The following is a 144,179-nucleotide window of genomic DNA, read 5'->3' as shown; positions in this document are numbered from 1 at the left end:
GACTTGCGGGGACCGGGACCGCCCTAATCATCCTTCGTGGAGCAAGGCACGGAGCTGCCCTTGAGCCGTTCGTCTGTGTTGTCCCGACGTATCTCGCTCCTCTCCTCTCTTCTGCGAATTATTTCTTAATGGTTCTCTTCTGCCTATTAAAACTTCAGGCCCCAAGGATTGTTCTTTCAGGAGTCTAGCCCCGTGGTAGTGCGTACTTCCATTTTCCACAGTACGATAAGCAGCAGTTGTGCAATACTGCTGACAGTGTTTGGAGCATTTCCACATACATCCATTCATGTGGTTTTCTCAGTCACCCTATAAAACGGGTATTACCAGTGGGTCCAAGGAAGAACAGCTGAAAGTGGTAGAGCTAGGTTGCCTCTCTCGCCCTTGCTGTCTCACTCCAGAGTCCGACATCTAAGTCTTTCACTGGAGGCAGATGAATTGAGTCATGATCACTACCCATCATTGGTGCTGGACATCTGCTGGCTGGGTCCTGAGATATTAGCCTATACGCTTATCTGGATTATACCTCCCTCTCCTTAACTGAAGTCAGTGCTTAACTGGATTCCTAACTCCTCTTTGGAGCATAGGCCTTTGGTTCCAAGCACTATTGTATGAATGAGTAATAGTCTGACAAAATTTTCACTGGTTTATAGCAATATAAGAGCAACATAGTTTTTTATGAAGTTTAATTTACTTAAAAACTGCAGTCATTCAAAAGAATGTGATACCTTTATATGTACTGACATGGAAAGATGTCATTTGTTGAGGGGGAAGAAAAAAGATCCCATTTGTGTGGTTAGGGCACACATCTGCCTGAGTATGCATGAGGGAGTCACAAGAAAGTGGCAGAATTGGGTGCCCTTGAAGAGTGGGATTTCAGGAGAGAAGCCTCAAAGTGATTTGCATATAGTTTAAGAAAAAAATTTTAAATGCGACTTACTCTGAGATTGCCATTTCTGCTTTTTTTGATATTGAAAGATTGTTCTATGAAATGATGATGGTGGTGGTGGAGGTAGTTAGTCGGGTTTTCTTTTGTTTTAAATCGTTGTTCGAAGCAATAAGAAGTTGCCAGTGTGGCTGTGGTCACCTGGACCCCTCCGGTCTCTGAATTACTGTTGCATTTACAGTGCTAAGTACAGAGTCTTAGCACGCAGCTGCTTTCCAGTTGTTTCCCATGCTTTAGCAATGCAGGGGTAGAGCCTAGGACTCCAGTTCTTTTTTTCTTTTGTTTTACTACACTGATCACACTAGACGATGCTCTGTAAAACTTGGTTATTTGATTAGACATCGGTTTTCAGCATAGGATTTCTTAATTCAAATTGTTTTGGAAGTGAAAGCAAGGATTTTTTTTTTCTGTCTTCTTTAGGAAGGTGCAATGGCGAGGAATTTATCAGTGATCTTGATCCTGACCTTCGTTCTGTCAGTCACACATCCCCTTCATGAAGTAGGACCAGCCACTGCTTTCCCTCAGACCACTGAGAAAATTATTCCGAATTGGGAATCTGGCATTAATGTTGACTTGGCAGTTACCACACGGCAGCATCATCTGCAGCAGCTTTTCCATCGCTATGGAGAAAATAATTCCTTGTCAATTGAAGGGTTCAGAAAATTGCTTCAGAATATAGGCATAGATAAGATTAAGAGAATCCATATACACCATGACCATGAGCATCACTCTGACCATGAGCATCACTCTCACCATAATCATGCTGCTTCCAGTAAAAATCGAAAAGCTCTTTGCCCAGACCATGACTCTGATAGTTCAAGTAAAGAGCCTAGAAACAGCCAGGGGAAAGGACCTCATCGATCAGAACATGCCAGTGGTAAAAAGAATGTTTTAATCAAGGATGGTGCTGGTGCTAGTGAAGTGACCTCAACTGTGTATAATGCTGTCTCTGAAGGAACTCACTTTCTAGAGACCATAGAAACTCCAAAACATGGAAAACTTCTCCCCAAAGGTGTGAGCAGTTCCACTCTACCCAGTGTCACAGAAAAGAGCTGGGCGACCTGGCTGGCTAGTAGGAAAACAAATGAATCTGTGAGTGAGCCCAGAAATGGCTTTATGTATTCCAGAAGCACAAATGAAAATACTCAGGAGGTAAGATGAGTGCTGTTCATTATTTTAATCAATATGCCTGCTTGTCTGTCCTGTCATTGCCATTCTATCTCAGTTGTAAGGAGTTTAAAATAAAAATAAAATGGTGAGTTCATTGAAAGGGGAATTTCTACTCTCTCAGCAAGGCACTTAGCTCAAAGTGTCCCTACTATGTTGTAAACATCCCTGATACAAAACTTGGGGCGGGGGGTAGTTCTTTGGTAAGAATAGTGCTGCCTGCTGAAACCACTTTCTAATATAGAGTTTAAAGTAAGTGTAGAAAAAAGATATCAAAATTATTTTTGGAGAAAATCTTTAAAGGAGAATCCCATTAATTAAAACACAGAAACCGGAAGGTCAAAAGAGCAGGAGTTAGAATCCCTGTTTTAGGAAAAGGTGTGGTTGGAAGGGCTGAAGAGTTCGGGAAGAGCAGCTTCGCCTCCTTGGCAGAGGGATCACAGTGAGCTGTGGAGTGACTGGCAAAGCAGCGATATGCTGGACACGTGAGAAGTCTGGGCAGTGACCTTCTGAGTTCATGTGTTTTTTCCTAGACTAGACTTCCAGACTGTACACAATTTGCTTTGGCTGAGAGATGTCAACAACAAGGAGTTAGTTGGTATACATTAATAGGCAAAACTTAAGTACTTCATTCAAACCGTCACATGATTCACTAATTCTGGGATAATCCTACTAATGGTCATTCCCATAGCGACACTAGTGATAAAGTTTGTTCTGAGTAGTATTGGCCAAGATTTGTGGGGATTTAAAGTAACTTTATAGAAGATGAGAAACAGGTGCTACCACCAGTTTTTTTGGTGAGACGGGAGAGCTTACATACCCCAGAGATTCTCTTCAAACTAAGCTTGTCATCTAATTAAACGTTTGAAACAACAGCCTGCTGGTACAGGTTTATTTTATTAACCAGCCTTGTCGTCCGCAAGAGTAATCGACATAATTTAATATTCTCTCGTTGTGGAGCATTACTTTGCCAAGTATGCAGACAGAACTGAGCTAAGTTTTGCAATTACAGTTGTTGCTAGAAGAGTGACATGTCTTGGGCTTGTTTAGACCAGGTAGGGTAGCGTTAGTACTAAAACAACATATTTCTCAATCTCTAGTGAACCTGTCTTGAAATTAAAGCTCATTTCCTTAATAGATTTATACAATGAGTTAACAGGCTTGTGAATGTCCATTTATCCTCAAGTTTTCCACTTGAGGCTTTCTCCCAAGGTGACTAGTGATGTGACTGCTTCTCCCAAGAAGAAATAGGTAGAAGAGATGGGAAATCACCACTGTGACGTAATATCTCCAGGTAGCTTGAGGCAAGTTCCAAAGTACTTAAAACTAAAGTTGATTTTGATTTACCTTAACTTAAATAAAAAAGTAGGTACCTTCAGTAGGAAAAGCGTGTTGTGTCATCAAACAGCCTTTATGGATTCTCTAATGGGAGTACCTTTTGGTGATTTCACTGTTTCCTTTTCTTCAGTGTTTCAATGCATCAAAGCTGCTTACATCTCATGGCATGGGCATCCAGGTTCCACTGAATGCCACCGAGTTCAACTATCTCTGCCCAGCCATCATCAATCAGATTGATACTAGATCATGTCTGATTCATACAACGAGTGAAAAGAAAGCTGAAATCCCTCCAAAGACGTATTCTTTACAAATAGGTAAAATTGCCTTTTTTGTGTAAAAATCGTTTCCAATAGATACATTTATGTTGTACTTTTCCTTATATTTACATCAACCTATTCATTTTTCAGCGTAATTCCAAATATATCATCTTAGTTGTTCTCTGCCTTGAATGTGAAGAAAGCAAGTGTGTTAGCCTTACCCTTAAAACAAACAAAAACGAGAAAATAAAATTTAGATCATAACTTGTCTGAGGTCCTCCCACAGGATATGTCAGGGTCATTCAAAATTTGGGATCTTTATATGTTGTCATACTGTTTGGAGGATGGTCAGAGTTAATCTCTGCTGTTAAGGAGCCTAATTCTTGTACATTCTTATTAATAGATGAAATCAGGATACGCTCTGCTATAGTGTAAGTTGCATTGCTCAGAAACTATAATGAAGAATTAATTGCTTTGTTCACTGAAGAAATTATTGAATTCCCAGTTTCCTTTTCTTACTCCTTTCTTCTCTGCTTCTTTCCTTCCTTCCTTCCCTAACTTTTTCCTCTTCTCTCTCATAATTTAGCTGTTATGGGAGTCTGAAAGCTCAGTTCCCAAGTGAGCTAGAGTTCATCCTTGGTAACCGTGTTTTCCCCTCCCTTCACCCCTAGCTGAAGAATTTTCCACTAGGTTTATGCCCTTTACCTGGAGGGTTCAGTCACATTGTTCATTTGATCAAATTTCTTGGTTATTACTCTGTTACCACAGTCCTATTCCACTGAGTTTGTATTTCTTTAGCTCCCCTGCTTTTAATTTGTCTTAAGCCGCTCCACAGTCTCTCTTTTAAAGGTTATCAACTGTATTCTTTTTCCTTTCTCTGTTTTGTTTGACAGCCTGGGTTGGTGGCTTTATAGCCATTTCTGTCATCAGTTTCCTGTCTTTGCTGGGTGTTATCTTAGTGCCTCTCATGAATCGGGTGTTTTTCAAGTTTCTTCTGAGTTTCCTTGTGGCATTGGCTGTTGGGACACTGAGTGGTGATGCTTTTTTACACCTTCTTCCACATGTAAGTATGGTAATTTATCCCATTAGTGTATTTTACTATTCAACATTAAATATATGTGTGTGTTTGTCTATATATGTGTGTGTGTGTGTGTGTGTGTGTGTGTGTGTACTTTTGGTTTGTGCTTTGTATTGATATGTATAAAAGGCTGGAAATTTGGTTTCTAGGAGCACGTGGGTGGGGTGTACCCTGTGACCCCCCGTCTCACCTCTGTTAGTGTGTGCCACACCTGGTTCCCTCACACGCAGTGGCAGAATTTCCTGTTGCACTCAGCTGCAGGCCACTGGGGCAGTGCACCTGGATCTCGGGTACCTGCCAGGGCCCATTACCCAGACTGGGCTTCTTGTAAGCACACTGACGACTATGGTAGGGGCTTTGCAGCTGGGAGTATAAGCAGTAGACACTATATGCCTATTAAGTTTTGCAGTTCCCTCTTATTTGTGGCCATGGGAAAACATTGGAAATACCCACTACCTTATATTATGAGGGTCATTGGGGAATGTGTCTGTCTTTACATTGAACAGATCCACTCTATTAAGTGCCATCGTACATTATATACCTTAAGCTGTAGATCGCTGCTGCTTGTTGGTCATTTTATTTTTAATATCCTAAACTTCCCCTCATTCCGAAGTATCACATTAATTGCCTAATTCTGAATAATTTCAAATTTGATGTTAATTATCTTAGCCAATTTTTCTGACGTGTGAAACTACTCAATTTATAAAATCCATATTATTTTGCCTTTAGTCTCATGCAAGTCATCACCATAGTCACAGCCATGAAGAACCAGCAATGGAAGTAAAGAGAGGACCGCTTTTCAGCCATCTCTCTTCTCAAAACATAGAAGAAAGTACCTATTTTGATTCCACGTGGAAAGGTCTGACAGCTCTGGGAGGCTTGTATTTCATGTTTCTTGTTGAACATGTCCTCACATTGATCAAGCAATTTAAAGATAAGAAGAAAAAGGTAAAAGTATTCTGAATACTTACTAGGCATTGGACATTTATTTAGAGCAGTACTTGAACTAAACTGGGCTTGTCCAGGGTGTATGATCTTCATTTGTGAGGGGGTTCAGTACCTTTTTGTTCCCAGAAGCATTCATGGAGAGCAGTTCTGTATCTTTATAACCCTGGAGATCTCTATCTTCAGTACTCCTTCAAAGTCACAAGACCGTAAGAAAGGCAAGGGTAAATATCTATACAAATCACCAAACAAGGCACACACAGGGCCTTGAAGATGAGAAGCATTGTGATTATGGCATTGATGGTGCCAGTGGTTTCACGGGTACATACTTATCTCGAAACTCGAGTTGTATACGTTAAATATGTACAGCTTTTTATATGTCAATTATACCTCAATAAAGTGGCTTAAGAAAAAAGTATCATGGATTAACTTTTAAATTACTCATGGAGTAGCTGAATATTATGTTTTGTTTGAAAGACTATGTGACTTTCACATACTTGCCCTTTGCAAATTGCCACCAGAAGATAGTGTGAAGCTGAACAGTAGGCTATTTCTGGTAAAAATGTCTTTGGAGTTGCCTATGATTATCTGCCTCTTCCTATCTGATATGACTGGGCAAATGAGTCAAAAGACTGTCCTCATGGGGACTCTTAAAAATGACATGTACACATCTTGGATGTTTGTGTACTCATATGCTGGTCATTTGATGATGACCAAACTTTTCTTTGAGTTGGAGTTCTGTATGATCATTTTTTTCTCTATAGCCATGCTGCTTCATCTAAATTTCCAATTTTGGTTTCTCTAAAATTGAGCAAGAGGTTACATACTTGTAAAGTTATTTTAAGTGTAGAATCTAGATTTTTGGAAATATAAAAAATTTTATACAGTGATTGCCTTATGTAATTTTTTTTTGAAATTTATTTTTCTTGTGCAGCACGTTCTCATTAGTTATCTGTTTTATACGTATTAGTGTATATATGTCAATCCCAATCTCCCAATTCATCCCACCCCCCGCACCCCCTCTTTCCCCCCTTGCTGTCCATATGTTTGTTCTCTACATCTGTGTCTCTATTTCTGCCTTGTTAACCGGTTCATCTGTACCATTTTTCTAGATTCCACATATATGCATTAATATATGAAATTTGTTTTTCTCTTTCTGACTTTCTTCACTCTGTATGACAGTCTCTAGGTCCATCCACACCTATACAAGTGACCCAGTTTCGTTCCTTTTTATGGCTGAGTAATATTCCATTGTATATATGTACCACATCTTCTTTATCCATTCGTCTGTCAATGGGCATTTAGGTTGCTTCCATGACCTGGCTATTGTGAAATGCTGCAGTGAACATTGGGGTGCATGTGTCTTTTTGAATTATGGTTTTCTCTGGATATATGCCCAGGAGTAGGATTGCTGGGTCATATGGTAATTCTATCTTTAGTGCCTTATATAATTTAATAGCCTTTTTCTTTTTAACAACTTGCCTTTCAATCTTTCAGAAGCCTTCAACTTAAGTTTTCATGGAAGTAACTATTCTCACCATCATTTCATAGTTTGAGTAATATGTAATTAAGTTGTGCAATTGCAATAACAGGTATAGCTGGCATGAAGAGGCTTGAAAACCAACATAGTTGATTCTTGCTGAGCATAGAGCTCACGTTGGGAATCAAGTGCATGTGTGAAGAGAAGAGTGGCCTCCTCCGTCCTGTGAATATTTGCCCATATGGATTCTACATTCACTAAATCTCAAATTGCAAATTTTGAACATTTACTGAACCTCAATTTACAGGAAAGAAGTGAAATAACAATAGCTTAATCGTTCTTAATCCAGGAAGTCATCTTCTATGTTCCTGTTGTCCCTGTTGCTTCACGTGGATGGGTTTGAGACTATATCCATACTTCTTTGCATTCTCTGGGATTATTCTCACCTTAAAAAAAAAAAAAAAAAAAGATCATTTTTTAGGGTGTTTTTGGGGGAGGGGTTGTTTGTGTTTATTTGTGTTACTGTGTTTCTATTTCAAATGCCATAATTTAGCATTCTAATTTCAATTTACTTTTCAAGTTTTACCTAAAGATTGCTTTATATTCATCTGGCACTCTAACATGGGACTCTAAGAGGTAGGCTCTCTGTTGTCTAATACAGAACAGTATTTTTTAGACTCTTAAATTAATAATCATTTGTGAATTGTGAAATAAATCTTGTGTCACGACCAATGTTTTTAAATGCAACCGTGATATTACAGTATATTCCATATATTACTGTGTTTATTATATACATTACTGTGAACTGTAGTCAAAGAAGTTTGATAATCTCTGTTCTAAAATAGTTTCTACTAGAATGTAAGATCTTAAGAGCCAGGACCTCTCTGTCTTCTTTACTGCTGTATCTCCAGTGCCTAGAATAGTGTCTGGCACATAATAGAGATTGGTAAATATTTGTTACATGTATAAAAAACATTAAATGGCAAGTAAGCATAATTTCTAGACAAAGACTTCACACAGGAGTTTTGCAAACATTACATGTTCTCTTCCTTTTTATTTTTTTAGAATTTTTATTTATTATTATTTTTTTATATTTTTATTTTATTTATTTTTTTTATACAGCAGGTTCTTATTAGTCATCAATTTTATATACATCAGTGTATACATGTCAATCCCAATAGTCCAATTCAGCACACCACCATCCCCACGCCCCCGCGGCTTTTCCCCCTTGGTGTCCATAAGTTTGTTCTCTACATCTGTGTCTCAAATTCTGTCCTGCAAACTGGTTCATCTGTACCATTTTTCTAGGTTCCACATACATGCATTAATATACGATATTTGTTTTTCTCTTTCTGACTTACTTCACTCTGTATGACAGTCTCTAGATCCATCCACGTCTCTACAAATGACTCAATTTCATTCCTTTTTATGGCTGAGTAATATTCCATTGTATATATGTACCACAACTTCTTTATCCATTCGTCTGTCGATGGGCATTGATGTTGCTTCCATGACCTGGCTATTGTAAATACTGCTGCAATGAACATTGGGGTGCATGTGTCTTTTTGAATTATGGTTTTCTCTGGGTATATGCCCAGTAGTGGGATTACTAGATCATATGGTAATTCTGTTTTTAGTTTTTAAGGAACCTGCATACTGTTCTCCATAGTGGCTGTATCAATTTACATTCCCACCAACAGTGCAAGAGGGTTCCCTTTTCTCCAGCATTTGTTGCTTGTAGATTTTATGATGATGCCCATTCTAACTGGTGTGAGGTGATACCTCATTGTAGTTTTGATTTGCATTTCTCTAATAATTAGTGATGTTGATCAGCTTTTCATGTGCTTCTTGGCCATGTGTATGTCTTCTTTGGAGAAAGAAGACATACTGCATGAGCTGTCTATATATTTTGGAGATTAATCCTTTGTCCATTGATTCATTTGCAAATATTTTCTCCCATTCTGAGGGTTGTCTTTTTGTCTTGTTTATGGTTTCCTTTGCTGTGCAAAAGCTTTGAAGTTTCATTAGGTCCCATTCATTTATTTTTGTTTTTATTTCCATTACTCTAGGAGGTGGATAAAAAAAGATCTTGCTGTGATTAATGTCAAAGGCTGTTCCTCCTATGTTTTCCTCTAAGAGTTTTATAGTGTCCAGTCTTACATTTAGGTCTCAAATCCATTTTGGGTTTATTTTTGTGTATGGTGTTAGGGAGTGTTCTAATTTCATTCTTTTACATGTAGCTGTCCAGTTTTCCCAGCACCATTTATTGAAGAGACTGTCTTTTCTCCATTGTATATCCTTGCCTCCTTTGTCATAGATTAGTTGAGCATAGGTGCGTGGGTTTATCTCTGGGCTTTCTGTCTTGTTCCATTGATCGGTGTTTCTGTTTTTATGCCAGTACCATATTGTCTTGCTTACTGTAGTTCTGTAGTATAGTCTGAAGTCAGGGAGTCTGATTCCTCCAGCTCCGTTTTTTTCCCTCAAGACTACTTTGGCTATTTGGGGTCTTTTGTGTATCCATACAAATTTTAAGATTATTTGTTCTAGTTCCGTAAAAAATGCCACTGGTAATTTGATAGGGATTGCTTTGAATCCATAGATAGCTTTGGGTAGTATAGTCATTTTCACAATATTGATTCTTCCAATCTAAGAACATGGTACATCTCTCCATCTGTTGGTATCATCTTTAATTTCCTTCATCAGTGTCTTATAATTTTCTGCATGCAGGTCTTTTGTCTCCCTAGGTAGGTGTATTCCTAGGTATTTTATTCTTTTTGTTGCAATGGTAAATGGGAGTGTTTCCTTAATTTCACTTTCAGATTTTTCATCATTAGTATATAGGAATGCAAGAGATTTCTGCGCATTAATTTTGTATCCTGCAACTTTTCCAAATTCATTGATTAGCTCTAGTAGTTTCCTGGTGGCATCTTTAGGATTCTCTATGTATAGTATCATGTCATCTGCAAACAGTGACAGTTTTACTTCTTCTTTTCCAATTTGGATTCCTTTTATTTCTTTTTCTTTTCTGATTGCCATGGCTAGGACTTCCAAAACTATGTTGAATAATAGTGGTGAGAGTGGACATCCTTGTCTTTTTCCTGATCTTAGAGGAAATGCTTTCAGTTTTTCACCACTGAGAATGATGTTTGCTGTGTGTTTGTCATATATGGCCTTTATTCTGTTGAGGTAGGTTCCCTCTATGCCCACTATCTGAAGAGTTTTTAACATAAATGGGTGTTGAATTTTGTCAAAAGCTTTTTCTGCATCTATTGAAATGATCATATGGTTTTTATTCTTCATTTTGTTAATATGGTATATCACATTGATTGATTTGAGTATACTGAAGAATCCTTGCATCCCTGGGATAAATCCCACTTGATCATGGTGTATGATCCTTTTAATGTGTTGTTGGATTCTGTTTGCTTGTATTTTGTTGGGATATTTGCATCTATATTCATCAGTGATATTGGTCTTTAATTTTCTGTTTTTGTAGTATGTTTGTCTGGTTTTGGTGTCAGCGTGATGGTGGCCTCATAGAATGAGTTTAGGAGTGTTCCTTCCTCCACAGATTTTTGGAGTAGTTTGAGAAGAATGGGTGTTAGCTCTTCTCTAAATGTTTGATAGAATTCACCTGTGAAGCCATCTGGTCCTGGACTTTCGTTTGTTGGAAGATTTTTAATCGCAGTTTCAATTTCATTACTTGTGATTGGTCTGTTCATATTTTCTATTTCTTCCTGGTTCAGTCTTGGAAGGTTATACCTTTGTAGGAATTTGTCCATTTCTTCCAGGTTGTTCATTTTATTGGCATAGAGTTGCTTATAGTAGTCTCTTAGGATGCTTTGTATTTCTGCGGTGTCTGTTTTAACTTCTCCTTTTTCATTTCTAATTTTGTTGATTTGAGTCCTCTCCCTCTGTTTCTTCATGAGTCTGGCTAATGGTTTATCAATTTTGTTTATCTTCTCAAAGAACCAGCTTTTAGTTTTATTGATCTTTGCTATTGTTTTCTTTGTTTCTATTTCATTTATTTCTGCTCTGATCTTTATGAATTCTTTCCTTCTGCTAACTTTGGGTTTTGTTTGTTCTTCTTTCTCTAGTTCCTTTAGGTGTAAGGTTAGATTGTTTATTTGAGATTTTTCTTGTTTCTTGAGGTAGGGTTGTATAGCTATAAACTTGCCTCTTAGAACCGCTTTTACTGCATCCCATAGGTTTTGGATCATCGTGATTTCATTGTCATTTGTCTCTAGGTATTTTTTGATTTCCTCTTTGATTTTTCAGTAATCTCTTGGTTATTTAGTAACGTATTGTTTAGCCTCCATGTGTTTGTGTTTTTTATGTTTTTTTTCCCTGTAGTTCATTTCTAATCTCATAGTGTTGTGGTCAGAAAAGATGCGTGATATGATTTCAGTTTTCTTAAGTTTACTGAGGCTTGATTTGTGACCCAAGATGTGATCTATCCTGGAGAATGTTCCGTGCGCACTTGAGAAGAAAGTGTAATCTGCTGTTTTTGGATGGAATGTCCTATAAATATCAATTAAATCTATCTGGTCTCTTGTGTCATTTAAAGCTTCTGTTTCCTTATTTATTTTCATTTTGGATGCTCTGTCCATTGGTGTAAGTGAGGTGTTAAAGTCCCCCACTATTATTGTGTTACTGTCGATTTCCTCTTTTATAGCTGTTAGTATTTGCCTTATGTATTGAGGTGCGCCTATGTTGGGTGCATATGTATTTATAATTGTTATATCTTCTCCTTGGATTGATCCCTTGATCATTATGTAGTGTCCTTCCTTGTCTCTTGTAACATTATTTTAAAGTCTATTTTATCTGATATGACTATTGCTACTCCAGCTTTCTTTTGATTTCCATTTGCATGGAATATCTTTTTCCATCCCCTCACTTTCAGTCTGTATGTGTCCCTAGGTCTGAAGTGGGTCTCTTGTAGACAGCATATATATATGGGTCTTGTTTTTGTATCCATTCAGCAAGCCTGTGTCTTTTGGTTGGAGCATTTAATCCATTCACATTTAAGGTAATTATCGATATGTATGTTCCTATGACCATTTCCTTAATTGTTTTGGGTTTGTTTTTGTAGGTCCTTTTCTTCTCTTGTGTTTCCCACTTAGAGAAGTTCCTTTAGCGTTTGTTGTAGAGCTGGTTTGGTGGTGTTGAATTCTTTTAGCTTTTGCTTGTCTGTAAAGCTTTTGATTTCTCCATCGAATCTGAATGAGATCCTTGCTGGGTAGAATAATCTTGGTTGTAGGTTCTTCCCTTTCATCACTTTAAGTATATCATGCCACTCCCTTCTGGCTTGTAGACTTTCTGCTGAGAAATCAGCTGTTAACCTTATGGGAGTTCCCTTATATGTTATTTGTCATTTTTCCCTTGCTGCTTTCAATAATTTTTCTTTGTCTTTAATTTTTGCCAGTTTGATTACTATGTGTCTCGGTGTGTTTCTCCTTGGGTTTATCCTGTATGGGACTCGTTTCGCTTCCTGGACTTGGGTGGCTATTTCCTTTCTCCTGTTAGGGAAATTTTCAACTATAATCTCTGTAAATATTTTCTCTGGTCCTTTCTCTCTCTCTTCTCCTTCTGGGACCCCTATAATGCGAATGTTGTTGCGTTTAATGTTGTCCCAGAGGTCTCTTAGGCTGTCTTTATTTCTTTTCATTCTTTTTTCTTTATTCTGTTCTGCAGCAGTGAATTCCACCATTCTGTCTTCCAGGTCACTTATCCTTTCTTCTGCCTCAGTTATTCTGCTATTGATTCCTTCTAGTATAGTTTTCATTTCAGTTATTGTATTGTTCATCTCTGTTTGTTTGTTCTTTAATTCTTCTAGGTCTTTGTTAAACATTTCTTGTGTCTTCTCGATCTTTTCCTCCATTCCTTTTCCGAGGTCCTGGATCATCTTCAGTATCATTATTCTGAATTCTTTTTCTGGAAGGTTGCCTATCTCCACTTCATTTAGTTGGTTTTCTGTGGTTTTATCTTGTTCCTTCATCTGGTACATAGCCCTTTGCCTTTTCATCTTGTCTATCTTTCTCTGAATGTGGTTTTCGTTCCACAGGCTGCAGGATTGTAGTTCTTCTTGCTTCTGCTGTCTGCCCTCTGGTGGATGAGGCTATCTAAGAGGCTTGTGGAAGTTCCCTGATGGGAGGGACTGGTGGTGGGTAGAGCTGAGTGTTGCTTGGGTGGGCAGAGCTCAGTAAAACTTTAATCTGCTTGTCTGCTGATGGGTGGGGCTTGGTTCCCTCCCTGTTGGTTGTTTGGCCTGAGGCAACCCAACACTGGAGCCTACCTGGGCTCTTTGGTGGGACTAATGACAGACTCTGGGAGGGTTCATGCCAAGGAGTACTTCCCAGAACTTCTGCTGCCAGTATCCTTGTCGCCACAGTGAGCCACAGCCACTGCCCGCCTCTGCAGGAGATCCTCCAACACTAGCAGGTAGGTGTGGTTCAGTCTTCCCTGGGGTCACTGCTCCTTCCCCTGGGTCCGGATGCACACACTACTTTGTGTGTGCCCTCCAAGAGTGGAGTCTTTGTTTCCCCCAGTCCTTTCGAAGTCCTGCAATCAAATCCCACTAGCCTTCAAAGTCTGATTCTCTAGGAATTCCTCCTCCCGTTGCCGGACCCCCAGGTTGGGAAGCCTGACGGGCTCAGAACCTTCACTCCAGTTGGTGGACCTCTGTGGTATAAGTATTCTCAGTCTGTGAGTCACCCACCCAGCAGTTATGGGATTTGATTTTACTGTGATTGGGCCCCTCCTACCATCTCACTGTGGCTTCTCCTTTGTCTTTGGTTGTGGGGTATCTTTTTTGGCGAGTTCCAGTGTCTTCCTGTCAGTGATTGTCCAGCAGCTAGTTGTTATTCTGGTGTTCTCACAAGAGGGAGTGAGAGCACGTCCTTCTACTCCTCTATCTTGGTTCCTCCCCTATTCCTTTTTAGAAAATATTTAGTTTCTCTTTTTTCAAGGGCATCCAGATCTTAGTGTTATTTACATAACAGCTTTTAATCTCATTTGGTTCTCTCAGAAAGAAGAAAACTATTCGTTATATGGCAAGTATTCAGAGCTCTTCAGACCCATAACAGAAAATGTTACCTACGATTTCCCTTAAGACATCCATCCTGCACCCCTGGAAAATTCTATATGTCATAGTTTTAGGTTACCTTCCATATATGTCGATTTGAAATCTCTACATTCAGATTAGGGTGTAGTTAGATGGTTTTAATAGTTCCATGTCAAACTTTCTTTCTACTGGATTCTCAGGTTTCTTGCTCATGCTGGAAACCAGAGAATCATCTCTGTCTCCCTCATCCTTATATCCAACCTAGTTTTATTAGATGTATCCAGAAATGTAATTTTTCATTTCTCTCCATCTTCCTTACTATCATCCTGGTCCATGCCAGACTTACATGGGTGATAGCAGTTGCCTCCTAACTGGCCTGTCTACATTATTCTGTTGTCCTAATGCAGAGGAGAGCAGGCAGAGGGATTTGTTTAAATGTTTGTTATATGCTCTCATATATATATGTTCTCATAGCACTGTGTATTTTTCCTTGTAAAACTTATCAAAAATTTCAATCAAAGAATTGTATAATCATTACCTGTGTAAAGCCTCCCTCCCTGTGGGTGATAAGCTTCCTTGAGAACAAGGACTATGTGTATCTTGTTTTACGACATACTGATATATTGCCACCATTCAGCGCAGGGAACATTACAGGCTCTTAATACTTAGGGAATGAAAGAATTGCTTAAAAAGTCTATGTACTACAGATAATCATTGGCAAACAAATAAAGTATCAACTAAAGTAATTTAAAATATCATGAATTCACTTATTTTCACAAATATTTAAGTACTTTCTCTGTGTTTGAGGCATTTTGCTAGAGGTAGGTATAAAGATTTGTCTGTGCTTGCCTTTAAAAACTCTTATAACCTAAGAAGGTACAGATATTTTATATACTGTTACAGCTAGAATGAAATCTCAGGTATGGTGATGATTAAGTCATATTCAAATGATACTGCAGATAAGAAATCTATTATTTTTGTGACAGTTTTCGTTATCTTGAATATTCTATGTAAGTAGTAATAAACAGGCACCGTTGTTCAAACAGTGACCTTTATTCTTGGGTTCTGAGATATGGACAGTATCTCAAGTATGGTATTCAGTTGGTTAAAAAACCTAGTGATAAATTCAAGGCTAACTAATAGAGATTTGTTTAAAAAGACAAAAGCTTGTTAATGGTGTTTTACTACATGAAGAGTATTTTAGTTTTATAACAAGTACATATCGATATCACGGTATAGTTTTAATTTATAAAAAGTATGGAAAGTATGGGGTTTCAGTGCCCAAAAGAGGCACTGGAGGAAACTAAGCAATTGGTTAGCAGATCACTAAATTCCTGGAGAACATGCCTCTAGCTGGTTCTAAATCAATGGCCTGAGGCAGAGCTCAGCTTTAATGTGTATATGAGTCGCCTGGAGATCTAGTTAAACTCCCCGTTCTAATCCAGTAGGTCTGGGGTGTAGCCTGAGACTGTGCATTTATAACAAGCTCCCAGGGGATGCAGTGCTGTTTGCATAAGACCAAATTTAGACTGTGTGACCTAGGGGGACATTCAGAAAGATGAGTATGTAATTTTTCTTTCATACTACTGAAGCATTAATTCTTTACCTTTCTGAAGAGTTTATGCCTAAAATAAACTACTAGGTGCTATGCAAGTTAAGTACAGGCCCTGCCCTTAGATGGGGTTTATTCCATTAGAAGTCTGTTACTCTGCTGTCTTTCCCGATGAAATCTTTTGCTTAACTGTTTACCTAAAGATGTATGCATAAGCAAACTGCCTATTTTAAAGTATTGCTTTTCCTTGCTATTGTAGAATCAGAAAAAACCTGAAAATGATGATGATGTGGAGATTAAGAAGCAGTTGTCCCAGTATGAATCTCAACTGTCAACAAATGAGGAGAAAGTAGACGCAGATGATCGTAAGTCCTTATAAAGCTGAGAGCTGGAGGGAATTCAGTGCTCTGTGATTTGCAGGCAACCTGGACTGTCTGGAAGAGGGGGAACCATATTCCAGCCCCACCCGCACCCCCTTTTTTTTTGGCTGCGCCACGTGGCTCATGGGATCTTAGTTCCCCGGCTAGGGATCGAACCTAGGCCCTAGCAGTGAAAGCACGGAGCCCTAACCACTGGACCGCCAGGGAATTCCTCCACCCCTCCCCCTGCTCTTTTTTTTTAAACTCATACTTTCTTTTAATTGCCAGTGAGTTGGTTATTTCTATATATACTTACATCTCTTTTTTCTCTAATTTTTTATTTTGAGGTAAATTCAGACTTAGAGAAAAGTTCCAAGAATAGTACAAAGAATTCCTGTACCCCTTTCTCATATTCCCCATTTCTCATATACCTACATTTATCATTTTTTGTCTCTTTCTCTCTGTAGACATACATACACATTTTTTTCCTAAACCATTTGAGAATAAGTTACAAACATGATGCTTCTTTACCTCAAAATACTTAAGTTTATGTTTCCTAAGAAAAAGGACATTCATTCCCTTGTAATCACAGGTCAGTGATCAAAATCAGGAAATTAAAGCTGATACAATGCCATTTTCTAGTCTATAGACCTTTTTCGTGTTTTTCCAATTGTCTTAATAATTTCTTTATACTCCCCTAACCCCTAAAAGGAAAAGAAATGATCCAGAGTACAATTCAGGATCAAATGTTGCATCTAATTTCCCCTCATTTGGGGTTTGTCTAATGTTTTCACATTAGGTTGATCAGTTTGGGCAGGAATACCACAAAGTGGTATTGCATCCTTTTCAGTGACATGGTGTGCCACCCGACATGATGCTCTCTGTCACACACAGGTGGTGTTAATTTTGATCACTTGGCTAACGTTGTGTCTACCATGTTTCTCCACTGTAACTTGTTAGCTTGGCATTTCTTGTTGGACAGACTCAGTTAAAATTAAAATTTTAAACAAAACACCTTACAACGACCTTCGAGGTCCTGCCCTGCCCTCCACTCTCCCCGATGGTTTGCCCTGTCCAGCCTCACTGGCCTCCTTTTCATCCTTTGAGCACACCAGGTCTGTCTCAGGGCCTGGCACTCACTGTTTCTTCAGTTCGGAATACTCTTCTCCCGGGTCTTCATATAAATTCCCCCTATCATTCCAATCTCAACTCAGACATCTCGTCCTCAGAGGTCTTCCCTGATCACCTGAATACAAAGGTCTCAGTCATTCTCCTTCATGTTACCCTGTTCTATTTTCTTCCCATGCCTTAGATTACCTTATTTATACATGTATTTCTTTGTTAAGTGGCTATCTACCCACAAGACAATAAGCTTCTCGAAGGCAGAGACTTTGTGCTGACGCACTTTGTCCCAGTATCTGGGCAGGTGCCTGGCCCAGAGCAGATACTCAATATATAGTTGCTGACTAAGGAGGAAGAAGAACTTTATTGTTGCTACCAAGTTATTTGTAAGATTTCCTGTCCACCCTTTATTTTCCAGCATGTTGCTTTTCTCTAAAGAGCAAGTGAATACTCTCATTCGTCTTCCTGTATCTATTCTGTCTTCAACCTCTGTAATGGGCTCCAGTGAAATTTATAATGATGAGAGGAAACAGCTATTCTAGAATTGGGCCACAGTATTGGGAATGCTCCCAAGAAAGTTGATACCAGTGTATAAAAAAGAAAAAACAAAAACTTACTGTTGTAATTTATTTTACACAGATAGATAACAAATGTTTCTTGGTGATGATGGTATTTCAGATTCTTGTTTTTCCTTTTTTTTTTTTGACCATGCCACGCGGCTTGCAGGGATCTTAGTTCGCCAACCAGGTATTGAACCCAGGCCCTCGGCAGTGAAAGCACCAAGTTCTAACCACTGGACTGCCAGGGAATTCCCCTCTTCTGTTTTTCCTTGAATTTTGAAAGAGAGGAACTCAGATGACAGAATTATGCATGTTTTTTATTTCCAATTTTCAGTATTTTTCTGGAATATTTTTCTTAAGTATTTTAAATACCAAAAATGAAATATTTTTATAAAGTAAGTATGTGCTTCTTTTATAATATATGGAAAAAAATCATCTTCAAAAACATAAGGAGGCAGAAGAAATTAAGGGAGGATCTGGGGGTAGTTACTGAAGGTTAACATTTAAAATTCATTCTTAGTACATGAGATCATTTAACTACTGATGTTTTTCATCAACAATACTCTAATGTCTAGTTCTGCCAGGTCTGTGTGAGAGAGTTGCCATGCTTTAAGATCTTTGGTTGACTTTGTCAGTGGAGATGTTTGAAATGTGTCCATGCACATTAACAAAGCCATTTGACTTTGTCCCAATGTCCTTTATGTTTATACCTAGGACCTGAAGGCTATTTGCGAGCTGACTCACAAGAGCCCTCCCACTTTGATTCTCAACAGCCAGCAATCTTGGAAGAAGAGGAGGTCATGATAGCTCATGCTCATCCACAGGAAGTTTACAATGAATACGTACCCAGAGGGTGCAAGAATAAATGCCATTCGCATTTCCATGATACACTTGGCCAGTCAGATGACCTTGTTCACCACCATCATGACTACCATCATATTCTCCATCACCACCACCACCAAAACCACCACCCACACAGTCACAGTCAGCGCTACTCTCGGGAGGAGCTGAAGGATGCCGGCATTGCCACACTGGCATGGATGGTGATCATGGGGGACGGCCTGCACAATTTCAGCGATGGCCTAGCAATTGGTATATATCTACATATCTGTCCCTTGTTGGTTGACTCTGAAAATGTCACATGAAAGTACCAGTCTTATTTTAACAAGGAATAGGTTGGTTTGATAAGGCTGTTGACTTCTAAGATTATCAAACTGTTATTTCATTTTTGGCTGCTTTGACAATGAAGTACTTGATAAATGTTAGTTTAAGTGCTGGAAACTGTGCTTGGCCCTTTATCTAAATTGTGACTACCAAAAGTTGTTTTAATTTGCAGGCTCAGGCTCTAAGGTGTTTGGAGCACATGTGAGGATTTTTTTTTTTTTCCCCAATACATTTGAGTTCCCTTATCTGCAATATAAACAGTATTTATTAAAGTGAAATACTTCCATCATCTTTTCTTTTATGCTAAAGGAATCTTCATATATCTGATAAGTTTAATTACTAATCTCTACCCAAAGAAGAATTATAGTTTTTTTGCTATTAAATTGTTGTGCTACAATTGAGCGGTAATAGAAATACTTAAAAATTGTAGTAACTTAGTGCTGGGAGGAACCATGGAAATAAGTACAGATTAGGTAGCCAAGGCCTGGCAAGGTGAACCACTTGCCAAGGAGGCAGTGCTGTTTTGTAGCCCAGCCTGGCTCCCTGGGAGCTTGGTGCTCTTCCTTCTCTGCACTGTGCACAGCATAAGCGACAATGGAGGATGTGCGAACACTCAGACATGGTAGTCTAATTATATAGTGAATTCCTCTGAGGCCAGGAAATGTATTTGTACTCTTGACTGCTGAGGGTTTTTTCCTAAACCTTTTAAATCAGTTTGTTTCATATTTTTAAGTAAGTGTTCTATGTGGTAGCAATTTACTTCTCAGGTTTGTATAAGATCATTTAATCACTCTAAGGCATAGTGGAACCTTCCCTTCTCAATTGTATCTGCTTGTGCTCCTTTGGGAAATTTAAATCTAATTGAATGTAATCTAACATTACTTATGGAGAAGGTAGAGAGTGCAGTTGAGAAAGTTCTGTTTATTCACAACCAGAATATATTTTATTTCTTTTGTATTTCATTGTGTATGCTGTTAAGATTTTAAAAATACACACCCACAAAATAATGCAGTGATTTTTACACAGGTGCTGCTTTTACTGAAGGTTTATCGAGTGGTTTAAGTACTTCTGTTGCTGTGTTTTGTCATGAGTTGCCTCATGAATTAGGTAAGAGAACCCTACAAATGGTATTTTCCAGGTGGGTAAAGTGTCTTAGTGTCCCTGGCTTTTGCTAATGATAGCTTCCGGCAAGCTTCCTCATTTATGCCTTCTCCTAAGTCTACTAACCTAGCCAGCTTTCTTTCTTACTGAGGACAAGTTTGTCTCCAGCCAGAATTCTAACCCTGCGATTACAATTACACAATTGCCTGTGTGGGGTTGCCAGAGAGATACCTGAGTCCCCTCTCTTTTCCTCTTCCCCTACCAGATATCTTCCTATACCAGCATACTGGTGACATCAGTGATCGTTTTCTTCATATGCACAATATGAATAAGACCACAGGAATCTAAAGAATCATCTTCCATTAACAGACAGAAGTTGACAAAGAGTATTTCAGTCACTAGAGCTAAAGAAATGAGAAGTTGATGAATAGTGTTTTGAATTCTTTTTCTCTGTCACTAGGACTTAAAACCTTCCCAGAGTTGTCCTGGTTCCCAGTTCGTGTCCTTGTTTTTCTTCATATAGATGCATATTCGCACACACCTGTAACGCCATTTTCACTTTTGTTCCTTGGCATGTGTTCTGCCATTTAGAAGGCCTCCCGTCTTCATGCTCCATGCTTGTAGTCCTCAACATCTGGTCTGTGTTGTGCATTCTATTTTTATTTTTGTTTATTTATTTATTTTTGGCCACACCACGTGGCTTGTGGGATCTTAGTTCCCCGACCAGGGTTCGAACCTGGGCCCCCTGCAGTGGAAACGCAGAGTCCTAACCACTGGACTGCCAGGGAATTCCCTATGTTCCACATTCTAGATCCTTCATGCGCCATGAAGCCTCTCTCAGCTATTCTCATCTTAATTTCTTTTTTTCTCCTTTTATAACCAGAACATTAGACTCTTTAGCTCTTAATTATATATTTCCTTAATCATTTGCTGATCATTTCATTTGTGTTCTCTACTCCCTCTTCCTCCTTGTAGCCAGTTAAAAGCTCCTTGAAGACAGTGCAAGAGCACAATAGTTGATACTTATTGACATTTGTAGTATTGACATTCATTGACAAAGTGGAAACCTTAAGAAATACTTTGGATAAAAGATATCTTAGTTTATAAAGCTGTTAGGGTGTTTACACTGATTAACACTGTTAACCCTGAGTAATTCTTTTTTTTTTTTTTAAGTTAATTAATTGATTTTTCTGTCTGCCTTGGGTCTTTGTTGCTGTGCTCAGGCTTTCTCTAGTTGCAGCGAGCAGGGGCTACTCTTCGTTGTGGTGCGCAGTCTTCTCATTGTGGTGGCTTCTCCTGTTGTGGAGCACGGGCTCTAGGCACGCAGGCTCAGTAGTTGTGGTATGTGGGCTCAGTAGTTGCGGCTTCCAGGCTCTGGAGCACAGGCTCAGTAGGTGTGGCACATGGGCTTAGCTGCTCTGCATCATGTGGGATCTTCCCGGACCAGGGGTCGAACCCGTGTCCCTGCGTTGGCAGGCGGATTCTCAACCACTGCACCACCAGGGGAGCCCTGGAGAATTTCTTAAATCTGGAAAGTTTTTTGTGTATGTGTCTTAAAAATGATTTTTTAATTACCTTATCTCCTTTTTTTGTTTTCTGTTAAAGGTGACTTTGCTGTTTTACTAAAGGCTGGCATGACTGTTAAGCAGGCTGTTCTTTATAATGCTCTGTCAGCCATGCTGGCGTATCTTGGAATGGCAACAGGAATTTTCATTGGTCATTATGCTGAAAATGTTTCTATGTGGATATTTGCACTTACTGCGGGCTTGTTCATGTATGTTGCTCTGGTTGATATGGTAAGTTTTTAAGAAGTCAGTAGAGAAAATGTTCAATGAAACCATTTTTAAAAGGGTTTAGATTAAATATCGTTGCAGTGAGAAGTGATTCTATGCTCGACAAAGTAGCATATAAACTATAAGTCCTTGATGGTTTTATCTTTTTGGATTGTTGCTCACAAGCACATCTTTGTCCTGCCTTATGTGTATAAGGATACACAAAAGTATCTACCCCCTTCTGATGTGTCTTTTTGAGAGGAGAGTTTCAGTAATTAGGCATTGAACTGTCTATAGACATGTAGGAAACCTAGCACAAGCCACATACTGTTGGCGAACTGTGTATACTTCAGAATGCTTAAAGGTTTCTTATTAATGGACGAAGGAGTCATCTTTTTGTCACCAAAGTCCACCTAACAATCTCAGCCAATCTTATTGCTAAAATTATATTTTATATGATGTAAGGATTCCATATCTCTGAATTTCAAGCGAGCCACATGTTATATACAGATACAGACAGTAAGCAGGGTAATCAGTGTAGCTCTCCATTTTACAGTGGAGCAAACTGGACCAATATAAATTTTGACTTGCTGAGCAGACCATGAATAATCATTGTTAATTAAGCTGTTAGAAAATGCTGTGTGACATTATTAGCTAGAGTCAGTATATATATGTGGTCATGTTTTAGAGAATTGACTCATAGTATATCCAGCTACATATAAAGCCGTCTTGCAGATTCTTCTAAAAACTAATCTGTGGTTCTGGAAACTTAAAGGTTGCTCTTTTTTTTTTAAGGTGCCTGAGATGCTGCACAATGATGCTAGTGACCATGGATGTAGCCGCTGGGGATACTTCTTTTTACAGAATGCTGGGATACTTTTGGGATTTGGAATTATGTTGCTTATTTCCATATTTGAACATAAAATTGTGTTTCGTATAAATTTCTAATTAGGGTATAAATGCTAGAGTAGCTTAAAGCTATAGTTTGCTGTCTATAGTTTGAGTAGGTCATAGGGAGATGAGTTAGTTTGCTGTGATGTGTAGCATTTACGGTTAGTGGATTTTGTGATTTTTGTATTGAATATTGCCATTTGTTATGCTTATAAGGTCAGTTATGGTGGTAACATAAAGGTACGTTTAATATTTAAGTTATTCTATTTGGGGAATGTAAGCTATATGTGCAATTTACCAATATTACCGGTTTATGGTATAAACAAGAGGTTTGGCATGACATGTTCTGTATATTTCAGAAAAAAAATGTCTTTAATGCTTTTTCTAGGACTAATTTAATATAGTAATTCCCATGCTGGATTTTAGGCCTCTGAAGAACTGCTGGTGTTTAGGAGTAAGAATACACGTGAAGCCTAAGATACCAATAAAGCTTAAACTGAATTTAAGCTAAGAAATAAGGGAAAAAAGAGAAGAAACTGTATAAATTGAGAAGGCATAGGTTTCATATTAAAAAATCACAAAACTGGTTTAAAAATAGAAGGGAAAAATTTAGATTTAAATGAAAAAAGCAATATTGAGTATAGAGTACATTGATAAACATTTTTGTCAGAATATTAATGTTCCCATAAAATCTCAGCACTTTTTACTAATTTAGTTGTACATTTAACTTTGTATAATAAAGACATCTAAATGTATTTAATAAACTCAAGCAAAATATATCACTTGACCAAGAAATTGGAATTTTAAAATATTTGTGTGGATGTACACCAGATGAGTATGAGCAAGTTTATGTATTGTCAAAAGACTTGGATATCCCAGGTTAACTTACATGTCACCCAAGTTACATTACTGGATGTTCTGGTTATCTGGTTTACCACATGTCAGCATATTAGAATTTCGATATATATTAGGACATTAAAACCGTACTGGTTATAATTTGACTTCTTGGATTCAGAAAGTACTTTGGTATCTTTCAGTGCTTCAATGTTGTTGTTATGAGCAATTGTCATTTTTATATATAGTACTTTAGATGTACTAGGGTTGTATGGCATTCTCTAGATGTTGCTTTTCTACAAAATAAATTCCCTGTGTCAGCTTAATATCAGATAACAGATTTTCTTTTCTTTTTTTTTACCATCTTAACCATTTTTAAGCATACAGCTCAATAATTTTATGTATATTCACATTGTTATGCAGTTGATTTCCAAAACGTTTTCACCTTGCAAAACTGAAACTATACCCACTAAACAACTCTTCGTTTCCTTCTCCCCACAACCCCTGGTGACCACCATTCTACTTTCTATTTCTATGAATTTGAGATATCTGATTTTCTTAAGTATAATCCAGATTATATATACTTATCAACACATTTATATTATTGTATTGGGTGGGCTTATTCAATTTTTAAATTGTTTATCACAAAGGGCACTTCAGGGGCTTCCCTGGTGGCGCAGTGGTTGAGAGTCCGCCTGCCGATGCAGGGGACACAGGTTTGTGCCCCGGTCCGGGAAGATCCCACATGCCGCGGAGCGGCTGGGCCCGTGAGCCATGGCCGCTGAGCCTGCGCGTCCGGAGCCTGTGCTCCACAACGGGAGAAACCACAACAGTGAGAGGACTGTGTACCGCAAAAAAAAAAAAAAACAAAGGGCACTTCAGAAAATATTGGTCCACAGTTTATTCCAAGCTGTCCCTAACTTAAAAAAACAAAAAACAAACCCCAGAGCCTAAGCTTGAAAAGATGCACTAATGCCCTACATTCTAAAGAGAATCAAGAACAACTGGACAAGACCATATAGCCCACCTACTGAAAGACAATTGGACCAGCATTTCTATTCCCCAAACCAAGTGAAAGAGGAATGAGTAATGAGAATTACTTGGATTGGGGGGGGTGCCTGAAAAGATGAGATGAGGCATCTCCTTCTCGGGCTGAATGATTACTCTGCTTCAGAAACCCACAGATCTACCCTAATGCCACTGCTGGATCAGTGCAAGATGAAGTTCTAGAATCATTGGAAATGTTCCTCCAGGAGTTTTGGAAACACTGTACCTACTTCTTTCACACAGATTCTCAAGGTGGAAGGTGTGCTGGACCAGCCCACAAAACAGGATGATAGCAGCCTTAGTTCCCACTCCAGTTTGAACTCACTAGTGAGTATGTAGAAGATTTAAGTAGTTGGTTCCCATGGCTCCCTGTGGGAGAGAATGGAGATTAGAGGAAAATGCAGGAACTGTAGAAGGCTGATCCTTTGCGGGGGAGAAACTTATCAGACTGATAGAAAATGAAAAGGCACAAATAAACAATATCTTGAATGAAAAAGGAGACATAAATAGAGATATACGGTAGATTCAAGCAATCATTAAAACAAATTATTTGAAATTTTTACGGATTTTTCTGGAAAAATAAATGTCCACTCAAGGAAAAATTGAGAATCAGTAACTGTTAAAAGAAAATGCTCACGACATCACAGTCGTCCTCACCCTCCCTCAAAATAACACCCTTTTGCTGTGAGTTTTACCAAAACTTCAAGTAACATGTTTATCCAAGTAGATTCTGGGGTAAGAAAAAAAGAATGTTCATCATGTTAATTGAGGTTAGTGTAATCTTGATACAAAACCATGCTGGGAAGGCAATCTGCCTTGTACCCTAAGTCTCCCTACACATTCATGCCAGCGACATCAAGAATATAAGGCCCTGAACACTCTTTGCCTCGATTAATTATCAGTGAACAACCCTGAAAGATGAGGGCTGAGACAAAGAGCAGGCCTTGTATAAGAGAGGTGGATTCCCCAAGCTCAGTTTTCCTCAATGCTACACAAACAGCGTGTGTGGCATCTGCCTGAGAACTTTCACTTTGCTTCTGTGAAACTTGGGGTCAAGAGGGACTGATACAAGTGCTGCTCACTCTGCTTGCTATGCTGTGAGCAGTAAAGTCCTTTGTGTCCAGGAGTCCCATGTCTTATGCCCCTATCCACAAAACAGACAGGCTAACTTCTAGCTTCTAAACTGGATAAAGTGTCAAAACCTCACAGGGTTTTATAACGTATAGGGAAAGTATAGTATAGGCAGAGCAAAAATGAATATAGATATAAGAATCTTAAATGAAACAGCAAATCAAACTCAGCAGTGTATGTTATGATCAGGTAAGTGGTCCTAGGAATACAAAGATGGTTCATCAGAAAACCCATTACTGTAATATACCATGTTAACAGATTGAAGTGGAAAAATACAATCAAATTTATTTACTATAATTCTCGTTCAGGATTAAAGAAAAACATTTCTTTAGAAACAAGAAAATTATTAGAATTTGAGAAGTCTAAAAACTTGTCTCCTTGAATATTCCCATCCTGTGAAGTCAAGGATTTAAGAAAGAGTAGCAGTGGAGTGGGGAGGGGAAATGTGAAGAGAGGGAGGAACTGATGGAGACCAAAAAGAAAGAAACTCCAACTCCAAAGATGGAGTGGAGCTTGAAACTCCTAACTTGCATGCTTACATATAAAGTATAATGAATGCTGAAGGAAGTAGCAGGCTGCCACAGTTCTATAGCTATGTCATTGATAGCTAGAATGGATGTTTTCCTTTTTAAAAATTGTGGTAAAATATACATAACATAAAATTTACTATTTAAACCATTTTTAAGTATAGTTCAGTGGCTTTACATACATACAATTCACATTGTACTCGGCACCATCCATGTCCAGAACTCTTTCATCATCCCATACTGAAACTGTACCCTTTAAACAATAATTCCCCATTCTTCCCTCCTCCCTCCATTCTTACCTTCCTTCCCTGGTAACCATGGTCCTACTTTTTGTCTCTACATACTATTTGACTATTCTAGGTACAACATATAAGTGGAATCATACAATATTGGTCCACGTGAGTCTGGTTTATTTCACTTAGTATAATGTCTTCAAGGTTCATCCATGTTGGAGCATATGTCAGAAATTCTTTCCTTTTTAAGGCTGAATAATATTTCATTGTATGTATATACCACATTTTGTTGATGCATTCATCCGTCAATGAACATTTGAGTTGTTCCATCTTTTGGCTGTTGCAGATTCGCTACTATGAACATAAGTACAAATATCTGTTTCCCTACTTTCAATTCATGGGAGGTATATACACAGAAGTGGAATTGCTGGATCATATGGTAATTCTATGTTTAATTTTTTGAAGAGCCGCCATACCATTTCCCACAGTGACTGCACAATTTCACATTCCCACTAGCACAAGGGTTCCAATTTTTCCACATCCTCACCAACATTTGTTTTCTGTTTTGTTTGTTGCTTTTTGATAATAGCCACCCTTATGGGGGGGTTAAGTCATGTCTTATTGTGGTTTTGATTTGCATTTCCATAATGACTAATGATGTTGAGAATATTTTCATATGCTTGTTGGCCATTTGTATATGTTCTTTGGAGAATTTATTCAAATTCTTTGCCCATTCTTAAACTGAGTTGTTTTTTGTTGAGTTGTAGGAGTTCTTTACATATTTGGAATATTAATCCCTTATGAGATATGTAATTTACAAATATTTTCTCCCATTTTGTGAGTTGCTTTGTTACTCTGTTCTTACTGTCCTTCAGTGCACAAAAAAATTTAATTAAGTCCAATTTGTCTGTTTCTTTAGTTACCTGTACCTTTGGTGTCATGTCTAAGAAATCATTGCCACATCCAATATCATGAAGATTTTTCCCTATGTTTTCTTCTAAGAGCCTTGTGGTTTTAGCTCTTTGATCCATTTTGAGTTAATTTTTCCATATGGTATTACATAAGGGTCCAACTTCATTATTTTGCATGTGGATCCAGTTTTCCCAGCACCATTTGTTGTTATCCTTTCCTCCACTGAATAGTCTTGGTACCCTTGTTGGAAGTCATTTAACCGTATTTGCAAGGGTTTATTTCTGGGCTCTCTATTCTATTCCATTGGTCTATGTATCTGTTCTAAGGCCAGTGTCACACTATTGATTACTATAGCTTTCTGACCATATTTATTTGAGTATTCTACTGAAGTTTCTATTCTGTCTTGATTACTGTAGCTTTATAATAATCCTTGAAATCAGTAAATCTTGAAATTATGACTTCTTCAAGTTTGCTTACTTTTCTTCAAAAATGTTTAAGCTATACTATTTCCTTCCTTTCCTATGTAAATTTTAGAGTCAGTATTTCAATCTCCAAAAGTATTGTGCTTGGATTTTTACTGGAATTAGGTTAAAAATATAGATAAATTTGGGAAGAATTGAAAGCTTAGCAATATTTATTCTTTGGATCAATGAACAACAATATATCTGCCCATTAATTTAGTTCTTTACAATTTTCTTTCATTGGTGTATAGTGTTCAGCATGCAAATTCTGCACACATTTTGTTGGAATTATACTTAAGTATTTCATGGTTTTGGTGCCATTATAAGTCATTCTTGTTTCAATTTCAATTTCTAATTTCTTTTTTAGTATGTAGAAATGCAATTGATTTCTGTGTGTTAACCTTATATCCTACAACCTTGCTAAATTCATTTATTCTAGGAGATTTTTGTAGATAGTTTGGGATTTTCTATGTAGTATTGTCTTCTATGCCTTTTATTTCTTTTCCTTTTATTATTACACTGGCTAAGACTTTATGATGTTGAATAGGAATGGTGAAAGTGGACATCTTTGCTTTGTTCTGATCTTAGTAGGAGAGGCAGTCAAGTTTTTCACCATTAGGTAGTGTTAGCTGTAAGTTTTTTGTAGATCCCTTTTATCAGCTTGAGGAAATTCTCTTCCACTCATAGTTTGCTAAGAATTTTTATCATGAATGAATGTTGAATTTTGTCAAATGCTTTCTTGGTATCAATTAATATGATCTGTATGGTTCTAATATGATAGACTACATAAATTAATTTTCAAATGATGAACTAACCTTGCCTTCCGAGGATAACTCTCATTGTACATGATATGTTATCCTTTTTGTATATTGCTGGATCCAGTGTACAAATATTTTGTTGAGTATTTTTGTTTCTGTTATGTTCATGATGGATATTGGTCTGAAGCTTTTTGCACTGCCATTATCTGATGTTAGTGTCAGAATAATGCTGACTGCATAAAATGAATAGGGAAGTGTTTCCTCCTTTTTTATTTTCTGGAAATGATTGTGTATAAAATTGGTATTATTTCTTCCTTATATTTTTGTTAGAACTCACCACTGAAACAATCTGGACCTAGAGTTTTCTTTCAAGGTTTTTAGTCTATCTATTCAATTCCTTTAATAGATATAGGAATATTCAGGTCATCTATTTAATCTTGAATGAATTTTGGTAATTTATTTATGTCTTTCAAGAAATTGGTCCATTTTATCTAAGTTGCCATATTTATAGGTATAAAGTTGTTTATAGTATTCATTTATCCTCTTAACAACAACAGTAGGTCTGTAATGATATCATTCCTACTACTGGTAATGTGTGTCTTCTTTTTTCTTGATCAGTCAGACTACAGGTTTGTCAATCTTAGTGATTTTCTCAAAAAATAAACTTTTAGTTTCATTGATTTTCTCTATTGTTTATCTGTTTTCAATTGCATTAATTTCTATACTTTATTACTTCCTTCATTCTCCTTGTTTCCGGTTTATTTTGTTTTTTGTTTCCTAACTTATTAAAGTGGAAGCTTAGATCATTGATTTGAAATCTTTCTTCTTTTCTAATATAAACATTTAATGCTATAAATTTCCCTCTAGATATTGCTTTAACTGCATCCTACAAATTTTGATACATTGCATTTTTCATTTTTCTTCAGTTAAAAATAAAAGGATAAAAGAATACCATACTGACATAAAGTTGGCAACGTAGATCAAATGGATCAATTCCTCAAAAACCACAAATTACCAAAACTCACCCAAGATAAATAAGCAACCTAAATAGTATTGTAACGATTAAAGAAATTGAATTTGTAGTTAAAACCTTCTGAAAAAGAGATTTACAGGCTGAGATGGTTTCATTGGTGAATTCTACCAAATATATAAAGAAGAAAAATACCAAAAGTAAATGATGTCTCTTAGGAAATAGGAGGGAACACTTCCCAACTTATTTTATGAGACCAACATTACTGATTTCAAACAGACATGTCAGGGAATTCCCTAGTGGTCCAGTGGTTAGGATGCAGCGCTTTCAGTGCTGTGGGCCCAGGTTCAATCCCTGGTTGGGGAACTACCATCCCACAAACTATGCGGTGCAGCCAAAGTAAAAAAAAATTTTTAAAAATCAGGTCAGTACAAGAAAACTATAAGAAAAATCACATGATCATATCAATTGATGCAGAAAAAATATTTGACACGTATTAGCCATTTATGATTAAGAAAAAACAATTCAGCAGACTATGCCTTACATCATACTTACTGGTGAAAGACCAAATGCTTTCCCCTAAAATCAGATATAAAGCAAGGATTTCCACTCTTACTACTCATTTTCAACAGCTTACTGGAAATCCTAGCCAGTACAATAAGGGGAGAAAACTTAATTAAAATGCATAAAGATTGGAAAAGAAAATATAAAATTGTTCCTAATCACATATGACATGATTGTCTACATATAAAATCCCAAGAAATCTACAAAAAAAAAAACCTCCTAGCACTAATAAGTTATTTTAGCAAGGTTACAGTGTGTGTCAACAACGCAAGTCAATCGTGATTCTATTTTTTGGCAGTGGACAATTGGAAACTGAAATTTTCAAATAAAATTCTGTTTATAATAACTCCTGCCAAAATGCAACTTTTAGGTATAAATCTAACAAAACATGTACAGCATTTTTATGGTGAAAGCTACAAAATGCTGATAGAAATGAAGGAAGGAAGGAAGAGAGGAAGGGAGGGAGGGAGAGAGGGAGGAAGGAAAGCTAAATGAGAGCCATACCATGTTCATGGATTGGAAAGCTCAATATAGTAAATATGTCCATTTCAATCAAAATCCCAGGAGGATCATTTTATTTTATTTTATTTTAGTTATTTTAAACAGATGCCCACCTCACTTTCTCTTCCTTGCCAGACTTTATCTTTTTTATTTTTTTACATCTTTATTGGAGTATAATTTCTTTACAATGGTGTGTTAATTTCTGCTTCATAACAAAGTGAATCAGTTATACATATACATATGTTCCCATATCTCTTCCTCTTGCGTCTCGCTCCCTCCCATCCTCCCTATCCCACCCCTCTAGGTGGTCACAAAGCGCCGAGCTATCTCCCTGTGCTATGCAGCTGCTTCCCACTAGCTATCTATTTTACAATTGGTAGTGTATATATGTCCTTACCACTCTCTCACTTTGTCACAGCTTACCCTTCTCCCTCCGCATATCCTCAACTCCATTCTCTAGTAGGTCTGTGTCTTTATTCCCATCTTACCCCTAGGTTCTTCATGATATTTTTTGGTTTTTTCCTTAGATTCCATATATATGTGTTAGCCTACAGTATTTGTCTTTCTCTTTCTGACTTACTTCACTCTGTATGACAGACTCTAGGTCCATCCACCTCACTACAAATAACTCAATTTCGTTTCTTTTTACGGCTGAGTAATATTCCATTGTATATATGTGCCACATCTTCTTTATCCATTCATCCAATGATGGACATTTAGGAGGTTGCTTCCATTTCCTGGCTATTGTAAATAGAGCTGCAATGAACATTTTGGTACGTGACTCTTTGAATTATGGTTTTCTCAGGGTATAAGCCCAGCAGTGGGATTGCTGGGTCATATGGTAGTTCTATTTGTAGTTTTTTAAGGAACCTCCATACTGTTCTCCATAGTGGCTGTACTAATTCACATTCCCACCAGCAGTGCAAGAGTGTTCCCTTTTCTCCACACCCTCTCCAGCATTTATTGTTTCTAGATTTTTTGATGATGGCCATTCTGACTGGTGTGAGATGATATCTCATTGTAGTTTTGTTTTGCATTTCTCTTATGATTAATGATGTTAAGCATTCTTTCATGTGTTTGCTGGCAATCTGTATATCTTCTTTGGAGAAATGTCTATTTAGGTCTTCTGCCCATTTTTGGATTGGGTTGTTTGTTTTTTTGTTATTGAGCTGCAGGAGCTGCTTGTAAATTTTGGAGATTAATCCTTTGTCAGTTGCTTCATTTGCAAATATTTTCTCCCATTCTGAGGATTGTCTTTTGGTCTTGTTTATGGTTTCCTTTGCTGTGCAAAAGCTTTGAAGTTTCATTAGGTCCCATTTGTTTATTTTTGTTTTTGTTTCCATTTCTGTAGGAGGTGTGTCAAAAAGGATCTTGCTGTGATTTATGTTATAGAGTGTTCTGCCTATGTTTTCCTCTAAGAGTTTGATAGTTTCTGGCCTTACATTTAGGTCTTTAATCCATTTTGAGCTTATTTTTGTGTATGGTGTCAGGGAGTGTTCTAATCTCATACTTTTACATGTACCTGTCCAGTTTTCCCAGCACCACTTATTGAAGAGGCTGTCCTTTCTCCACTATACATTCCTGCCTCCTTTATCAAAGATAAGGTGACCATATATGCGTGGGTTTATCTCTGGACTTTCTATCTTGTTCCATTGATCTATATTTCTGTTTTTGTGCCAGTACCATACTGTATTGATTACTGTAGCTTTGTAGTACAGTCTGAAGTCAGGGAGCCTGATTCCTCCAGTTCTATTTTTTGTTCTCAAGATTGATTTGGCTATCCGGGGTCTTTTGTGTTTCCATACAAGTTGTGCAATTTTTTGTTCTAGTTCTGTGAAAAATCCCAGTTGTAGTTTGATAGGGATTGCATTGAATCTGTAGATTGCTTTGGGTAGTAGAGTTATTTTCACAATGTTGATTCTTCCAATCCAAGAACATGGTATATCTCTCCATCTATTTGTATCATCTTTAATTTTTTTCATCAGTGTCTTATAATTTTCTGCATACAGGTCTTTTGTCTCCTTAGGTAGGTTTATTCCTAGATATTTTATTCTTTTTGTTGCAGTGGTAAATGGGAGTGTTTTCTTAATTTCACTTTCAGGTTTTTCATCATTAGTGTATAGGAATGCCAGAGATTTCTGTGCATTAATTTTGTATCCTGCTACTTTACCAAATTCATTGATTAGCTCTAATAGTTTTCTGGCAGCATCTTTAGGATTCTCTGTGTATAGTATCATGTCATCTGCAAACAGCTTTACTTCTTCTTTTCCGATTTGGATTCCTTTTATTTCCTTTTCTTCTCTGATTGCTGTGGCTAAAACTTCCAAAACTATGTTGAATAAGAGTGGTGAGAGTGGGCAACCTTGTCTTGTTCCTGATCTTAGTGGAAATGCTTTCAGTTTTTCACCATTGAGGATGATGTTGGCTGTGGGTTTGTCATATATGGCCTTTATTATGTTGAGGAAAGTTCCCTCTATGCCTACTTTCTGCAGGGTTTTTATCATAAATGGGTGTTGAATTTTGTCAAAAGCTTTCTCTGCATCTATTGAGATGATCATATGGTTTTTCTCCTTCAATTTGTTAATATGGTGTATCACGTTGATTGATTTGTGTATATTGAAGATTCCTTGCATTCCTAGAATAAACTCCACTTGATAATGGTGTATGATCCTTTTAATGTGCTGTTGGATTCTGTTTGCTAGTATTTTGTTGAGGATTTTTGCATCTATGTTCATCAGTAATATTGGCCTGTAGTTTTCTTTCTTTGTGACATCCTTGTCTGGTTTTGGTATCAGGGTGATGGTGGCCCCGTAGAATGAGTTTGGGAGTGTTCCTCCCTCTGCTATATTTTGGAAGAGTTTGAGAAGGATAGGTGTTAGCTCTTCTCTAAATGTTTGATAGAATTCGCCTGTGAATCCATCTGGTCCTGGGCTTTTGTTTGTTGGAAGATTTTTAATCACAATTTCAATTTCAGTGCTTGTGATTGGTCTGTTCATATTTTCTATTTCTTCCTGATTCAGTCTTGGCAGGTTGTGCATTTCTAAGAATTTCTTCCAGGTTGTCCATTTTATTGGCATAGAGTAGCTTGTAGTAATCTCTCATGATCTTTTGTATTTCTGCAGTGTCAGTTGTTACTTCTTTTTCGTTTCTAATTATATTGATTTGAGTCTTCTCCCTTTTTTTCTTGATGAGTCTGGCTAATGGTTTATTAATTACGTTGATCTTCTCAAAGAACCAGCTTTTAGTTTTATTAATCTTTGCTGTCGTTTCCTTCATTTCTTTTTCATTTATTTCTGATCTGATCTTTATGATTTCTTTCCTTCTCCTAAAGTTGGGGTGTTTTTGTTCTTCTTTCTCTAATTGCTTTAGGTGCAAGGTTAGGTTGTTTATTCAAGATGTTTCCTGTTTCTTAAGGTAGGATTGTATTGCTAGAAACTTCCCTCTTAGAACTGCTTTTGCTGCATCCCATAGGTTTTGGGTCGTTGTGTCTCCATTGTCATTTGTTTCTAAGTATTGTTTGATTTCCTCTTTGATTTCTTCAGTGATCACTTCGTTATTAAGTAGTGTATTATTTAGCCTCCATGTGTTTGTATTTTTTACAGATCTTTTCCTGTAATTGATATCTAGTCTCAAAGCGTTGTGGTTGGAAAAGATACTTGATACGATTTCAATTTTCTTAAATTCACCAAGGATTGATTTGTGACCCAAGATATGATCTATCCTGGAGAATTGTTCCATGAGCACTTGAGAAAAATGTGTATTCTGTTGTTTTTGGATGGAACGTCCTATAAATATCAATTAAGTCCATCTTGTTTAATGTATCATTTAAAGCTTGTGTTTCCTTATTTTTTTTCATTTTGGATGATCTGTCCATTGGTGAAAGTGGGGTTTTAAAGTGGGGTGTTAATTAGGGTGTTACCCTAATTAAAACTTACATTTACACAAAAACTTGTATAAAAGTTCTATACGTAATTGCCAGAAACTGGAAACTACCCAAATATCCTCAACAGTTGGATACATCATACTCTGGTGTATTTGCTCCATACAATACTATTCAGTATTAAAAGGAATGGACAACTGATATATATAGCAACTTCTATCAATATCAAAGGCATTGTGCTTAGTGGAAAAAGAGATACAAAATGTTACATATTAGATGTTTCCATTTATACCACATTCTGGAGGAGATAATATGAGAGGGAGGGACTTCCCTGGTGGCACAATGGTTAAGAATCGGCCTGCCAATGTAGGGGACATGGGTTCGAGCCCTGGTCTGGGAAGACCCCACATGCCATGGAGCAACTAAGCCTGTGCACCACAGCTACTGAGCCTGTGCTCTAGAGCCCACACACCACAGGTACTGAGCCTGTGTGCCACAACTACTGAAGCCCATGTGCCTAGAGCCCGTGCTCCACAACAAGAGAAGCCACCTCAATGAGAAGCCCACACACCGCAACAAGGAGTAGCCCCCGCTCGCTGCAACTAGAGAAACCCCGCACGCAGCAACGAAGACCAAACACAGCCAAAAAAAAAAAAAAAATAGAGGGAGAACAGGCCAGTAGTTTCCCAGGGTTCGTGTTGTGGGGAGAGTGTGACCATGAAGTGTTAACACACGGAGTTTTATTTGAGGAGATGGAACCAGTCTGTATCCTGATTCTGATGATGATTACACAAGTCTATACATGTAATAAAAGTTATAGAACTCTACTGAAAATTTAAAAAGTAATTTTCCTGTAAAACTTTTGTTGATTTAGTTATACAGTGAATAATATCAAGTTATTTATTTATACAAGAGTGTGGATGTGTGCTTATAGATTTTGGAAGTATATATAGTAAAGTGGGAGAGTTTAGTATTCCTTTTTTTTTTTTTTTTTGGCCACGCAGAGAACTCCCATTTCGTATTCTTTATAAATTTTCTCTACTTTAATTTTATTTTCTTTACCATGCCTTATTTTTGGGGTAAAATATACATCTCATAAATGGTACTGTTCAACCATTTTTAAGTGGACAGTTCACTGACATTAAATACATTTATATTGTCGTGAAAGCATCATCACCACCCATCTCCAAAACCTTTTCAGCATCCTATTCTGGGGAAATCTGTATCCATTAAAGAATAATTCCCTATTCTCCCTACCCCCAGCCCTTGGAAACCATGGTCCTACTTTCTGTTTCCATGTATTTAACTATTCTAGGTACACCATATAAATGGAATCATACAATATCTGTCCTTTTGAGTCTGGCTTATTTTACTTATTTTAATGTTTTAAGGTTCATCCATGTTGTAGCATGTGTCAGAATGTCCTTCCTTTTTAAGGCTGAATAATGTCCACTATATCTATGTACCATACTTTATTTATCCATTCATCCAGTGATGTAGGATTGCTTCCACATTTTGGCTATTGTGAACAATGTTGCTATGAACATAGGTGCACAAACATTGATATCTGTTTGAGTCTCTGCTTCCATTCTTTGGGGTATATGCCCAGAAGTGGAATTGCTGAATCATAATTATATGTTTAATATTTTGAGGACCTGCCATACCATTTTCCACAGCAAACCATACAATGTTAAACTTCCAATGCCATGTTTCTTTGTGTGGTTTTTTTTTTTAATTTTTATTTTTTAGAGGAAAGGTAAATCTAAGGGTCCTTTTTTTAAAACTTTTATATTGGAGTATAGTTGATTTACAATATTGCGTTAGTTTCAGGTGTACAGCAAAGGGATTCAGTTACATAAACATATATCTATTCTTTTTTCAGATTCTTTTCCCGTTTAGGTTATTACAGAATATTGAGTAGAGTTCCCTGTGCTATACAATAGAACTGCCATGTTTTTATTTTAAGCCAAGACTAAGTATATTTGCATTGGGGCAAGAATTATATAATTAAATTATTTTTAAGTTTAAGTGTAAAATTCTATGATTCTTTTACAACTAATTTAATGGTAAGATTTGTGAACTGATTTACAAAATTAACCATCATTTGTAAAGTTGTTTCTGGGAGAAAATGCCTTCATAGATTCCTTGTGTTGGCTTAGAAAGTTTTTTTATACTTGGGGATGCCAAGTATAAATATCTAGACGGTATTTAAATCAGTGCAGTAAACCTGATTTAATGGAACCAGTCTGCCGCCTTGTGGAATTTTAATGCAACTTCCAATTTTACAAATTGAGAGGATGGCTGTAATTTAGAAGCGATGCCACTTGTGTTCAACCATTAGGTTTTTTCCAGCGTCAATTTAAAGAACCAGTTTTATTTAACATATCTATGCAAGATCTATATGAGGATAACTTAAAAGTGTTGCTAATGGACACAAGTATTTGAATAAATGTAAAGGTATTTTACGTTCTTGTCTAGGAGGAATACACAAAACACATGCATTGAGTGGTCATGGAAAAAGATTCAAATCGCTTTTCACCATATAAAAGATTGCATATTGCAAAACTTCTCACTTTTAAGAAAAAATGCAATTTAAAAATAAAATTGTTTACAACGTGTATGAACCTTGAAAACATTATGCTAAAGTGAAATAAGCCAGATACAAAAGGACAAATATTGTATTTGTCCTTTTTTATTGTATGGAGTTACCATTACAAAATAAGCTCTTAGGCTTCCCTGGGGGCGCAATGGTTAAGAATCCGTCTGCCAATGCAGGGGACACGGGTTCAAGCCCTGGTCTGGGAAGATCCCACGTGCCACGGAGCAACTAAGCCCGTGCGCCACAACTACTGAGCCTGAGCTCTATAGCCCAGGAGCCACAACTACTGAAGCCCGTGCGCCTAGAGCCCGTGCTCCGCAACAAGAGAAGCTACCGCAATGAAAAGCCTGCGCACCGTAATGAAGAGTAGCCCCTGCTCGCCGCAACTAGAGAAAGCCCGCACACAGCAACGAAGACAGAACGCAGCCAAAAATAAATAAATAAATAAAAATTTAAAAAATAAATAAATAAGCTCTTTACTTCCACTTTATCTTAGCTGAAAGCATTTAGCAAATGGGAAGGAGTTATGAAGTAAGAATAATAGCATTTATTAAAGTCTGTTGTAGGCCTGAACATAATTCTCTCAATCCTCATAACAACCCTGCAATATAGACCTGATTAGTTACATATTGCAGATGAGGAAAATGAAGCTCAGTAAAATTCATTGGTGTGTCAAAAGTCTCAGCACCACTTCATGCCACAGAAAGGGCTTAAAGTCCTGTCAGTTTCCAAAGCTGAAACACTGGGGAGTTCCCATTGGGCACCCCACCTTAAAAAGGATTTCCCAATCTGTTGTCTGATGTCCTTTTTCTCCATATCCTTTGAAACACATGGTTCCACATTAGAGATGTGGCTCATATCCCGAGCTCTGCAGGGCTGGCTCTTTGTGGATTATTTTCCCCAGTTCACAAGAAAGTATATGGTGCTGAACAGGGAGGCGTGATGTAGCAGGGCGGCTGCCTGCTAAACAGGCTGAGCTTGCTGGGCTGCACCATAAAATGCCAGGCTTTGAACAAAGGGGAACCATCCTAGTATTCCAGGACTTGGCTAGAACATACTCTAATAGTTTTAGGGAAACATTGCCAAATGGGCATGTTCATAGATGTCAGGCCAACATAGTTATGGACCGGAAAACCATACAGTCAACAAATACTTACTGAGTTCCTACTATGACTGTTCTATGTAATATTTTGTTAAGTATCAGAACAGACAAAAATCCCTGCCCTAATAGAGCTTTCATTCTAGTAAGAATAGGCTGACAATAAGATAAATAGGTAAATTATGGCATGCATTGGAAAGTGATATTTTTAAAAAAGGATTACAGAATCAGATGTTTCTCCTGAAAAGAAAAGGCCAAAGGAAAATGTTGCTAAATCTTGCTAGTCAATATAACAAAATTGCTAGTCAATTCTCATCCTCATGTTGGTCAATTAGCAGCATTTGACATAGTTGATCATTCCCTTCTTCAAATGCATTCTGGGTTCCAGGATTCCACACTGCTGCTTTCCTCCTATCTCAGTGGCTAATATCCTTTGGCTGTTTTTAGGTTATTTCTTCTCATTTCCCCAACCTCTAAACATAGTAGTGCCCTGAGACCTTCTCTGTCAGTCTGCACTCCCTTGCTTGGTGATCTCATCCAGTCCCATGATTTAAATACTGTATATTGCCAAACTCCAAAATTATAACTACAGCCCAGACCCCTCCTCTGAATTGAAAGCTATTCAATTGCTTACCCAATGTCCCCACTTGTAATTACAAATTTAATATGAATTTCTGTTCTTTCCTCCTAAGAAACCTGCCCTCCCCACTGTCTTCCCACAGTTAATGGCAACTGTCAGCCTTCCAGTTTCAGCTTGGGCTGCAAACCCTAATGTCTTCCTTGACTTTCCTCTTTCACCCCTGTCTTCTTACCAGTAAATTTGGCCTGTTGTACTTGCCAAATATATCCAGAATGTGCCAGCTTCTCACCTTCGATATTTCCAGCCTAGTTCAAATTATCATCATCTCTTACTGCATTATCACAAGTACGGTTTTCCTCTGCTTTTCAAAAAGTTCGAGTTTTGCCACTTCACTTCTTGGAAAAACCTACATTAGTGCCTATTTTCTCTAACTGATAAAAGTCCAAAGAGGATTTTCGCTTTCATAAAGAAAAAAAAAAAAAAAAAAACGAAAATAGTGTTCAAGTTTGTTTTGCAGCTAGCTGGTTATAGAGGCTGCACCCGAAGCTCGGAGAATGACACCGCCAAGCTCCTTCCCCTGGAAATACACTCAGCATCTCAGCATCAAGCCGCCAGAGCTTTGCACTGTGTCTGTGAGCATCTGCACTTTATCTCGATTTATTTTGTTCATCTGTTAGCAAGATGTGTCCTAAGGCAATTGCTTTTTCGCCTTCCGCCATTTTGGCTTAGAAAAAGTTTCATAGGATCGCTCTGCTTTCGGAGAGCAGGGCAAACCTGTACCTGGTCTCCCTCCTAACACCTTCGTCCCCGCTCCCTCATCTTTTCTTAGAATGGCAGCTAGAGTGTTGGCTTTTTTAATTAAAATGTAAATAAGATCATGTCCTTTTTCTGTTCAACGCTTCTCAACAACTTTCCATCTCAGAGTAAAAGCCAAGCCCAAGTCCTCGCAGTGGTCCGTAAGGCTCTATACGATCATTCTTCCCTCCCTGGCCCTATCTTACTCTCTGTCTCCTATTTCTCTCCTCTCTGATCACCTCACTCCAGCCACATGAGTCCTCCTTGCTGTTTCTTGAGCCACAACAGACACACTCCTGTCTTAGGACCTTTGCATTTGCTCTTCCCTCTGCTTGGTTCACCCTGAAATAACCGCTTGACTCAGGCTTCCCCTCCTTCAGATTCTAAAGTGTCATCTCGGTGAGGCTTTCCCTGGCTAACCAATTTAAAACTTCCAAGTCACATCACCTCCCCCCCTCCCGCCCTTTACTTTTCCAGATGGCGCTTAATCTAACACCATATAACATTTACATACATGATTCATTCTTCACCTCTCTGGAAGTTCTATGAGGGGCAGGGATTTTTGTCCACTTTATTCATTGCTGTATCCCTAGGGCCTGGCTCATATTAGGTGTTCAGTATGTCAACGTCCACCAGCCAGACCACCAGTCACACACCCACTGGTGAACAGTTGGGTTGTTGGCTTGTTGCAATGAGGGAGAACGCACACCAGAGGGAACCATGGAGTGACTCAGCAGATGTTAGCACTGACTTAGAGCAGTAAGGCTTGTGTATATTAGGTGATTTGCGGGGAGGTTTCAAGGAAGTGGGACTTTGCTCTGGATTGGATGCTGTCAGGAAACAGTAATAATTCCCTGGTTGGGTATCTTAATGAATTTTCTGGATAGAGGGAAGAGTGCAAGGCTGAAAACTGTCGGTAAAGCAGCAGCAGTTATATTAGTGGGGAGAGGGTGATGTTCAGTATTTTTGTGGTTTACACAGTGACCTCGTTTTTTATCTCTACTTAGATAAGATTTATGAAGTGGTCTTGTTTTTGCTTTGTTTTATCCTACTTTATCAAGGTCATAGAGTGGTCTTGATTGATGTAGGTGTTCTGTGAAATTGTTTATGTCCACTAGGGAAAATACATGTCTATCTGTGAATGCCAGGCTAGAGGCTAATGCCACTTAGACCTGCCTAATAGGACCAGGCTAGTTCCCAAGGTCAGTGGTTGCTTTTCTCTTGTTCAAGTATATATTTTTTAATGATTTAATGAATGAATATAATGGTGGTCTTCATATACCTGAAGGGCTGTCCCATGAAATAGGCTCATTTTATAAGAATTCAGAGGGTAGAGTTGGGACAATGGGGAAAGTCACAGAGTGAGCAAGCTTCCACTCACTGTAAAAGCTTTAACAAAATGAGCCCCTCAACAGGAAGATGAATTCCAATGATTTGACTTCTCAGTGGTGACTGGAGAGTTAATGGATTGGGATATTATAGACGTGACTAAGGCACTGAATGGAAGGCTGGACTAATAGCCTCAGATTTTTGTGCAGTTCTGTGAAGATCTCCCCAAACCTGCTTGGCCTTCCAGCATTCTTCTTATGGAGTTCCCAGTAAGAATCAGTCACTGGCTCCACTAAGGTGAAGAAAAACTGTCTAGGGCCTTTTAGGATTTCACAGTCTAGAAGTGGAGACAGACATGGAAGCAAACAGCTGCAGTGTAGTTCTTAAGGGCAGTTCTGAAAAATAGTTCTCACTGGAGGCAATTTCACCCCCCATGGGACATCTGGGAATGTCTGGAGACATTTCTGATTGTCACCAAGGTGGGGGATGGAGCGGTACTACTTACATCTAGTTGGTAGAGGCCATGGATGTTGCCAAGCATCCTACAGAGCACAGGTCAGCCCCACATCAAAGGATCTGTCATTCATCTCAGAATGTCAACAGTGCCAGTGTTGAGAAACCCTGTTCTAGAGGGAGGGGGGAAAAGTGAAAGATACATAGAGGGAGGAATGGGTCATGCTAGCTCTAGGGAACATCAGGAAAGGTTTTACAGAGGAGGTCATAACTGAGCTGGGTTTTGAAGGTGGGATAGGAATTCCCTGGTTTAAAAAAAAGTGCCTAATTATTTTAGAGAAACAATCTGAAATATTTATTGATAAATGATATGACGTCTGGGAATTCCCTGGCAGTCCAATGGTTAGGACTCCACGCTTTCACTGCTGAGGGCCTGGGTTCAATCCCTGGTTGGGGAACTAAGATCCTGCAAGCAGCTTGGCAAAAAAAAAAAAAAAAAAAAAAAGCATAATTCACTGCAAATAATTTAGTATGGGTGTAGGGGTGGTGTGAGAAAGAGTCGAAGTTTGGCCAGGAGTTGAAAATTGTTGAAACTGTGGATGGATACGTGGAGGTTCATAATATTCTTCATTTTTTTATGTTCTTGAAATTTTCCGTAACAAAAATTCCAATCAAGTTTTTTCTTTTTATATTATGGTAAAATATACATAGCATAAGATTTACCATTTGAACCATTTTTTTAAGTGTACAATTCAGTGGCATTAAATACATTCACAATGTTGAACAACCATCACCACTATCTATTTCCAGAACTTTCTCACCATCCCAAACAGAAATTCTGTACGCATTAAACAGTAACTCCCCATTACCTACTCCCCACAACTCCGGTAACCTCTGTTCTACTTTGTGTCTCTATGGATTTGCCTATTCTAGGTACTTCATATAGTTGAAATCATATATTTGTCCTTTTGTGTCAGGCTTATTTCACTAAGCGTGTTTTCAAAGTTTACCCATGTTGTAACATGTATCAGAATTTCATTCCCTTTTATGGCTGAACAATATCACATTGTTTGCATATAGTACATTTTGTTTGTCCATTCATCTGTTGATTCAAACCAATTTTAAAAGGAAATTCTTTATTTGGGGGAGGTGGGGGCAGGTGGTTGCAGGAAGGATAGTGTTTGCATGTTTAAATGGATAGAAAGCAGTGGAGGGACTTACCTGGTGGTCCAGTAGTAAAGAATCCACCTCCAAATGCAGGGGACGCAGGTTCGATCCCTGGTCAGGGAACTACGATCCCACATGCCGCAGGGCAACTAAGCCCGCGCGCCACAACTACTGAGCTCATGCGCTGCAAACTACAGAGCCCACGTGCCCTGGAGCCCACTCACTACAACTAGAGAAAGAAAACCTACATGCCACAGCTAGAGAGAAGACTGAGTGCTGCAGTGAAAGATCCCACATGCCTCAACGACGATCCCTCATGCTGCACCTAAGACCTGACACAGCCAAAAATAAATAAATAAATAAGTAAAGAAAATAAATAAATATTTTTTTAAAAAGCAGTGGAAAATGGAATTGTATAGGATTGGGGAAATAGAGAAGTTTGTCACTGCTGGGGGCTCACGAGCACAGAGAGGGGAACTGTGGCTGATGGGGCTGCTGAGAATGCTAGAACTGAGTTAATATGAGTCTTGTATGCCATACTAAGGCTATGATATTTTTCTTATAGGCAAGGGAGAATCAGTGGAGGTCCCTCCCCTGCCCCAATCAAAATATATTTATTATTTTTTCTCATTATACAACTAATACATGCTTGTAGTCAAAAATTCAAACCATACTGAAATATAAACATTGGAAAGAAGAAATCACTATTTTCTTATCCATACAGCTAACCACTATTAAAAGTTTGATATATATTCCATATCAGAATTCACCAGCTGGGCTTCCCTGGTGGTGCAGTGGTTGAGAGTCCGCCTGCCGATGTAGGGGACACGGGTTCGTGCCCCGGTCCGGGAGGATCCCACATGCCGCGGAGCGGCTGGGCTCCGTGCGCCATGGCCGCTGAGCCTGCGCATCCGGAGCCTATGCTCCGCAGCGGGAGAGGCCACAACAGTGAGAGGCCCGCGTACCGCAAAAAAAAAAAAAAAAAAACAACTCACCAGCTGAAGACCACAAGAACCACCTAAAGTTAAAGTTAGATTTATTTAGCTTGCTGCAGCAAGGAAGAGCACACGCCAGAGAAACTGTGGGGATGGATCATTAAGAAGGAATTGGGGGGAATTCCCTGGCAGTTTTACTGCCATGGGGCCCGGGTTCAATCCCTGGTGTGGGAACTAAGATCCTGCAAGCCTCGTGGCACGGCCAAAAAAAAATTTAAAAACGAATTAGGAAGGGTTTATTACAAGATTTGATCTTGTGCTGATTTTAAGGAGGTTTTAGGGAAAGCAGGATCCTGTTCTGGATTGGGCACTGCAGGAAGCAGGGGCAGTTTGGCGACTGAGTAGATCTTTGGAAATTTTTAACTGAAATGCCAAAGGATTAAGATTGAGCTAGAGATACCACTGGTAAAGGAGTTGTAATTATTTATGTATTTACAATATAAGAAAAAGGTAGTAGCCATTTTCATGGTTTCAGGGTGGCCTTGACTCTGTGTTGTTCCACAACAGTCTCAGAATAGCCTTTTCTGATTATTGTTTATATCTTGTGAGGCCTAGCTGATGTTTTGTTAGGAACATTATAGCTTAGTGTGAAAATTAATAAAGGAAAAAGTCACCAAAATGGAGTCGGGAGGTCAAAAGGGGGAGCTCTCACACACTTCCACTAGACCTCAATACAGATCCCAAAAGGAAGAGACAAACCCTATCGCTCCAGCAGAAGTGACACTACTACCACCAGCAGGAGGAAAAAAAATAATTTCTCCTTGCCTGGCAACAGCCCAGCCAATGAAAAATCCACTATACTTCAAACCCAGTTTCCTCCAATAGACTTCTTGTTTCTAACAGCCCCTCCCAACTCCTCCTCCTCTATAAAAGAGTTTTCTCTCTTGTTTTACTGGGCTTGCCTGTGGTTTGCCATAGTCGCATGTCCTGAATTGTATTTCTTTGCTGTTCCCACATAAACTCATTTTGCCACTAAAAATAACTGGATGTTTTATAGTTTTAGGTTAACACTAGCTATCAGCTTCCAGGATTATCTTTTTACTTTCTCAGTTCCCTGTTTTAATCAAGGGTGGATGAAGTCAGCCTGCAGGATATTTTATTCTGTGAAATTCAGATCCACTGTCAAGATTCCATTCATCAAAAGGTTGTTTAGAGGACACTATCTGTTGTTGAATTAAAGTCAGTACTTCATATTTTGTTAGAAGATGAGCTGTTGAATCATCTGAGGTGACAATGGCTGCATGGCAGTATCTACATATAGGGGAAAATCAGCCAAAGTACCTGACCTAATTTCTTGTTTCCTGAAACATTTTGGTAGTACTAAAGATTCCAGAGGGCTTCCCTGGTGGCACAGTGGTTGGAAGTCCGCCTGCCGATGCAGGGGACGCGGGTTCGTGCCCTGGTCTGGGAGGATCCCACATGCTGCGGAGCGGCTGGGCCCATGAACCATGGACGCTGAGCCTGCGTGTCCGGAGCCTGTGCTCTGCAACGGGAGAGGCCACAACAGTGAGAGGCCCGCGTACTGCAAAAAAAAAAAAAAAAAGATTCCAGAGAAGTCTGTAGGAATCTAAGTACATTTTTCTTTTAAGATAACATATATTCCACCTTGAGGGGTCAATATTATATCTAGAGCAACTCTATTTTGATCACTGCCTATCCAAGCTTATGAAATTTTGAAAGAGGGGTTCTATGACTGGTGGTATTCATTTACCTTTCCTGTTACTTCCCTTCCCTAACACATAGCATCCCCCCTCTTACTTTTTGGTGGAGACAAAAACATCCCTTCCTAGGTGTGAAATGATAGGGATTTTAGACTTTTGAATGTCTTGACTGTTGTGGTGTAAGCCATATAAAAAGTTGTTAATGGGGCATTGCCTGGTGGTCCAGTGGTTAGGACTCCACCCTTCCACTGCAGGGGGCATGGGTTCAGTCCCTTGTTGGGGAATTTACATCCTGCAAGCCACAAGGCGCAGCCAAAAAAAGTTGTTAGTAATTGAATCTAATTAACCAGGGAATCAACTGATTTTTTACAAGGGAAATATACTAGAGGGAACTGGGTAGCACTCAAAGGAAAATGGATACAAACCCAACAGTTAGTTTTATTATATGTTTTAGCTAAATCACAAGAAAATCACATTAGGTATTAGACTCATACCAAGGACTAACTGAAGATAAAAAGAGCAATATTAAGAATGGGGCCTTACAAGTATTGTGGTCAAGAGGTACCCAGAGTCTTAAACCAAAAGAGAAGAAGAAAAATAACTAGAAAAATAAAGAACAAGAGCATACATATTAAAGCATGATAATCTGTGATTCTTGGTATTTGGGTCTAGTTCTGTGGGTCTTGAGTAGGAGTTGTTTACTTTATGCAGTTTTTAACTTGATCTGAAGGGCTTGGGTGGATGTTTCTCCTATCTGGAGTTTTCTACTTCTGCGGATTCCTAAGACTCCTCAGATGAAGGTCTTTTCCTGTAACAGTCTTCCAGTGTGGTGGTTCCAAAACATGTCTGTGAGTTGTTGACGCTCCTTCCATCAAGAGGTGGAGTCTATGTCCCTACACCCATGAACTGGGGTGGGCTTTGACTACCTTGTCTAATAAAATAAGATAGAAGCAACGTTGTATGACTTCCAGTTGCCCCTGGGGCACTCACTCTAGGAGGCTTCTGCAGTTCTCTAAGGGATCTGCTTATCCTGGGGCTGCCATGCAAAGAGATCATGTGAAGATGAGAGGGAGGAAGGAGGGGAGGAGAGAGACAGATGAGGAAAAGAAGAAGAAGGAGGAGGAGGAGGAGGAGGAGGAGAAAAAGAAGAAGGAGAAGAAGAATGGGAGGGGGAGGAGGGGGAGAGATGAGAGGGGAAGGAAAGAAAGGGGAGGGGGGGGGAGGGCGGGGAAGGGAAGGGGGGAAGAAAAGAAGGGGGGGGGGGGGGGAGGACAGGGAAGGGAAGGGGAGAAGAGATGGGTCTGAAGGTCCTAGCTCTTTCAACTCCCAGTTGTTTGAGTCTTCCCAGCCCAGGGACCAAACATGAGTGAAGAAGCCTTTGAGATGACACTAGCCACAATCTGGCTGTAACTGCATATGAGACTTTAAATGCTAACTGCCTAGATGAGCTCAGTTAATTCCCCAGATTTTAAAAAGATTTTATTTATTTATTTTTGGCTGCATTGGGTCTTCACTGTTGTGCGCAGGCTTCCTCTAGTTGCAGCGAGCAGTGGCTACTCTTCATTGTGGTGCGCGGGCTTCTCATTGCAGTGGCTTCTCTTGTTGCAGAGCGCAGGCTCTAGGTGCGCAGGCTTCAGTAGTTGTGGTGTGCAGGCTCAGTAGTTATGTCACATGGGCTTCATTGCTCCGTGGCATGTGGGATCTTCCCGGACCAGGGCTCGAACCCATGTCCCATGCACTGGCAGGCGGATTCTTAACCACTGTTTCGCCAGGGAAGCCCAATTCCCCAGAGTTTTGAGCAAAATAAAATGGTTGTTATTGTTTGAAGTTGCTCTTTTTGGGTGGTTTGTTATGCTCCAAGAGACAACCAGAACACAATGAATTGATGATGGCTTGTGTCCCTCTAATTGAGAGACTTGAATCCAGGGATCAGTACCTTGGAATTTTATTGTCATGTAAATTGATAACAGCACTTGCTAAGGTCCTTTCTATTGAAATTGTTCTCTGATCTTCATAATCTAAAAGCTCCTGGTCTAAGATTATGTAGAAGCTGATTAGGTGACTGGTGAGGACAATGGTCATGCATACCTTTTGGTAGCAAGACTAAACAGCTTTCCCTAATTTATTATATTTAGTACCATTGTCAGAGTAGAGGAGAGTAGTATACTCTATTGAGGATTAATTCATAATTATCCTGAGAGCATCGAAAAAACTCCATAGTCTTTAATTTAGTTCATAAAATGTATTACACACACTATCAGTGGACAAGAACATTTAAACCTGAAATCTGTAAGTAAAATCTTTTGTAGACTGTTATAGTACAGTCTTTGTATATGAACATTAGTATGCTTTTTTTAAACCTGAGAAATACATTATTGAAACATATGTAGGGACTTCCCTGGTGGCCCAGTAGGTAAGGCTCCATTCTCCCAATGCAGGGGGCCCAGGTTCAATCCCTGGTCAGGGAACTAGATCCTGTATGCATGCCGTAACCAAGCATTCTCATGCCACAACTAAGAAGCCCGCATGTCGCAACAAAGATCCTGTGAGTGGCAACAAAGACCCAGTGCAGCCAAAATAAATAAATATTTTAAAAAAGAAACATATGTATATTAATAACTTACTTATACATAGCACAGGGAATTATAGTTATCATCTTCTAATAACTTATAAAGGAGTATAATCTGCAAAACTGCTGAGTCACTATGCTGTACATCTGAAACTAATATAATACTGTAAATCACTTATACTTAAAATTAAAAAAATTTTAAAGTAAAAAAATAACTTACACAAAGTTTAACTTAGAAAGACTGAAATTTTTTAGCTTGTAAATTTTCTTTTATCCTAAGTTTGGTAAACATAAGAGCTCTCATAGCAGTTTTGGGTCCATTACAAAGTGGAGAATGTGAAATAAACTTAATTATTTCTATTAGGTTTCCTTTTTTTTTTTTGTACTGAAATAAGATGCATAGAATTAACATCTTAATTACATAGAATTAACCATTTGAAAATGTACAATTTAATGGTATTTAGTACATCTGCAATGTGTTGCAGCCACCACTTCTGTCTTGTTCTAAAACATTTTTATCACCCCAAAAGAAAATCCACATTAAACACTCACTCCCATCCCCCACCTCCCATGCACCCTAGCAACCACTTTCTGTCTCTGGATTTACCTATTCTGGATATTTACATATAAATGGAATCATAAATATGTGATCTTTTGTGTCTGGCTTCTTTCACTTAGCATAATGTTTTTGAGGTTCATCTATCTTCTACCATGCATTACTATTTCATTCATTTTTATGGCTGAATAACATGCTACACTGTTTTTATTATTGTAGCTTTGTAGGAAGTTTTGAAATCAGAAACTGTGAGCTCTCCAACTTTGCTTTCCTTTTTCAAGATTGTTTTGGTCATTCAGTGTCCCTTGCAATTCCATATGAATTTTAGGATCAGCTTTTCTATTTCTGCGCAAAAGACCATTGGGATTTTAATGAATTGCACTGAACCTGAAAATTGCTTTGGGTAGTATTTCCATATTAACAATATGTCTTCCTATCTATAAATAAGATTTGTCTTTCTACTTATTTAGGTCTTTAATTTATTTCAACAGTATTTTATAGTTTTCAGTGTATACCTGAAAATCCTCTTGGTTAAATGCATTCCTAGGTATTTTATTATTTTTGATGTTACTATAAATGGGACTGTTTTCCTAAATTAATTGTCAAATTTTTCATTGCTGGTGTATAGAAATACAACTGATTTTTTTGTGTTCATCTGGTATCCTGTAATTTTGCTGAATTAATTTATTAGTTCTAATTATTTTTTATGGATTCCTTATATATACAATTTTCTATATATAAGATCATATCTTCTGCAATAGGATATACATTTACCTCCTCCTTTCCAATTCCGATACCTTGTATTTCTTTTTCCTTGCCTAATTTCTATGGCTAGAACTTCCAGTATAATGTTGAAAAGAAGGGGCAAAAATAGGTATCCTTGTCTTTCCTGATCCTAGGGGGAAAGCTTTCAGTCTTTCACCATTAAATATAGTGTTAGCTGTGGGTTTTTCCATACATATTCTTTATTATGTTGAGAATAAAAATATTCCTACTTTGATGAGCATTTTTTTTTCTTATCATATAGGGATGCTGGATTTTGTCATATGCTTTTTTTCCCCCACTAATTGAAATGATCATGTGTTTCTTCTTCATTCTATTTATATGGTGTATCATATTGATTGATTTTTGTATTTGAACCACCCTTGCATTCTTGGGATAAATCCCACTTGGTCTTCATGTATAATCTTTCAATATGATGCTGGATTTGGTTTGCTAGTATTTTGTTAAGGATTTTGTATTCCTTGTATACCACATATTCATAAGTGATATTTGTCTACAGTGTCTTCTTGTGATAGTCTTCCTTTTTTAAGTTGAAGGGGCATATCTTCTTGTTACTTGGTGGCCATTCCAAGAAAGCCAAAGATAGTTTATGGAAAAAAATGCATTGTTCTAAATTTGAGGCCTGTATTTGGGAAGACAAATTGAGAAATATGGTCAGAGGACCCAAGATATGAAAATAAGTCATAATTATCTAAGGGCATAAACAGTTACAATCACTATTTTGAAAACACAGCAATAATTAACAATGTCAATAAATACAGATCTAACTGCATGTTGTGGAAAGCCATGGTACACTTGTTAGGGGAACCACTGACTAAAACCGCCCACCTTAGCCAGGCCTGATAGTAAACACTTGCATGAGTTATCTTACAGCAGGAGGTCCTACTAAGGAACGCAGAACTAACAAGCTACCACCAGCTGGAAGAATTTGGGAAAGGTCAAAAGGAAAGAGGAGACGTCAGTCCATATGTCCTAACAGCCTCCCAGAATCCTTCTTGCTGGAATCCATCTTGGCAGAGTGATGCACAAACCATTAGGAAGGACCCTGAGTCAGAATGATTGGCCAGAGACAACCTGGAAACTAACTCCATTACCATAAAGCCTGAGACTGTGAGCCACGTGGCAGAGCAGTTCTCCTGGGTTCCCTTACCCTGCTGCTCTCCACCCGGGTACCCGTTCCCAATAAAGTGGACATATGAATTATATATATTCTCTCCGCAGCTAGATTTTGCTCTCAGTGACATATATGTAGATATGTATAATTATAAATAACATAGACTAGTGGTGTAAGTACTAAATAAGTCATTCAAGTCAGTTAATGACATAGAAAGGAAATTCTCACATGTATTGGACTGGTTGGGAAAGAAAAGAAGGTAGAATTCAAGGTGGTCTTTAAAGTTAAGGTAGACTTGGGGCTTCCCTGGTGGCGCAGTGGTTAAGAATCTGCTTGCCAATGCAGGGGACACGGGTTCGAACCCTGGTCCAGGAGGATTCCACATGCCGCAGAGTGGCTGGGCCCGTGTGCCACAACTACGGAGCCTGCACACCACAACTGCTGAAGCCTGTGTGCCACAACTACTGAAGCCCGTGTGCCACAGCCGCTGGGGCCCACGCACCTGGAGCCCATGCTCCGAAACAGAGAGAGGCCACCACAGTGAGAAGCCCATGCACCACAACAGAGAGTAGCCTCCACTTGCTGCAACTAGAGAAAGCCCACACACAGCAACAGAGACCCAATGCAGCCAAAAATAAAATAAATTAATTTAAAAAATAAAGTTAATGTAGATGAGATAGAGAAGGAGGGAGTGGGAAGAGTTGGAATCTCAGGTGAAGACAATTTGGGAGAAGATATGAAGCCATTTTGGTGGCTTCAAGGCTCAGGGAATAGTGTTGAAGATACTGTTAGGTCTTGGGAGACAGGTTAAAGTTGGATTAAGTTAAGGCTTAGAACTAGACTAAGCAGATAGGATAAAGAAAAGGATGTAAAATGAGGGAAAGAGAAGAATGTAGAGATAGGAATTAATATTGGAGTGAGAGGAAGAGGAAGGAGAGTTACCTCACCTCTTGAGGTATCTCTGAACCTCAAGCTGTAGTGACATTAAAAATGGGAAAGAGAAGCTATACTTATAATCAAACAAACAAATAAATAGGCAAAGTTCTTGAACAGTGTTTCCCAAAAGATGGCTTAGGAATTCCTGTGGTTTCTTATATACCTTTCTTGAAATTTCTTGTATTAATATTTAGAATATGACAGCATCTGTCTTCTGTTTCTTTTGTGAATTATCATAGTTAAGACAAGTGCTATGTCCAAATGTGCTGAATTAATTATGAGATTTCTGAAATTAATTTTTAACTATGTAATATATGAATATGTTCTTGTAAAAAATGAAAACAATTCAGACACAGCTTAAGGGCACCAATTCTTATCCTCTCTTATTTGCATACTTATGAATTCTTATAAAATATATACTTTTATAAAACAAACATTATACTGTACTTATTTTTTGTAACTTAAAAACAATCCACCATTGGATTTATGAATCTTTTAAGCTGCTGCATGTATTCTGTAAGATGAAGTATCACAATTGATTTAGCCATTTACATGAAGAAAGTCCCAACTCTTCACTGTTACTGAGCTGGACCACACAACTAGCATTTGGCGCCTTGTGCAAACACGCTGGTGTTTAAGAGATTTTTAATTACCCCTTGGTAAATACAGTTTCTCCCAGGAGGAGGGTTCTAAGCCTGGCAAACACCGCCCCGCCTCCGGCCCAGACCCAGGCGGCACGCCCCCCGACCGCCTCTCCAGGGCGCGTCTCTTCCCCGCCCCTTCCGCTCGGCCTCGGCAGAGCCTGTTCGGTGGGCGGGGCGTGGGTAGGCCATGACGTCACTGCCGGCTGGTCGCCATCTTGCTGGTTTGCGGCCGATCTTGGAAGTGGCGGCAGCGGTGGTGAGGGCGTGGGGAAGGGTGGGGTGAGGGGGCGAGGCCGCGGCGGGGGCGGCGAAACTCTCCTCCCCCTCAGCCTCACCGCGTGGGACGGCGTGAGCACGGTATCGGAGTGATGTCCGCTTTCTCTGAGGCGGCGCTGGAGAAGAAGCTGTCGGAGTTGAGCAACTCGCAGCAGAGCGTGCAGACCCTGTCCCTGTGGCTAATCCACCACCGCAAGCACTCGCGGCCCATCGTCACAGTGTGGGAGCGGGAGCTGCGGAAAGGTGAGTCGGCCGCGCCTCTCGGCCTCTCCCTGCCGCTCCCTGCCGCTCCCCGCCACCTGGCCAGTTCCCTGGCATCCCCGGGACCACCCCCCTCCTTAGGAGCCCCATTCCCCTAGCGACCCCAACTCCCGACTGCCCCGCACGCCGCCTCCCCAGGGCCCCGGGCTTCCTGGCGTCGGTGGTCTGCGGGCCAGGAGGAGCGGCGTGTACTGCGTTTCCTGCAAAGTCTACGTTTAGTAGGTGTTGTTGAAGAAGGTATTGTGTAAAGGATTAACATTTCTGTTGGTTTAACGCGGAAACAGTAGCCAGGGGCTCAGCACTCCGCACCTAATTACAGTCAGAAATTTAGGCAGTCAGGTTTTTTCATTGGGTACATTATAATGGAGGATAGAGGAGGGGAAAGATTGGTATGGGGAGATACTTCCATTATTTCTATAACACATCAACTCAAACTTGTGAAATTAAGGGGAAACATAGTTTTAGAGCTGGGGAGTGTAAAATAAGATGCGTGATGCAATGGAAAGAACTCTGAATTTGTAGATTTCAGAGGAGATGGATTAGGGAGATTTCTTAATTTCTGGATTGCAAGTGCCTCACCTGAAAATGAGGGAATTAGATTAAGTTGATCTAAGGTCCTTTCTTGCTCTATGATTACATGCCTCTGGGGCAGCGTCTTTATTTTGCAAAGCATTCTATAGTGCTTCTGTAAATGAAGTTAACTTTTTTTCAGCTGTAGTCTGCTGTCACTAAAATATCTAGAAGAATCATTTCACTACTGCAGAGCAGATTTATCCGTAAGAACTGATTGTATGATGGTACGACTGAAAATTAAAATATTTCATTTGCTTAGTCTGAATTTGTACCTTAATTCTTATTTCATTCGGTAAAGAGAATGGGCACTCTTAATTGTTGTTTCAGACATCCTAATGTACCTGATACGATGGTTATTATTAATTGTTTTAACAAGCCATTATTAATCAAGTAGATGCTTGTGTACTGATCCATATGAAAGCCACATGATGATTAATATCAGAGCCAAAATGTGACATTGGCTATATAGAGTGGAGACATTCTGTATGTTTTCTTGTGTATTTGCTTGTGGTTAATCCCTTAGAACAGTGGTCTCCAACCTTTTTGATACCAGAGACTGGTTTCATGGAAGACAATTTTTCCACGGACCTAGGGGGGAGCAGGATGGTTTGGGGATGATTCAAGAGCATTACATTTATTGTGCACTTTATTTCTATTATTATTACGTTGTAATACATAATGAAATAATTGTACAACTCACTATAATGCAGAATCAGTGGGAGCCCTGAGCTTGTTTTCCTGCAACTAGATGGTCCCATGTGGGGGTGATGGGAGACAGTGATACCCTAAGTGTGTTGCTTATGTCCAGTCTACTCCGTAAGATGCAGCTTAATTGTCACTTGCCACTCACTGATAGGGTTTTGATATGAGTCTGCAAGCAGTTGATTTATTATGGTCTCTGTGCAGTCAAACCTCTCTGCTAATGATAATCTGCATTTGCAGCCGCTCCCCAGCGCTAGCATCACCGCCTCAGCTCCACCTCAGATCACCAGGCATTAGATTCTCATAAGGAGCATGCAACCTAGATCCCTGGCATGCGCAGTTCACAGTAGGGTTCGTGCTCCTATGAGAATTTAATGCTGCTGCTGATCTGACATGAGGTGGAGCTCAGGTGGTAATGCGAGTGATGGGGAGCAGCTGTAAATACAGATGAAGCTTCGCTCACTTGCCCACTGCTCACCTTCTGCTGTGCAGCCCAGTTCCTAACATGCCATGGACCAGTACCGGTCTGTGGCCCAGCAGTTGGGGACCCCTGCCTTAAAATAAGTTGATGTAGAGCCCTGTTTTTCACTTCATATGTAAGTGTATGTGTATTGGCTGTCATGAAGGAATTCACCTGTGAGTGGCCGAAAAGGTTTGAGAAACACAGATATAAATGTCTGGCAAATAGCTGTGAACTTTGAGAAGGCAGGAATTGTCTTTGCTTTTCTACCTTACTAGATATGAAAATCAACAACAGGTTTATATTTGGGGGTGGGGTGGGGAGGGAAGAAAGAGCATAAGGATTGGTACCCAAATTGTTCTTAAGAACTACCACAAATCAGTAGAAAAATGGCCATACTGTTAAAAGGCATTTTACGTAAGCGGAAACCTGAAAGGCCTATAAATGATACTCAATCTTACTAATCAAGAAAAAATAAATCAATGAAGTACCACTTTAGACCCTTTGGTTTGCAAAATTAAAATTATGATAGGAAATGCCCTGCCAGTCCAGTGGTTAGGACCCGGCGTTTTCACTGCCTGGGACCCCAATTCGATTTCTGGTTGGAGAAGTAAGCTCCCGTGGGGTACAGCCAAAAAAAAAAAAAGAAAAACAGGTGTGACAGTACCTAGGATTGGTGAGGATGACAGGAAACAAGAACTCTCTCACACTGCTGACTGTAGTGTAAAAAAGGAGATGTGTTTCCATTTGTTTCCATTTGTTTCCAACTCTAAAGAAGTTGGAAACAAAGATGTGTTTCCATTTGTTTCCAACTCTAAAGAAGTTGAAGGTATATGTCCTTTGGCCTTCCAGTTCCATGAATATATCCTGGAAACTCAAGAAATTATGTTTATTGTAGCCTCTTAATAACAAAATTAGATAAACACTTTAAACATCTCATTAGTTAGAGTATGGACAAATATATTTTGTCTTTCATACAGTATAATATAATACTGTCCAACAGTTTTTGTGAATGAACTAGAGCTGCATGAAACAACATGACATGAATATTGGGCTAAGAAAGCAAGGTGCAGACCAATATGCTATATAGTGAAAGTTTGAAAACATGCAGAACAATACTCTATATTGTTTACAGGTATCTGTAGCTAGAACATGCATAGAAATGATTAACACCATAGTCCAAGATAGTGGCTACCATAAGGAAGAGAGGGAATGAAAATGGATCTGTGTTAGCTTATAGTACATATATATGAAACATTTTTTGAAACAAATGGAAAATGATAAGATGTTCTATTAGCTGAGTTTGGGGATGTTTTCATATGTTAAAATGTTTCATAAATAGAGTTAAAGGCATATAAATAGATGCTTTAGGAGGAGAATAGTGTTGGGTGATGATGGTGATGTTAGAAATGGTAGTAATAGTGGAGGTGATGATCATGCTGCTGCTGCTGCTGCTGCAGCTGTACCTGCAGCTGCAGCTGCAGTTCTCAGTGTGCTCTGGGCTTTTCTGCCAAGGGTTTCCTTTCCTAGACACACGATTGTGCCTTTGTAGGGTGTAGCCATTATGTCCTCCCCATTCTCTGCAGTTTTGCTCCTCAACTTTAGGATCCTCTCTTTCCTTTAGCATAATGATAGTGACAGTAATTTACTTAGTACAAGGCATTGTTTTAGACATCTTACTGTGATATCTTGACTCCTCACATTATCTCTGCAAAGTAAGTATTTTTGAAAGGAATTGATCAAATTTGAAATGTCAAGAAATTAAGGAAAATTAGTTGAACATTTTGTATTAAGCTAGGCATTCTTTAGTTTCTTGAAGTGTTTAAAGAAGACAAAAATGTGACATCGGTAGGAAAAATTACTGCTCAAAATATGAGAATGAGTAGGTAAAATGATACGTCAGATATGGTAATCATGCAGTTGTGAAGATTTCCCCTTTGTCCACTTTTCTTATTTTTGTTTCCTTTAAAGAAAGATAATTTATTTTTGGAGGAATATACCCCGTGGCCCTTATGAAGACCAAAGTAGCTATAATTTCCCTGATAAATGCAATAGAGTGTAACCAAAAACATAAGTGACCATTTTGTTGTTTTGTAACAGCTCTATTGAGTTATAATTAAGATACCATACAATTTACCCATTTGGTTTTTAGTATATCATATATTGTAAAACCATCACCACAATAAATTTTAGAACATTTTCATAACCCATGCCTTTTAGCTGTCATTCCCGCTTCCCCACCTCTAGGCAACCACTAATTTACTTTGTTTCTATAGATTTACCTTAAATGGAATCATATGATATATAGTCTTTTGTGACTAGGCTTCCTTTGCTTAGGATAATATCCTCTAGGCTCATTCTTGTTGTAGCATGTATTTAGTACTTCATCCCTTTTTATGGCCAAATAATAATCCATTGTATGCATTTATCCATTCATCAGTTGATAGACATTTGGGTTGATTCCACTTTTTGGCTATTATGAACAATACTGCTATGAATATTTGTGTACAAGTTTTTGTGTGGATGTGTTTTAATTTTTCTTGGATATATACCTAGGAATAGAATTGCTAGGTCATATATGAACTCTACATTTAATGTTTTGGGGAGTTGCCAGACTGTTTTCCACAGTGACTGCATCATTATACATTCCTGCCTGCAGTGTATGAGGGTCCAATTTCTCCACATCTTTAACAACACTTATTATTATCTGTCTTTTTGATTATAGACACCCTGTTGGGTGTAAAGTGTCTTGTGGTTTTGATTTGTGTTTCCCTGATGACTAATGCTGTTGAGCATATTTTCATTTGCTTATTGGCCATTTGTATGTCATCTTTGGAGAACTGTCTATTCAGATCCTTGCCCATTTTAAAATTGCATTGTCTTTTTTTTTAATTTTAGAATTTCATTTTTTTTTATACAGCAGGTTCTTATTAGTTGTCTTTTATTATTAAGTGTTCTTTATTTTATTTTTTAAATTTATTTTTTAAAATTTATTTTTACATCTTTATTGAAGTATAATTGCTTTACAATGGTGTTAGTTTCTGCTTTATAACAAAGTGAATCAGCTATACATATACATATATCTTTATGTATTTTACATACAAGTCTGTTATCAGATCCATGACTTGCAAATATTTTCTCCCATTCATTGGGTTGTCTTTTCACTTTCTTAATACTGTCTTTTGAAGGTGATTGTTTTAAACTCTGAACTTCTCAGTAGTGGGCTAAATTATAAATTAGCCCACTAATTAAATTATATGTTGCATTAATTGCTGTAGAAATATCATCCATGAATGTACCAGAATTTACGAAACAACACTGACAGGCTCTTTCCTACATGGAAACACTAGGCTCTTTCCTACATGCAAGTACAAGAACAACAAGTCTCTGCAAGAGTTGTAGAAAGAGAATAAATAGGAGGAAGTTCTTTGTAGTTGATTAGAGTTGCTGCTTTCAGTAGTCTAGTTGATTGAGTCGTTTACACTTGCCTCTTGTATGTTATTCATATTTGAGTCTTAACAAAATCATAATTGTCTCAGCCCTTTAGAGTATGTTAATTCACCCTGTATTTATTATCTTATATATGTCTAGCATTGGATATATTCCAGTCATAAAACAACGTGTTTTTTTGGTTTTGTTTTGGCCATGCCGCGTGGCTTGCGGGATCTTAGTTCCCTGACCAGGGATTGAACCCGGGCCACAGCAGTGAAAGTGCCAGGTCCTAACCACTGGACCGGCAGGGATATATTTATATGTCAAATATATTTCAATTAAAAAAATAAATAAAAAGAAAGAACGTTGGTCCCTGCCCTCATAGAATTTGTAGTCTCATGGGGAGGGCAAACAACGAACAAGAAAATTGTAAATATAAGTTTTGTATTAAGTGCATTTAAGGGAGGAGAACCTTAAGTAGTTAGATGGTGAGGGAAATGATCTCTGTAAGGTGACCTTCAATTAAAGACCTCTCTGAACCAGCTATGCCATAAATGGGGAGGAGGTATTCAGCTACTGGGATATGTGAAGATGCTGAGGCAAGAAATAGCTTGGAATGCAAAGAGCCAAACCTGGGAATGTTCAGCCCTTGAGTGCTCTTTACTGTTTTTCCCCCACTGGCAACAATTAAAATATTAAAATGCCTAAAGTTTAGATTTTCCTTCTATTTGTAATCACTTGTTAAAATCAGTACTTTGTTATCAATAAACAGTATTAGACATCTTTCAGGGAACTAATTATCACTTTATATTGTATTATAGACTGGGGGATTATGTGTTGGTTATGAAGTAGATAGTGGGTTCCTATAGGTGGTTGTTTTCCAAGTTTTAGCCTGCATAATCTCAACATATTGCCTGTGATAAAGGTTCTTAAATATGTCGAATTAACATTTATATTCATGAATATGGCTTTAGGTTTGTAAGTGGTGCTAAAATAAGTATATTCTTAGATACTCTATTTGGTTTTAGAAAAATACAAAAGGTTAAAGAACATTTTTCATCCTCTTTAAAAACATGTAGCCATATAAATCCTTCAAACGAAGAGATTCTGATTTTGAATTGACAATTCAATGGCTTTTATATTGTCTAATACTGTCATTTTGGAAATACTATACTTTTTTGTAGTTAGCATTAAACAAGTAAGTTAGACAGTGTTTATATTTTGTTAATTACACTAAGAATTTGTTTTTCTCAAATCTGTATGACTTTTATGCACCTCAGTGTAGTCATCATCCAGCTGTAACAGTTATATTCTTTGTTAACAACTTTAAAAAAGTTAATTTCTTAAAATATCATCAAATATCCAGCTAGTATTTGTTTCCTTGATTGTCTCACATTTTTTAAATTTTAGCCAGTTATTTGAATCAGGATGCAAGTAAAGTTTCTTCATTGCATTTGATTATTATATTTAAGTTCCTTTACATCTATGGATTCCCTCTTTTATTTTAAATTTATTGTTTGAAAAAATCACATTGGTTGTTACATAGATATTCTCAGGGTCTAGACCAGGGATTATCGACTGTATGATTAAAGGATCCCTTTATTTTTGTAAAAATTATTAAAGGCCCCTGATCTTTCATTTATGTGGTTTATATTTACTGGGAGTTATATTAGAAAGTGAAACCTTGAAAAATATTTATTTAATAATTATTATTTTAAAACTGTGGTACTAAATTGATTTTATGTTAACATAAAATGACATTTTTAATGAAAAATAACTTAAAAATATTAGAGAAAGGAGTGATTGTTTTACATTTTTGCAAATCTTTGTCTGTCTTAATTAAAGACAGCTGAATTCTCATGTCAGCTTTTCCATTCAGTCTTCTTGTGATGTATATCACATAACCGCAGGAATATAACACTGTACACAGGTGAGAGGATGAGAGCGAAAAAGACAAATAATGTCTTAGTATTATTGTGAAAATAGTTTTGAGTTCATGGACTCCATGAAAGGGTTTTGAGGACCCGCCAACAATTCACAAACCAGATACTAAGAGCTAGGCCATTTCCTATTATTGGTAGTTAGATCAAGAGGCTAGCACCCATTGCTTTGCCTTAAGCAGACATATTCCCTCCAAAATGTTAATTCCTACTCAGTGTGAACTTAAACCAAATTTATGAAATTTCCCTTTGGGTTATAATATAATTTTCTTTAGGTTCTCTTTCCTATAACATACAGCTTTTTTAAAAATCGATGATTTGATGTTGTTTTTACGGCTCCAAAATTTAAGGAAATTATCCTTAAATTTCTAATAAAAATAAAGGTGTGCGCCTGCATTAAACAAACATAATTATAGTTCATAATTTTACAAGTTTATTTTTGAATAAAATGAAATTTTCATTTGATATGTAAAAGTTTCTCCTGTTGGTTTCCTTTACTCATCAAATACCTATTGAGCTCCTGCTCTGTTGCTAGACCAAGGATGATTCAGTGGATAAGGGAGACATAGCTTACGTATCAGTCAGGGCAACAGACTCTGCTAAATTAGTAACTTCATAGTGATACAAAGAGAAATATCAATATAATTGGGAAACTAGCTTAGTTTAGGCAATTGATTTGAGATTTGAATTTACTAGGAGCTGTACAAAGTATGTAGACATAGTTTTTACTGTTGCTTTAATCGTTTGAATGTCGTTTTATGTCAAACAAAGGTTATTTGACATTTTAAATGTAACATTTCAGTTCACAACTCCTTTTTGGAACTAGACAGGATAATAAAGTAAATATTTTAGGTAGACTTTTAATGTTTTATGTCTGCAAAGAACTTTAAGTGATTTAAGATTTTTAAAATCCTTTTGTTTGTAAAAATGTATGAAGAGGATTATAATAATGAATTATTTATGTAGTCACCTTGCAATCATCTAGGTTATTTGGTCATTTTTGGTTCTCTTGGCTTTTATCAGGTACCTGTTAGTCTTGTTGTTCTTCTTTTTTTTTTTTTTTGCGGTACGCAGGCCTCTCCCTGTTGTGGCCTCTCCCGTTGCGGAGCACAGGCTCTGGACGCGCAGGCTCAGCGGCCATGGCTCACCGGGGCACGAACCCGTGTCCCCTGCATCGGCAGGCAGACTCTCAACCACTGCGCCACCAGGGAAGCCCTCTTGTTCTTCTTTTTATAGCTTTTCCTTAGTCCCTTTTATATCTATAATAACTGAGAAACTAAGAAAAAAATTACCATTCTATATACTTTCCAGGTGTATTTTTTAAAATACAGTATATTTTAGTAGGTAGTAACATGCATGTAATACGAAATTTAAAAGTCACAAAGCCTCCTTTCCACTCTTCTCCCCCTGCCACCCATTTTCCTTACCCAGAATCAATCTGTTAAGTTTATTCTTCCAGAATTTTCTATGCATATATAGTCATCTACATATGTTACAGTTTCTTTCTCTCTTTCATGTTTAGACAAATGGTTGGATATTATATAGATTTCTCTATGCTTTTGCTTTTCTTTTTAATATATCTTTCAGATTATGATGTATTTATATATATGATGTTGCCTCAATTAAAAAAATGACTGCACTGTATTCCATTTTATGGATGCACCAAAATTTATATAACTGTTACTCTATTGATGAACATTTAGGATGTGTCAGTTTATCTTATAGTTTATAAGTATTAATTTATGTTACTAAATATTCTTATTTTCTTAACGGTTTCAGCTGATAGAAGTGGTAGGCATTGGTTTATCACACCATTTTTTTTTAAGTTCTTTTTACCTCCACCCATTTGAAATGCCTCCTTTAACATACACTCAGTTTTCATATATATATTTGGCATATTTGTAGACTGTCATTCTGCTCCATTCATCGGACTACTCATGTATCACTGTCACACTCTTTATTATGTTTTCACATCTAGTAGGACATCCCACTCCAACCCCCCGCCAGCCTGCAAATTGCTCTTCTTTTTTTTTTTTCCCCAGAGTTTTCTTGTGTCTTCTTGTTTTGTTTTTCCATATAAATGCTAGAATCAACTTGTCATTTGCAAGAAAAAAATTATTTTGGTATTTTACTAGCTCAAAGAGAATTCATATCTTTTTTTTTCTTTCTTCATGGCATGTGGGATCTTAGTTCCCTGACCAGGGATTGAACCCGTGCCCCCTGCAGTGGAAGCTCAGAGTCTTAACCACTGGACTGCCAGGAAATTCCCGAGAATTTACATCTTTATGATGGCTAATCTTCTTAGGCTGAGAACCGTGCAGTCTTATTCTAAATGTATTTGTTGTAATTGTTTAAGTAAGTGGTTCTCAAACTTGTTCAGGTATTCGTTCATGATGCCTTGTAAAGCCCTGTGAAGACCATCACAAAATGCACATTTAAGTTTACAGTAACTGTATAACTTTGCACTAAATGTATCTCATTTAATTCTAGTACAGGCTAATAGAAGAAAGTGTCAGAGGATTGTCATGTTATGCGAAAGCACTTAAAACTGAAAACATTTACATTCATTAAGGTTTTGTTTTTTGTTTTTTTCTTTGTAAATTGGGAAAATGGTTTGCATTGGTTGATTTTTGTGATGACATTTTGGTCCAGTTCAAGGAATATTCTTCTTCAAGAGCATGGTTTAAAAACCTTATCTATTTATGAATGGATGAACAAGATGTACGTATATGCAATGGAATACTACTCAGCCATAAAAAAGAATGAAATAATGCCATTTGCAGCAACATGGATGGACTTAGAGATTGTCATACTAAGTGAAGTAAGTCAGAGAGAGAATGAAAAATGCCATATGATATCACTTGTATGTGGAATCTAAAACATAACACAAATGAACCAATCTATGAAACAGACTCACAGACCTAGAGAATAGACTTGTGGTTGCTAAGGGGGGCAGGGGAGGGATGGACTGGGAGTTGAGGGTTAGTAGATGCAAACTATTATATATGGAATGGATAAACAACAAGGTCCTACTGTATGGCACAGGGAACTATATGTGATAAACCATAATGGCAAAGAATATAAAAAAGAATGTATATATATGTATAACTGAATCACCTTGCTGTATAGCAAAAATTAACACAACATTGCAAATCAACTACACAACAATTAAAAAAAACCTTTGTCTATTTAATTCAACATGCTGTTTTCATCTCTTTAGTATTGGAATAAATCATAATGTGTATGGTATTCTATTTTATAGATTATTCTTTTAAACAAGGAGGTTTGGGTAGTTAAGGACCATGTTTTTCCTGAACTATCAAAAAATTCAGTTTTCTTAGTAGAAAATCATGAGTTATCTTGAAGAGCACTTGTGATGGTTAATTTTATGTGTCAAATTGACTGGGCCACAGGTGGCTTTAGATATTTGGTCAAACAGTATTTTGGGTATGTCTGTGAAGATGTTTCTGGCTGAGATAAAACATTTTAATCTGTAGAGTGAGTAAAGCAGGTTGTCCTTAATGTTGATGGGCCTCTTTCAGTCAGTTGAGGGCTGGAATAGAACAAAAAGGCTGATGCTTCTGTGAGTAAGAGGGAAACTTGTCCTGCCTGACTGCCTTCTTTCCTTCCTTTGGACTTAAAGTGAAACATGGGCTCTTCCCAGATCTTGAGTCTGCTTTCTGACAAGTGCTATGCCATCAGCTCTCCTGGGTCTCCAGTTTGCTGACTGCAGATCTTGGGACTTGACAGCCTCTATAATCACATGAACCAGTTCCTTATAATTTCTTTCTGTGTATGCACACACACCTTATTAGTTCTGTTTCTCTGGAAAACCCTGAGTAATGTATACATAATCCAGATTTACAACAATTTAATTAGTAAATTAACTAATACTTAATGTGGATTTAATCAAGTTTATTGTTTTAGAATTTTAAAAATGCAGTTGATGTGCTATAACTAGCACATAAAAACGCTTAATGATTAAGAATAATTTCACTTTATTTATTTTTAAAATTTTTTTAAATTTATTTTTATTTATTTTTTTGGCTGCATTGGGTTTTCATTGCTGTGCACGGGCTTTCTCTAGTTGCAGCGAGTGGGGGCTACTCTTCGTTGCAGTGCACAGGCTTCTCATTGCAGTGGCTTCTCTTGTTGAGGAGCACGGGCTCTAGGCGCATGGGCTTCAGTAGTTGTGGCACGCGGGCTTCAGTAGTTGTGGCTCACAGGCTCTAGAGTACAGGCTCAGTAGTTGTGGCACATGGGCTTGGTTGCTCTGCAGCATGTGGGATCTTCCCGGATCAGGGATTGAACCCATGTCCCCAGCATTGGCAGGTGGATTCTTTTTTTTTTTCTTAAAGAATATTTTTTTTAATTAATTAATTAATTTATTTATTTTTGGCTGTGTTGGGTCTTAGTTTCTGTGCGAGGGCTTTCTCTAGTTGCTGCAAGCGGGGGCCACTCTTCATCGCAGTGCTCGGGCCTCTCACTGTTGCGGCCTCTCTTGTTGCGGAGCACAGGCTCCAGAGGCGCAGGCTCGGTAGTTGTGGCTCACGGACCTAGTTGCTCCGCGGCATGTGGGATCTTCCCAGACCAGGGCTCGAACCCGTGTCCCCTGCATTGGCAGGCCGATTCTCAACCACTGCGCCACCAGGGAAGTCCCACTTTATATATTTATAATTGACACTTTAGGTGTAATTTTTGCTTTCTTCCATCAATATGCTGATGATTCAATATTCTTTTTTTTTTTTTTTAGCAGTCTCAATGTCACTGTATTTCTTGAGCACCTCAAACTCAGCATGTACAATGCAACACTTTGTCATCTTTCCCCACTCTTGTCCCACTTCCCTGTTACTCTTCCTGTATTTCCTATTTGAGTGAAAGGGATTACCGTCTACCAGTTGCCTAATTTCAGAACTTCAAGATTATCTTGACAACTCTCTTTATACATACCTCACCTGCAGCTTTTTATTGCTATTTTAGCAGTATTCTGTTTGTCTCTGCTATCCCATCCCACTGCCCAGCTCCTCATCTTTTACTAGCACTCTTGCAGTAATCCTACTCCTAGGTATATATTCAGAAGAATTGAAAGTAGGTATTCAAGCAAATACTATACAAGAATGCTCATAGCAGTGTTATTCACAGTACTCAAAAGGTGGAAACAACCTGAACGTCCATTAGTGGATGAATAGATTTATGTGGTATATCCATGCAATGAAATATTATTTAGCCATAGAAAGGAATGAAATACTGATTCATGGTACAATGTGGATGAATCTCAAAAACATATGAAGTGAGGGCTTACCTGGTGGTCCAGTGGTTAAGAATCCTCCTGCCAGTGCAGGAGACATGGGTTCGATCCCTGCTCCAGGAAGATCCCATGTGCTGCGGGACAACTAATCCAGTGTGCCACAACTACTGAGCCCATGCTCTAGAGCCCATGAGCTGTAACTACTGAGCCCACGTGCCACAACTACTGAAGCCTGCACGCCTAGAGCCTGTGCTCTGCAACAAGAGAAGCCAATGCAATGAGGAGCCTGAGCACCACAACGAAGAGTAGCCCCTGCTTGCTGTAACTAGAGGAAGCCTGTGTGCAGCAACGAAGGCCCAACAGCAGCCAAAAAACAAAAAACAGAAAAGAAAGGAAAAATGAAGAGAAAGAAGCCAGACACAAAAGGTCGCATATCGTAGGATTTCATTTTATATGAAATATCTGTTGAATACCAATAGAATATATGATTCCACAAAGGGAGAAAGTCGTTGCCAGAGACTGGGGGGGAGAAGAGTAATGGGAAATGAATGACTGTTTAATGGGTATGAGGTTGTCTTTGGGGATGACAAACGTGTTTTGGAAATAGATGTAGGTGATAGTTGCACAACTATATGGTAAATGCTCCTGGATTATACACTTTAACATGGTTAATTTAATGTAATGTGAACTTTCTCTCAATTAAAAAGAAGATGATATAGGGAATTACCCAGCGGTCCAGTGGTTGAGAATCCGGGCTTTCATTGCCAAGGGCACAGGTTCGATCCCTCGTTGGGGAACTAAAATCCCACAAGCATTACAGTGTGGCCAAAAAAATAAATAAATAAAAATATAAAAATAAAAAAAGGTGGGGCTTCCCTGGTGGCGCAGTGGTTGAGAATCCACCTGCCGATGCAGGGGACACGGGTTCGTGCCCCGGTCCGGGAAGATCCTACATGCCGCGGAGCGGCTGGGCCCGTGAGCCATGGCTGCTGAGCCTACGCGTCGGGAGCCTGTGTGCCGCAACGGGAGAGGCCACAGCAGTGGGAGGCCCGCGTGCTGCCAAAAAAAAAAAAAAAAAGTGATATAAACACATTGCACTTTTATGTGTCTTTTTTGTTGTCACAAACTACATTTTTTTTTTTTTTTTGGCTGCGCAGTACACCATGTGCGGTATGCAGCATGCGGGGTCTTAGTCCCCTGACCAGAGATTGAACCTGGGCCTCCTGCATTGGGATCGTGGAGTCTTAACCACTGGACCACCAGGGAAGTCCCACAAACTGCATCTTATATATGTTGTGTGCCCATCATCAGACTTATTATTATTTTATACATTTCTATTTTAATTCACATAGGAAACAAAAAGAGAAGTTACCAACCAAAAAATAAAGTAATACTGGCTTTTATATTTACTTATGTAGATACTTTACTGATGTTCGTTATTTCTTTATATGGCTTCTAGTTATGATCTAGTGTCCTTTCATGTCAGTCTGAAGGACTCTCTTTAGCACTTCTTGTAGGAGACATCTACTACCAATAAAGTCCTTCAGGTTTTGTTTACCTTGAAATGTCTTAATTTCTTCTTCAGTATTGAAGGGTAGTTTTGCCAGATTTAAAATTCTTGGTCGACATTCCCCACCTCACCCCCACCCCCAGGGGTTTAAATATGACATCTCATAGCCTTCTGGCCTCCACAGTTTGATGAGAAATTGTTAATTTTATTGAGGCTCCCTTGTGTTTACATGACAGTGAGTCGCTAATTGCTGCTTTCAAAAATTCTTTGTCTTTGTCTTTGGACAGTTTGATTATAATGTTTCTCAGTGTGGGTCTCTGAGTTATTCCTACCTGGAGTTCATTGAGCTTCTTAGATTCGTAGATTCATGGCTTTTTTAAAATTTGTGGAGTTGGGGGCCATTATTTCTCCATATATTCTTTATGCACCCTCTTCTCTTTCTCAGACTCCTATAATGTGTGTTTGTTAGCTTGGTGGTGTCCCACAGGTACATTTCACTCTGTTCTCTTGCCTTTATTCTTTTTCTTTCTGCTCCCCAGACTCCATTTCAATGGTCTTATCTTCATATTTGTCAGTTCTCTTTATTCTTGACATTTTCTCTGGTGTCACCTCCATGTACTTTTTATTGCTATTATTATAGCATTTAACATATAGTATTTTAGTGGTTCTGTGTTGAGTTTCTTATTACTGGAGGACTGAGCCTATTCCTTTGTTTCCTCAACGTAGCATACAGTAGATACACAGTAAGTATGTGTTGAGTGAGCTACTGAATGAATGTTGCAAAGTATATAGAATGAGACTTTTAGAGCTAGAAGGAGTATTACAGAATGTTTTGCTGTTTTTTTTTAAGAGTAGTGCCTGAATTTGGAACTTCTGACATCTTAAGGCAAATATTGAACTCCATTTATAAACATTTACCTGATTGAGAGAAAGACTTGAAAAATTTCCAGCTTTTTCAGTCTATCATATTGTTCTCCTCTTGCCATATTTATCCATCTTTAGAGAAGTGGTTCTTAAAGTGTGGTAACTGGATCCCCCTTGGTGGATCACCAAGCCCCTTTTAAGAGGCATATGGGACAAGGTAAAAAATGTTTTCATAGTACTACTGAGATGTTCTCTCTCCCCTGGCCCTTTTCACTGTGTTGGCATGTTCTGTGGTGGTGTAAAAGCAAAGGTGGGTGAAAACTGGTAGTGTCTAATCAGTAGTCAAGGCAGAGACACCAGACTGTACCAGTAATCATTGTATTTTTCACACCACACGTTCACAGCTTAAAAAATATATCACTTACCTGACAGTGCTCATCAGCGTAGCTCAGATTACTAATTTGGTTAAATCTTGACCCTTGAGTGCATGTGTCTCTGTGCGTGTGTGTGCGTGTGCACTTTTTTCGTTGTGTAAAATATACATAACATAAAATTTAACGTTTTAACCTTTTTTTCTTTCTCTTTATTGTGGTAAAATATACATAATATAAATTTACTATTTTAACCATTTTTTAAGTGTACAGTTCAGTGCAGTTAAGTCCATTCACATTGTTTTGCAGCTGTCATCACCATCCACCTCCAGAACTTTTTTCATTTTCCCAAACTGAAACTCCATTCCCATTAAACAATAATTCCCTTTTCTCTCCCAGCACCTGGCAACCACCCGTCTACTTCCTGTCAGTTTGAATTCAACTACTCTAGTTGCCTCATTTAAGTGAAATCATACAGTTTATTCTTTTGTGACTGGCTTATTTAACTTAGCATAATATCTTCAAGGTTCATCCATGCTGTAGCATGTGTCAGAACTTCTTTCCTTTTAAAAGGCTGAATAATACTCTTGTATGTATATACCACATTTTATTTATTTGTTGATGACATTAGGGTTGCTTCCACTTTTTGGCTATTGTGAATAATGCTGGTATGAACATGGTTGTACAAATATCTGTTTGAGTCCCTTCTTATTTTGAGTATGTACCGAGAAGTGGAGTTGGTAAATCATATGGTAATTCGATGCTAATTTTTTTAAAAATAAATTTATTTTACTTATTTATTTTTGGCTGCATTGGGTCTTTCGTTGCTGCACGCAGGCTTTCTCTAGTTGCAGCGAACGGGGGCTACTCTTCGTTGTGGTGCTCGTGCTCCTCATTGTAGTGGCTTCTCGTTGCAGAGCACGGGCTCTAGGTGCGTGGGCTTCAGTAGTTGCTACACATGGGCTCAGTAGTTGTGGCTCACAGGCTCTAGAACACAGGCAGGCTTAGTAGTTGTGGCGCATGGGCTTAGTTGCTCTGCGGCATGTGGGATCTTCCTGGACCAGGGCTCGAACCCATGTCCCCTGCATAGGCGGGAAGATTCTTAACCACTTTGCCACCAGGAAAGCTCTCTGTGTTTAATTTTTTGAGGAACAACTGTACTGTTTTCCATACTAGCTGTGCCATTTTACATTCCTACTTGCAGTGCACCAGGATTCCAATTTCTGCACGTTTTCATCAGTGCCTGTTATTTTCTGTTTTTTTCTTTTTTGTTTTGAAAAAAGACATTCTAATCGGAATGGAGTGGTATCTGTGGTTTTAATTTGCGGTTCCATAATGACTAGTGATGACTATATATGCAAGAGTTTTTTGCTATGCTCGCTCTTCCATTTTATTGGTCTATATGTCTGTCCTTATGCCTATACTACACTATTCTGATTACGATAGTTTTCTAGTAAGTATTGAAATCAGTTAGTATGCGTCTTTCAATTTTAATTTTCTTTTAAAATATTGTTTTGACTATTTGGGATCATTTGGGAATCTATATGAATTTTAAGATGAGTTTTTTGATTTCTACCAAAATGCCATTGGGAGTTTGATAAGGATTGCATTTAATTTGTAGGTTGCTTTGAGCAGTGTTATCTTAGCAATATTAAGTCTTCCAATCTGTGAAAATGGGATGTATTTCAATTTATTTGTATCTTCTTTTATTTCTTATTATAGTTTTCAGTGTACAAATCTTACACCTCTTTGGTTAAACTTATTCCTAAGTATTTTATTCTTTTTGATATAATGGTAAGTAGAATTCTTAATTTCTTTTTTGGATCATTCATTGTTAATCTATAGAAATGCAATTCATTTTTGAACGTTTTGTATTCTGCAACTTTGCTGAATTCATTTATTAGCTCTAACAGTTTTTTTGGACTCATTAGGGTTTTATACAAGTAACATCTGTGAACAGAGATAATTTTACCTCTTCCTTTCTAATTTGGATGTCTTATTTCTTTTTCTTACCTAATTGCTATGGCTAGAAGTTCCAATATGGTGTTGAATTAAAGTGGTAAAAGTGAACATCCTTCTCTTTTTCCTGATCTTAGGGGAAAAGCTGTCAGTCTTTGACTATTGAGTATTGCATTAGAGGTGATTAAATATCTTTTTAATAATCTGTGTGACAAAATGGGAAGTCTACATAAAGTACCGTATACTGAACATTCTGGAGGAAATATGCCTGTGTGATTGAGTTGTGAGCTAAACCAGATGCTTTTTTCATGGAGCACCATTTTATTTGAAAAAATGACAAGAGAAACTGTGATTATTCAGACACGGATATTTGGCACATGTTTTCTCAAAAAAATGAATACAATGAACCTGTTCATCAAGGAAGACAACTGACAGTATTTGTTGCCCATTATAAAATTCAAGTTTTCAAGCAAAAATTAGAATTTTGAAAAACTCAAATGTGCCATCATGAGCCTGACAACTTCCCAATGCTTTTAAACACTTTTCCAGTGAAATCAATAGTGATACTTACAAATGTGATTTTTTTATATTGCCTAATAAAATGTTTTAGCAGTTGGAATGTTTGTGTAACCCAGCAAACCAGTATTTTTCAAAAGACTTATGCATGATGTTACAAAATTATACAGGAGTCAAAGATCCATTCAAAGAGCATGGTAGCTTAAAGTATTTTAATGTAAGAGGGTTTTAGCCGTTCATTGATATGTTTTCAGATTCCATATTACAATTTAGAATCTTCTTAAAAACTACAACTTGTTGGATTTTGGTGTAGTTTCAAAGAATATCCACAATTATCTGTAAAGACTGTTAAAACATTTTTCTCTTACCAAGTTTATATTTGGATGTGGTCTGCTTTTTTTTTAACTTTACTTTTACTAAAACAATATATTGTGGTATGTTTAATAGGAAGCACATATGAGAATCCAGGTGTATTCTGTTGAACTGGAGATTTGCAAAAACGTAAAACAATATGATTCCTCTCACTTAAAATTTTTTTGGTGGAAATATATTTTTTAAACAAATGTTATTTATGTTAACATATAATTTTAAAAATTGTTTTTAAATGAACTAGCACATGTCTTAAGAATTCCTCTGTTTTAATTTTTAATAAGGTAAGTATTGGTGGATAAACAAAAGTTTTTTGGGGTTCTCAAGAATTTGTAAGAGTATAAAGGGGTCCTGAAACCAGAAAGTTTGAGAGTTGTTCTCAGATTAACAGAGACCATGGGTGCTCTGCATTAATTTTCTTTTAGTTCATCTCTATCTTGCCTAGTTTAATGTAGTAATTGTTTTCGTTTTTAAAGCTTTAGCTTTCAGATTCTTTTGGAGTTAAGTCACTGAAATTGATATTAATGTTTATAAATAAATATGTAGAGTGAACACTGGATTTTGTTTCAACCACCCTCTTCTGGGAGTGCTTTTGTAGTGATTTTTTAGCTTCAAAACTAGAGGACTTAAAATGAAATTTTTGAAAATACTGTTTATTTTTCTGTAACTACAGATTCACATTCATTTGTAAGAAATAATACAGAGGGGTCCTGTTTACCCATTTCCAGCTTCCCCCAATGATAGCATCATGGAAAACTAGTTTAAAATAAAATCTCTATAGATATTGAAAAACATCATAACTGTAATATTGACATTGATATAGTCAAAATATGGAACATTTCCATCACCACGAGGAACCCTCATGTTACCTTTTAATAGCCACATCCACCTCAATCCCGGCACACCCTTATTTAACCCTAGTTTATTGAATTTTCCTTTTATGCGTTATGCTTTTAGTGTCAAGTTTAAGAACTCTGCTTAGCCCTGGATTCCAAAGATTTTTTTCCCTGTGTTTTGTTCTAAAATACTTATAGTTTTGCATTTAAGTCCATGATCCATTTTGAGTTAATTTTTATATAATGCGTGAAATTTAGGTCAAGGTTCAAATGCTCCAGCACCGTTTGTTGAAAAGGCAGGCTGTCTTTCCTTTATTGAATTGCTTTGCTCCTTTGTCAAAATTGACTTGAGTGTATTTGTGTGAGTCTGTTTCTGGGTTCTCTGTCCTATTCCATTGATCCATGTGTGTCTCCCTCCACCAATGCCACAGGTAATCTTGATAGCTATATGATAAGTCTTGAAATTGGGTAGATTGATGCCTTCCACTGTATTCCTTTGCAGAACTGTTTTAGCTACTCTGGTTCTTTTGCCTTTGTCTATAGACTTTAGAATATAATCTGGTCTATATCAATAAAAATTATTTTGCTGGGATTTTGATAAGAGTTGCATTAATCCTGCATATCAGTTTAGGGGAAATTGACCTCTTTATTATGTAACATCTTCTAATCCATGAACATGGTATATTTCTCTCTTTATTTTGATCTTCTTTGACTTTTTTTATCAGTATTATGTAGCTTTCAGCATACAAGTCCTGTACTTGTTTTGTTTTATTTACACTTAAGTATTTCAATTATTTTGAGCAATTTAAAGGGATATTTTATTTTTAATTTTATTTTTCTCATATTTATTCCTAATATATTGAAATACAACTGATATAATAGCCAAGACATGGAAACAACCTGAGTGTCTATCAAGAGATGAATGGATAAAGAAGTTGTGAGATATGTGCACACACACACACACACCACACACAGCAGAATATCATTCAGCCTTAAAGAAGTGAGGAAATGCTGCCATTTTTAACAATGTGGATGGACCTTGAGGATGTAATGCTATGTGAAATAAATCAGAGAAGGAAATACTGTACAATCTCACTTATATGTTGAATCTTTAAAAAAAAAAAAAAAGCCACAAACCCAAACTCAGAAAAAGAAATCAGATTTGTGGTTGCCAGAGGTTGAGGTGTAGGAGGGGGAATTGGAAGAAGGTGGTCAAAAGGTACAAACTAACAGTTCTAAGATAAATAAGTAGTAGGGATGTAACGTACAACAGGATGACTATAATTAACACTGTTGTATGATATGTATGACAGTGTTAAGAAAATAAAGCCTAAGAGGTGTCATCGCAAGGAGAAGAAAATTTTTTTATCTTTTTGTTTTTGCGTCTATACGAGATGATAGTTAACTTACTGTGGTAATCAGTTCACAGTATATGTAAACCAAACCGTTATGCTGTACACCTTAAACTGATATAGTGCTGTATGTCAATTATATCTCAAAAAACTGGGGTGGGGGAAGCAGCTTTTTCTTTATTTTTATGTGTCAGTTTCATTTTTTCTTTTTTTTTACTTTTATTATTTCCTCATGCTTCCTTGTGTTTATTTTGTTCTTCTTATTCTAGGTTTTTGAGGTGGGAGCTTAGATTATTGATTTTAGACTTGTTCATCTTTTCTAGTGTGTGCATTTAGTGCTGCAAGTTTCTCTCAGCACTGCTTCAGCTTTATCCCACAAATTTTGTATTTTCAACATATTTGCATATGCTAGTTGAAGCATTTTTATGATGGCTGCCTTAAAATCTTTGTCAATAATTCTCAAATCTCTGTCATCTTAGTGTTGGCATCTACTGACTGACTTTTTTCGTTCAGCTTGAGAGCCTCCTGGTACTTGGTATGATGGAAATTTTGCTGATCCATATATTTTTTGGATTATATTATGTTATGATACTCTGGACCTTACTTAATCCTGTTTAAGCTGGGTTTCTCTGACACTACCCCATCAGGGGAAGGAGGTGTTCTTTGTTACTGTTGGGTGTGAGTGGGAGTTCTGGCTCCCCACGAGACTTCCGCTGATACCACAGAGTTGCTGGGCCACGGTGGAGGTGCTGACTTTCCACTAGGCCTTCTGTGACCCCACCCCAGTGAGTGCCTCCTTACTGCTGAGTGGGGTGGAAGTCCAGGCTCCCTCCTTTGCCTTCTCTGACACTACTCTGGAGAGGTGTTGGGCTTCCACATTACAGCCTTTGCTGGTGTGGATGTGAGTGGGGTCACAGATTTTTCTTTTTTCTCTTTTCTTTTCCTTTCTGCGGTGTGTTTGGTTGGAGTAGATAGGGTATTTTCTAAAAGTTTTTCTGTCTTGCTAGGCTGCCCTTTTCCTGCTCCTTTGACGAGAGTGAGAAGGCTTTTGTTGGAACTTTTTATATCTGCACCTGTTAGGATTTCTGGGGTGCTGGCCTCTTCAACTTTGAATCTGAGATATATGAGGCAAAGTGAAAACTCTGGGAACTCACCTTGTGTTGAACTCCCAAGTTCCCTAGCCAGTCTGCTGCCTTTTCTTTTCCTATGTTTGGTTTATTTATAATGTCTAGGATTTGTAGTTGTGCTTTGCAGGAGGAATAGGGAAAAGTATGTCTGCTCTATCTTCTCAGAAGCAGAAGTCCTCTACAAATTGGGCTTTCTATTGGAATTGGTACACATCATTTGGAACTCTGAGACTAGTGTGTTCTACCAGTATTTTCTTGTCTTTGATATTATAGGATATTTTCGGGCTTGCCTGTTGTGTTAGTATTTTAACAAGCTTATTTTAATGTAACTGTATGCTAAACACTAAATTTTACTTTTTATCGGTTTAAAACATACATTTGTTGTATGTGTTTTAAAGTACAGTAGTATGTAAAATTGCTAAGTAAAAATTGATTGCAGAGAGGTCAGATATTCCCAGATTAATCTGTAAATTCAGGGCAGTCTGTAAGAAATGTAAAACTAATTCTATAGATCATTGGGAAATGTGAATGTGGAGGAAGAGCCAAGGCAATCTTTGTCTTGTGAATTTTGACAGTTTTGAAGGGAAAACAATAATGAAAGTAGTGTGCCCTTTTAGGTATCCACGTAGACTGTAAAGACATTGAAATTAGGAGAGTATGATGTCGGTAGAGGAAGAGAAATATATATATATGAAAGGAACAGAGTAGAGATTTGTGAGAAGACCTATTTTATGTGGGCATTTGGTAAATTAGACACTTGAAACTCATGTGATAAGAGATGGAATATTAATAAATGATTCTTAGATTCCTAACTAATATCATATGAAATTAATCCAGTTGAATTAAAGATATAACATTGAAAAGAATCAACTATGGAGTCATGTAAGAAAAATACATATTTATAATCATTTCTAGTTTTGGATCATGAAAGGACTTTCTAAATACAATATAGGCCATGAGTCATATAGGAAATAGATTTGGCTACATAAAGTTATAAAATCCCTGAATGCAGAAAATATCAAATTTTAATTTAAGCAACAGATTTGGAGAAAATATTTGCACTACCTAAAACAGGAAAAAGCTAATATGCATAACATATAAAATGCTCCTGTGAGTTGATAAAAAAACAAACAGCTCAGTAGGAAAATAGGGAAAATGATGTGAGTGGGGAACTTGAATTGAATTCCTTCAATTTACAAAAGAAGGAATATAAATGACTGAGAAATCAGCTTTAGTAATATATAGGGAATTGCAAATAAAAACAGGATCACTTTACTCCTGAGAGATTGGCAAAGATCTTAAATATTAATAGTATTATGTTGATGTTGGGAAATGAGCATTTTCACGTGGGAGGAGTTCAAACAGTTGGCCTTTTTGATGGGCAACTTGACAATATCTGTCAAAATTTAAACTGCATACCTTTTAACCTATCACCTCTGCCTGTCAAAATCTATCCTATAGAAATACTTGCTCAGGTTTACAAACATAAAAGATATTAAAGATTTGAAACAACATATATATATATATATATATATATATATATATATATATCATGTGACTAAGTAGTTATTAAAAGGAATGAGGCTCTTAAAGAGAGTTTGTAACAGATCTGTTTATGAACACAAAAATGCTTTGGATATATGAAGTGTGAAGAAAACTGTAAAGCATTATGTGTAACATGATCTTACTGAAGAAAAAATTCTGTGTATGTGTGTATCTGTGAATAAGTATATAGTATTTGCAAAGGCACATTAAATGGTATGAAAAGGATACACATACTAAATAATTAACTCATTCATGGTGAGGGTGTGGAGATGAAAGGAGATTTCACTTTTTATGCTCAATTTTTATTTAATTTTTAAATTAACTGTTTATCATAGACTTAAAATTATATACAAAAGTAAGTAAAGACAATAAGATTTTGAACTTCCATGAACCCATCACCCAGCTGCATTGTTACTAACGTTATACCTTTCTGGTTTCATCTACCTAAATCTTTCCTACCCTGATACCTACTTATTTTCCTGTTTTTTTGTTTTTTTAAAGCAAAACCCAGACTTCAAACCATTTAAAACACATATGTCAGGATATATTTATAATAGATAAATTAAGCCTTATATTAAAATTTTAATGTAATTGTAAGAGCTCTGTCACACCTAACGAAGTTAACTTTGATTTTTGTTGAACCTAGTCCATGTTCAGTATCCTAGATTCCTTGAAAAATGTCTCTTTATAGTTAATGTTCAAAGTAGAATCCAAAAAGTTCCACTCATAACATTTGGTTAACAGTTCTCTTTAATTTGTGTCCCCTTTCCCCCTACATTTTTTTCATGTAGTTTACTTGTTGAGGAGACTGTGTCACATGGACTATAGAATTTCCCTCCTTAGGCATTTGGGTAATTCCGTCCTTATGGTGTCATTCCCAAAGAATACTGCATTACCTGTGTTATGCACTTCCTGCTGCATCACATTAAGAGATACCTAATGTCAAGTTGTTCTATATTTAGGGATGAGATTGATCAGTGGATTCAGTTGTTATCATTATGAATCCATTATGAAGTTCCTCATCACCTTTCACCCAGTGGTTTTAGCAGCTTCTGATGGTGGTTGGTTAGACTCCTTATTTTATCAGGAGTTGCGAAATTATGAATTTCTAGTTCTTTTATTCTTTCTGTGTTTATTATGCAGAATTCTTTTCTAACAGTGCCTCTCAAAAAGTGTAGGCCTCTGCAGCATCAGTATCACCTGGGAATTTGTTGGAAATGCAAATTCTTGGGTCCTATCCCAGACCTACATCAGAAACTATTGGTAGGAACCAGTTATCTGTGTATTAACAAGCCCTCTAAGTGGTTCTGAGGCATGCTGCATTTTGAGCATTTGTTGCATAAGAACTTTCTTCATCAGCCATTGTTGACTCTGAAATTCAGTTCATCCAGGAAAAGGAGGATAAATGGCTTATTTTTTCCCCCTTGTCAGCTAAATTAGTTCTTTAGCAACCTTTTTTTTTTAAGTATTTTTTATGAACTTATGGATTTTTAGCTATTTGTGTTTCAGACCATTGTAGTCGTTCTTTTTGATACTCTTTTGCCAGTGGCAGCATCTTGGGGCATTGCTTGTGTCCTTTGGATACAACCTTGGTAGTTTTTAAAATAATTTTCTTACTTTCTATCACGACGAGATGTTACAGGCTCATCTTATGTAGTTCCTGCTTTTATTAACAAAATGTTATTTAGGGACCATAGTATGTGTTGATTGATTTCAGTGCATTTCTTTTAGTGCGTTTAATTACTTTAATACTTCTTTCATTGGTAAATGGGGATAATAACTTATTCTGTAGGGTTGTTTTGAAGACTAAATGAGATACGTAATAAACTTTTAGAACAGTGCCTAGGTCATAAGAAACTAGTCAGTATTATTTTAAAGATATTCTTAATAGGCCAAAAAAGTTTTAGTTTCAGTTCCACTCTATAAGCATAATGTGAATATACAATGTGATGTGTATTCTTTAGAACTCTTCCAGTTCACAGTGTCTTTTATAGTGGTGTAATGGTCCAGGATGAAGTTTGTGCTTTTCAAGATTTTAAGAATTCATTTGTTGTGTATACCAAAATGAAGGTTTTTAAAATTTGAGGAAGCAGAATTGCCTTGGGCCTTTTAGAATGGGAAAGATGTCCATTTGTCTGGGCCTAGGTGGAGTTTTTTTTTAAACCAGACATTGAGACAGGAGAGATCATGGGTAAATGCCCTTGCAGGACAAAGTCAGTTGGTGGAACACCAAGTCAGTACTACCCAGAAGCCCTTTTCAGCATGGAGGCTCAAGTTAATCATTTAATATATAGCTCATGTTTCCATGTTATGACTTCTTTGTTGGTAACTCTTGATCCCCCTCAAATTCTTTCTTGATCTTCCCCCAGAGTAAAGCTATCTACTATGTGTGTGTTTGTTTGGATGTGTGTAATTCAATACTGTTAGATATCTTTCTATACTTGTATATAAATCTATCTCATTTTTTAACAGCTATAGAGTATTGGATTGTATGAATGTACCATGATTTAATTAGTTCTATCTTTTGTGTTTTATCATTAATATGCTTAGTGATTTCTTTGTGCATTTATGAGAAGATACCCATAGGATAAATTCCTGGAAGTGAAATTTGCAGGGTCAAGGGATTTGTGCATTACATTTTTCATAGATATTGCCAAATTATTTTTCTAAGAAGTCACACTAATTTATATTTTAATTACAATGTCTGAAGGTATCTAAAGGTGATAATCTTACCCATATTCTTGCCAACTTTAGTTAGTGTCAGACGTTCATCTTGATCAGTCTAACAGGTAGAAAATGATAGTTGGTTTTAATTGCTTAACATTTGTACTTTTTGACCTTCCCCTTCACACTACTTGCATATTTTTCAATGGGGTTATGATTTGTGAGAACTCTAGAATGGAGGAGGGGAAAAGAAAATATTTGAACTCAGTACACTGAAAATAAGAAAGAGTGCTAGATCTGTAAGAAAGTAAAGTTTGTCTTCCATAATCAGAATTTGAAGTTGAGGTTTCTGAAAGTAGTGTAATTTTACATGTGTTCCCCTTTCAGCTGCTGGGTGAGGTTAAGACCAGAAACTAAGCTAGTAGAACAAATAATTAAAGACATAAGTTTAGGCCAAAATTGATTGATTTAGTAAATGTTGAGCAAATTATGAATCAGCTGCTAGCCTTGATTCCATAGATTGGTAGATGAGACTGACAATTGTTGCTTTAGATGGAATTTAGTTGGGAAGCACCAGATTAAATTAAAACAATTATAGTTGGAGTAAATGCTCCATAGGAAAAGTATGAGGTGGTATGAGAGCATATCAGGGCTGCCTAACCTATGTGTAGTGGGTGGTCAGGGAAAAATTAGAGGAAACCATTTAACTGAGGTCTAAAGCATGGGTAGGAGTTGGGGAAATTGGAGGAGGAGTAGTGTTGGGCATGAAGAGAGAGTAGTGTAGAGGTGGAGACAGACCTTTTTGGGCCTTTGGTTCATGTTAAGGATTTAAAATGTTATCTGGAGAACAGTAGAAAATCTTTGAAGGATTTTAAGCAAGGGATGGGCTACCAAAAGTGTGAGGCATCCTGGCAGTGATACAGGAGTATGCCAGCTCTATCCATTTTTCACCCACCTCAGCCATTAAGCAGCAGCCATCTGTGTCTGACTGAACTGTTTGTCCTGTCTGGGATCGATAGGATCCATTCAAGAACCATCTGTTGACTATGCGTTTTCTGTGGCAAAGAATATTACTAAGTTAAAGCAGTTTCTGCCTTACAGCCACCTATCCATCCATATGAACATGTTTTCTAGTCTGTGATTCAGTTTATCAGGGAAATAAATAAATAGGGCTGTCCAACAGTTGTTGTTAAATCCTTAATAGATTTTTGTTTCAAGATAATGGCTTTTCTTCTGATGTCCTTCTATAAGAACTGCAGTAATGCTCATTGGTGCGTGTGTGTACATGCATGTGTGTATATACATATATATATTTGTTTATTAAATTATTTTGCTGCTTCTCTATATAGAATGCTTCCCTTGGAAAGAAGGTTCCTGTATTTACAGATAAAACAACGTTTTTTTAGCTATTTGTTGTGTTTATGAGCATTATCATCTACTGTGGTTATAAATTTCAATCTACATAAAAACACCGTGATTAAATTAGATTATGATATTCTGTATCATATCAAAACAAGTAGGCATATGGTCTGAACAGTGTAAGAAAATAAGTAATGATCCTATCACTTTCTGATTATGAAGAAATAAAACTAGATTATGAACTCAGTATGAATTAGTGAGACTAGATGGCATTTCTGTAATCCTTTGAATAAGTTTGTTTCCTATTGTTTACTAGTCTGGATTCTTCTTTCTGAAGCTTTGTAATTGATCCTTATTTGAATTGTTTGTGAATTATTGTGAATCCATTTCTTACTTGTGTGATGAACTAAACTTGTATCGCCCTTTTTGGGGAGTATGCTCAACTTTTTAGGTAATACTATGTTCTCTTATATTAGCCAGCCAGACTTTATTATTATTATTATTTGTTTTGATGTACCTATTCATATACAAGGTCCCTGGAAAAGGGCTATACTTAGTACCTACAGGAGCTTAAGATTTGGTTCAGTGAGGTGAGATATAAGAAAATGGTTTCTCACAATACGTTGACTAGTCCTTACTTGGCTTATATTGGTACAAACATAGCAGTATACACACAGACTAACGGGGATATAATATTGAATTTATGGTTGCTTTCTCTGGTGGTGTCATATATTAGTGAAGACAAAGAATTAAAAAAAGAGAACTAACATACTTAGTCATGTCACCTATCATGTGCCAGTTTGTATGGTGCTTGCAAACTCCTGATTGAACAGGAAAGGTTATTTTTGGTCTGTGCCCAGCATGGTCCCTGGCACATAGCAAACATTAAATAAACGCTAGTTAAATTGAATGGAAGATTGAGAAAATATGTGTCTTTATAAGGAAACTGTGAACTGTAAAAACGTAGAAGTTGATTACATCAGACCCATTATTTAGCCTTATATTCTGTTGCCAATAGAGTTATTTCTTTAAGAAATTATGAAATGGCTTGTTTGCCCTTTCTGTTAACTTTGCATGTCTTTGTAACAATTTATGGCTCTGTTATATATAACTTATAAAAATTTATTTGAAAATCATTTTTGTGATTTTCTTCTGGAATTGCTTGTTGTGATTTGTTGCATTAGTTTATTATTTGTTCTACATAAAATTTTAAATGGAAGTAAACTTTTCTCTGAAAATTTGGAGAAGGGTATAATTTATGGCAATTTCTAGTTTTTCTCATATTTTAGCCTGGGTTCCACAAGGAAAGAAATGAAAATTATGTTTTGGTATTTGGATTCCATACTAAAGCCATGCTCCTGGTACAGAGTTCATTCTTTGGAATATACTGGGAAATGTGTGTTGAAATCTTGAAAATTTTTACTTTAGTGTACATTGCAGAAATGATTCTGAATTATTTTCAAGAGATTAGTAGCTCACAAATTTTAAAAAACAGTGTAAAATGTATACTTTTAAATGTTTGTGGTAAAATAAACATAACAAAAAATTGACCGCTTTAATCATTTTTAGGTGTGAAGTTTAATGGTATTAAGTACATTTATCCTGTTATGCAACTATCATTAGCATCCATCTCCAGAACTCTTTTCCTATTATAAAACTGGAACTCTATACCCATTAAACAGTAACTCTCCATATCTCCCTCACCTAGCCCCTGGCAATCACCATTCTACTTTTTCTTTGAATTTGACTATTCTAGGCACCTGGTATAAATGGAATCACACAGTATATGTCTTTCTATGACTGGCTTGTTTCATTTAACTTGATGTCCTCTGGGTTCATTCATATTGTAGCATGTGTCAGAATGTCCTTTTTAAGGCTGAGTAGTATTCTATTTGTATGTATATACCACCTTTTGCTTATCCATTCATCTTTCGACAGACACTGGATTGCTTCCACTTTTTGACTGTTGTGAATAATACTGCTAACATAAAGTATTTTGGTTGAGTTGCTACTAAATCTTCTCTAAAGGTAGTATCCTCTTTCATTTATGACAGTAGGCATAGTCCAGTTGTAAAGAGGGAATGCTTTGGAGTTGGACTTTTAAGATTCAAATCATGGCTGATCCCTTCCTGTCTGTTTCACTGTGGGCAGATAACCTTTTTGATGTCTATTTTTATTCAACTGCCAAATGCAGATAATAATGGTACCTTACATTATATGGATAAATTAGGTTTTATATATATATTTATCTATATATATATAAAGTGCTTAGAACAGATTTGAGTATTTAAACTCATTTTGATGCTAAGAAGGCAAATACTTGGATTAAATAATACTTCTAATACTTGGATTAAATAAGGCCTTTTCTTTGTGTGAGCTGTTTTGTGGGCAGAGGCAGAGGTAGGTACAAAAAAAAAAAAAAGGGTTGAATACTGGGAAAGTTACCATTATTATTTTCATGGGAAAGGGTCCTGGTATCTTAACCAGTTATACTCTATGGCTTGACTAACCAGACAAGCCGGAAGAATCAGAAATTGGTCTCTGTATTGCCATCTCTCCCTTATCTTTATTCTATGCCAGCAACTTTCAAAAGCATGAAAATTGGTGGGCTGCAACTTTAGACAGGCAAACCAGGTTATGCAGTGGGTGGCACAGGTTTGTAAGGTCCGATCAGTTGTGACTCAGTATTTTACAGTTTCTTATGAGAAGGTTGGGATGCTAGTTTCCCCTAAAAGAAAAATGTGAACTCAAAAGTGGGTTAAATTTTAAATTGAATACTCAAATCTTGAGGACCAAGTGCACCTGGCCCAAATATTTGTCTTAAATCCAATAAACTGGCCCACATGAATAGTGCACTGGATTATCAGTCCTGATCATAAGTCCCCTACACCATCGTAATGTGGATGCCACAAAGTATGTTGTTTCTGAATATAATTGTACAACTTTGAATGATTCAATTTTAATTCTAGTAAAATTGAATTATGAAAATAGTCAATATAAAAGATTGTGTTCAACTAATAGGTTTTCCTTTTATATATGAATCTTAAGTCATATTTAATACTACTATGCCACTTAACATTGTAACCAGTAAAAAATGGATTCTGGTCAGCAATTAGTGAAATCTTATCTGCTCTTTTGGGAGGATGACTATACCCACAGAATATAGTGAGTAGGGGCATATTTTTGTCAAGATGAATCAGTTATTTAAGGCCATGTAATCCAAAGGGGGGAAAAATCTAAACTTTGTCCATTTGGTTTCCCTAACATTTACTCTATTAGCTTGGCAAATATTTCTTTCATAAACAAAAAAATATGTAATTGATTGAAGTGATATCTCTTTCAACCTATTTTACATTTTGTATTCTTTTATTTGACAATAATATTGAGTTTTAAATCAACATGGGTATTAAAATAGTCATAAATTCAGTTAAGATTTAGGGTACCATTTTAATAACATGACCAGTCATCATCTTAAGTGGCTGTATTTCATGTAGTGTTTAATAGTTTTAATAAAATTTAGTACAGGATAGTCAGAGGTGAGGATTTCTGTGTATAAAACTATTAGTTTGGAAATAATTATGACTAGCAATCAAGGATCGCTCAGCCAAGATGGATTCCAGTGAGAAGGATTCTGGGAGGTTGGCAGGATGTATGGACTGGCATCTCCTCTCTCTTTTGACCTTTCCCAAATTCTTCTGGTTTGTGGTAACTTGTTAGTTCCACGTTCTGAACCAGGACCTTCTGTTGTAAGATAACTCATGCAAGTGGTTACTATCTTGCCTGAACAGGGTGGGCGGTTTTGGTCAGTGTTTCCCTTAACAGTCTCTTCGTCTCACACTGGCTCTGCCAGACACAGGCGAGGAGGGGCCAGGGCCTTCCTCAAGCTGCGGCCTTGGCTTCCTCCCCGCCCGCCTGCCCACCTGACAGCTGGTCCATCCCTGGCCCTATGGTGCTCGTGTCCACGACACGAGGTGGTAGTATTTTTATTTTTAAGGTTTGATTTTTTTTTTTAATATAGAATTAGGCTTTTTATCTTGTGTCATGTAACAGTCTATTTCCTTACCACCAATATCTTTTTAATTTTGGATTAAATAAATAATTTGGAATAAATAAATAATTTTGTTTTGGGAAAAAAAAGACTAATCAAGGATAAGTGGTTTGGGCGACTTAGAACTGTAAGGAAACAGATATTTCATTGACTATCTCTGCCTCTTTAGTTCTCTTTTTTCCTCACGTGAGTGACCTTCAGAAACCAGAGTAGTTATCTTTTAAAGAATAATGACTTGCTAAGTTTGGTAGTAGAATGAGAAGTTAGGGTTGAACATAATCCAAAAGGTTAGTAAGTTTGTCGTAGTTCTCAAACTGCTTAATTCAAGTATTGAGAAAGTTTGTCTAAATTAAGTGAGGATATTTTAATTAGGTTAAATTTTTTTTTTTTTTTTTCAGCCAAACCAAACAGGAAGCTTACTTTTCTCTACCTAGCTAATGATGTCATTCAGAACAGCAAAAGGAAGGGGCCAGAGTTTACAAAAGATTTTGCACCAGTTATAGTGGAGGCTTTTAAGCATGTTTCAAGGTATGATAATTGTTTTGGGTACTAGGTAACCTGTTGTAAATGCCTAATGTGTCCTTTTGCTAAAACTTGCCTTAAGACATTAAAATAAAACAAAGTATATATTTCTTTGAAGTTTTCACTTGAAAAGACTTACCTGTAATGGCATTTGTAAATGTGTTAAATACTTGCTGTGAAGGAAACATTTTTTGAGCTGTTACTAAGGTGGGCATTTGGAGTACCTGAATTTCACCTTTTCCTTAAGTAACCAAAAGCAACTGCCATTTTGGAATGAAATTCATTGAGAATGAATGAATGTGTTGAATTGAAAATTTGTGTGCTTATAAAACTATCAATCTTCCAACTAATATTTCTGGAAAAACTTAGTACCCCTTTCATGTTGCTTATAATGATTTTAAGGTTTTCTAGTGTGTGGGTGTATGTCATAACATTTTTTAATGCTTTGGAAATATAGAATATTTAAAATAATCATAAGCCTGTTGAAAATTTTGCTACAGAAAAATTCTGAAGGTAGAAATCTGTACTTTTAAAATGCTTATTTCCAAACATTATATGCAAATATTTGGTAGATTACTGGGTAAACATTATTGGGGTAGGCGATTAAATCAATCTAAAGTATAGAATTCAGTGGTGAATGATGATCTGTGTTGAATGATTTAAGGATGAAAATATACTTACCACATGCCCTGCAGGTTCAGTCACAGTAGAAGCATTTTTTAAACAAATTATAGAATGTGGAAAGAAAAATTACAGAGTGTGAAACACTACAGTATGTTGCTTTCTTAAATTAATATTATTTATCCTTCAATTTAGATACTCTTACCATCTTTTCAGGTGCTGGTGTTTCTTAGAGTTTAGTCCTGGGCCTTCTTCTGGTGTCATATTCTTTACTAGCCCTCTGGGTGATTTCATACATTACATGTATTTATTTATTATCCATACCATAAAAACTGGCAATCTTATGCTTCAGTCCAGATGTTTTTCCTTTTAGTCCTGTATATCCAATTGCCTTTTGATTTCTAGTTGTATGCCTCCAAACATCTCAGACTCACTGTGTCTGTTATTGAACTCACTATGTCCTTCCTCCCTGTCAAACTTGCTTCCTCTCTGGGTTCACTCTGTTGATGAATGGCAACTCCATCTATCCAGATGCCCATGTGAGAAACTAGGTGTTATCTTGAACTCTCTGTGATATAGTGATTTATAATATATCAACTGTCCTTTCTCCTTCACACCCCTTATCCCTTATAGTACATATAGTTCCCTCGGTTCTTTAGATTTCTTTCCATTCCAATTACCATAATGTCATTTCTGTATAATTACAGTAGCCTCCAGTATTGTTTAATCCACTTAGGAAACTGTAGCCAGAGTTGCAGAGCTGATACAACACTCTCTTGCCTTTGAGTGGTTCTCTTGCCTTTGAGTGGTTCTCGTTTGTCCTAGACATCAAGTCTCAGGTCCTGAGTAAGACTTCAGGTGTTCCTTCATGGCCCAGGCTACCTGTTCAGTCTCCTGTCTCACATTCCCCCTGGCCATCCCCCCACCACCACACTCTCTCACACACGCTCTATACACTATACAGTTTAAGCTAACTGAATCTCTTTTAGTTCTTTCTGCCTTAGGCCTTTTAATATATGTTGCTTCTCCCTAGAATTCAATAAAATATTTATTGATCACCTACTATGTGCTAGTCAGTGAGGATACAGTAAAAAGACAAAGTTCTCTTCTAATAGAGCTTACATTTTAGTGGATGACAAAGTAATAGACAAGTGAATATATATTAAAATGTCAAAAGATAAGTACTGTGAAGAAACTTAAAGCAGGGAAGGAGCTAGAGAGTGTGATGGTGCTCAGTTGTTTTATGAGATAAAGATTGACTGTTTTGGGGAGGTAGCATTTGAACAGAGACTAAAGGGAGGGATGAAACGAGCCATTTGACTCTAGGAGGAAAGGATCCTAGGTAGAGAAAAAACTTGGCAGAAACAGTGAGATAGCCATGTGCTGGGCATGTTTGAAGATCAGCAAGGAGATTTATATTTAGGAAATGTGGACTGAGAGGTAGCCAGGAAGCAGCATATGTCCACTTTGTGGCCCAGGATAAGAATTTCGCTTTTATTCTTGGTATGATTGGTGGTTCTTAGAGAACTGAGAGCAGTATGATATGATTTACTTTAGTAGGGAATAGAATGAAGGAGATAATTGTGGCTCATTCTATAGTGGTAGTGATGAAGGTGGTGGGAAGTGGTTGGAAGTAGTCTGTTTCCCACTTCCCTGTATATCCAGTCTTTAGAACTCAGATTAAATACATTATTTCCTCAAATACCCCTCCTCACATATCCTTCCTGATCTCTCTTGAAGTGGACTGTCTCTCTCTGTTAAGCCTGTTTTTAACACCCTGTTCTCTTTTGTGGCACTTATAAAAATACAGCTGCCATAAAGCTCCATTTGTATCTCCAGTGTCAGAGATAGTACCTTGATCAATAAATATTTGTTAAATAAGTTTAAAAATCACCCATTAGAAATCTTCCTTAGCTTTATGTTCATCCCCCATTAGGTTAGGGGTATCTTCTTGATAACCCCTAGTCACCAGTACTAACACTTTCATCATTTTTTGTTTAATAATATGTCTCTAAGCTCTTTAAGGGAAGCAGGGAATATGTCTATCTTAGTCACTTCACCCCTGAACTGCTGGTCACATAGTGGAACTCAGTAAACATTTGGGCAGCTTTTTTCAGGGAATGAGTGTCATTGTATTTAAAAATCACCATTTTCTTTGCAATAGCACTATGCATTTTACTGTTAATATTTTTATCTTTCTTTAGTGAAACTGATGAAAGTTGTAAGAAGCACCTTGGAAGAGTGTTATCTATTTGGGAAGAAAGGTCTGTTTATGAAAATGATGTATTAGAACAACTTAAGCAAGCTCTGTGTAAGTATATAATCTTTTATCATTATCTCTTCATTAAAATGTATTCTCTGATTAAAACTTAAATGTTCTTTCAATTCAGATGGCGATAAGAAGCCTAGGAAGCGAACATATGAACAGATAAAGGTGGATGAGAATGAAAACTGTTCCTCTCTAGGATCTCCAAGTGAACCACCACAGGTAGTGGCTTTTCTCTGTTAAGGGAGTTAATTGCTAGTACTTCATGTAGCCATCAGGCTTTACTAATTTCAGTGTTTTACTTCTGTAAATTGACTTTTATTATAATTCTGGGTACAGGAAAGAAGCTATGTGAATAAGTCTTATTTTCTGATTAATACATTGCTTATGTTTAATGTAGTGTGCTGTATATTGTATATTAGGTGCTTACATTTTGCGTAGAAAGAGTTTTTGATTGCTAAGTATGATTAGGTCTGATGAGATATCTACCATTTAAACAGTTTCCTTTTAAATAAATAAAACATTATATGATAAGACTATTTTGTTGTTTGATTTAAGTATGCTAAAAATTCCATGCCTAGAGATAAGCACCACTCTTTTAAGTATTTTTGCTTTTAAACATGTAAAAATACATGTTAGAGTTAACGAGTATGTATTCATACAGTTCTATGTAACTATATAAAACCATGTAGTTCCATGGTAATAAAATAAGATGAATCAGAATCATTATCTTAATACTCCATGTCCTCCCAGGTTGATACAATATAGCATTTTCTAACCATCAGATGATTCCAAAAAGACATTTTTACCTTAATTATGTGGGCATTGAGTCTTAAATCTTCCTGCTTCTATGTTTCAAACATATAGGAGGGATAGATAAAATTTTAAAGGAGAAAATGAAGACATAGCCATAGTCTTAAAACAAGGTAAATATTGCCATGGGCTACAAATGGTACAGAAACATAACTCAAAATGTGAGCCAGAGTATGGTTCTTGCTGAGCTTTTGTCTGGAAGCAGACATGGTTTGCATAAATTAGTATCCTGTAGAGTAACAAGAACTTAAGGAGTTGGAGACCTGGACCAGAACTCACTGCGTGAAACCTGAAGGTGGATGGAGCTCTTTCCGCCATGAAAAGAGCTTGAAATAAAGATACAACCAATTACTGCCTGGAATTGTGGATTTATATCAGGGTTAGTACTTAGGAGGCAGAAAGAATTTGACTGAGGGTCTCAGCTAGTACCTGAGTCAAGCCCCTGTTGGGGCTTAATGACAGGAATGCTGAAGCCCATATGGTCACCATGGATAAGAGCTTGAATAGAAATGTAATAGGAACATAACGTTTGGAACAACCAAACGCTAAGGCTTATATATCTCTCTGTTTGGTAATAATTCAAGACAAGGAATCACTTTTTGCTAAGAGCCCCGTAATGACTCCATGAACAGTATTTTACCCCAGTTCTAAATATAGGGTCTTACCCTCTCGTATTCTACCTCATGAAAGAGTAACCTAAGTTGTACTTCCTGGAGTTTCAGAGTAACCACCTGACTCTTCTCTAGTATTTGTTGTGTAAACTGCTATCGCGTTTTGTTTTATAGTGACCATTTTCAGATTAGTTGTACTGCTTAATTCTCAGTGGTTCAGCTTTATAGTTACCATTTTATATATGTCATTCTTTATAAGAATGGCTAAAATTTCTCTTTATAGAATGTAGTTGAACTCATTTCATTCTCCTCTATCAGGAAGTCCTAGGCTAGTGTTGTTTCAGACAACTTTGCTTTCTTATCTGGATCCTTGACTGAGCATTGGGAGAATTAGCTCATGTAGGAGTGTGAAGGTGCGATGAGAGTAGGTTGTAATTAAAGCATGCGTACATCGTCAAAACCGTAAAGCCAGGTTTCTTCTTAGAACTCCAGAAAATTTTAGAACTTTCTAAGACTGATTAAAAAATAAAAATATATAAGTTATTTGGGGTACCATGAGAAACAAGCTTCCCGGTAATTGTCATTGCTCTTAAGCTCACTTTCATTGTAGAGGGGAAATATAACAAAATTATTTTTTTTAATATTGGGATTTTAAACATGTAGTGGTGAATTAAAAGCACACTTGGGATAGTATATTTCTTATTAGGTTCCACTCATTCTTATCATGTTTGATCATTTGCTATGTGCTAGACCCCAGTGATAGCATTTTTTATAAGGGAATAACTTAAAGAAAAATCAGTTACTGGCTGTCAGTGTCATCTAAATATATACACAGAATTTGAATATCCTATATGTGTCCTATATCCTATCATGTATGTGTGTAATTTCCTAGTGTTCTAGAATCTAGGCTTAGAGATGAAAAAAAGAAGGAAAAAAGAAAAAGGAAGGTGGGATGGGAATGGAGACTAGCAAAAAGAAAATTTACTCCATTTTCTTTGGAATAACTTTAGATATATTATGAATTGTGAAATCATCAGCAGAGACTTGCCCTTCCCTCCTAATTATAGCTGGTATGAAAACAGTGCAACTGAAATATTCTGATGATAAAATACTGGTTAAGCATTATATAAATATTAGTCACCAGATATATGGAACTTTGTAATATTTTAATGATCTTAGTAACAAACCATAGGATAGTTAAGGTGCCATATTTGAACATACATATTCCAAAATTACATTTCTCTTATGCTTTAACTACTTTATTGAGAAATGGAATTTGGGGGGCTCTTGTATGTTGTGGTAGATGATGATTTGTATCCCCCATCCCCCAATATCCAATTTAATACAAAAAATTCTTATGTATAATGATAATACAGTGACTATAGCGTATATAAAACTTGTATTCTCCAGGTTGAAATTATAGCCTGCCTTTTACCACTGTATGTATTTGGCTTATAAATGAATCACATTTTAATAGTCAGATAATTATTTTTACACTATCTGTCTCCACCACTAGAAATATCTATATGTTCCCAATTTATATATTTCCAATACCTAATATAGTGTAGCTTTTTTCTTAATATATGAAAGAAATGGACTCTGAAAGCAGTTTAAACTAATAAATAGCCCAGAAGGATTAAGGAATATGAAATAAATTTCAAGTCTTTTATATTTGTTTAAGCTTCACTAATTTTGGTTCTAAAGTTGTATAACTTTTTAGACTCTAGATCTCGTTAGAGCATTACAAGATCTAGAAAATGCAGCTTCTGGTGATGCAGCAGTTCATCAAAGGATAGCTTCTTTGCCTGTTGAAGTTCAAGAAGTATCCCTACTAGATAAAATAACAGGTAAGAAAAGAAAATGTGATCTGGAACTTTTTTGGGAGTTGGAGTAAGGAAACCACATATGGCGTTGTTTTTGTTGTGTAATAATTTTGTTATTCTGTGCCTTTCTTAGATAAAGAATCTGGAGAAAGACTTTCTAAAATGGTAGAGGACGCTTGTATGTTGCTGGCAGATTACAATGGAAGATTGGCAGCTGAAATAGATGATAGGAAGCAACTCACTCGAATGTTAGCAGATTTTCTTCGTTGTCAAAAGGAAGCCCTTGCAGAGAAAGAGCATAAATTGGAAGTGCGTAACCTTTTCCTTATTTAGTGCTTATTTATTTAATTTATTTTTGGTAGGAATTTTAAAATAGCTTAATATTCCTGAACATTTTGCATTTTTTGGACATAGACCTTTTTAAACAATGGCCCAGGTAAGCTACTCCTTGCATTAATTGGTTTCTTTTTATTTAAACCAAATCAATCTGCCTAAGTAAATTTAGAAATTTGGAATTCGCAAAATTGGTTGCATTTTAAAATTATTCACGTGAAATTCCAGTAATAGTATTTCGTCTTCTGAGCTTAAACCTTTATCTTCAAGAACAAAAATAATGGGAAAATAACAGTTGGTATAAAGTCTGGTGTCAACTACAGTAAATTATGGTTGGACTTAATGTCTGTCTGACTACATGCAGTCTTTTGGGTATACAGTTATGAAATAAAGACTTTTTGCTATGAGTATCCCCTGTCTCCCTGTTCCTGAACATCATTTTTGTTTGGGAAGGTAGTCTTCAAGTTACTCCTTTATTCCTATCCCTGATTCTGATGCTTAACATATTCCTACCCGACTCTTGGCTCAGACACACCCTTAGGTAGAAAGTTATTATTGCTTCTTTAAATTGAATGATGATTGATACTGTTGATGAGAAGTCTGGACACCCCTGGAAGGTGCAGGGGTTAAAAGAAGAAACACTCACATTTCCTTTGAGCAGAGTAGCCATTGTCAGGGGTGGATGAACCAGATTGGTTTTATTTAAAAGAATCTTTCATTTGATTAGTTCTTGTTTAAATTGTTTGCTGCTGTAGCAATTTCTTTTTCAAATAATATGTAGGAGAATTTCTCATACGTCCGGATCCCTTTTTTAAGACAGTTCTCTTTAAATTTGTAGGTATGTTATGATGCTGCCTCTGTTAAGTTGCTTTTATTTATTAGAATTTAGTTCTTGTTTCAGCAGTCTGTAATTGTGCCAAAGATGATTGCCATCTCTACCTGTGAAAGCAGTTAATTAGTATCAGCAGCAGAGCTCTCCCACCCCAAATTGTAGCACTGTTTAGCGTTGCACCTTTTCAGTCTGCCCCTCCTCTGCTCACATATACACACTCATAGTTGTTGGCATTGTACTCTACCTTTAGAGAGGCTGCCCAATTTTACATAGAAAGGAAAAGATAGAATTTTTCAAAAAAGTATATTTCATAGTTAACTTGCCAGTTTTTGATCTTGTGATGGAACTTCAATCCTAAACATACTGTTACTTGTTTTATTGTTAGCAGAATTAAGGGTAAGTAATGTCATACAATTTTTGTCTTTAGTCTTTGGTATGGTTTCTTTAACTTCTATTGAGCTTCTGTTGCAGGTATTGGACATGGGCGTATCTTCTAACGATGTCATCATCATTAGCATATTCTTCCTGCTAAAAATAAATATCAAAATCCAAAGCCTGAATTGTCTCATGTTTTTGAAAATTGAAGACTGAAGCTTTGTTATTCTACTGCATACTGCTTTCTCACTTAAACTGGTTAATTATCACTCGTTACAAAAATAGCATTTATGTTTGAAACGTGTAGAAAAAAGACCAGATACCATCCCACTTTAACTCCCTCTTTTCCCAGTGCCTTCCAGCCAGAGTTCATGATTGATAATTATAGGTGGTGAGGCTGATGATAATAATGGCAGTAAAATTTACCATGTGTCAGGTACCAGCTGGATTTCATGATTGATAATTATAGGTGGTGAGGCTGATGATAATAATGGCAGTAAAATTTACCATGTGTCAGGTACTTTTCTAAGCACTTCACATATATCAACTCATTTAATCCTATGTAGCAGGAAATGTTATTATCCAGATTTTACAGATAAAGGAAACTGAGGTACTGGGAGATTAAATAACTTGCTAAAGGTCACAAAGAGGTAGTGAGTTGTTTAGAACCTAGGGAGTCTGCCTGCAGAATGACAATTTTGCTTTCAGTTTTTGCTTAAATGTACGATTACAGCAACAGCTAAAGCCCTCTCTCCAACTCTGTTTCCTCCCTCCTCGGAGGTAATCACTTTCTTAAAATAAAGTGTCCTAGGAACTTTTTTGTTGTTTTTTAGCATGACTGGATTTTCATATTATAAATAAACCACCTAAATTATGTCAAACGTTTCTTACAAGTAAAAGATATTTAGATTTCTAATAAACTAGGAAGTTATTCCGTATAACTCTTTGTAAATTATCATTTATAACTATGTGATTCTTGTGTCAGAAGATGTGAAAATGATTTGAGTTATTTAGATACTTTTTTGTACCAAGTAGGTGGTATCCCTTTGAAGTTGAGGCTGAGAGGTCAGGATTTATACTTACCATATCAGCTGTGATAGCATCACATAGTTTTCACTTATCAGGCATCTTTGAACATCAACTGTGATTGACTAGGTATTGACATGTCATTAATTGCTCTTTAAAAAAAAAGACATAAATTTAAAGTATCAGCTCAGGAATTGGCTATTTCATATTTCTTAAGGAAGCCACTGTTAAAGCATTTGTAATGAATGAAAACATGAAGTGTTTTCAAAATTTTTGAAAATTATGAATCATTTTTTAAACTTGTAACTACCTTCAGCTGGTTATTAAAGCAGATAACTTAAAATAGACTAATAAACCTAATTAATAAACCTAATTTATGTTTAAAAATCTATTTCATAGATTGCTATGGGAATCATTCGCCATGATAACATCTTTGTTGCTCAATTTTTAATACTTTTTTCATGATTCAGTTGGTATAAGAAAACATGCTTTTATAAAATCCCAATTTAGACTTCCATAGAAAATTGGAAATCAAAGTTTGATGGCTCTTAAAAGGAGAAATCAAATCATAGTTCCAAGTTCTAGAAGTCAGGATGGGAAAGCTGTCAGAAAGGATAGTGTTTATCTTTTGTAGTCTTACATCAGTATATTCAGAGTTACCTCATTTAAAAAAAAAATGAGGGGGGCTTCCCTGGTGGCGCAGTGGTTGAGAGTCCACCTGCCGATGCAGGGGACACGGGTTCCTACCCCGGTCCGGGAGGATCCCACATGCCGCGGAGCGGCTAGGCCCGTGAGCCATGGCCGATGAGCCTGCGCATCCGGAGCCTGTGCTCTGCAACGGGAGAGGCCACAGCAGTGGGAGGCCCGTGTACCGCAAAAAAAACCCAAACAAACAAACAAAAAATGAGGGCATAATCATTTTATGAATGTTGTTTCTTTATGTCAGTCCCTTCTCATGGTGTCAGATTGCATCCATTGAGTTGCTTTAAGTTTTGTGCGTTATAGGTAGTACCAGAGAGAACATCCTGGTGATGCAGGTTTGTACAGCTGTGCTAGTATATCTGTTGGATTGATTCTCAGAAGTAGAATAAAATAGGTGGGTCAAAAAGAATGTCTGTTTAAATGTTGATAATGTACTCAAGCCCTCCAAAAGGTTTTGCCTTTTTAAACTCCTTGAAGTATAAGTGCATCTTTTCCTGCACAACCTCACCCAACACTGAATGTCAGTGATCTTTAAAATTTTTGCATATCTGATAGGTTAAAAAAAATTTTTTTTATTCACTCAGATTGGTCATTTAAAAATATTTATTAGCCTTTTTATTTCTGCTGCAAATTTCCTATATCCTTTGGCTACTTTTCTGTTTGGTTCTAAGTTTCTGGTTCTAAGACAAATTAATATTTGTCTTTGCCTTTATAGATTCTAGGTTTTTTGGATATAGTTAAGATCGCCTTCTCAATTCATAACTACAAAAATACAAGTTTTCTATAGTTTTTTTCCTAATAATTTTATCCATTAGGATTTTTTTGTTCATGGTATATATGATGTAGGGATATAACTAATTGTCTGAAAGTGATAGTAAATGTCCCGTCATTTATTGATTAAAGATTAGTCAATTAATGACAGTCTATATTTTACTATATTGTAAAATGCCATTTCTGTCATTTATTTCTATATATACATGTGTATACATGAATGTGGTCAGTTTTCTGTTCTACTGGCTCATTTGTTTTACCCACATTTAGCTGCTTGGTAGATTTTTGTTTTTATTTTCGCTATTTTTCATGTCTAATTTTAGCTAATCATGATTATTGTGCATATGAATTATATTTTCTTCCCACTTATTATCATATATATTTGCCTTCATAATTAATATTTTAAATGACATTTTGCTAAGTAGACTTTTTTTTTTTTTTTTTTTTTTTTTTTTTGCGGTACACGGGCCTCTCACTGTTGTGGCCTCTCCTGTTGCGGAGCACAGGCTCTGGACGCGCAGGCTCAGCGGCCATGGCTCACGGGCCCAGCCACTCTGTGGCATGTGGGATCTTCCCGGACCGGAGCACGAACCCGCGTCCCCTGCATCGGCAGGCAGACTCTCAACCACTGCGCCACCAGGGAAACCCAGTAGACATTTCTTAATTGGTCTTTTCAAGAGGACTTGCTTTTATAAAATTTTGTTTTCCAAAATGTTCAATTTCCATTTTTTTAAAATGCTTAAAGATCAATTTTGTTTTGCTTGAGACATTTAGTGATTAGAAATGCTTAATGTCATCTCCCAATATAGGATATAAGAATGTTTGAAATATATAGCACTGAAAATGCAAATTTAAAAGTCTGTTGCTGAAGGTGTTGTTTTCATGTAGCTTTTTTGATGGTTATTGATTTATCAAATTACAAATACCATTCAAGGGGATAGTAGGAAGAATATGGAGAACTGCTTATGGAACCTTTCATCTGTGGTTCAGTTATTTCTTTATATTTTACTTTGTTTTTCCATTGAAATCATATTGATTTCATTTAAATTTAAAATTAATTTGATAAGATGGAGCTATATGGATTTTTTAAAGGAGCAAATGTCACTAGTTTCTTAATGATTTCTTAGATAATTTTTTGAGATCGAAATATCATTAAGTCAAAACTTTTTATGGTTAATTTATCCATTAGTCAAGAATCATGTAATCTTTTAATTATTTTTATTAATTGTGCAAATAAGCTATTTTCATCATAGGAAAACTACATACGCAAAAGGCTTAGCGCCATGTATTGGGTCCATGTATTATTTTGCATATCATCCTTTTCATGTAATATTTTATGTTCATCTTATCATGTCAGTGTTTTCCTTTTTAATGTATGGATATATCATAGCTATCTGTTCTTTATGACCAATTGCTTTCATTGGTTTGATATTATAAACAGTATTGCAGTGAACATCTTTTTTTTTTTTTTTTTTTTTGGCCATACCACGCGGCTTGTGGGATCTTAGTTCCCCGACCGGGGATTGAACCCAGGCCCTCAGCAGTGAAAGCACCGAGTCCTAACCACTGGACCGCCAGGGAATTCCCAGTGAACGTCTCTTTTATTAACCCTTTACTTACTTATTTTTTTAAAATAAATAAATTCATTTATTTATGGCTGTATTGGGTCTTCATTGCTGAGCGCAGGCTTTCTCTAGTTGTGGCGAGTGAGGCTTCTCGTCATGGCTTCTCTTGTTGCGGAGCATGGGCTTTAGGTGCGCAGGCTTCACTAGTTGTGGCACGTGGGCTCAGTAGTTGTGGCTTGTGGGCTCTAGAGCTCAGGCTCAATAGTTGTGGCGCACGGTCTTAGTTGCTCCGTGGCATGTGGGATCTTCCCGGGCCAGGGATTGAACCTGTGTCCCTTGCATTGGCAGGCAGATTCTTAACCACTGTGTCACCAGGGAAGCCCCCTTTACTCACTTATATCATCTCTTGTGATAAATCCCTAAAGGTGAAATTGCTGATTCATGTTAAAGACTTTCAGTAAGATTATACTAGATCATTGTCTTCAGTGATTCCCAGATAATCATTATCTATATAGGTCTTCTGAGCCATTCCTTTTCTCTAGGGAAAATGTTTTAAGTTTGCTGGGTAGCTAACATAGGGCATCTGTATTCAGAACCTCTTATCTGTGTGATTTGGATCTCCAAATGCAGATCTTTGGCTTAGTTTCTTATCCCTCATTTTTTGGCTCTATGGGATGAGTTTGAACAGATTGATGTAAAGATATCTATTTGATCTTCATTGTCAACCTTAAGACTCACCGTTATATTTCAAGGAGGTTGATGCCCCAAAGTCCTGAGACTTTCAAAATTACTCAGGGTGAATTACATTATTTTTGGTCATTATCCCTGTTTCAGTTTTTTCCATCTTTCAAAAATTTCAGAACATTTGTGTACTGGGGTTCCCTCTTCTCTGTCTTTGTGGGTTTCTGCCCTTATAAATTGTTTTATTATTTTAGTGACTTTTTGGGAGGAGTGGAGATAAACATGAGTTCACTTTGTTATATAAATGGAAGACCTTTTGTGTCTAATTAAATAGAACTAATAATATGTTTCATAACTCCTGCCAAATTACTCTTGTCTGTTGCCTGGTTAACAACTGATATTCCTATTCCCTCTCTTAACTGTCTACATCACTGCAGCCAGATTGATCTTTTAAGAAAACAGGTCTCATCATTCCCCTATGTAAAACTCTCCAATGCTGCCCATTACACTTCTGGATATTAAACTCCATATAAGGCCTATGAGATCACTAGTCTTGAGTCTCCATTTAACCTCATCTTGTAACCATCTCAAAGGCATCCATTTTGCTCTTTAAGCAGATGAAGCAAGTTCTCACACCAGAGCTTTTGCTTTGCTGATTGCTAACAAGGTGGCTGGAGTGCTCTCTCCTAATCTTTACTTAGCTGGTTCCTTTTTGCATTCAGGTTTAAGTTCCTCTGTCACCTCTTTAGAGCCCTTCTGTATCCATTTCATTTGATTCCACCTACTCTTCTCCTGTATTACATTGCTGATTCATGCCAATACATTGCTCCCTACCACTGTATTACATTGTCATTTTTGTTTTTTTAATTTTTTCTTCATGGAACTTACCACTGCTTGACATTTAAAACTTTGCATACTTAGTTATCATCTGTACCTGCCTGGAATGTGAGCACCGTGAGAAGAAGAACTTTGTTTTGTTTTTCATGTTTATTGCTATATCCTAAGTGCTTGGAGCAGTCCTTTTCTCCTGGTAGGCAGTCAGGTGTTTTTTTTGAGTGAGTAAATGATAGTTGGCCATCGAATGATGAATGAATGAATGAATGCTAGTACAAATGTAGTTTGCAAGGAGTATGTAATGTTTATATTTTAAATTGGTGATTTCTTTTGTAGTTAAATTACAAAAGAATGATGCTTTGTTAAAATGATTAAAGATACTTGAGGTTTTTGAAGAAAGTCGTATCCAGCACAAAATAGGTTAACTAATTTTTTTTTTTTTTTTTTTTTTTTTTTTGGTTCTCGGGGCTTTTTCCTTTTTGGCGCCTTACCACAGGCTCCCGACGCGCAGGCTCTGTGGCCATGGCTCACGGACCCAGTCGCTCTGCGGCATGTGGGATCCTCCCGGACCGGGGCACGAACCCGTGTCCCCTGCATCGGCAGGCGGACTCTCAACCACTGCGCCACCAGGGAAGCCCGGTTAACTAATTTTAAGTCATGTTAGTATAGCCCAGTACTTTAAAAGAAAGTGGTTGTGTGTTCAAGGACTGTGAATTCTAGAACTGCAGCTGAGCATTTTGAACAAAAGAATGACCATTTTGAAATTTTAAAATTATTTTACCAGTTTGCCCTTTTTTTTCCTTTAGTAGAGTAACACATTAACAACATGTTAGAAAACATGAATGACAAATGAACAGTAGTACTCATGAGTCCATAAGTGCAGAATTTGTAAGCGTCACAGTGCTACCTGGTGGAAGAACTGGAGCTGCAAATGAAATCAGTCCTTAATCCTGTGTTTGTTCATTAGGCTCTAATTGCTCTGCTTGTTAACTCCTTCGTGGAATAGAACTCATAATAGTAATATCCTTCAAGAGGGGCATTGCTCTCTCAGCTTGCTGTAGCAGCTGAGAATTACTAGGAATGAGATAAGATTGATATGTAGGTTGGAACCAAATTGTGAAGGGCAGTGAATGGCTGGCCGAGCAGATGGTTATAGTAGTCCAGAGGACAGAGAGGACTGGTAGTAGTAGTGTTTGGAGACCTGGTTATAGTTGCTAAGTGGATTAGAATGGCGAGAGATTTACAATAGGGAGACCAAGATATGACTTGATTGGAAAATTTTATATTGTGGGTAATGAAGGCCTGAACCATAGTTGATGATAGCAGTGAGAAAATAAAGGAATGGGCAGGTATGGGGAACAATTAAATCACCATAATTTGTTAATTGGGTCTGAGAAGTAGGAGGAATCAGTGATAAATGAGATATTGAAAATGATGGGGCACATAATTCTGGCACTGACTAAGAGGATATTGAACTAGGGAGCTAGTTTGGGGGGGGGAAAGGATGATTTTGGTTTTAAGTAGATCAATAAATTTTAGTTCTTTAAAAAAAATTATAGAAGTAGTATGTGCTCCTCATGGTTTAGAAACCATTGGTAAGCACAGAGGCCCCCTAAAGTCTCATTACCCCTTAAATAACCCTTGACAAGATTTGGAAGATGGAATCGATTATTACGTTAGCATCTAATGACATTTTTACACATTGTCCTTTTTACACATTTACTATAAACGTTTTCCCATGATTACAGATATTCTCATTTTAATAGCTAGATCATATTCTGCTTTAAAGAAGTATTTCTTTAGCCAGCTACCTGTTTAGCATTTGTATTTTCCAGTTTCTTGCCATTGAAAAACATTGTTTTGAATCACCTTTTAGCTAAAAATCTTTGCTTATCTGTGATAATTTTCTCAAATTCCTAGTAGGGGAAAACAAGAAAAAGTAATAAGCGATGTGATTTTCATGCTCAAGTCAGGTAGTTTAAGAAAATGAAATGAACGTCCTCTGCAATGGCAAGGGAAGGTGGAAGTGGGGACTCTTACTACATTGTGGATATAAATTCGTATATCACCCATTCTATGTGAAGGACAGTTGGCAATAAGTACCAGAGCCCTTATTTTACATGATTTTTTCCTGCTTTTGGCCTTCTACCAGATCATTTTAGATTGCATAGTACTCTAAAAGTAGTTAGTGGGACAAATTCTGGGAGCACTTAAAGTGATGGTATAGTTTTTTTTTCTTTTACATTAAAAAAAAATTGTAGTTAAGATAGACATACAATTGATCATATTAACCATTTTTAAAAGTGTACAGTTCAGTTGTGTTAAGTATATTCATGTTCTTGTGTAACCAGTCTCCAGAACTCTTTTCATGTTGCAAAACTGAAACTATACCCATTAATCAACTCCCCATTCCCTACTGCCCTGGCTACCTGTCTCTATGAATTTGTCTATGCTAGGTATCTAATAAATGTGGAATCATACAGTATTTGTCCTTTTGTGACTGGCTTATTTCACTTAGCATTGTGTTCTCTAGGTTCGTCCATGTCATACCATCTGCCAGAATTTTCTTTTTTAAGGCTGAATAATATTTCATAATATGTATAATACCACATTTTGTTTTCCCAATTATCCATCAGTGGACACTTGAGTAGCTTCCACCTTTTGGCTATTGTGAATAATGCTGCTGTGAACATGGGTTCATAGCAGATATCTCTTTGAGTCCTTGCTTCACATCTTTTGGGTGTATACCCAAAGGGATTGTTGGATCATATGGTAATTCTGTTTTCCATTTTTCTGGGAAAATGTTATTACCATACTATACCATCTATAATGACAACTATTTTAGATTCCCACCAACAATGCACAGGGTTCCAATTTCTCCACATCCTTGCCAACACTTGTTTCTGTTTTTGTTGGTCAGTAGCCATCCTAATGGATGTGAGGTGGTATCTCACTGTGGTTTTGCTTTGCATTTTCCTAATAGTGATATTGAGCATCTTTTCATATACTTGTTGGCCATTTGTTTACCGCCTTTGGAGAAATCCTTTGTCCATTTTTTAAATGAGTGTTTTGTTTTTTCATTGAAAAGTGATGGTTATAGTCTTAGATTGATATTTGTTACTCGAAATAGTTTGGAGATCATCTAACCTACCCAGTGCTGGAAATTATTTTAGCACACTTCCTGAAAGATAGATTAATCTTTCTTCCCAAAAGATAGATTAATCTATCTGCTTGAATGTTTCTGATGTGAAGGGAGCATACGGTTTTGAGAGTAGTCTTCTCCATTTTCTGGGCAGTTGCTAGAAATTTATTATATACTTTTATTTATGAAATTTCACAAAAGTATTTGTTCACCTATACGTGTGTGTGTGTGTGTGTGTGTGTACATTCACATTTATTCGTTGGGGAAAACGTGGAATATACCAGAAATCCAGAATGGTAGATAAAAACCACAACCTACTATTGATATTGAAATTGCATAATTTGAAATAGTAGCCCTCTTTTAGTTTCTCCCTCTCTTCTCTTTCTTCCTTACCGACCAGTTTTATTTATAGAAACCTAGATCCTTTTAGTGGTCTGTAGAGAATCATGTTTTTCTTATTTTTATATTTTATTACATTATTCATATATTATTAGTCATTAAAAAATTTACTTGAGGGCTTCCCTGGTGGCGCAGTGGTTGAGAGTCCACCTGCCGATGCAGGGGACACTGGTTTGTGCCCCGGTCCGGGAAGATCCCACGTGCCACGGAGCGGCTAGGCCCGTGAGCCATGGCCGCTGAGCCTGCACGTCTGAAGCCTGTGCTCCGCAACGGGAGAGGCCACAACAGAGAGGCCTGCGTACCACACACACACACAAAAATTTACTTGTAAAGTTATTCCAGTCAACTATGTCAAAATAAAGGACAGAGATGTGGAAGTCATGAAGAATAACAAAATAGTGCAAGTCCTGGTGTGTCTGAGAGTGCCTTTCCTTTCTGCTCACCTGTGAATGTCTGCTTGGCTGCATATAGAATTCTTGGGTCACTTTTTTCTTTTGGCCTAATTACTGTATTTTTTCCTTTCTCATACACATTTAACAGTTTGACTATCATATGTCTAGGATATTGGCCTTTCATTAATTTGGCTTGACATTGATATGCCCTTTTATTGGAAAAATGCATGTTGTCTTTTATTTTTGTTAATTTTTTATAGTTTCTCTTTAAATTCCTATTACATATATATTGAACCTTTTGAATCTTTATTCCACATTGCTAATCTTTATTCCACATTGCTTATCTTTTTCATCATTTTTTCTCCTTTCTGTTATTTTCCTTCAGTTTTTCCCATGAGTTTTTGTTGATGTTGCTTTTGTTTTTGTTGCAGTTGTCCTTCCTCGCAGCATGCTTCTCTAATGGTGGGAGTGGAGAGTTTTGTCAGTTTTTTATCAGTCTCTATTGAAAAAAAGAGATTTATTACAGCTTTTACTTGGCCAGTTCACAGATTCTGCGACTCTGAGGCAAGTGCATAGGAAATCAGAGTCAGAGGAGGTGTTAGGGCCAGAGTTTTGTGAGTTTGCCCCGTCAGCCCAGACCTCACTGGAGCTTTGCCTCTCTTTTGCCAGCCCACCAGCCACACCATACAGTACTCCTTTAGTCATTGTGGTGCTTGGACCCTCTCCGTGCTGCTGGGAGTCCCCACGGGCGCAGGTTGCTTTGTTAAAGTGACACATACGAGAGTCTGCAGTATAAATATCTGTAACGACTGTAAAATAGTCCTGCATCCAGAGCTTGATGAAGTCTACAGGAGTGTTGGGACCTATTCAATGTAAATGTAAAATACTGCTTAATTTGCTACTGTCTACTTTTTATAAACCTTAATATATGTTTCTTTGTAGGATAGCTTCTTATATTTTTTATTACTAGCAATGAGTGCTTAAAGCATTTTCTCTCCTTTTATTTTTGTAGCAAAATTCATTTTTTATTTGAATTTATTTATTTATTTTAAAATTTATTTATTTTTGGCTGCATTGGGTCTTCGTTGCCGCGCACAGGATTTCTCTGGTTGCAGTGAGTGGGGGCTACTCTTCGTTGTGGTGTGTGGGCTTCTCATTGCGGTAGCTTCTCTTGTTGCGGAGCATGGACTCTAGGTGCGCGGGCTTCAGTACTTGTGGCTCGCGGGCTCTAGAGTGCAGGCTCAGTAGTGGCTCACTGAGCCACCAGTGGCTCACGGGCCCAGTTGCTCTGCGGCATGTGGGATCGTCCCAGACCAGGGCTGGAACCTGTGTCCCCTGCATTGGCAGGTGGATTCTTAACCACTGTGCCACCAGGGGAGTCCCTATTTATTTATTTTTTTATAGCAGCTTCTTATTAGTTATCTATTTTATACATATTAGTGTATATATGTCAATCCCAATCTCCCAATTCATCCCACCACCACTGGCCCCTCACTTTTCTCCTGTGGTGTCCATACGTTTGTTCTTTACATCTGTGTCTCTATTTCTGCCCTGCAAACCAGTTCATCTGTACCATTTTTCTAGGTTCCACATATATGTGTTAATATACGATATTTGTTTTTCTCTTTCTGACTTACTTTACTCATATGATAGTCTCTAGGTCCATCCACGTCTCTACAAATGACCCAATTTCATTCCTTTTTATGGCTGAGTAATACTCCATTGTATATATGTACCACATCTTCTTTATCCATTCGTCTGTTGATGGGCATTTAAGTTGCTTTCATGACCTTGCTATTGTAAATAGTGCTGCAGTGAACATTGGGGTGCATGTGTCTTTTTGAATTATGGTTTCCTCTGGGTATATGCCCAGTAGTGAGGTTGCTGGGTCGTATGGTAATTCTATTTTTAGTTTTTTTGTTTTTTTTGTTTTTTTTTTTTTGCGGTACACGGGCCTCCCACTGTTGTGGCCTCTCCCGTTGCAGAGAACAGGCTCTGGACGCGCAGGCTCAGTGGCCATGGCTCACGGGCTTAGCCGCTCCGCGGCATGTGGGATCTTCCCAGACTGGGGCACGAACCTGTGTCCCCTGCATCGGCAGGCGGACTCTCAACCACTGCGCCACCAGGGAAGCCCTAGTTTTAGTTTTTTAAGGCACCTCCATACTGTTCTCCATAGTGGCTGTATCAATTTACATTCCCAGCACAGTGCAGGAGGGTTCCCTTTTCTCCACACCCTCTCCAGCATTTGTTGTTTGTAGATTTCTGATGATACCCATTCTAACCAGTATGAGGTGATACCTGATTGTAGTTTTGATTTGCATTTCTCTAATAATCAGTAATGTTGAGCAGCTTTTTATGTGCCTCTTGGCCATCTGTATGTCTTCTTTGGAGAAAAGTCTGTTTAGGTCTTCTGCCCATCTTTTGATTGGGTTGTTTTTTTAATATTGAGCTGCATGAGCTGTTTATATATTTTGGAGATTAATCCTTTGTCCGTTGATTTGTTTGCAAATGTTTTCTCCCATTCTGAGGGTTGTGTTTTCGTCGTTTATAGTTTCCTTTGCTGTGCAAAAGCTTTTAAATTTCATTGGGTCCCATTTGTTTATTTTTGTTTTTATTTCCGTTATTCTAGGGGTGGGTCAATCTCTCCCGGCTTTTAGATTACTTTTCCTAATCCATGGGTTTAGGAAATGTGCAAGTAAATAGGTATTTGAAAGTATATGTTTGGTGAAAATAATGGGCTCTGAGAAAGGATCTTAAGGATCATTTCAGTAAGCAAAGTAAATATATAATGAGTCTTTATACTTTTTATTCTTTAAGTAAAGAATATTTAAATTATTTCCTGTAAATAAAATATTTATTACAACATAAATAATGTAGAGCTTTTTTGGCTGCATATAAACTTTTTTCTAGGCTCTGAGGGGTCTTTTTTTTTTTTTGGTGGCGTATATTTTTGACAATGTAGCACTGGCATTTTTTTGCTCATGCTAATTTTGGGACTACCTCTAACTTTTTAAACGTCAGCCATTCTTTTTTATTTTTTTTAAATTTTTTTAAAAAATTAATTAATTTATTTTGGGCTGCATTGGGACTTTGTTGCTGAGCGCCGGCCGGCTTTCTCTAGTTGCGGCAAGCAAGGGCTGCTCTTTGTTGTGGTGCACGGGCTTCTCATTGTGGTAGCTTTTTTTGTTGTGGAGCACAGGCTCTAGGCCCGTGGGCCTCAGTAGTTGTGGCCCACGGGGTCAGTGGTTGTGACCCGCAGGCTCTAGAGCACAGGCTCAGTAGTTGTGGCCCACAGGCTTAGTTGCTCCACAGCATGTGGGATCTTCCTGGAGCAGGGCTCAAACCCGTGTCCCCTGCATTGGCAGGCGGATTCTTAACCAACTGCGCCACCAGGGAAGTCCACGTCAGCCATTCTTAATCTTGGAGTTGTTTGTCAGATTCTTATGTAATTAGTTTTTAAAATATATATATGTCTATGTTAATTAATTGAGTCAATGTTTAAGCCTGTAGAGTTTTTTTGAAAACTTGACTTTTGTTATTTCTTGTTTTGGTTCTCTTGGCTTTGTTTCTTCTTCAGATTTCTTAAGGATATATTCTAAATTATAGATAAAAATCATTTTATGTGTTCAAGAGATAAGGCTAAAAATATGCCTGTGGTTAGAAATTTTTCTCCGTTAATTGACTTGGTCTTGGATTCGTGAACACATCGAGAGGCAGTTTTAGCCTTGTGCTGAGGAGTAGGGACTCTGGAACTGGATTACCTGAGATTAGATTCTGGCTTCACCACTTACTAGCTGAGTGACATTCGGCAAAGCGTTTGACCTCTCTGTACCTCAGTTTCCTTGTCTGTAAAATAGAGATAATAATTACACCTGCTTTATATGGTTATTATGAGATTTAAATGATTTGGGTGCTAAACTGCCCAGCATATAGGAAGTACCTCAGAAGTTGCAGCCCCAAACAAAAAGACTTGGAGGTTTTCTAACTAGTTTATATCTGTTCTCTCATTTAACCAATGAATTTATGTTTTATTTATAGGGATACTCTAAAAAGAGTATAAGATATCTGCAATGTTTTTATATCTGTAGTCCTCTCAAAAAGCGTTTATAGTCCTCTCAAGAAGTGTTTACATTCCTAGTTACATTCTTAGCATCTCAGTGATTGCAGCTGGATTCCTAAGTTCTTTTAAACAATATGTTGAATCATTTTCTAAGATTCTGACTTAATCTGCACCAGGCCTACCTCTCTTGTTTATAGAGTCTACCTCTTTTCAGAATTAGGTACGGTATTTGCTGGTGTGTACCTTCTTGGTAGTTCTTCATGACATCTGAGATGTAATTGTCTCAGGAATCGAGTTGGTCTGAAGTGTTTTTTACCTTTTACCCCAGCATTCTGGAATGTAATTGATTCTATTAAGAGACTTGGACTTAATTAAAGTGTGGTGTTCACATTATTTCCTTGCCTGATTTAGATTTTCACTCTATTCTGTAGAGAAAACAAAAGCAGAATAGATTTCTTTTTACGATGTTAGACTGAGTGGCAGCTTTTCCCACCTCCTAGAACTTATAGAAAATTTAATATATATTAAAATAAATTATAAAACCTAGTGTAGTCTGTCTTTATCATATAATTATATAATAAAGATGTATACATCTTATGTTACATATATATTACCTAAATATAAAATATAAAGATGTAATGAAGAGAGGGAGATGAAACAGGAAGAGAAATGAAATGGAAGGAGAGAGATGAAATGAGAGGGTTGAGGTGAAATGTAGAGAGATAAGGAGCTGCACTGTTCAATAGGTGGCCACTAGCCACAGTGATATTTAAATTAATTACAATTAAATAAAATTTAAATTATCAGCACTAGCCATATTTCAGATGCTTAGTAGCCACATGTGGCTCTTGGCTACTCTGTTGAATAGTGCAGATGTAGAACATTTCCATTGTCACAGAAAGTTCTATTCATAATGATTGATAAAGATTGCTTAAAAGATAGATGTAGATAAAGTGGGGAAATTTTATTTATTACATATGAGGTATGTAATAACTCCACTCTAATAAGAGAAGGAATGCTGTAGGTGCCCCCCTCCCTCAAGTGGCAGTCTTCTTAGAAGGTGGATTACTGACAGGAATTGAATTGAAGAAATAAACCACATCCTGGCATGTGCCCTCTTAAAGGTGGGAGCATCTCATTTACACAAATGCTCTATGCTCAGAAGTGGAACACCGGGAAGAAGGAGGTTGGAACAACACAGTAACTAAGGGTGTTGCAGTGGAAACAATCAGGAAGGTCGACTCCTGTGCATTTCCCCCTTCCTGGGCCAGGTACCAGTGGTGAGGTGTCTGTGTCTTTGTAGGAGCTTGGAACAGGGGAAACGGGTAGTGTCTCCTCCAGGCTGGTGAAACCCAGGAGTGATGGGGATCATCTGTATCTGGAAAACCATTCCCTGGGATAATTCATGTTGGATCTTGTCCACTTTACTGACATCCCAAGTAGGTTGTACATACAGTCTAATTACATAAAAATAGTAACATCACTGGAACCATCAAACATTTTTGAAAGGACAGTACGTAAGACAGCAGATTCAAGAGGGAAGAACTTTTCCCCTAGGAAATAGTTGATAGAGGATTCAGCACAGTAATGTAAACTACTGAAAATGCCTAAACACCTCGAGATCCTGTCCCATCCCTAATTAGTATTCATCGGAAAACAGGGTGTCCTCACAGCCATGTTATGAAAAGCTCTGTACTGTTTTGTTCTGATCAACAAAGGAATGTTTGGGAATTCTAGGCAAGTAAGTAAGGAAACAATGTACGCAATGACATAAAAACCTCAATGGCTATGAAATGAGAGTAGGTGAGAGTGGAACAGTCGAACAAGTGAGATACTTTGTGAGATTTTGCAAAACTAAAATTGTGCTGATGAAGTTTAAACATAGTGTAGTAAGTCAGTGCTCCATTGTTGGCATATGATGCATTCCTAAAAGTGTGAATAAAAATAAATTATACTAAATTTTAGCAACAAAAGCATATATTAAGAGGGACAATTTTTGCCCAGAGAGATTTTTTTAAATTACAAACTTCCTTGCTGTAGTTATTGATGTTTTTTAAGCCCCCATGTATTATTTGAGATATAAAGTTAGTAAGGACATAAATTAATTATTAAATATAGACAATGCAATTTAAAAATAATATAGTCAGGAAGAACTGATCTTCAAGTTGAAGGATTTAGTTTTTATTGAACTGGATATTGCAGTGCTGATTTTGACATTTTGACAGCAGTCTCATCAACTTCTATCTGTCAAGCAGAAGATGTGTAACAATTTGTCATCTTCTCTTGCTTTCTTATGAAATGTAAAGAAGCATTATCGTCCTCTCTTTGGATTTGTGAAATTCCCTTTACTTTTGGATTACTGGAGTTTTTGATGTTGAATCCCAATTCAGAATAGTAAAATTCTGTTTTCATTATCTTTTAGCATGGAACACACAGCAAGCCAGCCAAAGTCCAGGGAGTATCTGTGTGGCAAGTATTCGCCACTCTTAGCATGTCTGACTTCTATCCTTGTATTTTTGTTGTTGTTTGTTTGTTTGTTTTTATCACAAGTATCAGCACCCACGTACCTCCTCAGACTTCTGTACAAAGCTGAAATGTTGACAGTAGTATCATGATAGGGTAGCTTTGACCTGTTTGCTAACGAATGTGTGAAAATCTGAATTTGGTGTCACAAAAGCTGTTTAGGATTATCTGTATATAGTGTATATACGTAGGGAGTATTAGGTATACTGGTATATAGTATATATACATTTCACACAAAATGAACTTCGTGTTGTAAATGATAACAGAGTTAAGAGTTTCCTTTGACAGTAGAACTCAGCATGAGGCAAAGGAACAAAAACAGAGGAGAGAAAAAAAGATGGAAAGAAGGAAAACTGGGAGAAAGAAAGAAGATAGGAACAAAGAGTACAGCTTTCTTCACACCTGCCAGAATTTAATGTTGGTTCCTATCCAGCAGCTGCTATTGCCAGATGACTCGTTTTCTTCAGCTCGCTACCTAGACCTGTCCGAGAATTTATCTGTAGGAAGGAGTGGAGCATCTGGATGACTAGTGCTAGTGAGGTAGATTGACTTTTAGGACGTCAGCTCGGGCTCTGCCTGCTAGATTTCATTCTCTCTGCAATCCCATGTTGTTACTCCTTCCTGACTCATCAGTGAGCACCATTTTCCGTCATTTTGAGTGTCTACACTCATAATGAAAACAACAAAAACTCCTATTCATCAAGAAACCCTGCTCTTGGAGCCTCTAAGAGATTATTAGTTTTTAGATTCCCAGAATTCTTTGGCCTCTTGAATGCAATATCCCAATCCTGCATAAGGGAAACATTTCCATACATTATGTGGGTGAAAAATTACCAGTGCCTAACCTGATACCTGCTATTGCACTTAAACTCCATTGTAAGGGAGATCATTTAAATTTTTATCATAAAATAATAACTGATACTTAGCATTTACTCTGTGTGAAGGTACCATTCTAGGTACTGATCGTATTTTTATTTGTGACTATATGAGGTGGATTACTATTATTATACCTGTTTTATGAATGAGAACACTGAGGCACAGAAGTATTAACATTATCTTCAAAGGAAATTTGAAAAATACATTAATTACATTAAAATGAATACATTAAAACCACTTAGCTCCTGATAACACTTCAATGTATTTCCTTAATCTTATAAAAATCATAGATTAAAAACACCATTGTAAGCATAATTATAAAAATGTTAAACAGTTGTAACCATACTGTGTACAAATTTACATCCAACTCAGGTATTTATCTTGGTTAGTCTTCAGTGAGTATGGAGTATGGATTAGAGTAATGAACTGAGAGTTATGAGTTTTAGAACTTACTGTGTGAACTTGAAGAAATTGTGCAATATCAAGCCCTTTTTTTCAAAATGTAGATATCAAACCTAATGATTTGTGAGATCTATTTAAGTTCTAAAATTCAGTGCTTTTGACTTTTCTCCTATTCCCTTCTTATAGTTAGAAACTTCTGAATACTTTAGAAATTCATCTCTTGAAAGCAATATGCAGAGTTTAAATTTTTTTCCTTGCCTTTTATTCCTAAAACACTTTCCCATCATAAAAACAGTACATGCTTATTATAGAAAATTTGGAAAATACTGAAAAAAAAAACCAACTCAAAAGTTTACACGAACCTCTGAAAACACTTATTAATATTTTAATGTGTTTCACTCCACTCTGGGTTTTTTGTTTGTTTTAAATAATTGTGTATATTCAGTCTCATCTTTTAAAAAATGTTTGTGAAAGTGATTTTTTAAAAACATTATAGGTGGCTAGCATTTATTGTATCTTTTGTTTCCTTTATTTCAAATAGGGGTGGAACTTTAAAAAAGGTCCATTTATCCACATCAGGATAAATAAGTTGTACTTACTGGATTTACTGAAAGAACTAGGTCCATGTGACAGATTGGGGTGGGGGGGGATATTTACTATCAAGAATATTGGAAGTTATCTGTTTACTACAAGTCATTTCTTCTCTAAGTTCAGTCCTTGAGTACACCATTGTAATTTATTGGGGCAGTGGTATTTTTGTTAGCTATACCTTCTAATTTATTCACTCCTTACTTTCGAAGTAAGATTCATGTTAGAACTAGAATTTATCTTGTAATTTTCATATCATTGCACACATAAGATTTGATAAAGTAAAATGTGAACCTCTTAGATAGTTAAATCAATCAAAATTTTAAGGAGAGCCTTATGTCATTCACACTAACAGTCTCACAGAAAGAATTCTGTCAGGCATAACTTCCTAAAGCAAAAATGCTTTGTAAAGCATCTGCCAAATTTGGTCATGCTTAGATCAGGTTATGGAGAAAAGCACTGCTTCAAAGTAAAGTCAGTCCCATTCTTGGGATCTTTCTAATATCAGTGATCTTATTCCAATATAAAGTAATAGTCTTGGGTGTTTTTTAGGATTAATAAACTTAGTACATTTTAAAATTGAGGTAATTTGCATACAATGAAAATGTACATACATTAACTAGGCAGGTCATTATCAGTAAATTTGGTAAATTCTGATAACTTATTAGATGCTAAACACATTGTGCTACAGTAACGTGCTTTATATTCTAATTCCAAATGAGATTGTAGTTACCTTTTGACTTTCGGGACCATAGCTAAATGTGTTCAGTTTTCTTTGATTAAAAAGGTGTATTCATGAAACACCAGAAAGATTGCAGAAGTATGAGAACATGGCCCTTTTTAACCTTTTTTGAGTTGCCAACAGGTTTGAAAAATGCACACGCGCACAAATTTGCTTACAACTTCAGTTGAATTAGGGCTGCCCCTAATATGCATCTTTGGCTCACAGTTTAATAACCATTGGTCCATAACTAGTACAAATTGAATGGGAATCAATGTGAATCTTGCATTGCTTTCATTATCACTTTTCGCTGCTTAAAAATTTCTACTGTCAGTTCCTACATTTAGATTCCTCTAAGCTAACTGCATCAACATGATCAGGACCTGGCTTGGCATCACTTCATGGAAGAAAGCAGCGGTCATGTAGCTGTTAGTCAGCATGGTGATATAGCTATGGTAACATAAACAGTGTTAAGCTACACTAAGTGTTCAGAATATGGAAAGTACGTTCTGTTTTATTGGATGCTGGTTAAACAACAGCCGGATTTATGTATTGAACTCAGGCTGAATTCTGCGTTAGCAAAGGGAATTAACTTAGCACAGTGTTTATTCAGAGGCAGAGGCCAGGATGGCAAAGGAAATGGAAACAAAATACATTGGAGAACAGTTGAACAAATGGGGATATCAGAGATCAGACTTGAGGACAGGCATAATTTATGTGCTACCTGTCTTCAGATGCTTTGAAAGCTATCAGAAGAGTTGAGTTGGGTTTACATAAGAAGGCAGAACCTAGGACCAGTGGATATGTTCCAGGTGACAAGCAAGACCATTCTGGCAATTAGAACTGTCCTAATGTGAAAGGATTACTTAATAAATGTTTCAGCCTCAGCTATCTACATCTACAGCAAACCTTAAATACTGCCCCAATCCTGGCCAGATTAATGTAAAACCTCTCAATAAAGATTTATTTACCTCAGTTTTTATTGCCTGGTAATCACGTTCAGCTTTTGAAAAAATTACAAAGCATGCCAAAAGGCAAGAAACAGCCTGAAGAGACAAAACAATGATCAGCAACAAATTCTTGTATGACACAAATTCTGGAATCACCAGTTCAGGAATTTAAAATAACTGATTAATATGTTAACAGCTCTAATGAAAAGTAGACACCATTCAAGAACAGATCTAAGTAGAGGTGAACATGCTTAAGAAAGAATCAAAAGCAAATTTTAAATGTTAGAAATAAACACTGACAAATGAAAAGTGCCTTTGATGATCACCTCAGTAGACTGGACACTGCTGAGGAAAAAATCAGTGAGCTTGATAGTGGAAACTTTCCAAACTGAAATGCAAAAAGAAAATAGAACAAGCAACAACCTCCCCTCCCAAACAAAACAAAAACCAAACAGAGCATTCAAGAATTGTGGGACAGTTTGGAAAAGTGTAACACACATGTGCTTGGAATACCAGAAGAACAAATGAAGCAGAAGAAATATTTGAAGTAATAATGGCCAAGAAATTCCAGAGTTAATGACAGACATCAAACCACTGACCCAGGAAACGCAGAACAAACACCCGACAGGATATCAGAAAATCTAGTCTGCACTTAGGTGTGTCATATTCAAACTGCAGAAAATGAAAGGCAAAGAGAAAACCTTGAAAAAAGCCAGAGGGAAAAAACATCTTACTTGTAGGCTAAGAATTACAGTGCACTTCTCAGTAGAATCACGCAAGAAGGGAGTGGGGTGAAAACTGTTCAAGGAAAAACAACCTAAAATTCTATATCCAGTGAAACTGTTCTTTAAAAGTGAAGGATAAAGTATTGTTTGCTGTTACTGAAGGTGGTCAAGAAGAGGTTGAATGACAAGGACAAGAGAAATGTTGGGTCTAATGTTTGCCTCACTGTATTCTATATATAAACAACTGGCTCTGGGAGATGGTAGTATATATTCAGCAAACATGTATTTCAGGTTTTTGAGGAATGTTACAAACCAGATTCCCTTCTTGGAGCTTCACTCTGGACATGAGCATATTGGAGATTGGAGCAAGGATGTAGCAGAGAAACTATGTGTGCTCCCAAACAGCCCAGAACCTCTGATTTGTGGCCTGCCTGTTAAAGCCTTGTGTAACAGTGTTCCATGGGACGCCCAATTTGGGAAATATCAAATTGGCTGACCTCCATGACCCTGAAATAGTGTGATTCTTTAGAAACTGGGTAATACATACTAAGGGAGTGAGACCAGAAGGTCACACAGAAAATGAAAATAATTTAGGCTAAAAGGTCACACAACATGAAAATTTATAGAAAGCATAATTAAGTCTACTTCCTAACTTAAATATCAGACAAGTAGAAAAATTAGTTATATCTCACTTCCTTAAATTCCTTCTTCCCACTTGATTTTGAAGTTGCTTACAAATAAATGACCTCAGTTATATGCTGCCTATCAGCTCCTGGCTCCCCCTCCCCCTCCAAGGTCAAAACTGATGATTAGTGATAGGTTCAACTTTCCTGGAATATTGGTCATCGTTCCTGATTGGACTAGCCCCTTGCCTTTTCTTGTTTCTTTTCCCTTGTGTCTTCTGTATGTTGCTGCTATTATTATTAGTCCTTCTTTTGTTTTGTTTTGTTTTTTTAAGTCTCTAGGCCCATATGCTGTTATTCATGAGAAAATGACAGCTCCTCTCCATTACTGGGGATTCCAGAGATGTTTTAATGGCAGAATTAGACTACCTAATACAAGTCACAGTTTGTTTCCTAAACATGTTGGATTTTGAGTTTTAGGGACATAACTGTTAGTCCTGTGACTGTGGTGATCCTATATTTCATGTAAGGTAGATTTCAGTTGGATAACACACTTCTAAAGAATACCCATCCCAATAACAATTCCAAGATACAAGAGGCAGGATAGCATAATGGTTAAGCATGAGGACTCTGAAGCCAGACTGTCTGGGTTTCAAGCTTTTTTGACCTTGTCTGTTGACTTAAGAGGAAGTTTCTTAATTAGTGGTTAATTGTGCTTTAATTTTATTATCTGTAATGCATGGATAATAAGAGTCTCTACCTATGAAGATTAAATGGACCACTTAGAACAGCATTTGGCATTTAGTAAGCACATCAAAATCTTGGTTAGGGTCACACTCAATCTAGAAATTTATAAAGCTTATTTATAACAGTATCTACCCTCATTACAATTTAGCATTTTTGATTTTTTAAAACCCAGTCGATAGCCAGGTAGGCATTGGGTTCCTTGCAGAAAACTAATTCCCTGAGAAAATATTAAATCTTTTTTCTACTTGTTAATCCAGAAGGCTAATGAGCCTTCATGGTAATAGAATTATAATTTACTAACAGGTGGGAATTACCTATTCCAAGAATATTTTAGAAGTAAAATCTGCTTTTATTGTAGAATACTAATTTAAGAGAATGATAGTAAGCCCTCAAAGGAACTGCAAGATATAAGACAGTCTGTTAGATGACATTCATTTACACTAAAGTATTTCCCACTAAAAGGTAACTTTTCTGCAGTTGGTCAAGGAAAAATGGTTCCATCAGAGATGTGTGGGATAATGTGAAAAGAAATGAGAAAGGATTTGATATTTTACTTTTAAAATACTTTAATTTTATATATATATATATATAAAACTATATATATAAAAACTATATATATATAGTTTTTAACAATTGCAGGACTAGATCCCAAGCTAAGTTTGGGTATTTGTTTTCTAGAAGACAAGTTAGGGCAAATCACTGAGATCTTTACCTGCTTTACACTCTGTTACCTGGAGATGGCAACAGACTTGACTAATCTCCCTGACATCATGGAATTTCTTGGCCGCCTTTAAGAAAATAAGTGGTATTTTTAAAATATTGATTGATACTTCAATTAACTTTTCCTGTCTAATCTAGCAAAGAGCCCCAACCCCAGGGTAAGCAAAATGAAGTAAATTATGGTGGATCCTGAAAAATGAGAATCAGAGCTTCTAAATAGTTACATTGAAGAAAGTCACTTAAGGAAGACTTGTTAACATTTAAAGAGAGGCAGAAGACATAATGAAATACATATCAAAGAACAAAACCATTTAGGGGTCTGCAGAAGAACAAATAAAATGAACCAGGATTATGAAGATTACCATCAACCTAAGGGGTTCTATAATATGTTCTGAAGATTATGTCTTGATAACTATTTTGAATGAAGATAACTAGCTCCACCTTCAACGTTAATTTGTGCTTTTGTGACCCAAGGACCAACTTATTTTATTCTCAAACATGTAGTTACTATGACGACTGATTAAAAATGATGTAACAGGTAAATTTTAAGTAGCCAAAACTGAATCAACCAGATTTCAGACTAAGAATACATATAGTGAGATATAAAGGGAGAAATTAAATTGCTTAGGTGTTTGCATAGATACAGCTTGTGGAATACTATGGAAATAAGATGTCGTATGGAAATACTACATCACTCCATCTTTAAGAAATGCTATTGTGGAGAAAGTCTTTATTTTATTTTATTTTATTTTATTTTTTTTGTGCGGTACGCGGGCCTCTCACTGTTGTGGCCTCTCCCTTTGTGGAGCACAGGCTCCAGACGCGCAGGTTCAGCGGCCATGACTCACGGGCCCAGCCGCTCCGCGGCATGTGGGATCTTCCCGGACCGGGGCACGAAGCCGTGTCCCCTGCATCGGCAGGTGGACTATCAACCACTGCGCCACCAGGGAAGCCCGGAGAAAGTCTTTAATACTAGGATGTCCATGTTTTTTTGGCTGAAAAAAATATCCTCATATGTCTTTTAAAACTGGGGGTTGTCCAGCCCATATTGTTATACTTGAAAGGCACCCTAAACATTGATTTCACAAATGAAAAGTGAGAGAGAATGCATTATCAAAGCCTTGTTTTCAGAGCATTCCGGAATCTGGATTACACTCAAACTTGATTCCTACAAAAGCTACACAGCTTGCTCACTAGAATCAGGATTGGGCTTCCTAACTTGATATATTCTTCTTTCTGCTGCAGCAGCTGTCTCTCAGGAAGTGGGTAGGAAGGAAGGGGCAGTAATATGGTAGGCATGATGCTTGAAATTGTTGACCATAGCCCTTAATGGCCACTAAAGATGCATATGTGGGTATAGTTGAATTTCTCCCAGTTTTTTTTTTTTAATTCAGAGTCATGTATGAGAGAAGAGAGCAGAATTATTAGTAGCATGTGCAAGGTAATGGCAGCCCCTATATATTTATTTATTTATTTATTTATTTATTTATTTAAATTCAGAAATAGTTAAGCTATTTAAGCAACTGAAATATTAGAACAGCTGTATCTGGATCAGCCCTAAAATGAATAAGAACTCCAAATTTTAGGAAATTTATCCTCTTAGCTGTTTTTGGTGCAAGATGGTTCTGATACCATCCCCGAATGATAACTGCAGTTCTGTGGCACTTCATAATTTGAAAACTTCCACATTAACTTATTTAAGCCTCACAGCCCAATAAAATAGATACCCATATTTTACAAAGGAAGCAGCTGAGGCTTAGATAATCTTAGGGTGCCCTTGCCTAAGATTACAGGTAGTAAATTGAGGAGGTGGTACTTGTATCCAGATCTTTTGACCTAATGCCCAGGAGAATCGACTGGGGACCTCTTCACACCCAGTGTTCTGCTGAACACTGTAAGGAATATAGATACACACAAAGTGTGTTTCCCCCTAATTATGAAAACTAGAAAACAGTATAGTAGTATTTAAGTTCAGAAATAACTTGAATAGTAGCAGATCATAGGAAGTTAGTGTGAAACTAAAGTAGGAAAAGTTTCTGTGGCAAAGTTTGGTCTTAAAATAGGTCTTGTAAAATGGAGATTTGGACACAATGTATACTCAACATTAGCTGTAAAGAAAAGCATTTCTAGTGGTGGTTCAGATTTCAACCTAGCTCTAACCCACTCTAACTGCACACAAGATAGATAACACCTCCTGATTCATTAATGTTGAAATATAGTCAGACGAGGATTTGCAGTTTTAGGGTAGTGGTGGTGGTGATACTGGCAAGTAAATTAAGAACAAAAATACAGACCTTGTTGAATGAGGGGAGAATAGTGAGGGAGAAGTAAAATGACTCATGTAAACAGTCAACAGGAAATGAGGTGAAGCGTTGGTTCCCAAAGTGGCAGCTGATCTTTCAGCAGAAATTCCGCAGGCCAGAAAGGAGTGGCATGATGCATTTAAAGTGACAAAAGGGAAGAACCTACAACCAAGAATACCCTACCCAGCAAGACTCTCATTCAGATTCAATGGAGAAATCGAAAGCTTTACAGACAAGTAACAGGTAAAAGATTTCAGCACCAGCTTTACGGCTGTTAATGGAACTCTCTGGGTAAAAAAGAAAAGGCCACAACTAGAAACAAAATTACAGAATGAAAAAGCTCACAGATAAAGGCGAACATACAGTAAAGGTAGGAAATCATCCATACACAAAGCTAGTAGGGAAGTTAGACAAAAGTAGTAAAATTATCCGTCCACAATAAGGAGGTAAGGGATGCACAAAACAAGATGTAAAATATATCAAAAACAGTAATTGTGAGGGGAGGAGAGTACAAATGCAGGGTATTTTTAAATGCATTTGAAAGTAAAAGATCAGCAACTTAGAGCAATCACGTATATATATAGACTTCTATTACAAAACCTCAAGGTAACCACAAACCAGAAAATCTATAATACATATAAACACGAAAAAGAAGGGATCCAAACAACACTAAAAATAGTCATCAGATCACAGGAGAAGAGAACAAAAGAAGAAAGAGACCAAAGGGGACAGGGCGGGAGGGATAAATTTGGAATTTGAGATTAACAGATACAGACTACTATATATAAAATAGATAACAAGGACCTACTCTATGGCACAGGGAACTATATTCAATATCTTGTAATAACCTATAATGGAAAAGAATCTAAAAGAATATATATAGATATATTCTTTAAATATATATTATATATAACTGAACCACTTTTCCTGTACATCTGAAACATTGTAATTCAACTATACTTCAATTAAAAAATTAAAATTAAAAAAAAGACTTTTAAATACACAGACTAGTCAGAGCACGATACCTTTGCAGTAAAAGCAGTTCAGTATTGCTGAGGGAAGGGGCTTAATTTTTTAATGCTTTGGCTTTTCAGCAGTTTTTTTTAAAAACTTAAGATTAGGTCCTTCCCCTTCTTTGGGACTGGAACAGAGCTAAATTCTTTTAGGAAAAAAAAAAGGTTATTTAGGTTAAAACACAAAATAAGTCTTTTGAAAGCTGTTTTTGCAAAATGCAGGTTTAGTTAGAAAAGAATGAGAACACTGAAAGAGACTTATGTAGTGGCCTTACCTATTGATGTGTTTATCAGATTAGACTATCACACCTTTGACTTTCCCTGATACATGCATGCCACTGGGTCCACGTTTGTGTTTTCTCTTTCATGCTTAGGGTAATTTTTCTGGTTTACTGAGAATAAAAAGAGATATTTCTTTTCTCCCACTCCAGCTTTATTGAAGTAAAATTGGCACATAAAATTGTATATATTTAAAGTCTACGATGGGATGATTTAACACATGTATTTGTGAAATGATTACCACAACCAGGTTAATTAATATATTCATCACATGGCTACTTTGGTGATGAGAACACAAAGTCTACTCTCTTAGCAGTGTATCAAGTGTACAAGTGTACAACACAGTATTATTAACTATAATCACCATCTGTACATTAGATCCCCAGAGCATATTCATTTTATAACTGAAGGCTTGTACCTTTTGACCAGTATCTCCCCATCTCCCACCCCCGCTCCACCCCAGTCCCTGGTCACCATCATTTTCTGTTTCTGTGAGTTCATCTTTTTTTTAAGGGTCCACATATAAGTGAGATTATATAGTATTTGTCTTTCTCTGTCTGGCTAATTTCAGTTAACATAATGTCTTATAGGTTTGTGCAGGTTGTTGCAAATGACAGAATTTCCTCATTCTCATAGCTGAATGTTCCATTGTATATATGTACCATGTCTTTATCCATTCACCCGTTGACAAAGAGTTGGGTTTCTTCCATATCTTGGCTATTGTGAATAATGCTGCGATGAACATGGGAGTGCAGGTATCTCTTCCAGACACTGATTTTGTTTTGAGGTCAGTGCTAGATATTTGTTCTGACACCAGGAGGGCGCTATCTGTTTTATTACATGTTTCTCATGCAAAATCTTTGAGTCAGGTCTGTGGAACTAGGAGTGGGACAATGGCAAGCTTTTCTTTAAGTGATGCCCCTGCTATAGGAGCTGAGCCATTGGTGAAGGGAGGGGGTGCAGGAGCCTGTGTTCCTCTTGGCTTGCCTCTTCTCGTGAAGACCACCACCTCCTGAATTGGGGGCAAGGGTTATCCGTGCTCCAGTATTCTCAGCTTCTGCATCTAAGGTAGAGCCTGCGTTTCACGGAGTGGGGCTGAGCAGAAGGGCGCCCTCAGGCTCTTAAACTTAAAATTTTTGAACCCTTAATCCTCTCTTTTTTTGTTTACTTGTAAAGTAGCCTTGACTTCCCCGCCCCCCCCCACATGGCTGTATTTTATTCTCCTATTGCTCAACTTTATTTTCTTCATTTATACCTGAAATAATATTGATATTTATGTTTTTTTATGCCTCCTTCCCCCTGAAATGTTAGCTTTGTAAAGGCAAGAGACCTCATCTGTTTTGTTTAACACTGTTATCTCCAGCGCTTAATAAATATATACTAGCCATATGCTGGGGACTGCCATCACAACACTCCCAGTCTTGTAGGGCAGAGAGGAGGATTGTAAATAGACAGTCAACAACATTTTTCTAAAGGTGTGCATTCATGGTGCTGTGATGATTCTGACCTAAGAGAATTACTATCATTATTGTACATCAGAATCAAAACAATATACATATCTTATTGTAAGCATTGTTGCCATAGGAAGCCAACTTGTGGAATCTTGGAGCCTCTTTCTAGACCACCAGTGAGGCAATTGAAAAGTTTTGGGACTATGGCCTGGATCATAGAATTGGGTAGTTTGTCAGGTTTCATCTGGTTTTTTCTTCAGGCTAACATCAAATAGTTAACCAGGGCTACTTAAATCTTTTGTCTTTCAGATGAAAGTCTGCCTGTGACAGTAGCAGAAAGCTTTTGATTACTACTTTTGTTCCTAATATAGTAAAGCACGATTTTACTCGCTTATGAAGGATAATCACTCTTCTCACAGGATTATTGAAAGGATTAAATGAGTTCGTATTTTAATGTGTGGCATATTATGGGCATTCAATAAATGGCAGCTTTTGATTATGTTTACCAAATTTCTTGTATGCAGTGTTGCCAATTGGTAGAAGGCTTTTATCAATAATTGCCACAGATCCTTTGAATCAAAGGATTAATATAAACCTTAATAATTGAAGTACAGCCTATCTGGATGCTAGAAACTAGAAATTAGGGTGAGCAGTAATGACCACTAAAGGCACATAAGACATTTCTCAAAACATCTAGCCTCGAGAGGAGCAGAGAGTAATTACTTCTGAGCATGTTTGAACAGCATCTGGCTATGTCATGCTGACCCCAGAGTACTTTAGGTGTTACTTATTAGAGAATGATTTAGTAAGAACAGAGGGACAGATGGAGATATGTGTTTGCCCCCCTATCAGCATGTGCTGAGGAAGACACGTATGCTAAATGAGATGTGTGTGGAGATCCGACTGAAGAGTATGCATCTAGAATGAAATACTCTGGTGCTTCTCTTTTGTTTGCCACTCCGAGCTGTTATGCTGAAACCTACCTGATGTTCCAGTGTGTCACTGGCAAAGGGGAAAAGGGAACAGGAAAATCTTACCTTGAGGTTATAGATCCCAATTAAACTCTCTTTTACTCAACCTTGATCTTCATGATGGATTAGAAATTCAGGAACAGGCAGACATGGCAAAGATTGACCCCTCTCTTGTGTGCCCAAAGCTCTCCTAGAACATGTCCAGCTTTCAACCTTGTCTGCTTTGTCTGCCATTGTGCCCAGTTCCCCATGCTTCAGAAATCTCCTTTCCCTTAGAGCAGTTGCGATATAGTAATTCTGACAAACTCCTTTCCCCAGGTTTAGTTATTCTTTAAAAGAGGAGGCTCAGTAACACAAAGTTTGCTAACTGATTTCATTTTAGACAGAAAAACCGTAGAGAAGTAGCTCACAAATTGGCTGTGTATTAGCATCCTTTGGGGGAGATTTTACAAAATTTGAGAGCTCTGGATCCACTGCCAGAGATTCTCATTTAATTGATAGATAGTGAGGCTGGAGTTCTCTTGAAAATTCTGAGTTTCTTCAAAAATTTCCTAGGTGATTCAGTCAGAGTTGAGAAACAGCTAAAGAAGAAGGGCTCTTTGTGGAGAGAGCCCTTTGTGGAGAGACCCTCGACCCCAGATGAAAGCTTATCACTCACCTGGTCTGTCTTGAGATCACCCTCGGTCAGAGGGAAGAAGAGGGCTGTAAGCTTTATAGAGGGAATAATACCCACTTTCTAGGTTCCCCTCTTCACATCCCACCTCTGCTAGGTGATGGAGTAAAGAAGGGTCCTCTCTCCTTGTTGAAGTCTGGAAACTTCAGTTAAAAGATATTTCCACTACAGAGAAGGGGCTGTTTCCCCCTAAGCCAAACATGATCTTAATTAGTTTCCAGTCTCTGACTCCTTAGGCTGCTGTTTGCAGGGTTTCCTAACCTTCTTTCTGTGGCATTGTAATCCTTTGGTGATCTGGCAAAGCCTTGGACCCCTTCTCAAGTTAAATATTTTAAATATAGAAAATAAAATGCATAGCATTACAATGGAAACAAGTTATATTGAAGTAGAGCTTATTGAAATAATAAAAGTACAGTAATATATGCTTCTTTACTGATACATTAAATTACATGTAGCAGTTGGTCTAATAATTTCAAAGTAGTCATAAATGTAAACAATATTTTAAGATAGATGTGAAAAACTGTAAAGTAATATTGAAGCAACTGGTTTCTATTAAACTCACAGATACTGATAATGCTCCTGTGGTCTGCTGCCAACATTCAGAATTGAAAACAGTGCTAAATTTCAGTTTAAGTTTGTGAAAATAAATATATACTTTTTCTTATCCAAGCTCCTGTATACCTGAAAATCTTATATGCTGTGGTTAAGTATATTAATACTTTAGTCTTCTCTTTACAAGTGTGAAACAAGAGCTTACGATTGTGATTTTTCATAATAATGAGTTTACCTACTTGAGTATTTCCCAAGTCCCTCTTTTGATCCTAAAGCTCACATTATAATCTCGTTATTCAGCATAAACTGAATGTTTTACCAGATTTAATGTAGAGCATTAGCTAGATAAGCTAGATAGCTCTTCTCTGAACTCCCAGAAATGCTAATGAGAGTGGTTTGATGTTACAGGAATACAAGCGCAAGTTAGCCAGAGTTTCCCTGGTGCGAAAAGAACTCAGGTCCCGGATCCAGAGCCTGCCGGACTTATCTCGATTGCCCAATGTTACTGGCAGCCACATGCACCTGCCCTTTGCGGGGGACATCTACAGTGAAGATTGATGACCAGTCTCTTTCCAGGGCCCAGGACTTCGCAAGAGATGGAGACAGGTTAGGTGGATAGTCCTGTAGTGTTATTTTTGTATATTGTTGAGAGAGTGACATTAACAAAAAGAAATAAGTAATTTATAAAATTGTTTAAAATGTTGGTTTGTTTACTATTTTATTGGTAAGTTAACATGACTTAGTTTAAACAACGTGAATCTCTGTGTATTAATAAGCTCACAAATAGTGATTATTTTCAAAAGATCTTTTTGTAAATTTTTTTGATTCAGGGCCTTGTGAGAAATTCCATGTTTCTATTTCTTCATGTATTTTCAAATGATTTTCTTGATTTTCTTCAGTATCTAATCACTGTATAGTATGTAATTCCTAAAGAGTAAGAACTAATGAGGAGTTTGTTGAGAATTTATTATGGTATAGTTAGGACTTGATTGTAGAAGGGACTAAGTGTTCCAACTTAATTTTCATCCTTCTCCCCAACCAAAATATCAGTTCTGTGCCTCTCAATGCCTTTGATTCCTATTTCCTAGAGGTCAGTAATTTAACAGTAAATATGGATGTCATTTTGAGAGTCAGATCAGAACCTAGAGAACTTTTCCACAATAGTACTATAGGGGTTCCATTCCAACTGCCACAGTGTAGAATAAAAGGAGTGTTAAATAGGGACCCCCTTGAATAAACTGTTTATTATTATTTGGATAGATTAATATGAAAATGCTTTGGAAATGTTATGAATTTTGACATTGTACCAAGAGAACAACTCTGATTCTAGAACTGATTTCTAGTTGTCAAATCAGGCTCCTTTTAACATAATTGATCCCTTTAACACAAAGCCATCTGTGGGATTAAAAGAAGTGTAAAATAATGATACTTTATTATTCTCTTAGCCATTTAACTTTAAAAACAATAGTATTTTTAGCTTTAATATCTCAAGAACACAATATTCATTAATGTTCAGTAAAGTAGCCTGGAACATTATTAATGTTTCCTTAAGGTTTTTGAATGACTGTATATTTGGAAATTAAGCAGTGCTACACTACAGGGTAGATCTGGTAAATATTATATTTGTATATTTAGAATTACCAAAACAAATGTACTTTTTTTTTACCTTTTATTTCTAACCCTGTGTGTTAGAGCAGTTGCATGCTCTCCTGCTTTCTCTTTAAATCACATTGTTAAGCTGTGGATTTTGTACTCAGTGATGACTTAGGATGAACGTTTTTTTCATTCATTACTTTACATATTAGAAATTTTTCTTTTCGTTGTAAGAAGATTCAACTGAGATAGTCAATAAAACATCTTTTAGATCCCACAAGCCAGTTATGTCTCACTAGTCTGAATGGCTTCACTCTTTCTCAGTATTAGAGATTATAGCTAAAATGAATTTATATGTGAAGGAGAAGACAAATATTTATTTTTGGTAGCCAGTAGTTTTGGGAATAGTGCTTTTAACAGTTTGACCTCTCAGAAACAGACACACAGAGAAGTAGTTCCCACATATGGCTTATATTCCAAAGTTTTTTAGTCAACTTTTGGGACTCGGGGCACATTTTTTCACAGGAACGGTAGTAATTAGATTCCCTGTGAACACTACCACAGAAAGCTCACCCAGGAATCTAATCCACTTAACCATGAATGTACTTAACTTGTAATGTGGTTGACAAATTACTGGTAGTAGATCCTGACCAACATTTGTAACGTCACTAAGAAAATGGTGTGTAGCAACCAGACTTACACATTGGGGTGTATGTCTGTCTTGTGTACTTCTGTCCCTAGGTGTAGGATATGTAAGAAAAAGATTCAGCATGGTGGTGGAGGGTGTAACCAACGCACAATTATTAAAACCTGGTTATACCTGTTGTAAAAGTATGCCACATAAGTTAATTTTTGTTAAAGTGAAAGCAAAAGCTTGTGTATTAATTTATTTTCAGCATCTTGACCTTATTTATGATCTGCTGAAGTGTTGATTTATCTATTCAAAATGCATTTTTTCCATTTAAAACTAATTTATAAACTATGTACTCCTGGGAAGATTTGAAACCTATTAGAAGTTTGTTGAAATATTTTCACCATTTAAGACAGACTTCTGACATAGATACTGATTTTAATGCCAGTATCTGCTCTAAATATTTATGATAAAAACGCATTATTTTTTAAAGAGCTTGATGCGATTTGTGATAAGTGATAGTACTCAACCTGAATCCTACTCCCAATTTCACCCTTTGACCAGTCCTCCACAAACCTTCAGTTGTTGGTTGATTTACTGACTGTAAACACAAATGATATGGTCTGGTTTAGAAGTTATGTTTTCAGCCTTATGATAATTAACATGGTAAGCCTTAGCAGTAAATAGCTTTCCTTTCTAAAAGGGAGACTACATTTTCTCAAGAAATGGGGCTAGCTGGGGGTACTATAATACCAGATTCTGAATCATGAGCATTTTCTTCACTGTGTACGTGAGGCAAATCATGCATTTTTGAGTGCAGCTTGGCCTGGCCCCTCAGGAGAAAAGCATGTCACCATACTTGCAGTAGGGGTATTTTGGTTTGAATGGATACCATCACTCTTTTCTCCACAAACAGTGCAGAGAGCTGTCTGGAGTGGCAGTTTGAACAGATTCCCTGGTGTTCCCTCTTCTCCTTCCATCATTACAGTAAGTAAAAGAACCACATGGGGGAACCCGGGAGTCTGAGAAAATGAGCTGTGCTTAATAGCCAACCTCCCTTTCTATGAAAACCAGTCCAGGTGCAGCTATTTTGGTACCTCTTCTCACATATACACTCTGCGTCAGGGTTTTTCTGTAAGAACTCCTTCAGGGTCAGCAACAGCCGGGATGACCTTGTCATCTTGATTTGTAAAATTAAAATAACAAACCTAGGTTGTCAATTGTCACTGTAGATGAGCAACTCATCTATTATCATTATTGAACAGGTTCTGAGAAATCTTTAGAAAGAAAACACTCAAAAGTACAAATTAATAAGGAAAGTTAGAATGTCCTTCCTGAATTTTCCATTCAAAAAATTTATATTATATGAAATAACATAAAGCTCTATACTGCTTTGATTTCTGTTAAGAAGTAGCTCCTAAGATGTAGTCTTGTTTAATAGTTGTTGCACTGTATCAAAGCTTTTTAAAGTGTAAATCCAATTCTTCTCTGTATAGAAAGGGAGCATTGTGTTACTTACTGAATTTATTTATACAGAGCATTTGTTGCCATCTGTAATTCCAGCCATCCACACATGAGTCTGTTCTGAGGTGGCAGTAGCACACGGGAAGATGAAGTTTCCCTATTTCTTTACCCCTTTTTCTTTGGTGGTATCTGATGAAAATATAAGATGTTCTTAATAAAGTTTTACGTTCTTTTTGAGATGTGTAGATTATTTTTGTGAATTTGTTTAATTGGATATGGGGTGGGGAGGGAGACATTGATGGACTGGGAGGGAAACAAAGTACTGGAAGTGTCCAGCAATATTACCGTGGAGAAACTGCCAAAGGAGATTCTATTTGCATGGTCAATGGGAACCGAACTTGAGCGAACATCCGAATCACCTGGAGGGCTTATTAAGCTATAGGTTGCTGGGCCCCACCCCCAGAGGTTCTGGGATAAGGCCTGATAGTTTACATTTCTAACAATTTGATGCTAATGCCACTGAGTTTAGGGACCACATTTTGACAACCGCTGCTCTAGAGTAACTTTCAAGTCCGTGACTTGCTTCATGATTTAAAATTCCAGGTAATTTCAGGCAATTCCAAGTAATAAGATAATAAAGTATGGGTTTTACAGTTCCGTATATAGCAGGTTCCTTTGGGCAGAGAACGAGACCATATCTTGTTTTGTGACCTACTGCACAGAAATAAATAGTGCTTTTTTTCTTTCTTTTTTTTTTTTGCGGTACGCGGGCCTCTCACTGTTGTGGCCTCTCCCGTTGCAGAGCACAGGCTCCGGACGCACAGGCTCAGCGGCCATGGCTCACGGGCCCAGCTGCTCCGCATCATGTGGGATCTTCCTGGACCGGGGCACGAACCCGTGTCCTCTGCATCGGCAGGCGGACTCTCAACCACTGCGCCACCAGGGAAGCCCAGTAGTGCTTTTGAGTGAACAGATTCACTTGGTACCTTGAAATCCCTGGAGTGCAGGTCCTCTCACCACATCTTGAATTTAAAGCAGAATTGGAAAATACTAGAAATCTGAGGGAATCTCTAGGGCAGTGTTTGCCAAACTCCTTTTATAAGACTCACTTGGGACGTTTGCAAAAAGGGCACATACCTCCTGAATCAGAATTCTCTGTGATTCTTATCTAGAAAGTCTGGGAGGTCTAGTCCTTAGGCTAGTGCCCCTGGTTTTCCATTCTGGATGGCCTCTGGTCACTTTATCTGTATCCGGGTGCTTCCCATTCCCATTCCCATTCCAATCTTCCCCCCTTGCAGCAGTAGGTTTTATACAGTGGGACCTGCATCCAGAGATTCTGTTTCTGAAGATTTGGGATAGATTTGGAAATCTGCATTTTAAACAAGCTACCAAGATGATTCTGATGCAGGTAATTCTTGACTGTACTTTGAGAAAGAATGCCCTGCAAAGCAAATTATGGTCTATAACATACAATGATGGTAGGTCACGCATTTATGGTACTTACTGTACACCAGGGCTGCTCTAAGCACTTCACATATCCTTTGCGATAGATGCTCTGATTATTCTAGTTTTACGTATGGGGAAGCTAAGACACAGTGTAAATTCTGTGTGACCCTGAGCAAGTCAGATGGTGAAGCTGGGATTCAGACCCAGCTCCAAGTCTGACTCTGAGCCTGTGCTTCTGAACCACTTCATAGTGCTGCCTGTTATACTGATATGTTGTGTAGCAGCTCCATCATCACCATATCCACATTTTGCGTAACGTGAAGTTATAGTGAAATTATAACATGCAAATATTCAAATTAAAAAGTAACATCTTAGCTAGAAGTGTGGTGAAGGAGGGGGGCTTTTGAAAAGATGTTATACGCAGTTGTCTTGTGTGTTGTTTTTATTGAGGTAAAATGTATGTAACATAAAATGCACCATTTTAAAGTGTACTCTGGCATTCAATACATTGATGATTAACACTGTTGTGCAACCATCACCACCATTCATCTTTAGAACATTTTCATCTTCCCCATTTAAAACTCTGCCCATTAAACTATAACTCCCTCTCTCTCCAGCCCCTTGCAGCCATTTTACTTTCTGTCTCTATGAATTTGACTTCTCCAGGTACCTCATATAAGTGGAATTATAAAATATTTGTTCTTTTGTGCTTGGCTTATTAAACTTAGCATAATCTCCTCTAGGTTCGTTCATGTTGTATCATGTGTCAGGATTTACTTTTTTTTTTTTTTTTTCTGTACGCGGGCCTCTCACTGTTGTGGCCTCTCCCGGTTGCGGAGCACAGGCTCCAGACGCGCAGGCTCAGCGGCCATGGCTCACGGGCCCAGCCGCTCCGTGGTATGTGGGATCTTCTCGGACCGGGGCATGAATTCGTGTCCCCTGCATCGGCAGGCGGTCTCTCAACCACTGCGCCACCCGGGAAGCCCAGGATTTCCTTTTTTTTTTTTTTATAAAGTTTCTCACCACAGACATTCTTTTAAAATTAATTTATTTATTTTTGGCTGCGTTGGGTCTTTGTTGCTGTTCGGGCTTTCTTTAGCTGCATCGAGCGGGGCTACTCTTCGTGGCAGTGCGCGGGCCTCTCATTGAGGTGGCTTCTCTTGTTGCGGAGCACGGGCTCTAGGTGCACGGGCTTCAGTAGTTGAGACACACGGGCTCAGTAGTTGTGGCACATGGGCTCTAGAGCGCAGACTCAGTAGTTGTGACTCACGGGCTTAGTTGCTCCGCGGCATGTGGGATCTTCCCAGACCAGGGCTTGAACCCGTGTCCCCTGCATTGGCAGGCGGATTCTTAACCACTGCGCCACCAAGGAAGCCCTTGAATTTCCCTTTTTAAGGCTCAGTAGTATTCCATTGTATAGATATAGAGTGGTATATTTTGTTTATCCAATGGATATTTTGTTTATCCACATTTTGTTTATCCATTCGTCTGTTGATGGACCCTGGATTGCTTCCACCTTTTGACTATTGTGAATAATACGACTATAAACATGGGTGTACAAATATCTGTGCAAGTCCCTGCTTTGATTTCCAATTGGTTTTTTCAAAGCAATTATTTATATTAGTATCAGTGAAGTAGAGTTAGAATGAACTATTGATAGGGATAGTCTAGACAACATTATAATGAATACCTATGTTTAAGGCATGGTGTTAAATCTTGTGAGATATACAGAGATTATTCAACTGCATGGCTGCTCTCAAAAAACTTACAATCTAGTGGGAATGGATACAGTAACAATTTTTAGAATTGACAAAAGCTTGCTTTTATTTTTAAACTAGCATATTTTTTCCAAGCCAGTGGTTCCATAGGCCAGCATTAGCCTCAGCTGGGAACTTCTTTGAAGTGCTGAAGTCTCAGGCTCCAGACCTACTGAATTAGAAAATCTAAGGCTGGGGACCAGCAATGTATCTTTTAAACAAGCCCTCTAGGTAATTCTAATGCACACTCAAGTTCCAGGTTTGTTTTGGGTACCACTGTTAGGCATCCAACACCTTACCTCAACACTTTATTCTCAAGTATGGGAAAACTTTAGAGGGAATAAAAGGACTTGGTCCAACAAAAGCTATTGTAAAAAAGTGTGCTTTTCCTGACAAGCCAAGGAATGCTTTTTATCTGCCTTATTTCTACTCTTAGGAACCCCACTCTGTCTGCCCTGGCAAATTTCTCCATATTTTCTTATTTCATTTCTCTGTCTAGTGCATCTCTTGTCATTCTTCTGAGGCGGGTAGAGTGAAGGAGAAACAGTAATGCAGTCTGGGCTCTGACCATTATCTGCCTTATCTAAAAGACTGATTAGCCCTTGGTATAATTACACCACCACAGGTTTAGCCATTTTAATTGCTGAAGTCCCTGTGATTTTATTTCCAACTTGTTGGATGCCATCAAAAATGAAAACTGTATTTTACTGCCCTTTTTGTAAATGAATCACTGACTAAAATGGAATGACTAAAGTGAATTTTAGAATTATACATTTCACATTTGAATTCTATGCATCATGGAAAAGGTAAAAAATTGAAATTTTGAATTAATTTAAGTGAAATTGTTATGCAGAGCCATTAGCTTATTCAGATGTATCTAGAAAAAATCAGTTGTATCGGTATTGTTTAGTTTGGTTGATTGTCTTAAAGTCATTTCAAATATACAAAGAAATATTTTTTAAAAATAAAACGTGTTTATTTATGGAAATACAAGTTAAACAAGAAATTCTGAGGTTTAAATCATACATTAATACATTATTACATTAGTATTTAGTGTTTCCTTTTTCCAGCTCTTGATATTTATGTTATAAAATCTTGTAATACTCTTATGGGATTGAGTTACTAGCAGAGAGCTCACAATGCTATTTGATTCTTAAGGGTCTTTGCATAATTTAGTGATAACTGCCATAAGGTGCTTGTGGGTTTGGTTGTGGTTTTGTGATTTGAACTGTTAGACCGCTTAACAGAGGGAAATTCAGTTTTCATTCTTCTTTTTGAGCTGGTATTTGAGCTCTGCAGGACCTCGGGCACACTTCATGTCCATGTCCAGTTCCTTGTGCCTTTATCTAATTGATAGTTCTTGATACCCTATCCTAGTCATTAGTGCTTAGCATTCTCCCTGTTAGAGTTGCTTGTCCCTCCCTACCTTGGCTAGCATGAGGAAGAAAGACTAACTTCTTTCTATTTCCTTTGTCTTTTCTTCCTTGCTTTTATGTCCATTGATGGACAGAGCAATTACAATTGTGGTAAAGTTTTACATCAACAGAATAAAGCTCTTTTACTAGTTGGGTGTAATTTTCCCACCAGGAACCAATAAAAAGCAAACTACTAATGATGGAGCTTATTGATTGGTTAAAATATAATTTTTCCTTAACCAGCAGGTTTTGCAACATGGCTTAGAGCTTTTTTTTTTAAGGCTAGTATGTTTTTCAAAATGTATGGCTTAGAAATAATATTTAAACAGAAAACCTAATTATTTTAATATAGTGGAAGTGTTTTAGAAATAATATGTAAACAGAAAACCTAATTATTTTAATATAGTGGAAGTGTTTTTAAGGGCGTTTTGTTTTGTTTTGTTTTGTTTGCGGTACGTGGGCCTCTCACTGTTGTGGCCTCCCCGGTTGCGGAGCACAGGCTCCAGACGCGCAGGCTCAGCGGCCATGGCTCACGGGCCCAGCCGCTCCGCGGTATGTGGGATCTTCCCGGACCGGGGCACGAACTCGTGTCCCCTGCATCGGCAGGCGGACTCTCAACCACTGCACCACCAGGGAAGCCCCTAGGGCGTTTTTAAAAAGCTCCATATTATTTAAATTAGTTTTAGAATCCTTGTAGTTATACAATGTAATAATTGGTAATTCAAATAACCCAGGGCAATAGGTATGCAATTTTATTTTTAGATGTTACTTAATCATAGTCATATATGAAATTTAATCTTTACTAGATATATATTTTGCAGCTTAATAATTACCTTTGAATACTTTGATGAGGTTAGATATAATGAAGAGATTTCCCAAGTGCTTGTTTGCTGTCATTTTAGAAATTCTAAACAGTTACTTTCATCATAAAAAGTTAGAGGCAGTGTTAAGCATCATTTGGTTAAAATATTCCTCTATTTCATATTTGTTTTTGAACATTGATTTGGTTTCCATTTTTGTTATATTACTGAGTGCATTACATGGATATGATAGCATTCTGTAGGCAGTTTATAATTTCTTGGTACTGTAGTAGAAATCTCATTTGTTGTTAAAGTATAGTATTAAGGATATATAGACTTGTTTCATTGTATGCCACTTAGTGAAATTGTAATTTGTATTTTATGTCCTCTAAGAATGCACAGTGTACTTTTCTAAAGGATGAAAACTGTCAGTAATTGTTTGCAGAGGTCTTCAGATTAAAAAAATTAAGCAGTCTTCTATTTCAAAAGACATACTATCAAGAGCCAACAAAATTCAGCTGGAGTTGGAACAGCAATTGAAATATATTTCTTTGCTGTCTAGGAAGAAGTTTAATGAGTTCTTTACAGTTTCAAAAATGACGCCAACTAAACTGTAGTGACTAGTAAGAGGAAGGTGGTCTCAGAGTTTGTAGATTCCCAAGAAAACTGTAGTTTCCCAGTCCAAAATTCCCAGTCCAGCTTTTCAAGATTTCATTGACCTAAGTTGTCAGAAGCCCAATTAATAGGGATGTATAGTGTCTAAATAAATCCCTCCTTTCCATTTAATACAGCAAATGTAGTTTCTATGGTTTTTGAATGAATGTGTTGAGCCTTTAATATATGGAAGTTACCATACCAGAAGCTGAGAGAATTCAAACATGAGTAAGATGCAGCTCTGCCCTTACAGAGCTCAGAATCTAATGTGGGAAACAGATACTGACTATATTATAATGTATTAAGTTCTACACATGTGGTATGAAAAATGTGGAACACTGAGAAAAGAATGGTTGATGTCTATGGGGAACCGTTGCCTAGAGCTTTATAGAAAAGATGAAGGACATTTGAATTCATCTCTGTTAACTAACCATGCGTCAAATAAGCAATGAAAAAGATTTTTTAAAATGTGTTCTGTACCTGAACACAACAATACTGATGAATTAAATGAAAATTAAGCTAAATGAAATAATATATATAAACATACCTTTTGCTCAGTGGAAATCTGAAGGCATTAGATCTTACTCATGTTGAATAACATGGCTAGGTTTAGGGTAAGTCTACTGGAAAGAAGGGTAAGATTTTAAGGAAGAACGTAGTTACCTGATTTCAACCATGTGCTGCATGGGCCAAATGACAGAAGCTGTCTTCAGGATTGTTCCTTGCCCCCCCAGCCCCTACCCCAAGCCACAGCTATATGTGTAAGTACACGTATGTGTGTATGTATATATACACACACACATTTCTCTGTGGCTAAAAAGGTGATGCAGTTTTTTTATTCTATTCATGTTGTTGGAAATTCTGTGATAGATAGAACATGATGTTTAGTTTCATAAAACCCAACTCTGTGTCTGAACTGTATTGCAACAATTGTTAAAGTATAGACCAGTAAAATAAAGACTCTAGCATATAGAAATGAAACGTGATGTGCAGTCTGATTTCTTTCACTATATTGTCATGACTGGGATTGACTATCTGACAGGGAGAGTGGAACAGATGGCAGCTATCTGTCTGAACTGTAGACCAAGGAGCATGCCACTTGTTCTTGCTGCTAACTAGCTAGATTTACCCTTGGGTAAATGCAGCAGCTCGTTTGTTTAACCACATAATTTGAGGAATGCCGTTTCTGACTGTGTAAAGGATCTGAGGCAACAGCCAGGACTACATACTGGCTGAGGTAAAATATTTGAATTCTCTTTGGAGGAGCATCCCTCACCCAGCTTTGGCTGTGTCGCTCAGACCTGGACCTTTAAGTTCAAGACTCAAGTGAGGGTTCTGTTCACCGATTAATCTAAGGACTGATTTGTTGGAATCTACTATATTTTCCTGCTTTTATTGAATTAATAATTCCCCTGCATGAGCCTAAAGGCTTACATATTTAATTGAGGTTATGAAACTCCCCCAGGTTTCATAGCCTCAGGTTTCATTAGGCTTACTGATCTGAGTAAGTAAGTGTTTTTCTCTTGTCAGAATTTAGGTACTATAGTTTTCAAGGAAGTGCCTAGAGAGAGTATTATCATATTTGATGTGTGTATATAAGACTGTGGTAAGAAAGTTTGTAAATTCTTTAGAATAGAATTGGTATGCCAGAAATAGTTTAGGTAGACCATTCTCTCTGAGCACTTTTATCCTAGACAAGATGCTGTACCTTAGAGAGAGATACTTGAAGCTCAGGGGAATAGTGAAATTCTTACTGAATTGATGTGAGGGAGCAACACAGCACTGATTGGAATCTTAGCGGTGGAGTGTGCTCTCCCCAAAACCCAAAAGTCAAGTTAGATTTTTATTTTTATTTTTTGGCCACACTGTACGGTTTGCAGGATCCCAGTTCCCCGACCAGGGATTGAACCCAGGCCACAGCAGTGAAAGCCTGGAATCCCAACCACTAGGCCACCAGGAACTCCCCCAAGTTAGATTTTTAAACAGAAGTTTGAAGTCAGCCACCCAACTGCTCCTTTATATTCCATTTGTCAAACAGTCGTGTCTTTCATCAAGACAACAGCAGAAGTTTAGGAGATATTTAAAATTCAGAAGCATTGCCTGTATTGACTTGGGAGTTCAACAAAAACTGCTTTAAACCTCCCCAAAACTGTCACTATTAAATAAATAGTCCTGCTTTTGGCCACAAAATTAAGAAGTTAAATTTTACCTACCTAAAAAACTTTTGTCTCTTTTCATTAATCATATAATTATCAATTATATTTAAATACCAGGTATCCTGCCTGGTGTGCCCCTGAGGGTATACGAAAAAAAGTAGCTGGTACTATAGCTAGCTAGTAATACAGGGAGAATTATTTAGAGCTATACACTGTAAATGTAATTCCAAGATACTGAAATGAAAATCCCAAATACAGATATTTAAGACCACTACCCAATCTTTGTGCAAAGTTTCCCTAAATTCAGAGTGAAATTTTGGAATAACTAATCTGAAATGAGTTAGATCTAATGCTGTGACTGGTGATTTTACATTTTTAAAAGTTAAGGATTCAAAGACATACTTTAAATAGTGTAAATCATATGTATATTTGATGTGTGTGTGTGATTGCATATTAAAATTAGTAAGAAAATATTCTCTAAAAAGCTAATAGTTCTAAAAAGATAAATTTTAAATATTTCATATCAAGAAAAGGTTAAAAAGACTTAGGTTGAATTGAATATATCAAAAACTATATACTTTAAACACCTGTACCACTGCGTTCTCTTTTGTCTGTTAACTTTAATGACAATTGATAATTGACCTCAAGATTTATAACCAACATTTTGGGGTGCACAGTATATAAGAGAATATGTTGATTCCACAAGTGTTGCTACAATTTCTGTCCTTGAGAAAAGTAAAAGATGATTTGGAATTATTCTAAGCAGACATGTATATAAATCTTGTATTTACAACTCGTAGAGCCATTACAGGAAGACCCAGTTGAGGCTGTAAGGGCCTCTTGTCCATAATTCTGGAGGTTGAACCACTTGGAGTTTCTGCATTTCATGAAATGAATTCATAGGTCAGACTTCCATTAACCTCCACTACCTACATGCCACCTCAAGAAAGCAGTCACCAAAGTAAATCTGTCACTTGTTAGAACACCAAATTGCCTTGAATTGAACCTGAACTTAGACTGAAGATATATTAGACAAGTGTTGATATTGTTAAAGAAAAAAACAATCTAACACTTGTTAAAAGACTTTATTCAGGACCTTTGTGATAGGTATCAAGACTATTCCAATAGGGGAGAAAGTTTGAGCTCAACTCTGTGCTAAAGACAGCTGGGGATTTATGGCCAAGGAGCAGAGTAAGAGGATCGGTGGATGGAAAATTACTAAAAGGAGATGTTGAGTGTGGGGAAATTCTTGCTAAACTGACTTAGCAGGATTTTTGCTATAACTGGGCTAGGCAGGCCAAATACAAAGCCCAAGGATGAGGCCTAGTCAGAAAGAGGGCTCAGAGAAGCTTGTCTAAAGTTTGGTCAAGAAGAGGGTCTTTGTCCATATAATTAAAACCAAAAAATGTTTACAAATACCTCAAAACAATTTGCCTACATCATTAACGAGATGCTTTCAAAGGACAACCACCACAGGGCAATGCTAGATCTTGTTATTCATCTAGTGGTTTTATTGTTGGTGTTCATAGTTTTTCAATTTTTTTGATCAATTATGATAATACCACAAATTTCTTGAGCACTTTCAACATGCCATCCACTCTTTTAGATGTTTTTCACGTACCATCTCATGGAGTCCTCACAGCACCTTTCTGTGGTAAGTACTATCGTTACCCTCATTTTACATATTAGGAAACAGACTCAGAGAAATTAAGAATTTGCCAAAGATTACACAGTTAATAAATGGCACAGCCAGGTTCTGCAAGGCAGGACCACAAAGACTACAGTCTTAACCAGAAGGTTGTACTTGTTTTTAAGAACAAACAAGTAATTCTTAGAATTAATTTTATTTAAATGAACAATATATGGCTTATCAGATTATAAAAGAAAAGATACTTATATTTGGTTGCAGGGTTAAAACATTCAAATAGGCATTTGGTAATATTAGAATTAAATTTTAAGTATAAGAACTCAGGATTTTTAAGAATTTATCTTTTCCAGCTCTGCCTCTGCAGTGGTCTAGGTACTATTACTATTCCTCAGTAGACGTATCAGCAACATCCTATTTCTGGCATCACTACTAATTTGTGCTCAAAAGTAGTAGGGTTTCTTGGAGAGGGGCTGCTTCCACATCTTCTGACTGAGAGAATGAAGATAGTCTGGAACTTTTCTTTGCGAGAAAGCAAGGCAGATGCTTTCAAAGTTCTGATGGGGCTGAAAGAAAAAAGAAGGCAGCTTAAAAGGGCCTCTCATTGGTCAAGATGTAACAATTTAAACATCAAAATACAAAATAGAGACTAAATTAAAACAAGTAGTCTATAGAAAAATTGGGAGTTTCTTTTCAAATAACTAGTATTATATGCAATTGATTTTTATTCAGAAAAATTCCTATTTTTATTTAATTGTACGTTTAGTCCCAGGACAGATGGAAGCATACTGAACACTTTCTGGCTGAGTTACACCCAGGGGTTACAGCCCGCACAGCTCAGACTGGGAGGCACACAGGCACAAGTCTCACCAGGCTCCTGTGTGGGAAGAGCTGTGCAAAGGCTTGTGATCAGGGCTTTGAGCATTTCTCTGTGTGTTATACATCAATAAATGGCTTACTAAAAGCAAATTAAAAAGGCTGAGAGTAAGGATCCAGTAGAGGGAGAAGATGAAGAAGGCAGGGCTATTCCACTGGCCAACTGCCCTGGGTCAGAGAAGGGGTGAAATCCAGGATCGATGGCCAGACTGGCCTTGCTGGGGAGGAGGAAGGCTGCCTCTTCTGGAACAGGAGGGAAGCAAGAGAGGCACTGGTGAGAAAGTGAGAGAACTCAGCTTAAAAGTAGAGCAATGTGGGCTTCCTTGGTGGCGCAGTGGTTGAGAGTCCGCCTGCCGATGCAGGGGACTCGGGTTCGTGCCCCAGTCCGGGAGGATCCCACATGCCGCGGAGCGGCTGGGCCCGTGAGCCATGGCCGCTGAGCCTGCGCGTCCGAGCCCTCCACAACGGGAGAGGCCACAACAGTGAGAGGCCCGCGTACCGCAAAAAAAAAAAAAAAAAAAAAGTAGAGCAATGTCTCAAATGTGCAATTGTACTTTGACTGACCCACCTAGGAACATTACTCAGAGTCCTAAAATCTGAGTAGGGATCACATTAAAAGTCACCATTGTGCTTTTGCAGTTGCGGCCCAGGGGCTGTGCTGAGGGAGACAATAGTGGACAGCATGGAACCAGGGTATATTGAAGATGATTTTGGTCTACAGATTGTCAACTATCTGGTGCCAAAGTTCTTTGTGGACACAAATGAGGCAATATTAGATCTTTGTCTCCCCTTGCCCCTTTCCCACCCATTCCTGTTGGTTTGATTTTCCCTCTCAGGGTTCTGCCCACCCCATCCCTCTCTGGCTGGTGAGGGCCTCCAATTAGGCTTGCTGCAGTCCACAGGATCAGTGGTTCTCTGGTCACATGTTCCAGTCTCCACATCCAATGACTAGACAAGTAGCCCAGAGCTAAGCGAGCTGTGTTCAGGAAGCACTGTGGTAGCTGGGAGGATTCATCAGCATATGAACAAGTGCCATGGCAACGAGATGGAGGTCCAGGAATCAGGACTGCTCGTAGTCTGAGCCCTGCACATGTGCTGCTTCTCTTTATAAGACTATCATTTTCACTTAACTATCTACACTGTAATATTTAAAATATTTTATTGAAGTATACTTGATTTACAATATTGTGTTAGTTTCAGATGTACAGCATAGTGATTCAGTATTTTTGCAGATTACACTCCATTATAGGTTATTACAAGACTCATGGTATAATTCCCTGTGCTGTACAGTATATCCTTGTTGCTTATCTATTTTATATAGAGTAATTTGTGTCTGTTAATCCCATACCCCTCATTTGTCCCTTTCCCCTTTCCTCTCCCCTTTGGTAAGCACAAGTTTGTTTTCTGTATCTGTGAGTCTGTTTTGCATATACATTCATTTATATTATTTTTTAGATTCTACATATAAGTGATATCATACATTATTTGTCTTTCTGTGACTTATTTTACAAAGCATAATATTCTCTAGGTCTAGCCACATTGCTGTAAATAGCAGTATTTCATTCTTTTTATGACTAATATTCCATTGTATGTATATGTATGTGTATATATGTCTTATTAATCCAGTCATCTGTTGATGGGCACTTGGATTACTTCCATGTCTTGGCTATTGTAAATAGTGCTGCTATGAGCATTGGGATGCATGTATCTTCTCGAATTAGTGTTTTCATTTTTTCCAGAAGATACCCAGGAGTGGAATTGCTGGATCATATGGTAGCTCTGTTTTTAGGTTTTTAAGGAACCTACATACACTTTTCTATACTGGCTGCACCAATTTACATTGCCGTCAACATACGCTGTAACATTTTTAGGTAATTTTTAATTTTCATTTTTAAAATAACAGCTTTACCACATCTTTTTTTATCTTCATCTGTTGATGGGCACTTAGGTTGTTTCCATATCTTGACTATTGTAAATAATGCTGCGATGAACATGGGATACAGGTATCTTTTCAGATCAGTGTTTTTGTATTCTTTGGATAAATACCAAGAAGTGGGATAGGTAGATCTTGTGGTAATTCTATTCTTAATTTTTGGAGAAATCTCTATACTGTCTTCCACAGTGTCTACACCAATTTACATTCCTACTAACAAACAGCGTACAAGTCTTTCCTTTTCTCCACATCCTTGCCAACACTTTGTTGCCTTTTTTGATACTCACATTTCTGACAGGTGTGAAGTGATATCTCATTGTGGTTTTGATTTGCATTTCCCTAATAATTAGTGATATTGAACATCTTTTCATGTGTCTGTTGACCATCTGTATGTCTTCTTTGGAAAAATGTCTATATTCAGCTTCTCTGCCCATTTTTTAACAGGTTATTTTTGCTGTTGTTGTTGAGTTATATGAGTCTTTTATAAATTAATCCCTTATCAGATATATCATTTGCAAATATCTTCTCCCATTCAGGTTTTTTCATTTTATTGATGGTTTCCCTTGCTGTGTAGAAGCTTCTTAGTTCGATGTAATCCCATTTATTTTTGCTTTTGTTTCCTTTGCCTGAGGAGACATATCTAGAAAGATAATGCTAAGACTGATGTCAAAGAGCATATTGCCTATGATTTCTTCTAGGAGTTTTGTGGTTTCAGGTCTTAACATTCAAGTCTTTAATCCATTTTGAGTTCTTTTTTTTTCTTATTTTTTGGTGGTAGGCGGGCCTCTCACTGTTGTGGCCTCTCCCATTGTGGACCACAGGCTCCGGACGCGCAGGCTCAGCAGCCATGGCTCACAGGCCTAGCCGCTCCGTGGCATCTGGGATCTTCCCAGACCGGGGCACAAACCCGTGTCCCCAGCATCGGCAGGCGGACTCTCAACCACTGCGCCACTAGGGAAGCCCTTGAGTTCATTTTTATGTATGGTGTGATAGTGGTAGTTTCATTTTTGCATGTGGTTGTCCAGTTTTCCTAGCACTATTTATTGAAGAAACTAACCTTTCTTCATTGTATGTTCTTAAGAAAATTTAAGTTTTAAACTTTTGAGCAGCAAAGAGGCTTGGAAACGTATTATAAAGTATCTAAATTGTTTATTTAAAGAGGTTTTAAAAGGTTGAATACAGTCCTAGCCTATCATTTAAAGAATGTTTATCTATGTTCCAGGAAAGACTTATGATAAACTGTTACTATGTTATTTTTTTAAAAAAATTGCAGTATAATTGCTTTACAATGTTGTGTTAGTTTCTGCTGTACAATGAAGTGAGTCAGCTATATGTATACATACCTCCCTCTTGGACCTCCCTCCCACCCCACCCCCCATCCCACCCATCTAGGTCATCACAGAGCTGCGCTTCCTGTGCTTTACAGCAGGTTCCCACTAGCTAGCTATTTTACACATGGTAGTGTATATATGTCAATCCTAATCTCCAAGTTGGTCCCACCCTCCCCTTCCCTGACTGCGTCCACATGTTTGTTCTCTACATCTGCGTCTCTATTACTGCCCTGGAAATAGGTTCATCTGTACCATTTTTCTAGATTCCATATATATGCGTTAATATACGATATTTGTTTTTCTCTTTCTGACTTACTTCACTCTGTATGACAGACTCTATGTCCATCCACATCTCTACAAATGACCCAATCTCGTTCCTTTTTATGGCCGAGTAATATTGCATTGTATATATGTACCACCTCTTCTTTTTCCATTCATCTGTCATTGGACATTTAGGTTGTTTCCATATCCTGGCTATTGTAAATAGTGCTGCAATGAACACTGGGGCACATGTCCTTTTGAATTTCGGTTTTCTCAGGGTATATGCCCAGGAATGGGATTGCTGGGTCATATGGTAGTTCTATCTTTAGTTTTTCAAGGAACCTCCATACTGTTCTCCACAGTGGCTGTATCAATTTATATTGCCACCAAGAGTGCAAGAGGGTTCCCTTTCTCCACACCCTCTCCAGCATTTATTGTTTATAGATATTTTGATGATGGCCATTCTGACCAGTGTGGGGTGATACCTTGTTGTAGTTTTTGTGTGTGTGTGTGTGGTACGCGGGCCTCTCACTGTTGTGGCCTCTCCCGTTGCGGAGCACAGGCTCCGGATGTGCAGGCTCAGCGGCCATGGCTCACGGGCCCAGCTGCTCCACAGCTTGTGGGATCTTCCTGGACCAGGGCACGAACCCATGTCCCCTGCATCAGCAGGCGGACTCTCAACCACTGCGCCACCAGGGAAGCCCTTGTTGTAGTTTTGATTTCATTTCTCTAACTAGTGATGTTGAGCATCTTTTCATGTCCCTCTTGGCCCTCTGTATGTCTTCTTTAGAGAAATGTCTATTTAGGTCTTTTGCCCATTTTTTGATTGGGTTTTTTGTTTTTTTGATATTGAGCTCCATGAGCTGTTTGTATATTTTGGAGATTAATCCTTTGTCCGTTGCTTTCTTTGCAAATATTTTCTCCCATTCTGAGGACTGTCTTTTTGTCTTGTCTTGTCTCTGTGCAAAAGCTTTTAAGTTTAAGTCCCATTTGTTTATTTTTGTTTTTATTTTCATTACTCTAGGAGGTGGGTCAAAAAAGATCTTGCACTGGTTTATGTCAGAGTGTTTTTCCTATGTTTTCCTCTAAGAGTTTTATAGTGTCTGATCTTACATTTAGGTCTTTAATCCATTTTAAGTTTGTTTTTGTGTATGGTGTTAGGGAGTGTTCTAATTTCATTCTTTCACATGTAGCTGTCCAGTTTTCCCAGCACCACTTACCGAAGAGGCTGTCTTTTCTCCATTGTGTGTTCTTGCCTCCTTTGTCATAGATTTGGTGACCATAGGTATGTGGGTTTATCTCTGGACTTTCTATCCTGTACCATTGATCTGTATTTCTGTTTTTTGTCAGTACATACTGTCTTGATTACTGTAGCTTTGTGTAATAGTTTGAAGTTGGGGAGCCTGATTTCTCGAGTTCCGTTTTTCTTTCCCAAATTTGCTTTGGCTATTTGGGGTCTTTTGTGTCTCCATACAAATTGTAAAACTTTTTGTTCTAATTCTGTGAAGAATGCCATGGGTAATTTGATAGGGATTGCACTGAATCTGTAGATTGCTTTGGGTAGTATAGTCATTTTCAAAATATTGATTCCTCCAGTCCAAGAACATGGTATATTTTTCCATCTGTTTGTGTCATCTTTGACTTCTTTCATTGGTATTTTATAATTTTCTTTTTTTTAATTGGAGCATAGTTGCTTTACAATACTGTGTTAGTTTATAATGTACAGCAAAGAGAATCAGCTAAACATATACATATATCCCCTCCTTTTTGGTTTTCCTTCTCATTTAGGTCACCACAGAGCACTGAGTAGGGTTCCCTGTGCTATACAGTGTATAGTTTTCTGAGTACGGGGTTTTTTGCCTCCTTAGGTAGGTTTATTTCTAGGTATTTTATTCTTTTTGTTGCAATGGTAAATGGGATTGTTTCCTTAATTTCTCTTTCTGATCTTTCATTGTTAGTGTATAGGAATGCAAGAGATTTCTGTGCATTAATTTTGTATCCTGCAACTTTACCAAACTCATTGATTAGCTCTAGTAGTTTTCTGGTGGCATCTTTAGGATTTTCTATGTATAGTGTCATGTCATCTACAAACAGTGAGTTTTACTTCTTTTCCAATTTGGATTCCTTTTATTTCTTTTTCTTCTCTGATTGCCATGGCTAGGACTTCCAAAACTATGTTGAGTAATAGTGGAGGGTAGACACCCTTGTCTTATTCCTGATCTTAGAGGAAATGCTTTCAGGTTTTCACCATTGAGAATGTTTGCTGTGGGTTTGTCATATATGGCCTTTATCATGTTGAGGTAGGTTTCCTCTATGCTGACTATCTGGAGAGTTTTTATCATAAATGGGTGTTGAATTTTGTTAAAAACTTTTTCTGCATCTATTGAGATGATCATATGGGTTTTATTCTTCAATTTGTTAATATGCTGTATCATATTAATTGATTTGTGTGTATTGAAGAATCCTTGCATCCCTGGGATAAATCCCACTTGATCATGATGTATGATCCTTTTAATGTGTTGTTGGATTCTGTTTGCTAGTATTTTGTTGATTATTTTTGCGTCTATGTTCATCAGTGTTATTGGTCTGTAATTTTCTTTTTCTGTGATATCTTTCTATGGTTTTGGTATCAGGTTGATGGTGGCCTCGTAAAATGAAAGTGGGAGTGTTCCTCCCTCTGCAATTTTTTGGGAAGAGTTTCAGAAGGATAGGTGTTAGCTCTTCTCTAAATGTTTGATAGAATTCTCCTGTAAAGCCATCTGGTCCTAGACTTTTGTTTGTTGGAAGATTTTTAATCACAGTTTCAATTTCATTACTTGTGATTTGTCCGTTTATATTTTCTAATTCTTCCTGATTCAGTCTTGGAAAGTTGTACTTTTCTAAGAATTTGTCAATTTCTTCCAGGTTGTCCATTTTATTGCCACGGAGTTGCCTGTAGTAGTTTCTTATGATCCTTTCTATTTCTGCATTGTCAGTTGTAATTTCTCCTTTTTCATTTCTAATTTTATTGATTTGCGTCCTCTCCTGTTTTTTCTTGATGAGTCTGGCCTAAGGTTTACCAATTTTGTTTATCTTCTCAAAGAACCAGCTTTTAGTTTTATTGATCTTTGCTATTTTTTTCCTCCATTTCTATTTCATTTATTTCTGCTCTGATCTTTATGATTTGTTTCCTTTTACTGACTTTGGGGTTTTTTGTTTTTGTTCTTTTTCTAGGTGCTTTAGGTGTAAGATTAGATTGTTTTGAGATTTTTCTTGTTTCTTGAGGTGAGATTGAATTGCTATAAACTTCCCTCTTAGAACTGCTTTTGCTGCATGCCACAGGTCTTGGGTGGTCGTGTTTTCACTGTCATTTGTTTCTAGGTATTTTTTTATTTCCTCTTTGATTTCTTCAGTGATCTCTTGGTTATTTAGCAGCACATTGTCTAGCCTCCATGTGTTTGTGGGGGTTTTTACAGTTTTTTTTCCGGTAATTGATTTCTAATCTCATAGCGTTGTGGTCAGAAAAGATACTTGATACGATTTCAATTTTCTTAAATTTTCCGAGGATTGATTTGTGACCCAAGATGTGATCTATCCTGGAGAATGTGCTGTGTGCACTTGAGGAGAAAGTGTGTTCTGCCACTTTTGGGTGGAATGTCTTATAAATATCAATTAAATCTATCTGGTCTATTGTGTCATTTCAAGCTTGTGTTTCCTTACTAGTTTTCTGTCTGGATGATCTGTCTGTTGGTGTAAGTGGGATGTTAAGGTCCCCCACTATTATTGTGTTACTGTCGATTTCCCCTTTTATAGCTGTTAGCACTTTCCTTATGTATTGAGGTGCTCCTATTTTGGGTGCATAAATATTTATAATTGTTATATCTTCTTTTGGATTGATCCCTTGATCATTAGGTAGTGTCCTTCCTTATCTCTTGTAACAGGCTTTATTTTAAAGTCTATTTTATCTGATATGAGTATTGCTACTCCAGCTTTCTTGTGATTCCCGTTTGCATAGAATATCTTTTTCCATCCCCTGACTTTCAGTCTGTATGTGTCCCTAGGTCTGGTCTCTTGTACACAGCATATATATGGGTCTTATTTTTGTATGCATTCAGCCAGTCTGTGTCTTTTGGTTGGAGCATTTAAGTTATTTACATTTGAGGTAATTATCGATATATGTTCCTATTACCATTTTCGTAATTGTCTTGGGTTTGTTTTTGTAGGTCTTTTTCTTCTCTTGTATTTCCTGCCTAGAGAAGTTCCTTTAGCATTTGTTGTAAAGTTGGTTTGGTGGTGCTGAATTCTCTTAGCTTTTGCCTATCTGTAAAGCTTTTGATTTCTCTATCAAACCTGAATGAGATCCTTGCTGGGAAGACTAATCTTGGTTGTAGGTTTTTCCCTTTCATCACTTTAAATATGCCCTGCCCCTCCCTCTTGGCTTGCAGAGTTTCTACTGAAAAATCAGCTGATAACCTTATGGGGATTCCCTTATATGTTATTTTTTGCTTTTCCCTTGCTGCTTTTAAAATATTTTTTCTTTGAATTTAATTTTTGTTAGTTTGGTTAATATGTGTCTTGGTGTGTTTCTCCTAGGGTTTATCCTGTATGAGACTCTCTGTGCTTCCTGGACTTGGGTGGCTATTTCCTTTCCCAATTTAGGGAAGTTTTCAACTATAATCTCTTTGAATATTTCCTCAGACTCTTTCTATTTCTCTTCTTCTTCTGGGACCCCTGTTATTTGAATGTTGGTGAGTTTAGTGTTGTCCCAGAGGTCTCTGAGACTGTTTTCCATTCTTTTCATTCTTTTTTCTTTACTCTGCTCCTTGGCAGTTACTTCCACCATTCTATCTTCCAGCTCACTTATTTGTTCTTCTGCCTGTTATAATCCTGTTGATTCCTTCTAGTGTGTTTTTCATTTGTTATTGTGTTGTTCATCTCTGTTTGTTTGTTCTTTAGTTCTTCTAGGTCTTTGTTAAACATTTCTTGTATTTTCTCAGTCTGTGCCTCCATTCTATTTCTGAGATTTTGGATCATCTTTCCTATCATTACTCTGA

The 144,179-nt window shown here is 37.4% G+C and overlaps 2 protein-coding genes across 7 annotated transcripts in view; both read left to right on the top strand.

The window, feature by feature from the left end:
- The window catches only part of SLC39A6 (solute carrier family 39 member 6), a 24,342-nt gene extending 386 nt beyond the window's left edge, over positions 1-23,956 (top strand). The window contains exons 2-10 of the mRNA XM_027127753.1: positions 1,364-2,095; positions 3,579-3,762; positions 4,599-4,768; positions 5,513-5,731; positions 16,080-16,185; positions 18,576-18,953; positions 20,052-20,132; positions 21,732-21,922; positions 22,694-23,956. Coding sequence (XP_026983554.1) covers positions 1,373-2,095; positions 3,579-3,762; positions 4,599-4,768; positions 5,513-5,731; positions 16,080-16,185; positions 18,576-18,953; positions 20,052-20,132; positions 21,732-21,922; positions 22,694-22,846 — 2,205 coding nt within the window. The 5' untranslated portion in view covers positions 1,364-1,372 and the 3' untranslated portion in view covers positions 22,847-23,956. The remainder of the gene's footprint in view (positions 1-1,363; positions 2,096-3,578; positions 3,763-4,598; positions 4,769-5,512; positions 5,732-16,079; positions 16,186-18,575; positions 18,954-20,051; positions 20,133-21,731; positions 21,923-22,693) is intronic.
- A 28,236-nt stretch (positions 23,957-52,192) lies between these two features.
- Positions 52,193-125,109, top strand: RPRD1A (regulation of nuclear pre-mRNA domain containing 1A). 6 transcript variants are annotated; one of them, XR_003437279.1, is made up of 9 exons: positions 52,193-52,406; positions 83,698-83,827; positions 86,647-86,753; positions 86,833-86,930; positions 89,853-89,979; positions 90,089-90,264; positions 121,593-121,790; positions 124,325-124,395; positions 124,945-125,109. XR_003437279.1 is itself a non-coding variant. In XM_027127747.1 (8 exons), the coding sequence occupies exons 1-7, from the start codon at positions 52,256-52,258 to the stop codon at positions 121,740-121,742; spliced, it is 939 nt and encodes a 312-aa protein (XP_026983548.1). In that variant the 5' UTR covers positions 52,193-52,255; the 3' UTR covers positions 121,743-121,790; positions 124,325-125,109. The 6 variants fall into 6 exon arrangements, 3 of the variants coding, with proteins under 3 accessions (XP_026983548.1, XP_026983549.1, XP_026983550.1); XM_027127747.1 differs by having other exon boundaries at positions 124,325-125,109; XR_003437281.1 differs by lacking the exons at positions 121,593-121,790; positions 124,325-124,395; positions 124,945-125,109 and adding exons at positions 91,592-91,883; positions 91,965-92,309 and having other exon boundaries at positions 52,194-52,406.
- Positions 125,110-144,179: the final 19,070 nt, after the last annotated feature.

This window comes from Aethalodelphis obliquidens, unplaced genomic scaffold, assembly GCF_003676395.1.
Source record: "Aethalodelphis obliquidens isolate GAN/ISIS:26980383/991018 unplaced genomic scaffold, ASM367639v1 scaffold32, whole genome shotgun sequence".
Taxonomy (NCBI): Eukaryota; Metazoa; Chordata; class Mammalia; order Artiodactyla; family Delphinidae; genus Aethalodelphis; species Aethalodelphis obliquidens.
This window is presented reverse-complemented; position numbering and strand designations above follow the sequence as displayed.

What these genes read in the sequence shown, in the direction of transcription:
- RPRD1A (XM_027127747.1), top strand. Translation starts at nt 52,256, where the DNA reads ATGTCCGCTTTCTCTGAGGCGGCGCTGGAGAAGAAGCTGTCGGAGTTG. An exon ending in GCTTTTAAGCATGTTTCAAG is followed by an intron (nt 83,828 to 86,646) that starts GTATGATAATTG and finishes ATCTTTCTTTAG; the next exon opens with TGAAACTGATGAAAGTTGTA. An exon ending in CTCCAAGTGAACCACCACAG is followed by an intron (nt 86,931 to 89,852) that starts GTAGTGGCTTTT and finishes ATAACTTTTTAG; the next exon opens with ACTCTAGATCTCGTTAGAGC.